The sequence below is a fragment of the Oncorhynchus tshawytscha genome, linkage group LG14 (genome assembly GCF_018296145.1).
Source record: "Oncorhynchus tshawytscha isolate Ot180627B linkage group LG14, Otsh_v2.0, whole genome shotgun sequence".
Taxonomy (NCBI): Eukaryota; Metazoa; Chordata; class Actinopteri; order Salmoniformes; family Salmonidae; genus Oncorhynchus; species Oncorhynchus tshawytscha.
The window spans coordinates 38,860,033-38,986,340 of NC_056442.1; the positions used below are offsets into that span (position 1 = coordinate 38,860,033).

General features: G+C 42.8%; 1 long non-coding RNA gene and 1 pseudogene across 1 annotated transcript; one reads left to right on the forward strand and one right to left on the reverse strand.

Annotated features, from left to right (window-relative positions):
- The first annotated feature begins 30,216 nt into the window (after positions 1-30,216).
- On the forward strand, positions 30,217-83,203 carry LOC112267436 (annotated as a pseudogene).
- Positions 83,204-114,801: 31,598 nt separating this feature from the next.
- LOC121839277 lies at positions 114,802-122,338 on the reverse strand. The gene is made up of 3 exons (XR_006078845.1): positions 122,228-122,338; positions 115,266-115,388; positions 114,802-114,881 (listed from the first exon to the last, which is right to left on the reverse strand). It is a non-coding gene; the product is annotated as an uncharacterized LOC121839277 (long non-coding RNA).
- Between the last annotated feature and the right edge of the window lie 3,970 nt (positions 122,339-126,308).

Consider the following 126,308-nt stretch of genomic DNA (forward strand, 5'->3'; position numbering starts at 1 on the left):
TCATTTCAAGTCCTGCCAAAACATCTTCATTTGGGATTAGGTCTGGACTTTGAAAAATGTGTTGCTTTTCAGCCATTTTCATGTAGACTTTATTGAGTGTTTTGAATCATTGTCTTGCTGCATGACCCAGCTGCACTTCATCTTCAGCTCACTGACGGATGGCCTGACATTATCCTGTTGAATTCTCTGATAGATAGCAGAATTCATGTTTTCTTCTATTAAGGCAAGTTGTCCAGGTCCTGAGGCAGCAAAGCATCCCCAAACCATCACACTACCCCCACCATGCTTGACCGTTGGTATGAGGTTCTTACTGTGAGATGCAGTGTTTGGTTTTTGCTTGGTATAATGGGACCCATGTTGTCCAAAAAGCTGACTCAAGTTTGCCAAAAAGAACCTGGAAGCACCTGGATGATCATTAAGACTCTTGGAAGAATGTTCTATGGACAGATAATTCAAAAGTCTAACTTTTTGGACATAAAACAGAAGGTTACTTAAGGCAAAAACTAAAGCAGGGTGGTTGGTCTAGCAACCCAAAGGTTGTGTGTTCGAATCTCATCCAGGCCCCCAGTGTCCGGTCTGGAGAGTGAAGTCACAAGCCTTGGTCTGCCCTATGTACTGTAACTTACGATTGCCAAAAAAAATATATATATATTTTTAGATGGTCATTTTGGACTGTGTTTATTATGATCAAGTTTGATCCCCACAGTGAATTATTTAAAAGTTTGATACAAATTTTAATTAAATAGTGATCCATTCTGACTACTACATTTGTCGTCACACAGGACCACGTGCTGACACAGACCAATCATGGGCTGACAAGATACAAGAAGGCTCCATAGACAATAAGGTTGACTCTCTCAGGTAGGATGAAAACAATCGATCATGATCCTTTGCTGGTTATAGCCACTTTCTACATGATATTTTGCATTTTTTTGGGTGCCATTCAGACCCATTCAGCAATATGGCACGCATCAAATTCAAATACTTGCGCCATCGGGACTTCTCCATAGAAATACTTGGATGACATCAATGCCATCACTATCTACTGGTTTTAATGTCTATGATTTGATCATGGACAACTTTAGCATTTTAGATAATCAGCAACTTTGCAACTACTTACTACTTTTTAGCTACTTTGCAACTACTAAGCATGTTAGCTAACACTTTCCCTAACTCTTTAACCTAACTCCTAATCCTAACCTTAAACCTAACATTAACCCCTAACCTTAACCCCTAGCCTAGCTAACATTAGCCACCTAGCTAACATTAGCCACCTAGTTAACATTAGCCACCTAGCTAACATTAGCCACAACAAATTGGAGTTTAACATATCATACTTTTTGAAATGTCTTGGCATATTGTATGAATTGCAATTGGTAGCATTTAAACAAATTGCAATTTGTAATATATATTACGAAATGGATGATGGACATCCACAAAATAATACAAACAGTACCATACGAAATGAGTGTCTTTGATTTACATTTACTGTGTTACGTCTACCCCTAAGTCCAGGTTGCTCCATAATAAAGCAAAATGTAAAATATAAATTTCTGTTTGCACATGATTTTCAATAAAGTGGACTATTCACTAGATAATGCTTCTCAGTCTACTGCATGATGGATCACATCGATTTAAAGGACTAATGATGACTAATGATGACAAAGAAATTGATAGAAGAAGCTGGTGATCCTGATAGCATGACCATACCAACGTTCTTTGAGTGTGTAATAGAGCCACACAAATTGGAGTAACGTGTGGATCTATGCTAAATATCATTACTCAAACGCATAGTTTAAACTTCAGTATTTAGTCAAAAAATTCATAACATGTGTAATCCATGCTTATTCATCATTCCTCAAACGTATAGTTTAAACTTCAGTATTTAGTCAAAAAATTCATAACATGTGTAATCCATGCTTATTCATCATTCCTCAAACGTATAGTTTAAACTTCAGCATTTAGAAACAACATCGCAGTCACCTTCCCTTGCTCCATCCATGCAAGAAAATAAAGAAATAGAGATAAATAAAGAGAAGAAGAAAACAATGTGTAATTAGCAGCTCTGATGATTGTTGTTCAGATGTACCTTGTGATTAGGATGCCTTAGAGCTGAATGTGTTGGTATGCTTGGGAGATGACCTCTAACGACCTGTGGGAAGAATGCGAGTGTCAAAAGGTGGACATTCACATTTTGAATATCTGTTTGCCTAAAAAAATCCTATTTTAAAGTACAAATGCGCTCAGTTTTCCAACTCTTACATGGTGCCCCATATTTGTATAATACCTTGCGGTCCACAACATTACACAAACCACGATTATTCTCAGGATTCAAATTACAACGTCAATTAACAGTAGATTAATCCTTAAAACAGTGGTCAGTCGAACATGACCACACAGTATTGATTTCTTAATAATTTGAATAGGTCTGCTCTAATGCAGCTTCTTCTGCAAATATTATTAAGATAGCCTTTGATTGGTGAAGGTTGTTAATTTCTTCACACTCTTTCTAAGAACCAAGACATGACTCTTTTCATTGGGAAAAAAATGTCATTTTCGTCACACTTTAAGAAGTTGTAGTTGTAATACTGGAAGTTTTGTTCAAGCGAAGTGGAACCAACTAGTGTGAGAAAGAAGAAACACAAAAGACAAAAGATAAAGAGCTAGAGAGAGTGAATGAGAGCCATAGTGATAGAGCGAGACAGAGAGCTATAGAGACAGAGCGAGAGAGCAAGAGAGAGCTGTAGAAACAGAGGTAGAGACAGAGCGAGAGAACAATAGAGACAAAGGGATGGAGAGCAAGAGAGCTATAGAGACGGAATGAGAGAAAGCTATGGAGACAGAACAAGAGATAGCTAGAGGCAGAGGGAGAGAGGGCAAGAGAGCTATTGAGACAGAGCTAAAGAGACAGAGCGAGAGAGTGAAAGAGAGCAAGACAGAATGTGAGAGAGCTATAGAGAGTGCGAGAGAGAGTTAAAGAGAGAGCGAGAGACAGTGAAAGAGAGCAAGACAGAATGTGAGAGAGCTATAGAGACAGAGCGAGAGAGAGAGAGCTATAGAGACAGAGCGAGAGAGAGTGCGAGCAAGAGCTATACAGACAGAGCGAGAGAGTGTGATAGCGAGTGAGCGAGAGAGAGTGAGAGAGAGCGAGAGAGATAGAGAAGGAGAGCTAAAGAGACAGAGCGAGAGAGTGAAAGAGAGCAAGACAGAATGTGAGAGAGCTATAGAGAGTGCGAGAGAGAGTTAAAGAGAGAGCGAGAGACAGTGAAAGAGAGCAAGACATGAGAAGAAGAGAGCGAGAGATAGAGAACTTCTCTATCTCTCTCGCTCTCTCTCACTCTCTCTTGCTCACTCGCTATCACACTCTCTCGCTCTGTCTGTATAGCTCTCGCTCGCACTCTCTCTCGCTCTGTCTCTATAGCTCTCGTGCTGTCTCTATAGCTCTCTCTCTCTCTCTCGCTCTCTCTATAGCTCTCTCACATTCTGTCTTGCTCTCTTTCACTCTCTCGCTCTGTCTATGACCTGCCCATAGCAAGAGAAAGTGAGAGAGAGCGAGAGAGAACATGAGAGAGCTATAGAGACAGACCGAGATCGAGCTAATTGGAACTATAGAAATAGAGCGAGAGAGAGCGAGAGAGAGCTATAGAGACAACGAGAGAGCTATGAAATCAGAGCAAGAGAGAGCTCGCTCACTTGCTTTGGCAATGTTAACACATGTTTCCCATGCCAATAAAGCCCTTGAATTGAATTGAATTGAATTGAATTGAGAGCGAGAGACAGCTATAGACAGAGCGAGAGAGAGCAAGAGATGACTATAGAGACAGAGAGAAAGAGAGCTATAGAGACAGAGCGAGAGAGATTGAGAGAGAGTGAGAGAGATCGAGAGGGCGCTATAGAGACAGAGCGAGGGAAAGCGAGTGAGAGCTATAGAGACAGAGAGAAAGAGAGCTATAGAGACAGAGCGAGAGAGATTGATAGAGAGTGAGATATAAAGACAGTGAGAGAGAGTGCTATAGAGACAGAGCGAGAGAGAGTGCTATAGAGACAGAGCGAGAGAGAGAGCTGTAAGAGACAGAACTAGAGACATTGAAAGAGAGCGAGAGAGAACGAGAGAGAGCTATAGATACAGAGCGAGAGAGCTGTAGAGACAGAGAGAGAGAGAGAGAGAGATATAGACAGCAAGAGAGAGAGCTATAGACAGAGCGAGAGAGATTGAGAGAGAGAGCCAGATAGAGCTAGAGAGACAGAGCGAAAGAGAGTTATGAAGACAGAGCGAGAGAGAGTTATAGAGACATAACGAGAGAGATCAAGAGATAGCTATAGAGACAGCGAGAGAGAGCTATACAGACAGTGTGAGAGAGAGATGGAGAGAGAGCTATAGAGACAGAGCAAGAGAGTGAGAGAGCTATATAGACAGAGCTAGAGAGAGCAAGAGACAGCTGTACAGACAGAGCGAGAGAGAGAGATAGCTATACAGCGAGATAGCTATAAAGGCTGAGCGAGAGTTTGAGAGAGAGTGAAAGAGAGCAAGAGAGAGTGTGTGAGAGAGAGAGAGACTTTCAGACTATAACAGACGTTCAGACCATTGAGAGAGCAGAGAGAGAGAACACCACCAGTGACATGCCCTCCCACAAGACAAACTCCACCAGCACCAACCTCATCCCTACTCTCCCCACCCAAAAAGGCACATCCAGCACCTCTTTTCCCACCATAGTGGAGGACACACCATAGTGGAGGAGAGCGGCCACCTCAGTGCAGAGCTGGCTCAGGCCCTCCTCACCACCATGGCTGCCATGAAGGATGAGTTCACCAAACTGGAGGGGGAGATGGTCCTGCTGAAGGAGAGCGTGAGCAAACAGCAACCAGACAACCACACCTTCGAGGAGCTACTAACCAAGGTGAGGACAGGACAGCAGCCTTGCAACACAGCTGAAAGAGGTTCAGCAAGAGAGAGACGGACTCAAGACAGAGTTGGCCGATCTAACAAAGAAGGTGAGAGAGCTCCAAAAAGACAGGTAGAACAGTAATAACGATCTGACCACACTAAGAGAGGAGCTGCAGGAGAGAAAGAGAACAGAGGACAGGCTGCAGGAGCAGCTATAACACCACTCTATGACCTGCCCTCACACAGCAGAGGAGCCCAGCTCAACCAGCCAGGCTTCCTCAGCCCTGCCCTCACACAGCAGAGGAGCCCAGATCAACCATCCAGGCTTCCCCAGCCCTGCCTGCTGCACCCCTCCTCCCCAACCCACAGAACAGCCTCCCACTGACAGCGGCACCGGCACAGACCAGCCACACCCCAGCTCCAACACCCACCAGCCCCCCCTCTGCCCCCTCCAGTCCAGAAGAAACACTGGCTGACATCGTCCTGTTGATGGACTGTTCAGGAGAATAAACTTTTCCCTAGACACAAAACGGGAAAGGTGTGGTGCCCAACAACGCAGAGGGCCATGGAGCTGCTTGATAAGGCCCATCTGGGGTCGCCAAGCCACATAATCATACATACCGGAAGCAACGACCTGCATGCTCAGCAGGAGAGGGTGGCGACTTCACTACGGGGAGTGATCGAGAAGGCCTCCGCAATCTTCCCCAACTCAAAAATCATGGTGTCAACCCTTCTACAGAGGAAGGACTTCCACCCTGCCACAATCCAAAGATTAAACGCCAGCCTATCCCGGGACTGTGCCCTGCGACCCAATGTACACCTGGCCCACCATCCCACCCTCGATCTGGACTGTCTCTATGACCATGTTCACATGTACAGGGAGAGAGTCCCCATCCTTGCCAAGACTCTAAAGGATGTTGCTTTAAACCGCAGTCCGACCATCTCCACCCAGGAACAGCGGAGCAATCTCCACCACGCCAAGATCACCGAGACAACACCCCGAACCAGCACCCTGGAACCCCCAGCCACGACCACAGCACCACCAACCTCAATGCCCACCACAGCCGGCGCAGCACAGACCATCCCAGCCCAGCTTCAGAGCCACCCAGATGAGGCCTCCCACCCCCCGGCCCCCCACAGCAGACACACACTTGGAGGAGCCACTGCCCAGCAGGCAGAGCTATGCACAGGCTGTGAGAGGAGCAACTGGCCCAGCCCCCAGCAACCAAATGTGTGACATTAAACAAATGCTGAGTCTACTATGCTCACATGTGATAGGTCGAGGGTCATGGTAAGATGAGCACAAGAACTCCACCATCCTCACACTACACCCACCCAAGTGGCATGACACAAATTATATCTTAACCTCGCTGCGCACCGAACCCGTTAGTGGGATGAAATTCGACAACAAGATAACAGCTCTATAAATATTATTTTGTGGTGACCGACTCTCTAGTTAATTACATTTACATGATTAGCTCAATCAGGTGATATAAATTACGGAGAAATTATTTTATAGAATAGCATGTCATATCACTTTATCCGGCATAGCCAAAGACACAACAGTACAGACTCAGTGAGCACAGAGACAATAGAGACCAGTCGTCACAGACAAACCTGGCTGCCCAGAGATGACAGGCTGTGCTCACTCTGCTCCAGGGGAGTGGTAGAGACAAAGCTGCACTTCCTATTACACCGTGACAAATACTCAGACCTAAGAGAATATTTCTTTCCCAAAATTATAATTCAACACAAAGGATTTGAAATGATAAAATATGCTGAAAAAAATCAAATATTTATTGGGTGAAAAGCCAAAATGTGCAGCTTTGGCAGCCAAACATGTGTCCTCCTCGCACAACCTGAGGGACAGCCAGTGAAAAGTGCAATGTAATGTTGATAATATTTCCCATCTTGTTTTGTTTTGTCTTTCATACCATGTCATGTGTCTTTTCAGTCATGTTGACACTGGTCTACTACCATTGCTTTAATGTATTGTTGTTCTGATTAATATTGTTGTTGTAGTTGTTGTTACTGGTAATTCCATGTCCACTACTATTATTATTATTGCTGTTGGTCCCACCATTTATTTATATATAAATATATATATATATATAAATATATCTTTTTTATTTTTCTATATGTATACTTTGACAATGTAAGTAATAATAAACTTGCCATGTCAATAAAGGCAATTGAAATTGTGTGAGAGAGAGCGAGAGTTAGATAGCTCTTGAGACAGAACGAGGGAGAGAGAGCGGGAGAGAATGAGAGAGAGCTTTATAGGTGTCACACCCTGACCATAGTTTGCTTTGTATGTTCTATGTTTTGTTTGGTCGAGGTGTGATCTGAGTGAGCATTCTATGTTGGATGTCTTGTTTGTCTGTTTCTGTGTTTGGGCCTGATATGGTTCTCAATCAGAGGCAGGTGGTAGTCATTGTCTCTGATTGGGAGCCATATTTAGGAAGCCTGTTTGGTGTTAGGTTTTGTGGGTGATTGTTCCTATCTTTGTGTTTGTTACACCAGATAAGGCTGTTTTCAGTTTTTCACATGTATTGTTTTTTGTATTCAGTTGTTCATGTGTACTATTTCGTATTAAAAGAACCATGGACACTTACCACGCCGCATATTGGTCCTCCGATCCTTTTCGCCTCTCCTCTTCAGAAGAAGAGGAGGAAATCCCTGACAGAATCACCCACCACAACAGGACTAAGCGGCGTGGTAACGGGCAACAGCAACAGCGATGTCAGGATTTCGGGACATGGTAGCAGAATCTGGACTACACAACTTTGGAGGAGATAGACAGGTGGGCGGTCGACCCAGTGAGAGTGCCGGAGCCCGCCTGGGATTCGATGGAGCAGTGCGATGAAGGTTACAGGAGAATGAGGTTGGCGAAGCGAACACGGCTGGCAAGGAAGCCCGAGAGGCAGCCCCAAAAATTTCTTGGGGGGGGGCACACAGGAAGTATGGCGAAGCCAGGTAGGAGACCTGAGCCAACTTCCTATGCTTACCGGAGGGCGAGAGAGACCGGGTAGGCACCGTGTTATGCTGTGGAGCGCACGGTGTCCCCAGTGCGGGTGCATAGCCCGGTGCGGTACATACCAGCTCCGCTTATCGGCCGGGCTAGAGTGGGCATCGAGCCAAGTGCCATGAATCCGGTTCTAGGCATCTGGTCTCCAGTGCGTCTCCTTGGGCCGGCTTACATGGCACCAGCCTTGCGCATGGTGTCCCCGGTTCGCCTGCATAGCCCAGTGCGGGCTATTCCACCTCGCCGCACTGGCAGGGCGACCGGGAGCATTCAACCAGGTAAGGTTGGGCAGGCTCGGTGCTCACAAGCTCCAGTGCGCCTGCACGGTCCGGTCTATCCGGTACCACCTCAACGCACCAGCCCTCCGGTGGCAGCCCCCCGCACCAGGCTGTCTCTCCGTCTCATCCCTACAGGTGCTCCCGCCTGTCCGGCGCTGCCGGAGTCTCCCGCCTGTCCGGCGCTGCCGGAGTCTCCCGCCCCTCCGCCGCTGCCGGAGTCTCCCGCCTGTCCGCCGCTGCCGGAGTCTCCCGCCTGTCCGCCGCTGCCGGAGTCTCCCGCCTGTCCGCCGCTGCCGGAGTCTCCCGCCTGTCCGCCGCTGCCGGAGTCTCCCGCCTGTCCACCGCTGCCGGAGTCTGAGGCGCCAGAGCCCCTCAGCCCAGAGGTGCCAGAGCCCCTCAGCCCCGAGCTGCCAGAGCCCCTCAGCCCCGAGCTGCCAGAGCTTCCGCCCCTCTGTCCCGAGCTGCCCCTCTGTCCCGAGCTGCCCCTCTGTCCCGAGCTGCTCCTCAGTCCAGTGGGTTAATTTAGAAGGGTCGCCGTGGTTAGGAGGCCACGGAAGCGGACAATGGGGCGGACTAAGACTATGGTGAAGTGGGGGCCACGTCCAGCACAAGAGCATCCACCGCGGACAGATGCCCACCCAGACCCTCCCCAATAGGTTCCGGTTTTGCGGCCGGAGTCCGCACCTTGGGGGGGGGGGGTACTGTCACACCCTGACCATAGTTTGTTCTATGTTTTGTTTGGTCAGGGTGTGATCTGAGTGGGCATTCTATGTTGGATGTCTTGTTTGTCTGTTTCTGTGTTTGGGCCTGATATGGTTCTCAATCAGAGGCAGGTGGTAGTCATTGTCTCTGATTGGGAGCCATATTTAGGTAGCCTGTTTGGTGTTGGGTTTTGTGGGTGATTGTTCCTGTCTTTGTGTTTGTTACACCAGATAGGGCTGTTTTCGTTTTTTCACGTTTCTTGTTTTTGTATATTGTTCTATTTTCATCTTTATTAAAGATGTATTTAAATAACCACACTGCGTTTTGGTCCGCCTCTCCTTCAACAGAAGAATCCCGTGACAAGAGGCAGAGCGAGAGAGAGAGCGAGCGCTATAGAGACAAAACTAGAGTGAGAGAGAGCTATAGAGACAGAACGAGAGATAGCTAGAGACAGAGAGAGTGAGAGAGAGCTAAAGAGACAGAGCGAGAGACAGTGAAAAGAAATGCATAATATATCATATTAGGGAATTGGGCAGTATCGCTGTTATGTGAAATAAGGTCCCCCCCACTGCAGGTTGGTTCCAGGCAGTAAATGATACATGAAGAGGATAAAAGACGAGTCAATTACGGCAGAGACAGAGAGAGAGCTATAGAGACAGCGAGAGAGAGCTATAGAGACAGAGCGAGAGGGAGTGAGAGAGCTATGGAGACAGAGCGAGAGAGAACGAGAGAGAGCTATCGAGACCGATTGTGAAAGAGGGAGAGCTAGCTATAGACAGAACAAGAAACTGAGCTATAGAGACTGAGCGAGAGAGAGCTATAGAGACAAAGTGAGAGTGAGAGTGAGAGCTAGCTATAGAGACAGAGCGAGAGAGAGAGAGAGACAGCGAGAGAGAGCAAGAGAGAATGAGAGATAGCTATCGAGACAGAGAGAGAGAGGGAGCTATAGAGACAGATTGAGAGAGAGCGAGAGGGAGCTATTGAGACAGGGTGAGAGAGAACTATAGAGACAGAGCGAGAGAGAGTGAAAGGGAGCTATAGAGAGAGAGCAAGAGAGAGCAAGAGAGAGCTATAGAGACAGAGCAAGAGACAGCGGGAGAGAGCTATAACGACAGAACGAGAGAGATCGAGAGTGCGAGAGAGAGAGCGAGAGAGGGCTATAGAGACAGAGCGAGAGACGGGGAGAGCTATGGAGGCAGAATGAGAGAGAGCGAGAGAGAGAAATGTATAAAGAAATACATAATGTATCATATTAGGGAATTGGGCAGTATCGCTGTTGTTATGTGAAATAAGGTCCCCCCACTGCAGGTTGGTTCCAGGCAGTAAAATGATACATGAAGAGGATAAAAGACTAGTCAATTACGGCAGCACATTATTAACCTAAACTAATTAAGACCTCTGGGTAATGTGGCAAATGAAACACTAGCTACGCCTTCCACAATGTGAAGTCCCATGGCTATGTCATACCGAAGCTGTCTTTGTTCTGCATGTCCCTCTCCCCGGCTCTACTGGCATCTTCCGAGCTTGTGTCTGTGTGTGTGTGTGGCCAGCAGTCTTGGCTGAGTAGTGAAGGGATAACCATGGAATGAGGACTTGCAGTCCGGGCAGCGGCAGAGAGACAGGCTCACTAATCAAACATTCTACTCTCCACAATTCTACTGCATACTGTACACAGATTTTCCTCCCGTACCAAATTTGCTCTTCACACTCAAAAGGAACGACCTCCATCAACTCTATTGTGTGAGAGAAATCCACTCAGAAGTGGGTTTGGGGAATGTTCAAAGAGGACATAGGACTAATATAAACAGTGGAGGAAAAAAGGGAAACCTTACAGGCTCAGATATTGATTAACCACAAGCCAGTGCCTTGATTGATTTTGTGTGTTTTCCTCAGTGCTACCAACAACAACAGAGTGGGTTTGGAATGTAGAAACACTGTGAAAACAAAGGTCATGAGAGTTCAGTGGTCATGACCAAGTCACATGTATATGGCCTGTTCTCAATCTAAAGTCTGAGTACCCAGATCGAGGAAAATGAATGTTTTTAGACAAATAATCTATTTTCACAAATTTAGAGCCGCATTCACAACTTGAAATGGTCTTCAACAAGCTTCATTCACTAAGCTGTGACCTTGTATAGAGATTGTTTCGAAGTCTGTGAAAGCTTGTATGGTATATTGTCATTGGATAGAGTATAAAGTGTGGCTTGCTCTTATTGGATAGATTGTGTTGGTTAAACTCTTAGAAAAAATTTGCTATTTTAAACCTTAAACAGTTCTTTGACTGTCCCAATAGGAGAACCCTTCGAAGAACCCCTTTTGGTTACACTTTTGTTTCAGGTAGAACCCTTTTGTGTTCCATGTAAAAGTCTTTCTACAGAGTTCTACATGGAACCCAAATTGATTCTACTTGGAACCAAAAAGAACCCTTTTGGAACCCTTATTTTTCTAAGAATGTAGCTTCCCAAGCAAACGTTGCTTGCATGATGATAAGTAGTAGCTGAAACATAGTGTTATGATATCTGCTAGAGTGATAGCAACACTGCACCACTCTGTAACAGTCCAGTGAGGGAAAAGGTCAACAGTATATCACTATAAAACACTTACCTGAGTAAAAAGATGGTTATGATTGACTAGATAGTCCGTTCGTGTGTGTGTGTGTGTGTGTGTGTGTGTGTGTCCGGCCCCAAACAGTTTTTTGGGTGGTGTAAATTACATCTCCAACATGTTATTCATGCCTTGGTCCACTCTTACTGCAGACAACATTTTCTAGACGAGATACGTTCTACATACTTTGCATATTGGGTCTGGGTTAGAGGAAGGAAACACTCAACTTGCTGTCATACAGCATGAAGTCATGAATTAAAGCATCCTGTCAAGCTAATTGCGCTGCTGCACTTCAGAACTGCTTCACTAAAATTTCAACTTCCTCTCCTTCTCTGTCTCCTTCTCTGTGAATGTCTCCTTCTCTGTGAATGTCTCCTTCTCTGTGAATGTCTCCTTCTCTGGAAATGTCTCCTTCTCTGTGAATGTCTCCTTCTCTGTCTCCTTCTCTGTGAATGTCTCGTTCTCTGTGAATGTCTCGTTCTCTGTGAATGTCTCCTTCTCTGTGAATGTCTCCTTCTCTGGAAATGAATGCCAACTATAACCTGTTGGGTCCAGCAGCTCCCTGGAGCAGTGTTGTAAGCCATGTACATAAGCGATGGATAGCCATCAGTGCAAACAAACAAGTTTGTATAAGGTACACAAATGTAATCTGCAGACATGAGCAAGGCTTGGTCACTGAATTTGAAAAACAAAGCTAATGAGGCTAGTCGCAAACGTGATCTCTTGGTGTTACTGCTACTGATTCAGTCTCAGTGGTGATTGGTGAGGTGCTTTCCTTTTTGAAAGACGTTATGCTGCAGTCACATAGAGGGAACATGACAAACTCACAGAGCTAAGTGATGCAGATCCGTACGTCCCCCTCTAATCAGGAGGTTCTAATGCAAATGCTGTCTCACAGGTGACCTGAATCCAGCTCGCTTTGAAGTTCTGTGTCAGTGATCTTGCTAGTGATCAATTTGTGGAGCTTATATCATTTCTAAAACTTCCTCTCTGTCCAGGGAATTGCAGCAGGCCTTTCCTCCTCTCCATGATGTGGTTATGATGCCACTGTAGGGATAGAGAAAGTAAAGTGCTGACGTCAGCGAATGCATCTGGCATTTCCTAATCCTTCCTTAAAACTATCCATTTATTTACCAAGGGATGCCTCCATGTGCACCAGCGGGCAAAGATTTTATTAGTCATGAATTATTATAGTTTTAATATGTAACACGCCAGAAGTAGCATCATTAATTAGATCATGCCGAACAATTGTTGTTGCTCAGATCATTTTCAGTGTCACGAAAGTCAAGAGAGTAGATTTTCTGAAGACACATTCAAAGCCATACTTCCAATTAAAAATGGACAGACACGACTGTGTCAAGCTTTCAGTATGTCAACAACGATCATGACTTTTTAACAACATGCAGTACTGTACATACTTCTCTGGAAGAAAACCTTTAACATTCATCACCGGTACTGATTTGAATTCTGCTACTTCGTCTGGCACTACTTTGTCACCCTCAGGCATAGTTTACGTCAGTCAAACAGTGGCAGGATGTGAAGTCTGGACAGGCCCTCACTAGATCTTCACTAATGATAGGATTCTATGACATTACATTATCTTGATTGATTTATTCCTCAAAACCTGTCTTTCACACAGCTATTCTTTGACTTTCCTAATGAAGTGATTTTCTATTCAGGTTGTGACCTATCCAAATGCCGTCTTTTTCATATTTCATATTGATATTTCCATGTTCAAACGTCAACTTCCAGTCCCTCTGCCTTCGATATCTACACCATATTTGTTTGAGTGGACTAATTAAAAAGGACTGCATGTGTCAACAGAAATACATCATCTTGCATCAATGGATTTCACCCTCGATACAGTATTTGAAGCAAGTGTGAATGTGATCAGAAACACTACTGAGCAGAAACTATTGCTATTGTAATGTTTGGTTTGTTGGCATATTCTTAGGTACTAATCTGTACATTTCCAGATAGGAATTCTCCAAAATGAACTACACACCAACAGAAACAGATCAATTTTTTTGTCAAACAACAATCAGATCCTTACAGTACATCGTCCACTCCTCAAATGAAATCCCACTAAATTCCATAGACACATGTACTCCCACAATGCTGCTCTATAACATTCCCTTCACTAAATTGATTGTATGAAGCTGAATTATTAATAGCTAAATGATTTTTCAAACGCTCGATGAAAGTTTCCAGACTTCCATTTTCATGTTGTTAACTTGTGAATTAAGGACTGCCCGTGATCCAGGCCTTTACATGTGTTGAGACAGTAATACACCTAGACCAAGACACCAACGTAGCTCTGCTCTCCGATCCTAACATGGCTCAAAGTGGCTAGGCTGGATTATAAGGAAAGCCCTGAGCTCTGCGTTTGTTGCTTGTGTTCTACGTATTGCTCTAAGCCTGAAGCAGCAGACACAGGATCCCACAGCAACCACGGGGATTTGAACCTGGAAAAGTGATTTCAACTGCAGACGTATTGCACTAGGACAGGCAAAACTTTTCAAGACAATTTTCTGACCTAAAAATCCTATCGTCTCGCACTCTTGTCTGATCCTCTTTGGGCATGTCGACCGGGGGAACAATGGTGGTACCTTTAGTATTATTGGTACCTTTAGTATTATTTGTGTGGGTTACTAAGTTGAAACCATCCAAGTAAACAGAACCCTACCAGTTTAAAGGACAGTTTCGACCATGAAACACATCTGAACTTATAAATGTACCGGTGTCCTGTTGCGAATAACCAAAATAATTAAACTTGTAATCTTACATGTTTTTAAATGCCATTCCCCTTTATTAGTTTGACTTTATTATGACATAGACTGTTCAGTAGTTCCTTAATGAATCTAACCAATGTTGATAAAATTACTGGAAATACTGTTTTCCCTGTGTAATATTGAAATGAAGTGTTGGTAGCTCTATATACAACATATTATTGGGCCTCCGCCAGACTATTGATGTCTGAGATCCGTTGGGGATACAACACATCTTCTTTACCTCTCTCCCAACTGACAGGTCCTTCAGGATTACGTTTAGAGGTGGATAAGATGGGAGTAATAGTTTTAGAGTAATAGTGTTACAATGTGCGTTAATGCTTTAGAACGAACACTCTCTGCTGGTTGAACAGATGAGATGTGGCAGCAGACAGCCTCTGTCATGAACAGTTAGACACGCTTCATTACTCCAACCATTCCCTCTCTGTTTATGATACAGTGATACCTGTGGACGCCGCCAGTCACTGGACCATATTTCCAGTTTACAAAGCTTTACTCACGGAAAGGGCATCTGTGTTTACTTGCTTGAGTAGTAGTTGCACAGATGAATTCAAATTAGACAGAATATTTGAGAACCCCTTTGGTTTGTGTGCATGTAATTACTGCCTTCCCATAACACTCTGTTAAGCCCCAATGAGAGGGTATGAGGAGAGGGGCGTATAAGGTTCTAGTTGGATTTCTGAACAAAAACAAATTAGTTTAATGGTATAAACCCATTTGAGTGCTTTGATCAGGAAGCAAGGAATGTAGGGATACTTTTTTTCACTTCTGAATTAACATCCCTACTTTATTAAGCTTCTCAAAATTTGGACCTAACAGTAAAGTAGTTCTAACGCTGCTAGTCCTAAAAGCTACAGGGATTTTAAAAACGGTTTCAAAATTCTGCTTTTCTTTTTACTTCATTACATTACAGTTTGCCTGTGGTGTTTGAGTGAATAATCTAAAGGAAAGATGTGGAGATGTAAGCCTCAATTGAACCCATAGACGAGGGTGGTCGAAAGAAGTGAACAACAACTTCTCAAATAATGTCTGCCCATACACTATACTCTCTTTCACAAACCATGTCTGTATTTCTAAGAATCAGCAAGTCCCATTCTTCTTGCTGCTTTTTTAAAACCATTTTGTAAACAGCCATTTTAAGCCTTGGAGTTTAAAGGCAGAGGTATAAACAAGCCAACCAGAGCACCTGGGTAGACGTCAGACGAGGAGTGTTTTGTTGTGTCAGTGCCATGTAAGATGTGTTCCACTCTCTAGATCATTCAGACTTTCATTATTAATTCAAAAGGAGAGTTTTCCTTTCATGTCCTGCAGTCTATTAAAAGAGAATAAGTTAACCATACAGGGAGGTAAACGGTCGACAGACCTTTTGCTCACTGAATTACCCAGCCCACATGCTTCTCTGGGATTGCGTGATGCTCCGCTCCTGTTTATCGTCCGGCATTGCCTAATGAAGCAATTGCTCCCTGACACCTAAAGTAAGAAACAATAAGCACTCTCAATCCCACAAGGTTAATGGGATATTTTATAAAGTGAGAGTTGCACAGCCACTTTCCAGTTAATACTCTGGAAAAATATGAGGAGAAGGTAGCGGAGATACGATAGGCAGTAATCAGGGAGACATCACTAGGACTGAGGGAGGGTTGGACACAAGAACATTAAGTAGAGAAGATTTTGAAATGAATTGAAACGGCGGCGCCTCACACAAGCCAAGCGTCTCTGTTTTGATGTGAGGTGAGGTGAGACCAATGAAAATGGCCCGCTCTACACACAAAGGCAGGAGGGGGTAAGTGGGGAGAGGGGAGAGCAAAACCTCTCCAGAGTACCGGTGACTGTGCTCTGTGCCTTTTGCAGGAGAGGAAAATACCATCAGGTCAAAGGGTAATGAAAAAGAATAAGCTGGTTCAGTGTATCCAGAATTAATTCATTTCATCCTGAGACCTGCTGTGTATCATCTACAACCCAGCAGCAGCAGGTGGTCCAATGACATTTACTAAAAGAAAGTATACCTAGACACACACATGCATGCACACACAGATGCACACACAGATGCACACACACACACAAATATGTTCTCTTGTTTTTGACCTGAATTATATTTGCTTTGATCTAACCGTTATGAGTGCCTGAACATTTAATTATCATTATTAAAGCTTCAGCGGTGAAGATACACATATTAAGAAATACATGTTAGCACCCCTGCGGTTGCTGCGGAATTCATTCCTGTAAAAGCTTCATAGATTTTCATTATAATGATGTAATTTATTTATTTGTTTATTACTTTTGCATACAGAAGACTTAAGACAAATGGCATTTGTGACCCATGTCATTTGAAACTATCATTTAAGCATCTACAATCACTTATGGACACATACTGTATTCATAAAGACAAGTCCAGCTCATTGAATATTGCAATTCAATATATTTGTTGAACTGACCAATGCAGTCAATGGCCAATGGGCACTAAGTACAGTGCCTGTACTCAAAACCAGTTCAAAGGAGTGGGTCTAGGCCTCTAATGAACTGTGAAATTACGTTACATAAAGCAAAGACTGGGCTGAGATTGTCTTGGGGCCTAGTGCTATGAAACTGACTATAGGATGAGGAGGGTCAGGGCTACTGATCTAACTTAAAGCTAGGTGAATGAGAAGGAGACACTACCGCAGTGGGTTTGGTAGCTTACCTCGCTGCTATTGTTTAAATTGAAGAACTTCCTTGAGATTTGAGATTTAATGGATGTGTGGATAGCGATGGTTGGCTTCCCTCTTCCCTAAATAGGGGGGAATCGTTAAGCAGGGTTTCAGGTGGGCAATTGGCGCATGAGAAGAGGGGTATGTGAAGCCAGCACATGATTGACATTGTAAGAAGGAATTCTGACTGACGCGGTGAAACAGGGCTCTTCTTGGAGGGATTCACTAGGATTCACCTGCCTTTCATTATTTCACTGCGTTGAAAAGTTACTGGCAAAAACCCAGAATTTCAAGTATTTTACATTTAACAATACATTATAGAAAGTACAGAACATGAGACAAAGTACGAGTGTCCACAATGTGGGCATATTTTGAATTGAATTGTCTTACAGCATGTTATGTTCTGTTTGATTTTAGTTAATGGGGAGTTGAGCACATTTGAAGAAAATGCCCTTTCAGACTCATTCCCCTTGATGTAATGCTCAAAGTTATGGGTATAGAATTTTTTAATTTGTTGTTCCTTCTCAGTCTTGAATGACTCCATCAATATCTGCCGTAGAGGCTGATTATGTAGCAACTAAAACAGACTCAAGTATTGTTAGCTCTTGCAAAAAAGGAAAGACACTGAACTTCTTATCACACTCAATTGTTTCTACCTGTAGATAAGGCTGTGGCGGTGCCGTGCTTTTATAACACTGTTTACTGAGATCCAAGGGCAAGTGACTCAGCTGGCTCTCTGGTAACAACTGGGCCAGCTCATCTTGTTGTGAACAGGTGGAGAGCGTTGAGGCAGAACACACTCCCTGATTCGGGTCACTGTGGTTATTTAACTTATTTGTATTTCTTTTTCTCCAGTGAGACTCCAACAGTCCAATACTCAACCCTCATTTCAACGATTACGGTCCCCCTAGGCCTGTGGGTGGTGCAGATAATTTGCTTAATTTTTTGCCATTCACTTTTAGGACATGGATCAAAGAGCTGTTAAATTGCACTGACGTGGCGACTAGGAGTGACTGAGAGAGACGCATTGAGCCCTCTAGCTGAGGGAGGAGACTCTAGTTCACTACTATGTGTATGCCAGAAGAAGATGGAGCCACCTACTCATTCCAAACCAGGCCAAACTCCATTACTGACTGGATAGTAGTGACATCCAAATCACATGACATCAAGGGAATATACACTACATTCGTACACAAGTACGTTTCTTCAGTATTTTCGTATATATAGTCCCTAACATGAAGATAAAGTACTGTGTATTTCAAATTCATACAAGCTTCTCTAAACCTGATCTCACTCTGGTCCAAAAACTAATTCAAACTTGAGATCAGCGGTTTCTCTCTACTTTCTTTCCACAACCTTTTCTTCTTGCTAATTAAAAACATTAGCTACATAAATCATCAACTTACCAGAGAGTATGATCATAAAAAGCACCATTCGAATGATGCAATTAGCCATACGACTCCGATGAGAGATATGCAATCAAAGTATAAAGGCAGCAGTGAGTTGGGGGAATGAAAGCAGGAGTCTTCAAAGAGCTGGAGCCCATTGAAAGCCCAGGAGAGGGAGCTGGTGCATGCTGCTGGAGGGTGGGATCAGTTGTCTTCTTAGGAGAGAAGTGACAGAGCTCCTTCTGGACTAGAGGACACAGGGAACCAATAATCAGCAGGGATTGTGTGTCTCTCTCGCTCTCTCTCTTTTGTCTTAAAAAGTGCAAGAAAGTAGAGGGGCCTGTGAAGTAATTAAAAATGACAGTGTGACCTGTCACTTGAAAGAAAAGGACACTCCAAGTGCCGAGTCAACAACTAAAATGTTGATAGGACAGCGTTTTGAGATGAACCTCCATGTCAAGGACATTTATAAAAGGAAGAAACAGTTTTATAAAAGGAGGAAGTTCAAAAGAGTGGATGTCTAATAGCAGATAGGCCTTTTTTAGAGACACAGGTAATGTGCCTCTCAATCTTTAATCACACAAATGGTCTGATTTCTGCACTAGATGCCAATTTCTGAATTAGATTCCAGTCTAGGGTATTTCAGAAAATGCTGTTTGTCTCCTCAGCTCTGAAAGAATCACATGGTAGGAACGTGACAGGAGTCATTACAGGCAGCCGCTAATGATGAGTATGATCACCTAGCTGAGAGAGGAAAAAAATGTACTTTTAAGTCTATTTAGACTCTTACAAATAACAGATCATTGCTGCTGCTTTAGCACATAGGCCTAATTGTGTTTACTGTGTAAATCAAGTAGCCTATGTGGTAATTAATGTGATATTTCTCTAAGCATTAGTCTTGTGGCCTCTGTTTGTCAGAGTAAGACAAGATGAAGAATATTGGCATTGCAGTTAATATAGCAGTGGTGCATAATAGGAGATATTAATTTATTAAAACAATGTTCTACTCTAGACTCTGGTGCCCAGAGGACTCTGATATCCTGAGGGTCAAAAGGTTGCAATGCATTTAAACTAGTGTAGTTTACCTGGAATTATGCCTCATTATGGTGTCGTAACAGCTGTGGGAAGAGTGCTTTAGCGACAGGTTAACTGGAAAGGTCACATGCACACACACAAGTGCAATCCTATTTTGAGAATAAAGCATAAGAAAGAAAAATCCCATTGATAACATAACAAGAGCTGAAAACACAACAATGAGACCGAAATGTATTCCTCAACACATCTAACATCTGGCTTTTTGGAGATGTTTGCAACATCATGAATGTGTGAACAAGGTATTAGCATAGTCATTCTCTGATGGAGGAAGTGTTTCATTAACACTTTCAAAAAATGTAAATGATTCAAATGATGTCTCCTATAAGCAAATAGTGAAACAAACATATTCCTTAGTTATTACACTGATAAAAATAATACCTTATTTGTATTAGACATGTAGTTATAGCTAAACAATTAATTATAGAATCCAATCACATTTCAACAAATCCTTACTTCAAACAAATTCAAACACATGTAACAAATCCTTACCAAACAGCCTTGGGATCACATAATATCAGTTCATTCAACAATTCCTTACCAAACAGCCTTGGGATCACATAATATCAGTTCAGTCAACAAATCCTTACCAAACAGCCTTGGGATCACATAATATCAGTTCATTCAACAAATCCTTACCAAACAGCCTTGGGATCACATAATATCAGTTCATTCAACAAATCCTTACCAAACAGCCTTGGAATCACATAATATCAGTTCATTCAACAAATCCTTACCAAACAGCCTTGGGATCACATAATATCAGTTCATTCAACAAATCCTTACCAAACAGCCTTGGGATCACATAATATCAGTTCATTCAACAAATCCTTACCAAACAGCCTTGGGATCACATAATATCAGTTCATTCAACAAATCCTTACCAAACAGCCTTGGGATCACATAATATCAGTTCATTCAACAAATCCTTACCAAACAGCCTTGGGATCACATAATATCAGTTCATTCAACAAATCCTTACCAAACAGCCTTGGGATCACATAATATCAGTTCATTCAACAAATCCTTACCAAACAGCCTTGGGATCACATAATATTAGTTCATTCAACAAATCCTTACCAAACAGCCTTGGGATCACATAATATCAGTTCATTCAACAAATCCTTACCAAACAGCCTTGGGATCACATAATATCAGTTCATTCAACAAATCCTTACCAAACAGCCTTGGGATCACATAATATCAGTTCATTCAACAAATCCTTACCAAACAGCCTTGGGATCACATAATATCAGTTCATTCAACAAATCCTTACCAAACAGCCTTGGGATCACATAATATCAGTTCATTCAACAAATCCTTACCAAACAGCCTTGGGATCACATAATATCAGTTCATTCAACAAATCCTTACCAAACAGCCTTGGGATCACATAATATCAGTTCATTCAACAACAAAAACATAGTTGACGTTGCATTACATGGCTTTTACAACAACACAGCCCACTACAGGCACAGTACTTAGTGCAGCATTGTCAATACAAGTGTGGTTAAAAAGTGCCTAACTTTATCTCTTATTTATGACATTTCTCTTCTAATATTCATTTTTTTCATGTGTATATATATATATATATATATTTGCATTTGAGGTTGGCAACAGAGCCTAGAACACATTAAATATTTGTTTTCAAGTTTGGATAAATGTCTTCTGGAATGTTCTGTTCCAGCGCCGATAAGCGATCCTAACAACTTGGGGCTCCAAGCTTTAATATTGAACTCCTGAAATCTCATAGCCTTCAGATGCTGGCTTCTGCTATATGAGACATCCAGCAAAATCGATGGAAAACAACTTGTTTAGGCCTGTACAGAATACTAAATGCTGCTTTCACCTTTGCTTTCACTCTGATCACACACCCGTTGTACATTAGCAAAACCCAATAGTCTTCAAGTGTAGCAGATGTTCTCTTCATAAACTATATTCCTGTCTCTGTTCCATTATTGACTTTGTAATTGTCAGACTATTAAAGGACTTTGCTATTGTCAGACAATTGAGTGATTCTGCTATTCTAAGACAATTGAATGACTTTGCTATTGTAAGACTATTTAATGACTTTGCTATTGTCAGACTATTTAATGACTTCGCTATTGTCAGACTATTAAAGGACTTTGCTTTTTGTAAGACTATTTAATGACTTCGCTATTGTCAGACTATTAAAGGACTTTGCTTTTGTAAGACTATTTAATGACTTTGCTATTGTCAGACAATGTAAGGACTTTGCTATTGTCAGACTATTTAATGACTTTGCTATTGTCAGACTATTTAAGGACTTTCCTATTGTCAGACAATTTAGTGATTCTGCTATTCTAAGACAGTTTAATGACTTTGCTATTGTAAGACTATTAAAGGACTTTGCTATTGTAAGACTATTAAAGGACTTTGCTATTGTAAGACTATTAAAGGACTTTACTATTGTAAGACTTATGTATGATGTATGATGCCAATAGAGCAGATGTCCACATGATAGCTAATGATGTCCAGTACATGGATCATACACAGTATCTATCTGCAACCATATTGACTATGTCACTCTAGGACACATTTGCTTGCCCAGTACCCTCTTCAGTTTTGGGCAAAGAGAGAGGGAGGGGGCTTTCAAGGGAGCAGGCAAGGGATTATGGGTCGATGATATTAGGTAAACCAGAATCTACAGGGTGCATGATATGTTTTGACCTTCATAAAATATTGATTTACTGTTCACCTGTGAACATGCAGAGGACAAATAAAATAAAATAAAACGCTTTGAAGTTGTGCAGTTGTGTGTCACATTGTTTCACAAACAGAGTAGCTTTTTCTTATGCAACCAATTCTAGCAGAGAATGTATCATTATAATTGGAATGCAAGGACCATAGTAATCACTGTAGTTACTTAGCAAAATAATTGGATCAACATCAACACTGTGCCAAGCATGACATGGGCAGACTAGTATTTTCTTCTTAAATGCATAAAGTGGGCTGTCATATATTGATTGACAGGATCCCATGTCAATCAGAAAATATGAAAATTGTATGAATACTGTATGAGTGACATTCTATTTAGAATACTGAGCAGTAGGAAAATATGTTGGATTCAAAGACAGTATGTTAAATTCCCCAGATACTAAGTGCACAGTTATTGCTGTATTTTCAGCTTGCATACTCTGAAGTGGGCTTACTAGCTCACATATGTTACCTTTATTTAACTAGGCAAGTCAGTTAAGAACAAATTCTTATTTTCAATGATGGCCTAGGAACAGTGGGTTAACTGCCTATTCCAGGGCAGAATGACAGATTTGTACCTTGTCAGCTCGGGGGTTTGAATTTGCAACCTTCCAGTTACTAGTCCAACACTCTAACCATTAGGCTACCCTGCCACCCCAGGATAGCCTAGTGTGTGTGCTAGATTCTATTAGTTGAAATTCTAGTACATTTATGGACCTCAACACTGAAATGATTGTGGAGGAAGTCAGGAAGTGGTTAACATAATCCATGGCATGTATCTATTTTGTCTTATCTTACATAATAATAATTACAGATGAAAATATGTACTTTAGATGATGTGTGCTTTGTTATTATTCACTACATCTGGAGAGTTTTATATAAGAAAATAATTCAGTATATTTGAAATTCAGAACAAAGAAAATAACTGTAAATCCGAACTGGTCCTTCACTCCCTCGTCACGTAAAGAGTGGGTTTTGCATGGATCAGCAAAGGTTAAGTAGAAGATGTTGATGAATCTTGAGAACTTTGATAAATGAATATTGATTTTATTTAAAATAAATTATCCTGACAATTATAGCTGGGCTAGATAATTCCCTCTAGAAGAGAGCAGAGTGCATCTATTTTTGAAGCAGCTTTAATATTGTTGAAAATAGTCTTGGGCAGCAGTCCTGTATGAATCCTTCAGAACCTTATCTCTCTTCTGAACACCCCACCAAATGATATTAGATACACAAGAGGGCTTGACGCCGTGAGCCATTGTGGAGAAAGCAATAAATAGCCTGGCAATGTCAGAGATGTCATAAATCAAAATTCAGAAATGGCTGAATGCTGTTGGACATTTTCATCTCCAATACTGTTTTATCCAGCTGAATAATGAATAAATTAGAGAGATGAAAGGCGGGGGGGGGGTGTTTGAATCTACAGCACATGTGTGTCTTTACCGTTTATGTGTATGTGTATGCATACCGGCGGGTGTGTAAATATGACCGACCGGCTCGATTCGGTGTTACGTAGCAACATTCGAAAAGGTGCTTTTACATTGAATAAAAGTAAAGACTCAGAGCTAGAAAATGGTATATCATACACTATAGTTGCGGAACAATGGGAAAGTAATTCTGCTTTGAAAGTTGACAATCTTGTCACCTCACTTTTGAGAAAATGGCCCGAGAATATTTGGGTCACCTACTGGTGAGCTCTTCTTTGTCTACACCTATTCAGCATCGTTCACACCCTCTTAAGCTTTAGCCCCACCCAGCTCTTTAACTTCTTGACGATACCCATCCCGTTAGCGGGATAATTGTCATCAACAACCGCTGAATTGCAGAGCGCCACATTCAAGTAATATTACTACAAATATTTATATTAATGAAATCACAAGTACAATATAGCAAAACACAGCTTGGCTCTTTGTTAATCCACCTGTCGTGTCAGATTTTGAAAATATGCTTTACAGCGAAAGCAATCCAAGCGTTTGTGTAAGTTTATCGATCACTAGACAAAAAATTATGAACACCTAGCATCACAGTAGCTTGGTCATGAAAATCAGAAAAGCACTTAAATGAATCTCTTACCTTTGATGATCTTCGGATGTTTTCACTAACGAGACTCCCAGTTACACAATATATGTTCCTTTTGTTCCATAAAGATTATTTTTATATTTGTTTTGGCGCGTTATGTTCAGAAATCCACATGCTCGAGCGGTCATGACAACGCAGATGAAAATTCCCAATAGTATCCGTAATGTCCACAGAAACATGTCAAGCATTTTTTATAATCAATCTTTTTTATAATCAATTGTTTTTAAAATATATAATCGATAATATATCAACCGGCACTGTCTCTTTTTCAGTAGGAGAGGGAGACACATTGGCTGCCCAAGCTCTGTTGCACAAGCAAAACTCATGCGAACACCTGACGCGATGTTATCTTTCTCCCTCATTTTTCAAAATAAAAGCCTGAAACTATGTGTAAAGACTGTTGACACCTTGAGGAAGCGATAGGAAAAGGAATCTGGTTGATATCCCTTTAAATGGAGCGAAGGCAGGCTATGGAACATGGAGCTTTCAAAATAGAAGCCACTTCCTGGTTTGATTTTCCTCCGGTTTCGCCTGCAATATCAGTTCTGTTATACTCACAGACAATATTTTGACAGTTTTGGAAACTTTAGAGTGTTTTCTATCCTAATCTGTCAATTATATGCAAATTCTAGCATATGGGCCTGAGAAATAGGCCGTTTACATTGGGAACGTTATTTTTCCAAACATAAAAATAGTGCCCCCTAGCTGAAAGAGGTTAAGAATTGACATGTGAGGCCATGTGCTAAACAACCAAAGATTTCAAGACTAAAGGCTGGTTTACGCTACGGGTGTGTTCATTAATTTAATCTGGAGTGCCAGAGTGTGCTCTGGGTGTTCTTAAACTCAGAGCATTGTCAGATTGTCATTCGTAAAATCAGAGCCTTTCATTCTTGGGGCGTTCAGAGTGCACACTGGATGCTCTGGCCGAGGAGTAGGGTTGATCCGAGCGTTCTTATCTAACAACAGCAGTTAAGAACACAAGCTAACTCGCTAACGTTGGCAGCTTGCTAGTTACTTCCAGACACAAATGAGAGAACAGCTCACTCTGACCATTTTATTCACCGTAGCAGAGCTTGTTAGGCTGTTTTTTGTGTAGGTGTTGGTGACTGCAACAATTGGTGCTGGCAACAATTTAGTTGCGCTTTTTGCGCTTTTTTGCCAACGTTTACTGACACCTGCCATATTCAATGGGTGTGAGTTCATGAGAGTTAGTAAATTTGTCAGTTATTCTGCACTCTGGCAAACTCAGACGAGAGTTCTCTGAAATCGGAGTAGACAGCCAGAGCGAATTTACAAGCTACGTCTATCGACACGACAGTTGTTGCAGTGACATCATGAACATTATATGGAAATGGTTAATTGCATAGTGTAGGCTTTTGTTTAGACATGTAGCTAGTTAGCTAAACAATGAACCATAATCACAACTCATAACATTACTACCCTGCATGAATCTGCAGGTAGCTAACCAACCAGGTTCAATGTTGGCTACCCCAAATTAGGCTTTAACTAACAATGCAAATGGCTCTGAGATACAAATAATATTACTACACAGATCATACACATAACTTTAGCTAGCGAGCCAGCCAGCTAACATTAGCTTGCTAGCTAACAGTACACTAACTTGAAATGAAAACAACTTTCTGACAAAATTAGAAATGTGTAATGTTTTGAAAATGTAGCTCTCTTACCTATATACATGGATGGATGCTTCTACCTCTCTGTCACGGATGACATTGTTGCCCTTAGTTTGAAGATGTTCTGTAATCTTCAAGACAGGTGTTTCATACAACAGTCTTCTGTGTGTTCTATTTTCGACTCTGACTGCAGGTCTGCAATCACACACTAGCTTTTTCTCCATCTCCTTAGCAGTCATACTCTAATTCCACTGATTTCAAAACTCGGTCCTCCAGAAAGTGGAGAGCAACACTTATGCAGTTCTACTATGTGATATCTTTCTAAAAATATGCTTTAGAAAGGATTACCTACAAATACAGACCAAATCATGTTATAGAAAGAAGAGTGCTCTATGGCAGAGTGCTCCATGGCTTGTCCATTGTTGGCTTTTTCTGTAGCTAAACCGACTAGGCTCGTAATTTAACAATTTTATTCGTATTTACAGATGGCATACAAGTTTGTTATTATGGCACATGAAAGTTCACATGTTCCAGAAGGTATTTCTGCAACAAAAAAAAGCATTTTGATAAAAAATAACGTTTACGTTCAAATGGCTCTCACGTGAAGTTGTGAAGCGTGACACACGCGTCGTTTCCTGAATCAAGTCACATATGTGTGTGTGTGTGCATGCGTGCATGCGTGCGTGCATGCATGTGTTTTTGTGTCTGTGTGCGTGCGTGTGTGAGTAGGCCTATGTGTACTTAGCTTACAATGACTGTAAAGTGAGACAGGCAAGGGCCAGGTGTGTATGGACAGTCCTAAACATGACCCACACTACAAAGGCTACATATGTGTCACAAAGGATTCACATTTCCCACTGTCAAGACAATTTACAAATCAGGCAGACTCTCTATGCGGAAGCACTGAGGAGGATCGGGATGGTTATTTCCAAATCTGTCACGCTTTCATGACAGTGTGATACTCTCCTCTGTGACTTAGCTGTGGTGTCTCAGAGCCTGTCTCTGCCTTTGACGGTATTTCCCAATGCCAACCCACCCCAAAATAATCATTCATTGTATTCTTATTTTGTAGCATGTCATGTCCGTGAGTAAGTGGCAATAACATGAACATTGACTGTGATGATTGCAGTTTTCACTCAACTGTGGTTTATCTTCTGATTCGGGGAGCTGTTCTCTGCTGTATTTCCAGCTAATTGCTTCACACTTCCATCACACACATGCACACACACATGCGCACGAGCATGCTCGCACACACACACACATACACACACAGACACACACACACACACACACACACACACACACACACACTTACATTGACAGGGTTGCTCTTCTCGGTCAAACCAGGCAGAACACTCAGAACACACTGTGCCACACTGTACAGCATAACTCGGTCTAAACTCTGCCAAAGCTAAGTGGTAACAGTCATTTTCTTTCAACTGAGTGTTCAATATACTTCTGAGTTAATGTACCAAGGGTGACTTTGTCCTCTCATTTATTACTTGATCCGCAAACAATCTATTCAGTTTACACTACCGCTCAAAAGTTTGGGGTCACGTAGAAATGTCCTTGTTTTTTAACGAAAAGCACATTTTGTGTCCATTAAAATTACATCAAATTGATCAGAAATACAGTGTAGACATTGTTAATGTTGTAAATGACTATTGTAGCTGGAAACGGCATATTTTTTTTAGAATATCTACATAGGCATACAGAGGCACATTATCAGCAACCATCACTCCTGTATTCCAATGGCACGTTGTGTTAGCTAATCCAAGTTTATAATTTTAAAAGATTAATTGATCATTAGAAAACCCATCATAGCACTGAGACTGCACTTGTGAAGGTGGTAAATGACCTTTTAATGGCATCAGACCGAGGCTCTGCATCTGTCCTCGTGCTCCTAGACCTTACTGCTGTTTTTGATACCATCGATCCCCACATTCATTTGGAGAGATTGGAAACCCAAATTGGTCTACACGGATAAGTTATGTCCTGGTTTAGATCTTATCTGTCGGAAAGATATCAGCTTGTCTCTGTGAATGGTTTGTCCTCCGACAAATCAACTGTACATTTCGGTGTTCCTCAAGGTTCCGTTTTAGGACCACTATTGTTTTCACTATATATTTTACCTCTTGGGGATGTCATTCGAAAACATAATGTTAACTTTCACTGCTATGCGGATGACGCACAGCTGTACATTTTAAATGAAACATGGTGAAGCCCCAAAATTGCCCTCGCTAGAAGCCTGTGTTTCAGACATAAGGAAGTGGATGGCTTCAAACGTTTTACTTTTAAACTCGGACAAAACAGAGATGCTTGTTCTTGGTCCCCAGAAACGAAGAGCTCTTCTGTTGAATCTGACCATTAATCTTGATGGTTGTACAGTCGTCTCAAATAAAACTGTGAAGGACCTCGGCGTTACTCTGGACCCTGATCTCTCTTTTGAGGAACATATCAAGAATGTTTCAAGGACAGCTTTTTACCATCTACGTAACATTGCAAAAATCAGAAACTCTCTGTCCAAAAATGATGCAGAAAAATGTATCCATGCTTTTGTTACTTCTAGGTTAGATTACTGCAATGCTCTACTTTCCAGCTACCCAGATAAAGTACTACACTGGCTTCCTGTTAAGGCAAGGGCTGATTTCAAGGTTTTACTGCTAACCTACAAAAGCATAACATAGGCTTGCTCCTACCTATCTTTCTGATTTGGTCCTGCCGTACATACCTACACGTACGCTACGGTCACAAGACGCAGGCCTCCTAATTGTCCCTAGAATTTCAAAGCAAACAGCTGGAGGCAGGGCTTTCTCCTATAGAGCTCCATTTTTATGGAATGGTCTGCCTACCCATGTGAGAGACGCAGACTCTGTCTCAACCTTTAAGTCTACTGAAGACTCATCTCTTCAGTGGGTCATATGATTGAGTGTAGTCTGGCCCAGGAGTGTGAAGGTGAACGGAAAGGCTCTGGAGCAAAGAACCACCCTTGCTGTCTCTGCCTGGCCGGTTCCCCTCTCTCCACTGGGATTCTCTGCCTCTAACCCTATTACATGGGCTGAGTCACTGGCTTACCGGTGCTGTTTCATGCCGTCCCTAGGAGGGGTGCGTCACTTGAGTTGGTTGAGTCACGGACGTGATCTTCCTGTCTGGGTTGGCGTCCCCCCCCCCCTTGGGTTGTGCCGTGGCAGAGATCTTTGTGAGCTATACTCGGCCTAGTCTCAGGATGGTAAGTTGGTGGTTGAAGATATCCCTCTAGTGGTGTGGGGGCTGTGCTTTGGAAAAGTGGGTGGGGTTATATCCTTCCTGTTTGGCCCTGTCCGGGGGTATCATTGAATGGAGCCACAGTGTCTCCTGACGCCTCCTGTCTCAGCCTCCAGTATTTATGCTGCAGTAGTTTATGTGTCGGGGGCTAGTGTCACGGCCGTCTGAAGGACTGGACCAAGGTGCAGCATGGTAAGCGTACATTTTCTCTTTATTAAAAATGACGCCGACAAAACAAAGAACAAAACCCAACCGTGAAGCTTTGGGCTATGTGCCCTGAACAAAGTCAATGTTAACCTACCACAAAACAGGTGGGGGAAAAGGGTACCTATGTATGGTTCTCAATCAGAGACAACGATAGACAGCTGCCTCTGATTGAGAACCACACACGGCCAAACACATAGAAATAGAAAATCATTGAACATAGACTGCCCACCCAAAACACACCCTGACCAAACCAAAATAGAGACATAAAACGCTCTCTATGGCGTGACAGTATCCCCCCCCTTAAAGGTGCGGACTTTGGCCGCAAAACCTGAACCTATAGGGGAGGGTCTGGGTGGGCATTTCTCCGCGGTGGCTGCTCTGACGAGGGAAGTAGACCCCGCTCAAACTCTGGCTGGGCCAACTTAGGTGGTGCATCTAGAGTGGGGACCATCGCCACTGACCCCGGACTGGGTACCCTTGTAGCGGAAGGCAGACTCTGGCAGCTCCGGACGGGAGGGAGACTCTGGCAGCTATGGACGGGAGGGAGACTCTGGCAGCTCCGGACGGGAGGGAGACTCTGGCAGCTCCGGACGGGAGGGAGACTCTGCCAGCTCCGGACGGGAGGGAGACTCTGGCAGCTCCGGACGGGAGGGAGACTCTGGCAGCTCCGGACGGGAGGCAGGCACAGGACTCACCAGGCTGGGGAGACACACAGGAGACCTGGCTCTGGGAGCAGGCACAGGACTCACCGGGCTGGGGAGACATCCAGGAGGCCTCTTCCTTGGCCGAGGCACCGGATACACTGGGCCGTAGAGGCGCACTGGTGGTCTCGAGCGCAGAGCTGGCCCCACCCATTCTGGCTGGATGCCAGCTTTCACCCGGCGCTGGCACCGAGCACACCGGCCTGTGAATGCTCCGCCTCGACACCATGAGCATCACCCCATAGCACGGGGCCTGACCAGTCCCATGCTCTCAACGGTAAGTACGGGGAGTTGGCTCAGGTCTGCTTCCTGACTCTGCCACACTCCCCATGTGCCCCCCTGAAACAATTGTACTTCATTGCCAGCCGTGTTCCCACTGGTTCCTTTCTCCGGCTGCCTCTGCTCTCCAGGCTGCCTCCACCTGTTCCCATGGAAGGAGATCCCTTCCCGCCAGGATCTCCTCCCATGTGTAAACTCTCTTGCCGTCCAGAACATCCTCCCATGTCCAGGAGTCCACCTTACCATGCTGCTTGGTAGGTTGGTGGTGGGAAGTTCTGTCACGGCTGGCTGAAGGACTGGACCAAGGTGCAGCATGGTAAGCTTACATTTTCTCTTTATTAAAAATGACGCCGACAAAACAAAGAACAAAACCCAACCGTGAAGCTTTGGGCTATGTGCCCTGAACAAAGTCAAAGTTAACTTCCCACAAAACAGGTGGGGGAAAAGGGTACCTAAGTATGGTTCTCAATCAGAGACAACAATAGACAGCTGCCTCCGATTGAGAACCACACCCGGCCAAACACATAGAAGTAGAAAATCTTAGAACATAGAACATAGACTGCCCACCCAAATCAAACCCTGACCAAACCAAAATAGAGACATAAAACGCACTCTACGGTCAGGGCGTGATAGCAAGGGTCGGTTTGTTATATCTGGAGTAGTTCTCCTGTCTTATCTGATGTCCTGTGTGAATTTAAGTATGCTCTCTCTAATTCTCTCTTTCTCTCTTTCTCTCAGAGGACCTGAGCCCTAGGACCATGCCCCGGGACTACCTGGCATGATGACTCCTTGCTGTCCCCAGTCCACCTGGCCGTGCTGCTGCTCCAGTTTCAACTGTTCTGCCCGCGGCTATGGAATCCTGACCTGTTCACCGGACGTACTACCTGTCCCAGACCTGCTGTTTTCAACTCTCTAGAGACAGCAGGAGTGATAGAGATACTCTTAATGATTGGCTATGATAAGCCAACTGACATTTACTCCTGAGTTGCTGACTTGCTGCACCCTCGACAACTACTGTGATTGTTATTATTTGACCATGCTGGTCATTTATGAACATTTGAACATCTTGGCCATGTTCTGTTATAATCTCCACCCGTCACAGCCAGAAGAGGACTGGCCACCCCACATAGCCTGGTTCCTTTCTAGGTTTCTTCCTAGGTTTGGGCCTTTCTGGGAGTTTTTCCAAGCCACCGTGCTCCTACGCCTGCATTGCTTGCTGTTTGGGGTTTTAGGCTGGGTTTCTGTACAGCACAATGAGATATCAGCTGATGTATGAAGGGCTATATAAATAAATTTGATTTGATGATTTTGCAATTATGGTAGCTTACCTGAAAAACATTGTGCTGATTAAAGATCCAATAAAACCGGCCTTCTTTAGACTTGCTGAGTATCTGGAGCATCAGCATTTGTGGGTCGTCTTGCTCCATTGTGCACCAGGGCCTCCCACTCCTCTTTCTATTCTGGTTAGAGCCTATGTGCGCTGTTCTGTGAAGGGAGTAATACATAGCGTTGTACGAGATCTTCAGTTTCTTGGCAATTTCTCGCATGGAACAGCCTTAATTTCTCAGAACAAGAATAGACTGTTTCAGAAGAAAGTCTTTGTTTCTGGACATTTTGATCCTGTAATCGAACCCACAAATGCTGATGCTCCAGATGCTCAACTATTCTAAAGAAAGGAAGTTGTATTGCTTCTTTAATCAGTAAAATAGTTTTCAGGCTTTTAAAATTATAAACTTGGATTAGCTAACTCAACGTGCCGTTGGAACACAGGAGTGATGGTTGCTGATAATGGGCCTCTGTATGTCTATGTAGATATTCCATAAAAAATCAGCCGTTTCCAGCTACAATAGTCATTTACAACATTAACAATGTCTACACTGTATTTCTGATCAATTTGATGTTATTTTAATCGACAAATTGTTTTGATTTTCTTTCAAAAACAAGGACATTTCTGATTGACCCCAAACTTTTAAATAGTAGTGTAGGTTGTAGAGGCTGTTAACTCATGTAACAAATGTATGGGTTTTGTATGGGTCTCTGTATGGGATCCATTCAGAACCATGTATGTTCATGTCTGACGGTTTTTACTTGAGCGTCTCTGCATACTTCTAAATAGTGTCAGCATACACACATGATCTGATAATGACAATGGCTGTCAGGATTTGACATTGGCATCTCAGCCCATATCCTAGTGGGAGTACCTAGGTGAGGAAACGCACAAGACTAAGCAGTGTTTGACAAGAGCAGAGGGACCAGTGGTTAGACAATCAATCAGAAGGGGACAGAAGGGGTACCAAACCTCTGGGGGTCACACACAGCAGCTGTTGTCTGTCGTTTTGATGTCCCACCAACCACATATACAGTACCAGTCAAAAGTTGTGACACAGCTACTCATTCAAGGGTTTTTATATATTTTTACTATTTTCTACATTGTAGAATAATATTGAAGACTTCAAAACTATGAAAGAACACATATGGAATCATGCGGTAACCAAACAAGTGTAAAACAAATCAAAATATATTTTCAACTTGAGATTCTTCAAAATAGCCACCCTTTACCTTGATGACAGCTTTGCACACTCTTGCCATTCCCTCAACCAGCTTCACCTGGAATGTTTTTCCAACAGCACTTGTTGGCTGCTTTTCCTTCACTCTGCGGTCCAGCTCATCCCAACCCATCTCAATTGGGTTGAGGTCGGGTGATTGTGGAGGCCAGGTCACCTGATGCAGCACTCCATCACTCTCCTTCTTGGTCAAATAGCCCTTACACAGCCTGGAGGTGTGTTGGGTCATTGTCCTGTTGAAAAACAAATGATAGTCCCACTAAGTGCAAACCAGAATGGATAGCGTATTGCTGCAGAATGCTGTGTTAGCCATGCTGGTTAAGTGTGCCTTGAATTCAAAATAAATCACTGACAGTGTCACCAGCAAAACTCCCCCACACCATCACACCTCCTCCCCCATGATTCATGGGGGGAACCACACATGTGGAGATCATCCGTTCACCTACTCTGCATCCCCCGGCGGTTGGAACCGAACATCTGAAATTTGGACTCATCAGACCAAAGGACAGCTTTTCACCGGTATCATGTCCATTGCTCGTGTTTCTTGGCCAAAGCAAATTTCTTATTATTATTGGTGTCCTTTAGTAGTGGTTTCTTTGCAGCAATTCAACCTTGAAGGCCTGATTCACACATTCTCCTCTGAAAAGTTGATGTTGAGATGTGGCTGTTCTTGAACTCTGTGAAGCATTCATTTGGACTGGTAACTCTAATAAACATATCCTCTGCAGCAGAGGTAACTCTGGGTCTTCCTTTCCTGTGGCGGTCCTCATGAGAGCCAGTTTCATCATAGCGCTTGATGGTTTTTGCGACTGCACTTGAAGAAACTTTCAAAGTTTCGTATTTACTCACCTTCATGTCTTAAAGTAATGATGCACTGTCATTTCTCTTTGCTTATTTGAGCTGTTCTTGCCATAATATGAACTTTTACCAAATAGGGCTATCTTCTGTATACCCCCTACCTTGTCACAACACAACTGATTGGCTCAAAAGCATTAAGAAGGAAAGAAATTCCACAAATTAACATTCAACACACCTGTTAATTGAAATGCATTCCAGGTGACTACCTCATGAAGTTGTTTGAGAAAATGCCAAGAGTGTGCAAAGCTGTCATCAAGGCAAAGGGTGGCTACTTTCAAGAATCTCAAATATAAAATATATTTTGATTTGTTTAACACCTTTTCGGTTACTACATGGTTCCATATGTGTTATTCATAGTCTTGATGTTTTCACTATTATTCTTCAATGTAGAAAATAGTAAAAATAAAGAAAAACCCTTGAATGATTAGGTGTCCAAACCTTTGACTGGTACTGTACAAGAAAACAAGCATGCACACACAGACACACACGCACGCACTCACGCACACACACACACTTACACACAAACACACACAGAGAAACGTTCAACCATTGACTAGGATTTTGGCCAGTGAATTAGTGGACACATTCAAATGAGAGAAGAAATTAGCAGCTTGCCCCTAGTGGTTGTCAAGCTGAGGATGGGGTTAGCTGAGGGGTAGTTATTGTCTGCCTGTGCTGCTCTACAAACCCATTGGATTTCTTCAAAACAAAATCAAACCTTCATTTGATACCCAAATGACCAAACCTCTCTTTTAGGTTGTAGTACAAATATATCTGAAACAGACAGCTACACATTCAAACACACTGAGCTTCTCCTCTCCTCTCTTCCCATCTTATCCTATCTCTCTCATTTTAAACATGAATTTACCCGTCAGGAGAGAACGCTCTTTGATGTGGTGAAGTCTTTTGATGAGGTTAGATATATTTCCCAATCAAATCATAGACAAATGGAGAAAGGTAGTCCCTTCAACCAGGGAGCAGCATACTGATGGAGAAAGGTAGTCCCTTCAACCAGGGAGCAGCATACTGATGGAGAAAGGTAGTCCCTTCAACCAGGGAGCAGCATACTGATGGAGAAAGGTAGTCCCTTCAACCAGGGAGCAGCATACTGATGGAGAAAGGTAGTCCCTTCAACCAGGGAGCAGCATACTGATGGAGAAAGGTAGTCCCTTCAACCAGGGAGCAGCATACTGATGAAGAAAGGTAGTCCCTTCAACCAGGGAGCAGCATACTGATGGAGAAAGATAGTCCCTTCAACCAGGGAGCAGCATACTGATGGAGAAAGATAGTCCCTTCAACCAGGGAGCAGCATACTGATGGAGAAAGGTAGTCCCTTCAACCAGGGAGCAGCATACTGATGGAGAAAGGTAGTCCCTTCAACCAGGGAGCAGCATACTGACGGAGAAAGATAGTCCCTTCAACCAGGGAGCAGCATACTGATGGAGAAAGGTAGTCCCTTCAACCAGGGAGCAGCATACAGATGGAGAAAGGTAGTCCCTTCAACCAGGGAGCAGCATACTGATGGAGAAAGGTAGTCCCTTCAACCAGGGAGCAGCATACAGATGGAGAAAGGTTGTCCCTTCAACCAGGGAGCAGCATACTGATGGAGAAAGGTAGTCCCTTCAACCAGGGAGCAGCATACTGATGGAGAAAGGTAGTCCCTTCAACCAGGGAGCAGCATACTGATGGAGAAAGGTAGTCCCTTCAACCAGGGAGCAGCATACTGATGGAGAAAGGTAGTCCCTTCAACCAGGGAGCAGCATACTGACGGAGAAAGATAGTCCCTTCAACCAGGGAGCAGCATACTGATGGAGAAAGGTAGTCCCTTCAACCAGGGAGCAGCATACTGACGGAGAAAGATAGTCCCTTCAACCAGGGAGCAGCATACTGATGGAGAAAGATAGTCCCTTCAACCAGGGAGCAGAATACTGACGGAGAAAGGTAGTACCTTCAACCAGGGAGCAGCATACTGATGGAGAAAGGTAGTCCCTTCAACCAGGGAGCAGCATACTGATGGAGAAAGGTAGTCCATTCAACCTGGGAGCAGCATACTAATGGAGAAAGGTAGTCCCTTCAACCAGGGAGCAGCATACAGATGGAGAAAGGTAGTCCCTTCAACCAGGGAGCAGCATACTGATGGAGAAAGGTAGTCCCTTCAACCAGGGAGCAGCATACAGATGGAGAAAGGTAGTCCCTTCAACTAGGGAGCAGCATACTGATGGAGAAAGGTAGTCCCTTCAACCAGGGAGCAGCATACTGATGGAGAAAGGTAGTCCCTTCAACCAGGGAGCAGCATACTGATGGAGAAAGGTAGTCCCTTCAACCAGGGAGCAGCATACTGATGGAGAAAGGTAGTCCCTTCAACCAGGGAGCAGCATACAGATGGAGAAAGGTAGTCCCTTCAACCAGGGAGCAGCATACTGATGGAGAAAGGTAGTCCCTTCAACCAGGGAGCAGCATACAGATGGAGAAAGGTTGTCCCTTCAACCAGGGAGCAGCATACTGATGGAGAAAGGTAGTCCCTTCAACCAGGGAGCAGCATACTGATGGAGAAAGGTAGTCCCTTCAACCAGGGAGCAGCATACTGATGGAGAAAGGTAGTCCCTTCAACCAGGGAGCAGCATACTGATGGAGAAAGGTAGTCCCTTCAACCAGGGAGCAGCATACTGACGGAGAAAGATAGTCCCTTCAACCAGGGAGCAGCATACTGATGGAGAAAGGTAGTCCCTTCAACCAGGGAGCAGCATACTGACGGAGAAAGATAGTCCCTTCAACCAGGGAGCAGCATACTGATGGAGAAAGATAGTCCCTTCAACCAGGGAGCAGAATACTGACGGAGAAAGGTAGTACCTTCAACCAGGGAGCAGCATACTGATGGAGAAAGGTAGTCCCTTCAACCAGGGAGCAGCATACTGATGGAGAAAGGTAGTCCATTCAACCTGGGAGCAGCATACTAATGGAGAAAGGTAGTCCCTTCAACCAGGGAGCAGCATACAGATGGAGAAAGGTAGTCCCTTCAACCAGGGAGCAGCATACTGATGGAGAAAGGTAGTCCCTTCAACCAGGGAGCAGCATACAGATGGAGAAAGGTAGTCCCTTCAACTAGGGAGCAGCATACTGATGGAGAAAGGTAGTCCCTTCAACCAGGGAGCAGCATACTGATGGAGAAAGGTAGTCCCTTCAACCAGGGAGCAGGATACTGATGGAGAAAGGTAGTCCCTTCAACCAGGGAGCAGCATACAGATGGAGAAAGATAGTCCCTTCAACCAGGGAGCAACATACTGATGGAGAAAGGTAGTCCCTTCAACCAGGAGCAGCATACTGATGGAGGAAGGTAGTCCCTTCAACCAGGGAGCAGCATACAGATGGAGAAAGGTAGTCCCTTCAACCAGGGAGCAGCATACTGATGGAGAAAGGTAGTCCCTTCAACCAGGGAGCAGCATACTGATGGAGAAAGGTAGTCCCTTCAACCAGGGAGCAGCATACTGATGGAGAAAGGTAGTCCCTTCAACCAGGGAGCAGCATACTGATGGAGAAAGGTAGTCCCTTCAACCAGGGAGCAGCATACTGATGCAAGGAAAGTATTTTCTTCCCTCGGAAAGTCAAGTGTAAATAATTTACTACGCTACAACTAAGCAAACTTATGAAATAATGATATGGCTTCTGTTTATTGCAAGGCTGGGTTTTATTATTCTACCACAAATAAGAGAGACGAAAGCAGCGAGCGTCTTTAAGTGGTACATTTAAACAATTTTGTTTGCTTGTCTCGTGTCACTCAAATTGGGTATTTAAGGCTCAAGGCTTTCAGGAAATTCCCCTGTGCCAAGCAAGCGACTACTCATGAGGAATATGATCAACCCTCACACTGTACTGTTTACTCTGGACTGAGAGAAAGTTCATTAGCATGGATTTGCATAAGTTGAATGTTTTTTTCCCTCCATTAATATTTATCTAAGACAACTGTGGCATCCATCCATATCTGGACATAAGAGACTGTTTCTATATAGTCCCTGTATTCTCAATTTAATGACTTTTACCAGGTCAGTAGTGAAGTGTGGGAAGTATGTGTGTGAGGGGGAGGTGGTAGATTCAATCCCTCATGCTGAGCATTGTCAAGTAAATTTAGGGTTTGTGAGTGTCCATGTGTGAGAGCTGTGTAGGTGGTGGTTCTAGCCAGATGTTATAATCTCTGTTATAATTATATAATCTCTGTTATAATCTCCACCCGGCACAGCCAGAAGAGGACTGGCCACCCCACATAGCCTGGTTCCTCTCTAGGTTTCTTCCTAGGTTTTGGCCTTTCTAGGGAGTTTTTCCTAGCCACCGTGCTTCTACACCTGCATTGCTTGCTGTTTGGGGTTTTAGGCTGGGTTTCTGTACAGCACTTTGAGATATCAGCTGATGTACGAAGGGCTATATAAATAAATTTGATTTGATTTGATTTGGTTGCGTTTTTTGTCAAAGCCAAATTGTGTATATATGATATGTGTTTAAATGAGTGAGTGGGTGTGTTTCCGACCTATGCAGTCTAGTCTACGTAGCTACCATGAGGCCTCAGAATGACAGTAAAAGGGGGGAGCTGAGCCTGGCTGTGCTGCCACAGAGCCGCGGCGGGGCTAATCTCTTTGTGAAAATGCTTATATGCCTTGAGACTCCACATTAGGAGGCCATCCTCCCCTGTCATCAGGGCTTTAATTGCCACAGCCAGGTGCAAACAGCATGTAATCTTGTTTGTCAGCTCTGGCATTTTATTTCTAATTTCGTCCCTTTGACAAGCAATTTGGGAATAGAGACGGATTTGGAAGAGCAGGCTGCTGTACACTGGAGGGGTGGAGTCTGATTTAGGGGAGAGAGAGAGAGAGCGAGATAGGGGGGAGACATAGAGAGAGAGAGTGTGTATGTGTGTGAGCATGCATGTGTGTGTGCGTGTATGCTCCCTTCATCACTCCTGCTCTGCCTTGTGATCTATGTATCTGCCCAGCCCCAGTCTTGCCCTGAGGAATCCCTGGCTCAGTGAGTGCAGAAAATGACCATCTTGTTCCTAGGCCTCATGAATAGAAAGCCCTTGCTTTGGCTCATCTGGCTAGAACACTATAGGATGTGAAATTGGATCATTCCTTAGCCTGCTTTTCGTGGACGTTCCCTCAAGGGCTTCGACTAAAGCTCACACAGACAAAAAAAAAACATCACAACAGCCAGCCAATAATAATACACAATACATATGCAGCGACAACAACATTGCATTGACAGAGGATTGGAGGGCAGTGGTGCCACATCTCTAGCATCGAGATGTGAAGCAGTTGACCGTAGCTGAGGGTTTGAATGACGTCCCAGGTTGGAGAAGAATACCTTTGCTCCCACAATGCAACAGAGCTGGTGGCCCACAGAGTCATGGGAGCTTGGTCCTGGTCGGGCATGAGCTGCCCTCAAATCCCCTCCTTTTTTCCCATTGTTGTGGCTAATAGTGTGTTTGGATACTCAGGTGCGCCTCCTCTTGTGGCTCACCACGCTCCTATGCCCTTCGGGTGCCCCCGACTCCCCGTCTTCATTTTTGCCATTGTCACATTGTTTAGCATAGGGAAGAGGTCCTTTGTGCAGAGGACCAGGAGGTATCTTCTGCTGTGCCTGTACAGAATGATGAGGGTGTTTTAGTAGCTGGAGTGCTTTCTCTGCCTTAGTATTCAAATGGAGGACACAGCCTTTTGTGAGAGCAGCCTCAGAGATAGAGGGCACGTTTAACAAATGGATCATTCAGAGGAAACCTGAGCTGATGTAGTTTACTCCATATGTGATGAGGAACATCCATGGAGACGAGAGCGGGAGCATGTGACAAAGAGAAGAAGAAAAGAACAGCAAGTCACCGTGGCACACTGCTCCTGCATGTCTTATGACAACAGCACAACCAGCGACTGCACTGGAAGTGAACGGAAATTAATTTCTCAGTCTACGAAAACAAGAGGGGGGATTCAGATGGAATTGTGACAAAGAGCGCAAAAGCTCATGCTCCTGCTCACTTCACATACAGAACATTAGCTGTGTGTGTGTGTGTGTGTGTGTGTGTGTGTGTGTGTGTGTGTGTGTGTGTGTGTGTGTGTGTGTGTGTGTGTGTGTGTGTGTGTGTGTGTGTGTGTGTGTGTGTGTGTGTGTGTGTGTGTGTGTGTGTGCGTGCGTGCGTGCGTGCGTGCGTGCGTGTGTTTTGTGCGTTTGTGCGTGTGTATGCGCGTGCTCTCTCAGGGTGAAGGCAGGGTGCTTCATTTCATTTGAAAAAATACTCTTCCATCTGAAAACTGTGTATAATAAGATTTTTAATTAAGTCCCCTGCTTTATCATGTTTTACAAAGGAGACTGGGGGTGCCATCATGAATGAATGCCATTAATTAATTGTTTTGGAAACTTTTCAGTGCGCTTGATGATAGCACTTTAATCTGTCTGCAATTTGGGAAGAAATATGGTATTTTTAATTCTACTGAGTTTTTCATTGGCTCACATGCACCAAATCCCTGACCATACCCACAATTCCTCAATTATTGACGTTGTGGTGTTGGTTACTGTGTGGCTTTTTTCACTGGGAGTGCAGAGTAGCAGGCTGCTGTCCTATGTGCAGTGAAGCAGTCAGCACAGCTCCTTATGGAGCAGAAGCAGCATAGAGCAGAGTGCTGTTTCCCCTCAGGGTAGGTAGAGCTTATCACATGACTGACTGGAGCACCAGGGACATTCTGTACCAGAGGAGGAAGAGAGATAAGGAGAAACCAGCTGAGAAGGAAGACACTCTTCCCATGAGACTGACTGTTTTGGCTTACCTGGACTACTGGGGATACGGTGACTACTGGGGGCATGATGCTATGACACATGTCTACGGTGAACTTCTACTTCTTGGCTCTGCTACCCAGAGAGGTGATGCAATCAATGTCATCTTCCATTCAACATATTGTTTGTCATCTGAAAGTGTCAATCTGGCCTAATGTTATGTTCTTGAAGACTTGGATATCGGTTCACATATGGAAGGAAGGGGAGAACAAGGGAGTTATTTTTCCAAAACAGTGTCTGGGAGGAGGGGATATATGTACTTTTAAACCTCTGCTTGCCAAACTCTCAGCTAAGTGTATTTACTAATTCTGGTCCAACATTCAACTCCCAAGCTCTCATAGATTGCCCAGCTATTACTTTCTACTATCTGGACCCCTCTTCTTCTCTGTCGACCACCACCTACAACTTCAGAGCAATGGACATACTTTCCTATTCCAGCTGTCCCATTTCACCCTTTAAAGCCTCCATCTTGGGTCAATTCAAAATGCATGTCTTCCCACTGAGGTCCTCCACCCAGGAGTCAAAACTTCTGAAGCTGGTTATTGATTGGTTTCTATTGAAGTCTATCGCCTCTGGCTAGAGGCAGGTATTCTATGGTCTTTTGGTTATTGTAATAATTCTTCTTCACATTCGATCAATGTTTTCTTTTGGATTCTGTCTTACATTTTTCAACAATGTTGTGTGTTATATGGCACATTGCTGTCAGTCAGTCAGTTTGATTAATGAGTACTATACATGGTCATTAAGTTACTGTCATTATTACAGTTTTTCTCAATTGCTAAAACACAATTTCTGAAACCTTGCTCCATTTCCTGAAAACATGAAACACAAAACCTCATCTTCAAGCACTATTTACATAACCTCTGACTCCTCTTGCAAAATGAAACATTCGCCTCAAAACGGTTTTACCTGTGTTCAAAATCAAACCCTGCTCTCAAATCATAAACAAAGTGATCAAAATGATATACACTCTCAAGCAGTCAGTAAACAATACACCGAAAAATAGAAAACACATTGTTCAAAACATACAATTCTCAGGGAGAAGTACGTTTTTAATCCCAAAAAATATTCATATTTTTCCGTCATTTGTCTTTTGATGAACGAAAACATGTTCTATCATAGTAGCTCAAAATTGATCAGAAATTACTACTCTGCTTTGCTCTTCTCTTTGCAATTTTGTTTTTTGTTCTTCCTCCTCCTTCTACCCCTATTTTTACAGTACTGTCCCCTACATCTCACAAATTTGTCCTTTGTCTCTGTGATACAGTAATTCTTGTTCTTTGTTGATATGAACCTGCAACCAGTCAAAATCTATTGAGCAGTCAGTACTGTTAATAAATGGAAAGCACAATGTTCAGGGCCATACAATTTGTCCATTGTACAGTATACAGCCTACAATGCACTGTACTACAGTATCCATTCTCAGACTTTCTCCTTCCCACCTTCAACAACCTTTTTGCTCTCTGAACTGGCTTATATCGGTTGTGTCGCATCATTTGAAACAAGATAAATCAGTTTTGAGTGGTTGTGTTCAATAACAGTTTTTTCCAACTGCTTACACACGTTTTCAAAACTGTCTCCTTTTTTTCAAAACTCTACACACAATTCCCAAAACTGCACACACAAAATGCAAAATGCCTCACATCTCCTTCAAAATGTAACACTGCATTCAAAATGCCATGAACACATGTCAGAATGAAGCATTTGCATCAAATGGCAAACACTGCTTTCATAATAGTACATTTTTGGATATACCATGTAAACACTGTTGTTCTAAATCTAAAGCTCTTTGGTCTTTCATAGGCTTATATCTACATGTCAATACAATGTTCTACAGTGAAAGTAGTCTGCTGAGAGGGGTAACAAGTACACTGTAAACACCAATGCAATGTAGAAACAGATAATATTTATTTGGCCAAACATTACTGTTGTATACAGCAGCATACATATGTATACAGCAGCGTACAACAAAACCATAAACATATGTAAACCAAAAGTATATTCTTTAGAATACAGTAAAGAACACAATTATGTGTGTGGGGTCCCAGGGGGACAGTCCAGGAATTGGTAGGGGGGGGGGCAGTCACCAGTGCTAAGCTACCCTTCATCTCTTCTCCGGCCTGGGTCTGGCCACAATACTTTGTCCACATCACAAGATACGCTTTCTCTTGCCAGACATCGAGGGAAGTATCTCCTAGCGTGGCGTATCCAACCTTGGACAGAGGCACCCTCTATGTCCCCACATGGAGGGAAGTATCTCCTAGCATGGCGTATCCAACCTTGGACAGAGGCACCCTCTATGTCCCCACATGCGTCCTCCATTGCCTGGAAAAGCGGCATGCGGGCATAGGGTTAGCGATCATACACTTTCCAGCGCCGGGCTGAGAAGAATTCCTCTATGGGATTTAGAAAAGGTGAATATGGGGGTAGGTACAAAACTACAAATTGTTTTTGGACCAGAACAGCCCGGTGAAAACTAACATTGTCCCATAAAACCACAAATCTATCAGGCTCCTGATCTGGATCAGGGACAAACATTGTGTAAATTGCATCCAGAAAAGTGAGCATATGGCCGGTGTTGTACGGACCCAGTGTGGCATTGTGATGGAGGACCCCGTTTTGAGTGATGGCAGCACACATAGTTATATTACCCCCACGCTGTCCGCGGACATTGGTAAATGCCCTCTGTCCTATTACATTTCTTCCGCGGCGCCTGGTTTTGGTGAGGTTGAAGTCAACCTCATCCACATAAATAAATTCATGGCGAATTACATGGGCATCCATCTCCAATACTCTCTGTAACAGACAAAAGGATATACAGATTAGTAAATATGGTATGTCTGAAGTACTGGAAGTAGTGTTGCATACATACCTCTACAAAGTCATGTCGCATATTCTTGACTCTGTCAGAGTTTCTCTCAAATGGCACCTTGTAAAGTTGTTTCATCGTCACTCGGTACCGTTGGAGGATGTGTTGTGTGGTCGACAGGCTTACAGCATTGATGTTGTTAAATATGGTGTCATTCTTCAAGATATGCTCTCTTATCTCTCGAATCCTAATTGCATTGTTGGCCAAAACCATATTTATAATTGCAGTCTCTTGTACATCTGTAAACAAGCGTCCTCGTCCTCCATGATGTCTTTGCCTTTCCACTCTATACAGAATTCAAACACAGTATGTGTTCAGCATAGGAACTGTAAACAATGTACAAAAAAATGTAGTACAGCATGATAACCAACCTCATTCATTCAATGCAGTGCAGTAAATGGACGACTTACAAAGAGTTACAAATGTGTATGCAATACTATGCAGTCATACGTATTTTACAGTACATTACTGTAATGCTAAAATAGTCATTATATAGTTGCATACCTGTTCTCATTTCTGAAGGTTCGAATTATGGACGCCACTGTTAATCGACTCAAGTTGGGTTGGTTGATCGTGGTTGATCACATGATCAACAAGTGTTGCCCTAATATCATCAGAGATGGCTCTCCTTCCTTCTCTTCTTTGCCCTCGTCCTCTTCTTCCTCTTCCTCTCCCTCCTACTCCTCTTGCTCTCTGTCCATTGTTGGCATCCATTGTTCAAAACAGGTAATCTGACCTATGACCTATTTATAGGCCTATACTACAGTAAAGCAGTGATTGGTTAGTGATCAGTTAAGCTATTAGTGTTTGCACATGTTTGCACATGTGAGGAGTGTGTGTGGTGAATAAGTGTAGCATTTTGATTGGTTGTGTTTGGAAAAGGAAAGCAAGTCCCTTCCTGTTAGATTTTTGTGTCGCAGGTAGAGAATTGTGTGTAGTGTTGTGTTTTGAAAAAAGTGTTTTATGCAATTGACAACTGAGTCAAAGGCTGAGAAATAGCTCATGGTTTTGGATATTTGGTGTGTAGTTTTGCACTTTAAGTGAGAGGTTTCAAAAATCGTGTGACATGAAAAGATTTTGTGTGTAAGCAGTTGGAAAAAACTGTAATGACATATGTTCTCTATTTGTATTTGATTGTGGCCACTTGTGTTTACCAGTATGGATGACATGTGCATTAGAGTGCAGAATGTGTTTTGAGAATGAGAATGTGTTTAGAGTTTTGCTGAAAAGTCTAAGTGAGATCTGCAAATTGTGTTTTATCATGTGAAATGGTTTAAGGTATTGACAACTAATGGTTTAAGGTATTGCATAATTAGCTAAATGAGTCCAGGTAACTGAGAACTTTGTTCGGCCAATGGGTTTTAGTGTTTTAGCAATTGAGAAAAACTGTAATGTCACCTACTTTTATCATCTGGCCCTCAGTGAGCTATGTTCCCCTTTATATTTTGATCAGTGTCTCAGCTCTTTTTTTATTTATTTTTTATTTCACCTTTATTTAACCAGGTAGGCTAGCTGAGAACAAGTTCTCATTTACAACTGCGACCAGGCCAAGATAAATTATAGCAGTGTGAACAGACAACAACACAGAGTTACACATGGAGTAAACAATAAACAAGTCTATATACATTGTGTGCAAAAGGCATGAGGAGGTAGCTGAACAATTACAATTTAGCAGATTAACACTGGAGTAATAAGTGATCAGATGGTCATGTGCAGGTAGAGATACTGGTATGCAAAAGAGCAGAAAAGTAAATAAATAAAAACAGTATGGGGATGAGGTAGGTAAATTGGGTGGGCTATTTACCGATGGACTATGTACAGCTGCAGCAATCGGTTAGCTGCTCAGATAGCAGATGTTTAAAGTTGGTGAGGGAGATAAAAGTCTCCAACTTCAGCGATTTTTGCAATTCGTTCCAGTCACTCTAGTGTCCTGGGGTCCCAGCATATCAGAAACTTCAACCAGACCAATGCTTTGGATGGCTCGCCCTTTCATTTTTGAAGTGTACTAAGCGCATGCAGAGCAACCTTTCCTCCTTCTCCAGACGAGTCTCGAGGATGGTCTGAGCATCCCTGCTATGCCACACTTATTCGTGCCAGAAAAAGGCAAAAGCGATGGGTGCATTGTCCCTGTGACATCGAAGGCCAACACATGAAACGCTTTGGTGTCCGAGTCTGGTCTGCCTTCTCCTTCAGCCTGATTCTTGATCAGGCCCTTCCTTCCTTCAGCCAAAGGATGTGGGAGGCTGGCTGCAGTCCCACGGTGGCCAGCCTTGTCTTCATCCTGTATCCCCTTTAAGCCTGGCGTGCCGCTGAGACTACTATTTACTTTGTGCTGCCTATTTTAGCCATCCATCCATGGATCCGTCCCTCCACTCGTCTGCCGGTGTGCCTGGCAGCTATGACACCCACAACTTCTGTCTGGTCTGGTTCAAAGCTCCAGCCTGGAAGTCCCATAGAGGGAGGGATAGGGTCGGGGGCTTTGATGTCTGTGGAGAAAAACTGTTGGAGGGATTCTAATGAGACCAGTGGGTATGAAGGGGGATGCTAGCATAGCTTGCTATAGAGGAGGGGACAAGGTGTAGAAGAGAATGAGAAGTCGTCACGTCATAGAAAATGAAAGTGGAGGGAAGGAAGGACCGGGAAGATATCTAGATAGATAGATATATGGCGGGATCCATGCAGAGCCTTGGGAGGATTCAGGCAAGAACAGACAGGATTTAGGAAAACAAAACCCCACTGTGATTGAGATGAGTGGTGAAAAAACAACCAATCAAAGACTGAGGCTGTAAGTACATGGCATCATAGGCATCAGAACTCCTTTGTTCTCCCCCTACCTGGGCCCAAACAGGATGCATCCCTGGAAGAAGAATGGCTAATGTCTACTACCTCGTGGCAAGCAGCAGGTGATGTATTGCACTCACAACACCATGGGTGCATCCTGGTTCCATTAGAACACATGATTCAATTATCTGAAGTTTCTGAACATGCAAACTTCTCTAAGGTAAGCTCTATTTCCCAATCAGAAATATTAAATGTAATTTTTGAACCCCTGCTGATCTGATCATTACAAAGACAAAGATAATGTGTTGTAGTGTTGTAGGTGAGAATATAGCAGTTGATTATTAGGTGACATGACAGTACTGTACACTGAGTATACCAAACATTAGGAACACCTTCCTAATATTGAGTTGCACCCCCACCCTTTTTTATTTGCCCTTAGCATGGAAAGCTTTCCACAAGGATGCTTCCCACAGTTGTGTCAAGTTGGCTGGATGTCCTTTGGGCGGTGGACCACTCTTGAGGAGCACAGGAAACTCTGGAGCGTGAAAAAACTATTAGCGTTGCAGTTGTTGACACACACCGGTGCTCCTGGCACCTACTACTGTACCCCCTTCAAAGGCGCTTAAATATTTTGTCTTGCTCATTCACCCTCTGAATGGCACACATACACAATCCATGTCTAAATTATCTCAAGGTTTAAAAATCCTTCTTTAACCTGTCTCCTCCCCTACATCTACACTGGTTGAAGTAGATTTAACAAGTGACATCAATAAGAGATCATAGCTTTCACCTCGATTCACCTGGTCAGGCTATGTCATGGAAATATAATCAGTGTATGTACAGTTGAAGTGGGAAGTTTACATACACTTAGGTTGGAGTCATTCAAACTTTTTTTTTCAACCACTGCACAAATTTCTCGTTAATAACAAACTATAGTTTTGGCAAGCTGGTTAGGACATCTACCTTGTGAATGACACAAGTAATTTCTCCAACAATTGTTTACAGACAGATTATTTCACTTATAATTCAATGTATCACAATTCCAGTGGGTCAGAAGTTTACATGCACTAAGTTGACTATGCCTTTAAACAGCTTAATCAGCCAAGACCTCAGAAGAAAATTGTAGACATCCACAAGTCTGGATCATCATTGGGAGCAATTTCCAAACGCCTGAAGGTACCGTGTTTATCTGTACAAACAATAGTACGCAAGTATAAACACCATGGGACCACTCAGCCATCATACCGCTCAGGAAGGAGACGTGTTCTGTCTCCTAGAGATGAACGCAGTTTGGTGCGAGAAGTGCAAATCAATCCCAGAACAACAGCAAAGGACCTTGTGAAGATGCTGGAGGAAACAGGCACAAAAGTATCTCTATCCATATCCACAGTAAAACAGGTCCTATATCAACATAACCTGAAAGGCCGCTCAGCAAGGAAGAAGCCACTGCTCCAAAACTGCCATACAAAAGCCAGACTACGGTTTGCAACTGCACATGGGGACAAAGATCATACATTTTGGAGAAATGTCCTCTGGTCTGATGAAACAAAAATAGAACTGCTTGGCCATAATGACCATCATTATGTTTGGAGGGAAAAGGGGGAGGCTTGCAAGTCGCCGTGAAGCATGGGGGTGGCAGCATCATGTTGTGGGGGTGCTTTGCTGCAGGAGGGACTGGCATCATGAGGGAGGAAAATTATGTGGATATATTGAAGCAACATCTCAAGACATCAGTTAAAGCTTGGTCGCAAATGGGTCTTCCAAATGGACAATGACACCAAGCATACTTCCAAAGTTGTGGCAAAGTGGCTTAAGGACAACAAAGTCAAGGTATTGGAGTGGCCATCACAAAGCCCTGACCTCAAGTCTATAGAAATGTTGTAGGCAGAACTGAAAAAGCGTGTGCGAGCAAGGAGACCTACAAACCTGACTCAGTTACACCAGCTCTGTCAGGATGAATGGGCCAAAATTCACCCAAGTTATTGTGGGAAGCTTGAGGAAGGCTACCCAAAACATTTCACCCAAGTTAAACAATTTCAAGGAAATTCTACCAAATACTAATTGAGTGTATGTTAACTTCTGACCCACTGGGAATGTGACGAAAGAAATGTATGTTTTTAACATAAATCTTCAATAATGTTCCAACCGGAGAATTCCTTTTTCTGTAGAATTGCTATGGAACAGAGCTCGCTCTCAAGTGAACGAGCGTCACAAGCTCAAAGCATTCCGCCAGATCTCTGACTCATTCCCCTCTCATTTGGCCCCACTTCACAGTAGAAGCATCATACTAGGTTCAAAAGACTGTTGACATCTAGTGGAAGCCTTAGGAAGTGCAACATGACCAATATCCCACTGTATCTTCAATAGCGAGTGAGTTGAAAAACGACCAACCTCAGATTTCCCACCATATGAGTTCTGTTATACTCACAGACATCATTCAAACAGTTTTAGAAACTTCAAAGTGTTTTCTATCAAAATATACTAATAATATGCATATATTAGCAACTGGGACAAAGTAGCCGGCAGTTTATTCTAGGCACCTTATTCATCCAAGCTACTCAATACTGCACCCAGCCATAAGAAGTTTTAAACAGGAACAGAATATCAAATAAAATATAAAGCAATTAAAATATGAAGGTTATGGTTGCATGATCTGGAACTTTGGTTTTAGCACCAACTACCATATGCAATAAACTCTTGATAAGTGTGTGTATTTCCTGTTTACTTTTGATGTGTTTCCTAATTTAGTACCATGATTGATTATGTTTATTCTCTGATAAGCAGAAAGTCCATATGCAGTCCGCATATTTGATACAAATAATTATCCTCAAAGACCTTAGTTGGTTAATGAATGCAACATGACATAGACACTGGCTGTGTGTAGCAGAGACACACACCACGAATGACCATTACTCTATTTTATTATCAGCCAGGTATTGAAATGCTGCCAATTAACTACAGATTTAATTTTCACTAATTCATGGCCACTGCTTTATAGGATATACCTGGACTGAGATATGAAGTGAATGTCAAATTAAATTCATAAAATACAAATATGACGAACAGCGCTCAAAATTGCCTTCCAAAGGCCGTCCCTGGCTGTCAAAGTGAGACGGTTAACTAAGCCATGTTTATTCAGGTTTGTTTAGGATGTATTTTTGTGTGTACGCTTAGATGTGGAGTTTATCAAGTCACAGCGAAATCCAAATTAAGCCAATTGGTGCGGCACCAGCTCAAAGCGTTGGCTTGTTAGCTCAACACTGGGTTAGCCGGAAACACTCCAACACTCATTATTTCGGTCCTTTGTTTATGCTGGGTCAAAAATAGACACTGTTATGTGTTTCTGAAACTGTTTCTGAAACAATAATCTGTTGGGGGATCTTCTATCTCCAGCACTACAGTTGTGTTTGTGTTCCCGGTAGTGTTGGCTGGACTCATAGAGATTAATCAGGCCAACACACAGTCCTCAGTGTGGCCTCAGGTTCTCTACTGGGACTTATTGAATTTTACAGATACCCTGCTTTCTCCATCCCTGACAAACCGTTATGGACAGGCTTCATTTAGCCCTTAGATTGATGAACAGGAGTGATGTTCATTGTCTAGTATTGTGTCATTATCATAGATCAATATTATTAGTTGTTCGCCAGTCTGTGTTGTGCTCATTTGTTGACTCATTAGCAACAGAGATGCAATTTGTTGATCTTATTTCAATGGACCAGCAATAGTAACTCAGCCTTGTGTCTTCCATTATTTTCTCCCATGGGCATAGTGGTAAACATTTCACCCCCATCCATCCATTCATCTCCTCCTTTCTGTTCGCAGCGAGGGGCTGAATGTAGATTAAAGCTACTGTACAATGAGCAGCAGTTGATTGGGAAGAACCCGGGCTTCCATGTGATGAAATGGGCTTTAAATGATATAACCTGATGGATTAAGTCCCTCTATTCCTCTTATCGCCCTCAGCCGTGCACATTAGAGTAAGTGCCTTGATCATCCATGTGCGAACACGCTGGGGAAGGTGCAATACGCCAAGCATATTCCTAGCATCACATGAAACTCCATTTCACGGCCGGCTAACCTGATTGAAAGTAATAGTGGGGCCAGGACGTGATGAAGTGACATACCCAATAACTTTCATTACGTGTCTGTAACCTTGTCCCAACCAGCTAATTCATTTTCCTGTGGCAGTCATATGCCATCAGTGTGGTGTGCTGCCTTGGCCAGAGAGAAACAAACCTCCATTTCACCTCCCACTGTGGTGCCTGGGAATGAAAATATAACATTGGTCATAGCTGTCTTGGTGGAGTTTTCTTCGTATGGACGATTTAGAACCAATATCGGTTTGCTTTGGAGACATGGATTTTTCTATGGTCGCTGCCTCCTCACCCTTACATAAAACCTCTCCCTCTTCCTGATGAATAGGGTTGCTCTGTCCCATTTCACTGTGGTAGTCTAGCCATAAAACCAGCTCCTCTTCAAGGTCTTGATTTAGTATCCCCAAGGATGTAAACACTATACATTAGAGCTTATTCATCAATGGGCTTGTTTTCTATAAGATTTTGTGGGTTTGAAAGAATTGGATGAATGAATAATACATCACAAGACCAGGTCCTAAGATGCCTTAAAAGAAAGTAACATGTTTACCAGCACTAGACTTTATGGCCATGTTAACATTTCCACTGGTATCTCCAGTACCACAGAGTGGGAAGGTTGTGCGCCTGTCCTCTGTTGAGTCTTACCTCCAATGCTTGGAATATATTATAGCTTTATTGTATTGATCATGTTATTGCAGCTATATTTTACTTTATTTTTCTTCCAAACCACAATTAAATCAGAGACTGTTACTTTTCCCACAGCACAACTCTCTCCAGCCTGGTGATCCGTGCATCCACAGATATGGAGGACAGCATATGAGCACCACCTAGTGTTGGCTTCCCAGAGAGGACAAAGTCACTGCTCAAACAGGATTAGTGTTGGTAAATACAATTCTGGCAAACAAATTTCTTCACGATAGATGCTAAAAAAACGGCAATTCCCCTGGCAGCTCACCAGAAACGACACAGAGGTCAGAGAGCTGTATGTGTCTGACGCAGTGACAGTATTTTAAAGGTCACCGGGGGGGGGTTTGTGATGAACATCCGACAGACAACCTTGATTGCAGCAGTAAGACAAATGTGTGTCTCCATGTTAGTTGACTCTTTCATAGCCATTTACATAGCTTGGGTTGCTTCATCCATTTTGGACTTGCCTCATGAGCTTATGTTCAACTGTCGTACCCCATCAGAACCTCAAATATAAGCTTGATTTACTGCAATGTTTGGAAACAAAGTAAATGTAAAAGACTATATAGCCTCAAAACATTGTTAAAACTATCATTTTGATATCATGAATGGTCAGTCCTTGCATCTCTGTTTATGAATTTGTTAGTGGTTACTCATTTCTTCAGCCCCATGCCTCAGCGTTTTGCTAAAACGGGCAGGGATAACACTTTGTTATTGTTTAACTGCTGATTGCCTCTTTAAAACAAGTGATATTAGCACAAAACCTTTATCTGAGATGGCAAAAAGTAGTATTCCATGAAATGCCATCGTTGTTGATTTTGGTTCTTTTATAACATTACCCCAGGGAATATTACCAGATCAGAAAAGCTGCATGTTGTCATTATGCTTATTACAGGTCTAATGTATTGTTTTGTCCTTATTGCAAAGATAACTGCATCATGAACAAAGGTTTATGTTTCCTATAGTGTATGTCTGTCATCGTTGACAAAAGCCCGAGTGAGGAAGGACTGTTTTCTCCACCTTCCTAGCTCACACTCCATTCCTCTTCCGTTTATGGCAACACCCATCCGTAGCACGCGCTCCAGCAGGTGTATCTCACTGATCATCCCTAAAGCCAACACCTCATTTGGCCGCCTTTCGTTCCAGTACTCTGCTGCCTGTGACTGGAACGAATTGCAAAAATCGCTGAAGTTGGAGACTTTTATCTCCCTCACCAACTTCAAACATCAGCTATCTGAGCAGCTAACCGATCGCTGCTGCTGTACATAGTCTATTGGTAAATAGCCCACCCATTTTCACCTACCTCATCCCCATACTGTTTTTATTTATTTACTTGCTCTTTTGCACACCAATATCTCTACCTGTACATGACCATCTGATCATTTATCACTCCAGTGTTAATCTGCAAAATTGTAATTATTCACCTACCTCCTCATGCCTTTTGCACACATTGTATATAGACTCCCCCCTTTGTTTTCTACTGTGTTATTGACTTGTTAATTGTTTATTCCATGTGTAACTCTGTGTTGTCTGCTCACACTGCTATGCTTTATCTTGGCCAGGTCGCAGTTGCAAATGAGAACTTGTTCTCAACTGGCCTACCTGGTTAAATAAAGGTGAAATAAAAAAAATAAAAAAAATAAAAAATTATCTATTGTGTTTTCATGTTAACACTCAAAAATGTCTACATTTGTCACGTACAGTAGAATATCTTCAACTCAGAGTATTTCCTTAATGACAGCATTGCCTTTATGGAGCTGTGGCTCCTCTGTTTCCTCTCCTCCACTGATATCAGATTGTGAATGAGTTCATTGCCTCTCTCTGCCAGTGCCCTCGCTGCCTCTTCCCAAACAGTGTCTAAACTACAGACAGCAGAGGAAAGTACAGACACCTCCACTATGGGGCTTTGTTTGGTTTCTGTATACCTCTGAGACAGTAGCTAAAACACGCTGGTGATGAAAAAGAAATGTCCTAGATTTGGAGGGAAGGGGGCTGGGATCGACTAAGACAGAATAAAGGGTATGTATGACAATGGCATTCTGCTTCAGTTGGAGTAGCTCCACTATTTTCTCCCCATCTCTTCTCTCCACATCTCCCAGCAGATGGAGATCCAGCCATGACATAGACTCATAAATCCCCTCTCTCCTCTACCCTGGTCCCAGACTAAGTGCCCAGCCTCCCCAATGGTAGTGGGCATCTGTCTGTCACTGAGCTATGCACCCCTCTCCCTTTAATAATAAGGCTTTAATAAGGTAGGGAAGTCAGCGTGCCTCTTCATCACGCTCAGCCCCATGGTCCAGGCTAGACCACTGGGCTGTCTGCTAAGCGGCCCCTTGCAACGAGGGAGGAATGGAAGGGGGGCAGAGGGGCTGGGAACGAGGCCCGTCAACACATGGTCGTCTTTGCATTTGCCTGTCCTCAATAGGAATGGCTATCAAAGAGAGTGGCTTGATACACAGAAACAGGTGCAAGCTAGGGGAATGCTAAGAGCTGAAGCTAATTATTATGGCTGCAAGGGGATTTCAAGCCCCTGGACAGTTCCTTTTAGAGCTGTTGGTGATCAACGACAATAGGTCATTTTAGAAGTTACTGATATCTATTGGTTACACTCAACATGATGTCATTGGCAGTAGGAGATGATTGAAATGGGGTTTTATAGTCTTTACTTTACTTAACTTAAGAGTTCAGTGTGGTAGGCAAGATCAACATGGATCTGCTACTTATGCAGCTATTGTCTACTTTGGTGGTTGATTAGTGATCATAAATTCAGGCCAGATTCTTTCTCTCTCTTTCTTATTACTTCTTCCTCCTCTCCATCCCACTGGCTGGTGTTTTGTCTCAGAGGAGGAAGGAATGTAAACACGCTCCAGACCAGAGAGAAGGCCAACAGTTGCATGTCCAGAACATTGTGAATGGGGTGGCCAAAGTGGGACACAGACCAAGTTTAGGGGGAATATAACATTTTGATGATTTTTGTTACAAGGTTGATGGTTCAACGCATGAAATGCTTCAGCTTATTTATTTATTTATTTTATTTTAAAAAAATTACGGAAACTCCTATGTGCACGCGCTTGCGCATGACCGGAAATGTTTTATGGGCTTCATAGAAAAGACATGTATTATTATTACCTTTTAATGTGCCAGGAAAACAACCAGTTATGATGTTTTAATCTGATTGTCAAACAAATCACTTCAAAAAGTAGGTTAAGTCTATTCCAAAAGAAGTCCAGCATCTGAACTCAATTTTGGTGCACTGGAAAGGGAAATATATTACAAACACCATAGGTGTAATGACCTTCAGCCTACAAAGTGGCATGTATTCATGGATGCCAAGGAAAGCCAGGCTTCCCCAAATGTTTTGATAACTTCTCATTCGTGTCTTTCTGTGTTTGTTCGCTCTGAGGCTTTCTTGGTGAGATTGATGAGTCTTGCTGCTTGTGTGCGTTTTGGTCAAGATTTCCATGGGGGAGCGAAGGTCAGAGAGAGCAAGCAGTGGATCATGTACCATTGTACTGCTGCTTTGTTCACATTTCCCATTCAGCTTTCATTTTTACGACTCAAAGGTCAAATCCTTTCAGAGTGAAAGCCGCATAATGACACATAATAATCCATAATTGCCTCACATTTGAAGAAAAGAACACGGATCCTATTGGAGTTTTATTGTAACTGGCAAGGAGAATAGTCTACTAAAGGACGGAGGGGAAACTGATGAGATGAGATCATGTGACGAACGGTTAGTGGTAAGGTGCCAGTGATACAGACACCCCATGTCAATAGCAAGCTCATTATTCTGCCTTGGTCTGTGAACATTGTAAAAAAGGCAGAGAACTGGAGACTGAAGTCAAAAGCTCCCAGAGTAAATGACTGTAAATCAACTGCATATTCCACTCATCTACTAAGGAGAGGAGGGTGGTAGGGGAGGGTGGGTGGTAGATGTTTGTCGCTTCACAGGGTACGCAAAGGTTTTACATTTCACATCCCAAGTGACTTTTGGATGGTTGGTGTCAGAGGCTTTTGTCTCCTCTTTATTAATGTGGTGTGGGTTGGCTGAGTCTTGGCGGTATGCTGGGGGTGGACTGGATGTCAGCGGGCTGCCTGCTGGATGCCTGCCTCTCTGAACACTGCTAATTGAATTCACTAGACCTACTATCAGGGTGCCTAATGAGACAAAGTGGAAGTGAGGTCCGGGGCTTATCGACAACCCCCACCCCTACCAGCTCCCCTCCCTCATCCCTCACACACCAGGCAGTGCCTGGTGCAAAAGCTTCACTCAGATCTGCCTCAGATCTGTCAGCATTCACTCAAATCTGTCAGCATGGGGCTTGTGAAGAGGACCACAGTCAAAGGCCTGGCACACAACAGCCACCCTGGAGCTCACCTGGGAGATCACAGCCGGCGTGGACTCTGGACAGGCCACTGCATGCTGCTGGAGAGGCTGAGGTGTGGAATCACTGTAGAATCAGAACCGAGCAGTCTTGTTATTAGTATTAATTTTTAATATCAGCATCTACAGCAGAAGCAGCCACCACAGTCATCACCATAATCAACATAAGGAATCATTGTCAGTATCACTAGCAGTAACTACTGAAGGGGTGGAACATTGACATTTTTCACAACAAAAGTCAAAACTGATGATAAGAAAAAATCTATGTCAGTTGATATACAGTATTTGCATGTATGTAAGTAGCACAAACATTATTTTTGGAGCTTTATTGTGTGATTGCCTAGTGAGCCCAGACAGCATGAAAAGCAGCGGACCAAGCCTGATGAAAGCGATCCAGCAGCCCACACAAAGGAAGTGTCAAGTAAAGTGTTCCTAAAATAAGAGAAACTGAACTAATTACGCTCTGTTGTTGTTTATATGTCATTTGTGCCTCCATGTTTTATTCATCAGGACGCCAGGCGGCTATGCCATTTCTTTTTTTCCTCTATTAAATCTCATTTCAAACGGGACCGTTGAGCCATGGAAACGCATTCCGAATCCCAATGAATGTGTTTCTCCATGGTGAAGGAATAAAATATATATCTTTGTGAGAGTGAAGCTTCGGCATGGCATATAGATTGAGAGGGCTTTCTAAGTGTTACCTGACAATCACTGCCACACAGCAAGCCAGGACATCTGAGGCCGCGGGTTAAAAAACTGGAAAGAGATTACTTGTTTTGGTACTAAGACACCTGGTTCAGAGTGCCTCCAGAGCACTAATTGCTCAAAACACTTTGATGTTTGTTGTTATTCTGAGCAGGATGCTCCACCATCTTGACAGGCCAAACTTTAAAACATGCTGAGTCCCCAATTACAGAGAAATACAGGAAAGACGGAGTATTAATTGGCAAAGTCAATCTTCTATGGCTCTGGATGGCTTCCCATGGTCCTCACATTATCTGGTAAGCAGTTCTTATTTATCGAGTGATGCAAACAATGCTCAATAACTACCTGTAGGATCTCTCCCAGTTAATATGCCTGTCATATTCCTTACAGACTGTGATATGTGTATGGTATGCACCAGCCTCCCTCCGGGAATGATCAGAGTCGCTAGGGAATGTCTACCTGTTCGAGCAGCACCACATCAACACCCACCATAAGCTATAGTAAAGGTTACACATGAATACTGGTAGTGTACATTTTGAAAATAAAAAGTAAGGAAAATTGCAATGTAAGGCATCTCTCCTACAGGTCTACAGAGGATAAGGTCAAACACATGGTATACATGCTCACAATAAACCAAACACACACTCTCCAGGTCTCAGAGCTCATATGAAACCTTTCTACTTTCCTCCACTGGGCTTTCATTAAGCATTTCTGAGCAGCCATCTGGCTGACTCTCAGTTGAAGGCTCTGCTCTGAGCCCAACACCTGATACTGGGATCACAAGGCCTGTCTCAGAGCCTGTCTCAGTCCAAGAGAGAGAAAGCATAAGAGAAAGGTAGAGAGAACGAGACAGAGAACATGAGAGCGAGTCAGGGAGAAAGAGATATAGCGAAAGCATGAGAGAGAGAAAGAGAGAGAGAGAGGATGATAGAGAGAGAATTAGAGAGAGAGAAAGCATGAGAGAGAGAATGCATGAGAGAGAAAGAGAACGAGAGAGAGAGAGAAAGGGATGTGGAGACTGGAGAGGGATGTGAGACTGGAGAGGGAAAGAAACAGTGAGAGGACGAGGACGAGAGCGAGAGAGAGAACGAGAGAGCGAATGAGAGAGATTGAGAGAACGAAAGAGAGAATGAGAGACAACGAAAGAGAGAATGAGAGAGGGAACAAGAGAGAAAGAGAGAAAGAGAGATGGAGAAAGAGTGAACAAGTGAGGGAACGAGAGGGAGAATAAGAGAGAGAGACTGAGAGCTACAGACCGAGAGAATGAGAGAGTGAATGAGAGAGAGAGAGAGAGAATAATAGAAAGAGAGAGCAAATGAGAGAGACAAAGATGTACTCAGTAGGAGAGGATGTACTTGGAATAAGAAGTAAATGAGAGAGGAGTGGGGCAATAGAGTAGGGAGGATAGTGTAAAGTGCCCATTGTCTTCTTTCCATCAGGAGCTACTTCTGGGGTAAAACTAGCCAAGCATTTTCTACCTGCAAAACCCACTTTGAAGGTGGGCAAAGCGAAGCCTCTATTGTGGGCGTTGAGTGGGAGCTGCACCTCAGCACAATAAATCCCCTACTCAATGCTGTGGGTGTGTACCAGGCTTTAGTCTACGCATTATCCATTTTCTCTTTCCACTTTGGCGTGACAAACCGACGGGCTAAATGCGGAAAGACAGTTTCACCTTAGATACACCTGCATACCTAGTCTGAGGTGATTGGCAAGGCTCTGTGACCAATATAACTTAAGGCTTGACTTAGCATTCCTTTATTCCCAGCAGAAGTGCGTGCACAGGGGAACAGGGTAAAACAACAGTGCAGCTTTCTCGCCACAGGATCCACAGGGGAACAGAGTAAAACAACAGTGCAGCTTTCTCGCCACAGGATCCACAGGGGAACCGGGTAAAACAACAGTGCAGCTTTCTCGCCACAGGATCCACAGGGGAACGGGGTAAAACAACAGTGCAGCTTTCTCGCCACAGGATCCACAGGGGAACAGGGTAAAACAACAGTGCAGCTTTCTCGCCACAGGATCCACAGGGGAACAGGGTAAAACAACAGTGCAGCTTTCTCGCCACAGGATCCACAGGGGAACAGGGTAAAACAACAGTGCAGCTTTCTCGCCACAGGATCCACAGGGGAACAGGGTAAAACAACAGTGCAGCTTTCTCGCCACAGGATCCACAGGGGAACAGGGTAAAACAACAGTGCAGCTTTCTCGCCACAGGATCCACAGGGGAACAGGGTAAAACAACAGTGCAGCTTTCCACAGGATCCACAGGGGAACAGAGTAAAACAACAGTGCAGCTTTCTCGCCACAGGATCCACAGGGGAACCGGGTAAAACAACAGTGCAGCTTTCTCGCCACAGGATCCACAGGGGAACGGGGTAAAACAACAGTGCAGCTTTCTCGCCACAGGATCCACAGGGGAACAGGGTAAAACAACAGTGCAGCTTTCTCGCCACAGGATCCACAGGGGAACAGGGTAAAACAACAGTGCAGCTTTCTCGCCACAGGATCCACAGGGGAACAGGGTAAAACAACAGTGCAGCTTTCTCGCCACAGGATCCACAGGGGAACAGGGTAAAACAACATTGCAGCTTTCTCGCCACAGGATCCACAGGGGAACAGAGTAAAACAACAGTGCAGCTTTCTCGCCACAGGATCCACAGGGGAACCGGGTAAAACAACAGTGCAGCTTTCTCGCCACAGGATCCACAGGGGAACCGGGTAAAACAACAGTGCAGCTTTCTCGCCACAGGATCCACAGGGGAACAGGGTAAAACAACAGTGCAGCTTTCTCGCCACAGGATCCACAGGGGAACCGGGTAAAACAACAGTGCAGCTTTCTCGCCACAGGATCCACAAGGGAACAGGGTAAAACAACAGTGCAGCTTTCTCGCCAAATCCACAGGAACAGAGTAAAACAACAGTGCAGCTTTCTCGCCACAGGATCCACAGGGGAACAGGGTAAAACAACAGTGCAGCTTTCTCGCCACAGGATCCACAGGGGAACAGGGTAAAACAACAGTGCAGCTTTCTCGCCACAGGATCCACAGGGGAACAGGGTAAAACAACAGTGCAGCTTTCTCGCCACAGGATCCACAGGGGAACTGGGTAAAACAACAGTGCAGCTTTCTCGCCACAGGATCCACAGGGGAAATAACAAGCTTGATTCATCCCAAATGATCATCATAATGATAATAACCTCTAATTGTTTATCTGCAGGTGTACACTTCTGGAGAGTGGAGGGGGAAAGGAGTTAATCGTGGGAAGCGATGGAGCTGGAGAAGGGAGGATTAGAGAACGGGCCTGAGCTCCTGACTGCTGAAACATAAGAAGGATTTTGACTGATCAAAGATAGCACTTAATTAAGCCTGGGGCAAGGTGGTAATGGATCTGTACCACAGAACAGTCATCTGGCGGTCTACTCTCCTTGCTCATAGCACTCTGATCACTTAGAGGAGCACAATCAGGTTCACGGACAAGACACACTAACACACACAAGATACACTAGCACACACCATCTGAACCCATCTCTTGGGAGATTCCGAAAAAGAAAATGTTGCACTATGAGCAACAAGCCTTGAGGAAAGAGTAGGGTAATGCAAATTACAGCCACACAATGTAGGCCTATTTCTTGTACATTAATATGTGGAAGAAAATGTTCTACCTTTATCCACAAACCTGCTTATGAAATGGCTTTTGTTATTTAATGGCTTGTCATTTTATAACAAATGAGAACACCGGTATTGATCTTGTACTTAGTTGTGTCTGCTTTCATTAATTAGGAGGAATTAACAAAAACCATTAAAAGTGTGGTTTAGTATTACCAGGATCCATTAATTAGTCTATCCTGGTGTTTTCTAAAGCACACTCAGCAATGCTAATTGGAACATAAAAGGTTTAATCAAAATAGCTCCTTTCTTTCTTGGAACACATTAAATATTTATTTTTCCCAATGTTTACTTGTGTTCCACTCCATGATGATAAAAAACATGGTGACCTAAATGCAGCAGTCGTAAAGAAGCGTAATTATATGAATCTGTAGTACTCCTCGCTGCCTAAGGACTATGAATATTGCACTGCAAAATTGACTGTCTCTTTGTATTTCAAAGTTCTCATTAAAGAACTTCACATTGCCTACTTTCTCTGTTTCTCATCTCTTGAACAAATAAGATGGCGTAGAACAAACCCCAGGCTGATCCCCCACCCGTTGGCTTCGTGATTTTGCTCATATGAAATCGTAATGATGATCATTTATCAAGCAAGCCAAATCAGAGGAACACAGATGGTATTTACTACAGTAGTTATTTAAGGAACACGTTGAATGAGTGACAACGGAAAGTTTCCCCCCCAGCTCTGTGGTAACTTCTGGTCCCTGTAGTAAAATTCCGTTTTACTCAGACCTCATCAACATTTTTAGTTAACTAGGCAAGTCAGTTAAGAACAAATTCTTATTTTCCAAACCCGGACAATGCTGGGCCAATTGTGCATCGCCCTATGGGACTCCCGATCGCAGCCGGTTGTGGTACAGCCCTTTGTCAATTTGTCTGTTTTTACACTGTGCATTTTTTTGAGCAACTGCAATCATCATTTCCCCTAAAGCCCCCCTTTGGTGAGCCACTGCAAGCAGTGTCCCAACTCCCACCTCCCTCTGCCCTACTGCCTCTCCTCTCCCTCGCTATCCCATCCCCACAGTCTAATTTCAGAGCTGATGACTCCCAAATTGATTACGGTCGGTGCCGATCAACCATCGGGAGGAAGGAGGGGAAGCCAACTCATAATTGCCCTGAAATTTGAGCATAATAAATATGAATGTGTGTACTCTTCCCAGAGCTCTCTGTTAGGGGTAAAGTGGCTGTGCACACTTAGGCAAACAGGCACACTCCACATGTCAAGAGGACGCAAGGCCCGCTTCTAGACACGAGTTAGCAGCACAAGCCAAAACCTGTTCTGTTCTGCTGGCCTCAAGGGCATCCATATTGAGTCTGGTTGTCTTCTTCCCCACAACCCTTGGAGATAGGATCAAACAATCTCCTTCTGTCTGTTGAGAGTCCGGCATATCTGATTCTCACACCAACACCAGGCAGAGACACAAGGCTACAAGTTTTCATACAAACAGTATGCTGGTAGAAATGAACAGTGACTGGGTGAAGATGGACAAAAGCCATATCAATGGTATGGTCTTGAATGTGTCATTGGACTCCAGAATGCTATTTGAAGGTCTTAGACACATTATTGTACTGGGACTTGCATACAAATTGCATGGCTTGTGGATGGGAAATATCTATCTGTGAGATGCAACTTAATATTAGGTATGTGTTCCTAATGTTTTGTCCACTCACTGTATGCTCTACTTTTCTTCTGTTATTTTATTCCACAGAGGAAGCCCTATGATTTCTAGATCCTGTACTTGGTTTTCCAAGGTGAAATGTACATTTACATCATCTCTCACAGATAGATATTTTCCATCCACAAGCCATGCAATTTGTATTCAACCAATATTGTATTACAGCCATTTACAATGCATGTCTGTTTCTTTGTGGAGCAAGTCCCAGTACAATAATGTGTCTAACATCTTCAAATAGACTGTACTGAAGAACAGCCTCAATTCGTTGGGGTATGGACTCTACATGGTGTCGAAAGCATTCGACAGGGATTCTGACCCATGTTAACTCCAATGCTTCCCACAGTTGGCTGGATGTCCTTTGGTTGGTAGACTATTCTTGATACACACAGGAAACTGTTGATTGTGAAAAACCCAGCAGCGGTGCAGTTCTTGACACACTCAAAACGGTGTGAGTACTACCATACCCCGTTGAAAGGCACTTAAATATTGTGTCTTACACATTCACCCTCTGAAACGCACACATACAAGGCTCAATCCATGGCTCAATTGTCTCAAAGCTTAAAAATACATTTGAACCTGTCTCCTCCTCTTCATCCACACTGATTGAAGTGGATTTAACAAGTGACATCAACAAGGGATCATAGCGTTCACCTGGATAGTGCATATTTTTTACATTTATTTTACCTTCATTTAACTAGGCAAGTCACTTTAAGAACAAATCCTTATTTTCAATGCTGGCCTGGAAGCAGTGGGTTTTAACTGCATTGTTCAGGGGCAGAATGACAGATTTGCACCTTGTCAGCTCAGGGATTTGATCTTGCAACCTTTCGGTTACTAGTCCAACGCTCTAACTACTAGGCTACCCTGCCGCCCCATATTATGGAAAGAGCAGGTGTTCTTAATGTTTTTTACACTTAGAGTATGAAATTCACAGTGCACACAAAAAAATGTGCAGTTGCTGTTTATGACTTGTGGGTTCCACATGATTTCTTTATTCCCAAGTCACTGGATTCATTGTTCAGCGTTAGAGAGCTATACAGTTTGATAAATAGAGTTGCGACTGGGAGGATATTGAATAATTGCCCAGAGAATTTGTAAACCTGTGTACCTTATACTTATCAAGGTTGAGTAATGTTTTCTGACAGTACAACCAATGTATAAAGAATACCAAATACAAACAATCTTCAAACAGTTGACTCAAGCAACAGAAAATAGAGAAAATCCTAAGCATCTTCATTTGTCACTGTTGTGATGAAAGCAAGGAGTAATTCATGCAATTCTGGAAAAGGCAATTAACTCTGGGGAAAAGCTTCAAGCAACACTAAAGCATTCAAATTGCATTCAAATGTTGTTTGTTTTTTTACCAAAATAAATAACTCCCTAAATATGTTTGGTTTAGTTTTTTACTTACAATACCTTGTTGTCTTTTTCATTTGATTTCCAAAGTACTAACTTTTTTGGTATGCCAGTCAAAAGTTTGGACACACCCACTCATTCAAGTTTTTGTTGTTGTTTTTTTTAAACTATTTTCTACATTGTAGAATAATAGTGAAGACATCAAAACTATGAAATAACACATATGGAATCATGTAGTAAGCATAAAAGTTTTAAACAAAACCATATATATTTTATATTTATATTTGAGTACAGTAGCCAAAGTACAGTAGCCACCCTTTGCCTTGATGACATCTTTAAATAAGGTTATAAATAATGGTTTTTCATTTAAATAATTATTGTGTCCTTCAAACATTGCTTTCGTCAAAGAATCCTCCATTTGCAGCAATTACAGCCTTGCAGACCTTTGGGATTCTAGTTGTCAATTTGTTGAGGTAAACTGAAGACATTTCATCCCATGCTTCCTGAAGCACCTCCCACAAGTTGGATTGGCTTGATGGGCACTTCTTACGTACCATATGGTCAAGCTGCTCCCACAACAGCTCCGTGAGGTAGAGATCCGGTGAATGTGCTGGCCACTCCATTATAGACAGAATACCAGCTGACTGCTTCTTCAATAAATAGTTCTTGCATAGTTTGGAGCTGTGATTTGGGTCATTGTCCTGTTGTAGGATGAAATTGACTCCAATTAAGCGCAGTGCACAGGGTATGACATGTCGTTGCAAAATGGAGTGATAGTCTTCCTCCTTCAAGAGCCCTTTTACCCTGTACAAATCTCCCACTTTATCACCACCAAAGCACCCCCAGACCATCACATTGCCTCCACCATGCTTGACAGGTGGCACTCCTACAGCATCTTTTCCTTTTTTCTGCGTCTCACAAATGTTCTTCTTTTTGATCATGACACCTCAATCTTAGATTCGTCTGTCATAACACTTTTTTCCCAATCTTCCTTTGTCCAGTTTCTGTGTTCTTTTGCCCATCTTAATCTTTACTTTTTATTGGCCAGTCTGAGCTATGGATTTTTCTTTGCAACTCTGCCTAGAAGGTCAGCATCCCGGAGTCGCCTCTTCCCAGTTGATGTTGAGACTGGTGTGTTGCGGGTACTATTTAATGAAGCTGCCAGTTGAGGAGTTGTAAGGTGTCTGTTTCTTAAACTAGACACTAATGTACCTGTCCTGTTGATCAGTTGTGCACCGGGGCCTCCCACTCCTCTTTTTATTCTGGTTAGAGCCTGTTTGCTATGTTCTGTGAAGGGAGTAGTGCACAGCGTTGTACAAGATCTTCAGTTTCTTGGCAATTTCTCGCATGGAATAGCCTTAATTTCTCAGAACAGGTATAGACTGACAAGTTTTAAAAGTTCTTTGTTTCTGGCCATTTTGAGCCTGTAATCGAACCAACAAATGCTGATGCTCCAGATATTCAACTAGTCTAAAGAAGGCCAGTTTTAATCAGGACAGTTTTTAGCTGTGCTAACATAATTGCAAAAGGGTTTTCTAATGATCAATTAGCCTTTTAAAATTATCAACTTGGATTAGCTAACACAACGTGCCATTGGAACACAGGAGTGAAGGTTGCTGTACACCTATGTAGATATTCCATAAAAAATCTGCCGTTTAAAGCTACAATAGTCAATTACAACATTAACAATGTCTACACTGTATTTCTGATCAATTTGATGTTATTATAATGGACAAAAAATGTGCTTTTCTTTCAAAAACAAGGACATTTCTAAGTGACCAGAACATGTTGAACAGTAGTGTATATCTAGCACCATCTCAATGGGGTTGAGGTCAGGTGATTGTGGAGACTAGGTCATCGGATGCAGCACTCCATCACTCTCCTTGGTCAAATAGCCCTTACACAGCCTGGAGGTGTGTTGTGTCATTGTCCTGTTGTCCTGTTGTAAAACAAATGGCAGTCCCACTAAGCGCAATTCAGATGGGATGGTGTTTCGCTGCAGAATGCTGTGGTAGCCAATCTGGTTAAGTGTGCCTTGAATTCTAAATAAATCACAGACAGTGTCAACAGCAAAGCACCCGCACACCAACAAACCTCCTGCTCCATGCTTCACGGTGGGAACCACACATGCAGAGATAATCCGTTCACCTACCCTGCATCTCACAGAGATGGTTGGAACCAAAAAAACAGACCAAAGGACAGATTTCCACTGGTCTAATGTCCATTGCTCATGTTTATGGCCCAAGCAAGTCTCTTCTTATTATTGGTGTCCTTTAGTAGTGGTTTCTTTACTGCAATTTGACCATTAAGGTCTGATTCACACAGTCTCCTCTGAACAGTTGATGTTGAGATGTGTTTGTTACTTGAACTCTGTCAAGCATTTATCTGGGCTGCAATTTCTGAGGCTGGTAAATCTAATGAACTTGTCCTCTGCAGCAGAGGTAACTCTGGGTCTTCCTTTCCTGTGGCTGTTCTCATGAGAGCCAGTTTCATCATAGCACTTGATGGTTTTTGCAACAGCACTTTAAGAAACTTTCAAAGTTCTTGAAATGTTCCAGATTGACTGACCTTCAGGTCTTAAAGTAATGATGGACTGTCGTTTCTCTTATCTTATTTGAGCTGTTCTTGACATAATATGGACTTGGTCTTTTACCAAATAGGGCTATCTTCTGTATATCACCCCTACCATGTTAGAATACAACTGATCAGCTCAAACGCATTAAGGCCAGGCACCACAGGCATATATTGTGATTTTGCTTCCATCTGTCAATTTTCAGACTTTGGGATATTTTTCAACTATAAATTCCATACTTACATAAAATGCACAAATGAATTGGCATGAATAATATGTATAAATACTTTACTTGTAGAATTGTATCCAAACTCCATCAACTACACCTACCATAAATCTCATTCTTGATAGCATGTTTCATGTAGAACTTAAACTGCTTCTAGCTTATTAACTCTCCATGTTGAATCATATATCATTCAAAAGCTTGTTTTCCGGAGCATATCATTAGCTATTCCATACATGGCTATAACCTTTGTAGACGTAGTGCTTCGGGCTGAAAGATTAGTAATTTCCTGACATCCGATTGGTTACTGGCATTTAAAGGCTCTTTCCGGCAACCTGAATGGTTAAAGTGCCTCACGTGCCGCGCAGCATTTCTTTGTCTCTCAACGTAAAGAGAGACAAAATGAGAAAATCTCAAAGAATATACCTACAGTATGTGAATAAAAATAGGTGATCTGTTAGCCAATGTGAGAAAAGCAGTGAATGAAACAAAAATATTGCCTGATCTGCCGATTGAGGCAGTGGCAGTACAGGTAGAGGAGGAAAAGGAGGTAGCCCACAGCATCTCGTTGAGACGCAAATTAGTTGAGATGAAGATGACAACTAGCAGCGATTAAACAGATAGCAGCCAGCCAACAGTGGCTTTTATTCCACATCTTAAATAAACCAACTTGTATATGATTTGAGTTGCCCCACTGGACTGAAAATCACCAACCAGTGATTCTGTAATTCTGTCATGATAGAATGTGCAGACTGTGAAGGTGATCGTGATGCATTTAGGAGGGGTGTGTACACTTCCTCCAGGCTACAGGAATGCTCCAGTGGAGATGTGTCATTTGATAAAAATGTGAGGATGGTTCTTCTAGCCCACAAACATGTACTTGGTTATGCAGCTCTAAAGAAAATAAGCAAAGTCCTAGGGATTCCTTCCTTGCTTATCAGCTCATATTAGAGACATGACAGGAGAGTGACAGGAAATTAAAAGTTAGAGTAGCACATTATTGTCAAGTGACTTGCCGTGTATGAATAATATTCATTTCCTTGCTCCAGCAAATGTATTCAAAGTTAACAAAACAGAGTGACAGGAAAACATAACTCTACAATGAGACTGTCACATAGGCCTACAGTGTCATAGGGCTGTAGCCTAATGTGAATAGTGAGAAATTAGCTTTACATAAAGTAAATAAATACATGCTGATATGTTAATATTTACATAGGGTAACATGCTGATATTTAGTCCTGCAGTTATCTCTGTAATGTCAACAAGACATAATAAGTATTTTTTCCCCCCACTTTAGTTGCAGAGATTCAGAGAGCTACAGTCAACGGAGAGCGCTGCAAAGATAATTAGAAGAGCATACACAGATATAGACCCAGACATAGCAGAGCTTCTGAAGGAGGATAAGGATGCCATCATAGACATTCATGTATCCTTCGATGACACATGGCACAAGAGAGGATTCCCTTCCAACTACGGGATTTGTGCATTGGTGCTGGTACGAGTGAGCCATAGAAAATGATGAAGATCCACCCTGTCACAAAAACCTTGGAGGCCATAAAAAAAATTTAAATAGAGAGGCTGCACAGAAAATGGAACCTGTATATGATAGTATGTCAAATGATAACATCCCCTTGTCGTTGTCGTCAGAACACCCCGGAGCACAACTGAGCAAGAGGACAAGTACATTAGAGTATCTAGTTTGAGAAACAGAAGCCTCACAAGTCCTCAACTGGCAGCTTCATTAAATAGTACCTGCAACACACCAGTCTCAACATCAAAAATGAAGAGGTGACTCCGGGATGATGGCCTTCTAGGCAGAGTTGCAAGGAAAAAGCCATATCTCAGACTGGCCAATAAAAAGAAAAGATTAAGATGGGCACAAGAACACACACACTGGACAGAGAAACTTTGCCTAGAAGGCCATCATCCCGGAGTCACCTCTTCACTGTTGATGTTGAGACTGGTGTTTTTGCGGGTACTATTTAATTAAGCTGCCATTCATATAATACAATAATATATTGTATTTATGTATACTTTCAACTGGTAAAGTTTCAGTCTGATGAGAGTAAAGAAAAACATCCCTATTAGCGTGTGGTGCCTGGTCTTAAGAAGGAAAGTAATTCCACAAATTAACTTTTAACAAGGCACACCTGTTAATTGAAATGCATTACAGGTGACTACTTTGTGAAGCTGGTTGAGAAAATGCCAAAAGTGTGCAAAGCTGTCATCAAGGCAAAGGGTGGCTACATTGAAGAATTTCAAATGTAAAACATTTATTGATTTGTTTTTACACTTTTTTGGTTACTACATGATTCCATATGTTATTCCATAGTTTTGACATATTCAAAATCATTCTACAATGTAGAAAATAGTACAAATAAAGAAAAACCCTTGAATGAGTAGGTGTGTCCAAACTTATGACTGGTATTGTATGTGTCATTTGTTTTCTTAAACTCCATCACAATATTATATTACTGGAGAGAACAAAGAAGAACAGAAAATAAGAAGCTGGAAACCAAGCTTCTGAAACACCGATAGGGTGGACAGGTGAAGTGGACTGCAGGTGTCTAAAGAAGAAGTGTGAATAGATGACACCTTGGTGACATCTGTCAATGTATTGTTACAGTCCTCTGCATCTTCAAATTCCTTCCTGAACCATCTCTCATTCACTGAATGTGTGACCAGCTGCTGATTACACAAGGCACTCTGCTCACTCCTTGACCCCTCAGGTAAGATTTAATCAAATAAACGTGGGAAATAAATGTGAGACTTGAACTTCATGCATGTTGTATGCATGGAGACCGCAAATACAACACCTTCCCCTGTGTTTCAATTATCATAGAGAGGATATGCTGTTATATGTGTTATCCCAAACATGCTGGTATAAAATGTTACTGTAAAGATTAATGGGACATTGGGGGTGGGAGTTAAGCCGTTATACTGTAGATGTACAATATACAGTGCCTTCAGAAAGTATTCACACCCCTTGACTTTTTCTACATTTTGTTGTGTTACAGCCTGAATTTATAATAGATGCATGTTTTATTTGTTTGTCACTGGCCTACACACAATACCCTATAAAGTCAAAGTAGAATTTTGTTTTTCAAAATGTTTAGAAATTACAAAAAAATGAAAAGCTGAAATGTCTTTAGTCAATAAGTATTTAACCCCTTTGTTATGGCAAGCCTAAATAAGTTCATGAGTAAAATGTGCTTAACAAGTCACATAATAGTTTCCATGGACTCACTCTGTGTGCAATAATAGTGTTTAACATGATTTTTGAATGACTACCTCATCTATATACCCACACATACAATTCTCTGTAAAAGATATTCCAAAACAGTCATCCTGTTTGCAACAATACACAAAAGTAAAACTGCAAAAGCATTACCTTTTTGTCCTGAATACAAAGTGTTATGTTTGGGTTAAATCCAATGCAACACATTACTGAGTACCACTTTTCATATTTTCAAGCATAGTGGAGGCTGCATCATATTATGGCTATGCTCGTAATCGTTAGGGACTGGGAGTTTTTTAGGATAGAAATGTATGGAATGGAGCTAAGCACAGGCAAAATCCTATAGGAAAACCTGGTTCAGTCTGATTTCCACTAGACACTGGGAAATAAATTCACCTATTAGCAGGACAATAGCCAAAAACACAAGGCCAAATCCACACTGGAGTTGCTTACCGGGAAGACAGAAAATGTTCCTGAGTGGCGGAGTTACAGTTTTGACTTTAATCTGCTTGAAAATCTATGGCAAGATCTGAAAATGGTTGTCTGGAGCTTGAAGAATTTTGAAAAGAATAATGGGCAAATGTTGCACAATCCAGGTGCGGAAAGCTCTTAGAGACTTACACAGAAAGACTCAAAGCTGTAATTCCTGACAAAGGTGATTATAACATGTACTGACTCAGGGGGTTGAATGCTTATCTAATCAATATATATTAGTGTTTTATTAAACAAATGTTAGATTTAATTTTTTCACTTTGACATTAAAGTATTTTGTGTAGATTGTTGACCAAAAATCTCAATTAAATCCATTTGAATACCACAAAATGTGGAAAACGTCAAGGGGTGTGAATACTTTCTCAAGGCACAGTACATGCAGTGGATTGGCGTAGTGCTGTACATGGAATGCTACGAGCTGATCTTGAGCATTGAAGTAAAAAAAATAATTCTGTAGATATTGATCGTAGAAAAAAGGGATGTCAGAGGTTAATCAGTTAACTCAAGTTAACTTATTGTAATTTTAGTGCACAATTATTATTTTTAAAGCTGAACACATTCTCAATACACTGCAAACATCCCAAATACCTAATCAATACAGCTAAAAACAACAATGCAATGGAAAAACAAGTTTACACTGAGATATCAGAAAGTTTGCTTTCTCAATTCCTTTTTTTTCTTCTCACCATTACTTCAGAGAAAATCAAGACATTTATGTTTTTGTATTGTTTTTGTAAGAAAAATCTTAGATTACAGTTTAATTGAATGGTCTAAAAATGCTTTCATTTTTTTAAAGTCTAAAAATGCCACTCTTTCGAAGATCAGAGAAATTGGATCCACTAAAATGTGCATGACGCCAACTAAGGGGATTTAATTTTCCAATCAACAGACAGGGCAGATCACTTATTTTAATTATCAGAATGGATTAACACATTTAATGGTGTGGGTTTGGGGGACCATAACACTGTATGTAGGACACTCAGTAATCAGAGACAAAAATGTCATATGCCGGATTTAATGATGTCCTACGCCCACCTACCTTGGCTTTATTTCAACGGGATTAGTTTTATAAAGAATTATCCACGCTCTAAATGTGTGCTGCCAATGACAACCAAACAGAGTCATTACTGTAAAATGGGCAGCTCTGGCTGCTGGGGGAGACGGACTGGTTCTCACCAGGACTTCTTCACCATAATAGAGTTTTCAGACATCTCCTTTACCATAGTATCTAGTAAATTGGTGTATTATGGGGTATCATTAGGCACATGGGAGAAATTTGAAGGAATCTCTCAACAACTGTCAACAGTCAACAAATACACCAGACAAAGTCTCTGAAACAAATAAGGTCCTCTCTCATCTGATTTTAATCCAATGTGACCAGCAGTGGTGTAAAGTATTTAAGTAAAAATACTTTAAATTTATACTTAAGTCGTTTTTGGGGGAATCTGTACTTTACTTTGCTATTTATATTTTTCATTACTTTTACTCCACTGCATTCCTAAACCAAATAATGTACTTTTTACTACTTACATTTTCCCTGACACCGAAAGGTACTCGTTACAATTTGAATGCTTAGCAGGACAGGAAAATGGTCCAATTCACGCATTTATCAAGAGAACATCCCTGGTCATCCCTACTGCCTCTGATCTGGCAGACTCACTAAACACAAATGCTTAGTTTGTAAATTTTGTCTGACTGTGTGTCCCTGGCTATCCAAAAATTTAAAAAACAAGAAAATTGTGCCATCTGGGTTGCTTAATATAAGGAATTTGAAGTGTTTCATACTTTTACCTTCATACTTAAGTATATTCTAGACTTTTAATCAATTAGTATTTTACCGGGAGACATTCACTTTTACTTTTAAGGTACAGTTGAAGTCGGAAGTTTACATACACCTTAGCCAAATACTTTTAAACTCAGTTTTTCACAATTCCTGACATAGTAAATAGTAAAAATCATAGTAAAAATTCCCTATCTTAGATCAGTTAAGATCACCACTTTATTTTAAGAACATACAATGTCAGAATAATAGTAAAGAGAGAATTATTTATTTCAGATTTGATTTCTTAGATCACATTCCCAGTGGTAGCATTGGTAGCATCCAGATGTGAAAATACTGCCCCCTGTCACCAAGAAGTATGCTTTGGGGACCTTTAACCAAGAAGTTAAAGGTCCCCAAAGCATACACATCCTTTCTTTACCAAGTTACAGTAATGAACAACACATCTGGATTGGAGCTGTGAACACACACTTTCAATTCATACATTTTAGGTAATAAGCTTCTAGAGTTAAAGTGCAGAAAACACAGGCTTTTACGACGGATGAAATCAGTGAACAGATATCAGAGCACAAGTCAGAATTGTAGATGGGCCAGGTGGTACATGCACATTTCCAGATATCATCAGCGGTAATACAATCAGGGCACGGCAGAGGACAGCGAGAGGTCTCAATGTTGTTTTTTAATGACATTTAAATTTGCATCAGATTGCAACAAGTTCATATGGTACAGCAAATCATGCAGGAGAGACATGGATGAGGCCAACAGATAAGAACAAGGACATGGGGGGAACAGAGGGTTAAATAACAACATGTAATGATGGAAATGAAACCAGGTGTGTGTGAAGACAAGACAAAACAAATGGAAAATGAAAGGTGGATCGGCGATGGCTAGAAGACCGGTGACATCGACCGCCATACGCCGCCCGAACAAGGAGAGGGACCGACTTTGGCGGAAGTCGTGACAACAGCTTTGTGGATGTTACCTGTGCTGCTGATGTTCAGGTCAAAGTATGTAAAGTTTTTGTGTGCTCTAGGGCAATGGTGTCTAGATGGAATTTGTATTTGTGGTCCTGGCAACTGGACATTATTTGTAACACCATTATCTTTATCTTACTGAGATGCACTGTCAGGGCCAAGGTCTGACAGAATCTGTGCAGAAGATATAGGTGATGCTGTAGGCCCTCCTTGGTTGGTGACAGAAGCACCAGATCATCAGCAAACAGTAGATATTTGACTTCAGACTCTAGTAGGATGAGGCCGGGTGCTGCAGACTGTCCTAGTGCCCTTGCCAATTTGTTGGTATATATGTTGAAGAGCATGGGGCTTAAGCTGCATCCCTATCTCACCCATCGGCCCTGTGGAAAGAAATGTGTTTTTTTTTGCCAATTGTCGTATGTTTTTTCCCCAACACCACTTTACATCAATTTGCATGGCAGACCCTCATGCAAAATTTAGTCAGAAGCTTTTTGGAAATAAACAAAGCATGAGAAGACTTTGCCTTTGTTTTGTTTTGTTTGTTTGTCAATTAGGGTGAATATGTGGTCTGCCGTACAGTAATTTGGTAGAAAGCCAATTTGACATTTGCTCAGTACATTGTTTTCACTGAGGAAATGCACGAGTCTGCTGTTAATTAATGATAATATAGAGGATTTTCCCAAGGTATTACACGGTAGTAATTGGGGTCAAATTTGTCTCCACATTTGTGGATTGGGGTGATCAGTCCTTGGTTCCAAATATTGCGGAAGAGGCCAGAGCTGAAGATGATGTTAAAGAGTTTAAGTATAGCCAATTGGAATTTGTCGTCTGTATAATTTATCATTTCATTTAGGATACCATCAAAACCACAGGCCTTTTTGGGTTGAAGGGTTTGTATTTTGTCCTGCATTTCATTCAATGTAATTGGAGAATGTGTTCTGTGTGTTCTGGTAGTCTTTAATTGTTGATTCTAAGATTTGTATTTGATCATGTACTGTATATGTTTTAGCTGATTGTGCTTTGTTATAGGGCCAAAAAGAGTGGAGAAGTGGTTTCCCATACATCTCCATTTTGGATTGATAATTCTTCATGTTGTTGTTTTTTTGTTTAGTGTTTTCCATTTTTCCCAGAAGTGGTTAGTCCATGGATTCTTCAATTACATTGAGCTTATTTCTGACGTGCTATTTTTCCGTAGTGTATTTCTGTATTGTTTTAGTGATTCACCATAGAGAAGGTGTATGCTCAGGTTTTCTGAGTCTCTATATTTTTGGTTGGATAGGTATGTATCTTAGGTTTTTGCATTCATCATCAAACCATTTGTCATCGTTGTTAATTTTCTTAGGTGGTCCGCTTGACATTTTTATATTTACACCTTCACTATTACAGTGAAATATTTTGTCCAGGAAATCTTCCAGAAGGAATTCAATTTGTTGTTGCCTAATAGTTTTTTGTAGATTTCCACTCTACTTTCCATCCATCTATAGCATTTCTTAATATTATTCAGTTCATTTGGCTTTGATGCCTCTGTTTAAGTAGACTGTGATTTTTCTGTGATCTGATAGGGGTGTCAATGGGCTGACTGTGAACGCTCTAAGAGACTCCGGGTTGAGGTCGATTATAAAGTAGTCAACAGTTCTACTGCCAAGAGATGAGCTATACGTGTACCTACTGTAGCAGTGCCCTCGAAGCCTGCCATTGACTACGTAATACCCAGCGTCCGACAGAGCTGTAGGATTTGTGACCCGTTTTTGTTGGTTACGTTGTCATAGTTGTATCTAGGGGGGCATATAAGGGAGGGAATGCTGTCACCTCCAGGTAGGTGTTTGTCCCCCTGTGTGCTGAGCAGAGGTGTGGACTCGAGTCACATGACTTGGACTCGAGTCAGACTCCAGTCACAAATATGATGTCTTTGACTTTAAAAACAGTGTGTAGCACATCAACTGTTCATTTAACGGATTACAGTTGGAATCGGACAGCAGCCAATCAAATTGTGCCAGCTGAGGAAAAGTTGTACGTGGCAGTGCAGATGGAGCCCTTCGAAAGATGATAACTCCAAATTATTATTTTTGGATATAAAGATGACGCTGTACCAACAAAAAATGGATTGCAACTTGCAAAACATGCGGGAAGAAAATTACAGACGGAGGCGCAACAATTTCCAACTTTGTTTGACATTTGAAGCTGCACAAAGAACGGTAAGTCGTGGCTAATAAAGCCAACAGCTGTATATTTTATTACTTTACTGGTGTATCATGTAGGCTAACATAACGTTAAATCAATGACCCTCCACACAGTCAGTCAGTGCGGGAACCTGATCATTGCACCCAAGATTGAGCTACAACTGGCTAAGCAGTTGGAAGCCTAAATCCTGCCTGATGTTACTGCTGTTCCTAAAACCATTGACATACGTTAGCCTACTGTAACGAGAGAGAGAGAGAGAGAGAGAGAGAGAGAGAGAGAGTGAGAGAGGGTTGGTTGGTTGGTTGGTTGGCCCGATTGCACCCCATAGCAATCCACGATAGTCGAACACTATTGGGGCGGTCTTTCTCATGGCTACCCATGTATTTCCACAGAAATATAATGTTAATTTGGAAAGTAATATATATATATATATAGATATATTTAAAAGCCATCATGATTTGTGTAAATGTAATATACTAACTATTACTGTTGTTAAAAATATGAAATGGTATTACATTTGGTGAAGAGCACATTATGACTTGTTTGGGACTCGAAACTCAAAGTTTAGGACTTGAGACTTGACTTGATACTTGACGGTCTTGGCTTGAGAATTGACTCGGACTTGCCTGTCTTGACTTGGGACTTGAGTGCTAAGACTTGAGACTTACTTGTGACTTGTAAAACAATGACTTGGTCCCACCTCTGGTGCTGAGGGTGTCGGGTTCTTGTCCAGTTCGGGCATTTAGGTCGCCACAGACTAGGGTAGCACACATAGGTAGCATACATGATGACATTTTTCTCTGTTGAGATCATTTCCTTATTAATTTCTAGCCAGATGTAAAATGTTCCTCTTTTGACTAATTTAATAGAGTGGGTTAGGTCTGCTCTATATCAACTTAGCATACCCCCTAAGTCTCTCCCCTGGTAGTTTGGTGGATGGGGACTACCAGATCTCTGTAACCTAGAGAGCAACCAGTGAAGTCTGGGTTCCTGCTCTTTAGGCCATAGACAGATGACCTCAGACCTTGTATATTCCAGGATGAGATAGTAAAAACGTTGTGTTCCATAGTGTCTAGTGTTGTTTTTGTGTGGTTTTGTGTCGCAGGATGGGGCTTGGGTGGGTAAACTAGTGGGGGTTGGGCCTGTTGCTCTGCTAACGACCTGGGCATTTGTCCTGCTGTCATGTCGAGGTCCTTGCTGGGGGGGCATGGGGTGGGCAAAAGGGGCATATGTCTAACATATGGGGGAGCCTATATAGGGTGTGGCCAGGATTTTCTTGGGGGGGGTCTTAGTTGGTTGGGATGTGGCTGGTGATGCTGTGGTCTCGGTGCAGGTATTTCGGGAGAGGGTCTTGCAGGTCTGGGAGGGTGTCTCGCTGGTCTGGCTGGGGTGTCCGTTGCTCTGTTGCTCCTGTGTGAGGTGCTGGGGCTAGGGTTGAGGTTGAAGTCCTTCAGGGTCCTGGCAAAAGTTGGGATTGCTGCCTTGTAGTGGTGGACCTGGTCATAAATGCTATTCAAGTCCAGGGTGGAGTGGTGGGCCAAGTAGACATTAGGTTTTGAGGCACAGTCTCGCGAAATGCTTGCATTCACCCTCTGTATGGTGGTAGCAGGGTGGAGATAACCACTTGTGTGTTGGTGAAAGTGGAAGAAGCTTTTTTAATCACTACCTTGAGTGCTGTGGCCACCCTTTCCAGCTAGCCCCTCAGGTCATTTGTGGCTGTGTGAATTATGATCTTTCTGGGGGGGACCCTAGTCTTTTCTCTGACAACAGCTCCAGGGAATGCCTAGTTTTTGGGCACCAATGTTTAGCAACTTTGTGTTTGGGGAAAAGTTTATTTTCTTGAATGTATTTGCCATTTGAGTCAAAGAGGAGCAACTTTCTGGCTTTTGTGTGTCCTCAGTGGATGGGGGTTGTCAGAAGGGCTATCTGGGGATCTCTCTCTCTCTCTCTCTCTCTCTCTCTCTCTCTCTCTGTGTTTGTTTGGACTTTCGTCTTAATTTCTGGTGATTGAGATGTCTTCCTTCTATGATTGTGTGTATGATTGTGGGACTCCACACACACACACACACACACACATACACGTGCCTCTATGTGTAGCCCCATAGAGCAAAACAGCCTTGGCGGGACATAGAAACAGCGCGTAGCTTTGAAGTTATGGTCACTTAACGTATGAGTGAGTCTTCTGTCCCTGTCTTCTGTGGTGGATTGTTTCCCCCGATTGAAAATGAGTTGTGCCTAATTATTCTTGTATCTTGTTCCCACCATTGTTAGAATTATTTGTGTTTTATCTACCTTTATTTTGACAGGGAAGAAATACTGACACTATAGTCTCTTTTACAGATGAGCCCTGCTTAAATAATTCAAACACATACAATATACAATATACCAAATCACAAAACATATTAAGAAAAACAGACACATTTATCAACAGAGGTCCAACTCTGAACTGACCAAGGGGGGCGGAACATCTCATTTCAGAGAGCTCTGGAAGTTGTTCCACATACAGGGCTAAAAAAAAAAAAAAATCAGCTTCACCCAACTCTGTGGAGACCGAAGGGGCCTCCAGTGTTATCCAAGCCTTAGACCGGATTTGGTCATTTGTAAGTCTAAATTGAATTAATGATGACAGATACATAGGATGTTTCTGCATGAGTGCTTTGTAGATAAACACAAGAAAATTCTGCTATCTCTTTACATACTAAGCGGCCCAAACTACTTTTTGATACAGAACACAAAGGGGAGTTTTATAACAGTCATCAGTAATCAACCTAAAGGGACAATGGACAACAGCATTCAGTGGTTTAAGTGTAGATGCTGTTGCATGCCTATAAATAATATCCCCATAATCTAAAATAGATATTAACAAAAGTCATAGATGCTTTGTTTTTGTAAAAGAAACCTTCTTTGAACTTCTTCACCAGCTCAGTGACATATTTTTTAAATTACAGTTTATCATCAAGCCAGATACAAAGATACTGTATTGTAGGAAGTAACTCACTCAATTTGTGTACCGTTCAAACTAATTGCAAATTTCATTTAAATCCAGTTCATGTGATTTATTTAAAAAATCATGCATTTTGTTTTGCTTGCATTTGGCAATAACTTTAGATTCAATAGTGACCTCTGCAGTGCTTAACAATCAGACTTCAAACGTGAAAAGACTTGGCCAATCTATGGAGCAATGGAATACTATACTGTTTCATTTGGATACAAATGAACATATGTATGTTTTACAGCAGTACCAATGTTATTTATATAGATTGTAAACAGTAGTGACCCTAGTATAGAACCTTGGGGTCGCAAGACAAGGAAGCCTGGGAATGGGTTGCCAATTATCAAGATCATTACTATCCCCATCCTTATGGGGGGGTAGTACAAAATATTCTTTCCACACTTTTGGAATATTCCATGATACTTAAGTTAAATAAATAATGTGTGTTACTGAGCCAGCAATGAGAGGTGCTGCATTCTTAAGCAAAGAGGAGTCCAAATTGTTAGCCCCTAATGACTTTTTGGTGTCAATAGCTAATAAGGCAGCAAGAACTTCTGTTTCTGTGAGTTGCCGAAAATAAAAACCCTGACTACCATTTCACAAGTCATGTGAGGTTGACTGCTCATCCCTCATGGCAACTGGCCCAGCCTTGATTTGTAATCAAGAGGAAGTCAGAGTATAGGAGAGTACCATGGATTAGTTCGTTTTTTGACACTGAGTGGCATGTTTATCAGCCAGAGAGGTAAAAATGGATGAGAAAACATGTAAGTGCCAAAACAGAGTCTGGTATGCAGCTAGTAGAAAACAGCTTGCCTAGGGTGAGAATTAAAAATAAATATTTTCACAATTATACGAGGGTCAGAGTTTTTCAATTTGGTAACTAATGCAAGCATAGGGCAGTGGTCACTGATATAATCAGCAAAAACACCACTAACCAAATACTTACGGGAATGGTTAGTCAGGATAAGGTAAATCAATGAGGAGTTTTCTAGGTTATTTCATCTGAGTGGGTTCCATTATCAGACAAGTCAAGTTGAAGTCAAGACAGTTATTCTTAAACTGATCTGAGACACATGTAAGCCAATCAAGAATTAGATCTCCTAACACACCAGAAAGGGTTTTAAATCATCCAAAATAATATCAACAGCCTCCGCCAAAGTAGCTGGGGGTGGTAAACCGCAGCAATAAATACATGCATATTTTGACTTATGGACACTTTTATAACCAAGAGCTCACACAGTGTTGGGAATGAGATGTTAAGAAAGCATGATGCCATAAGGTAAGATCTTACATAAACAGCCATCCCTCCCCCTACTTATTTGTCTATCACATTTGAAAATGTTGTTGTCCGCAATGGCAAAGTCCTTATCCATAATGAAATTATTCAGCCAGGTCTCTGAGATAACCAAAACACCTGGTCTAGTGTCATGCACCCAGACATCCAGACAGTCTGGTTGGTACGGTCACGCCTGCTCCCGCTCTTCCCCCCCGGGCGCTCGAGGGATCCAGGCTCCCCAGCATTACGCACTCCTGACACCATTATTATGCACAGCTGCCTTTCCCCGTCAAGCGGATCAGCAATTATTGGACTCAATCACCGATGTCATTACCTCCCCTATATCTGTCTGTTCCTCCACTCTGCTCCCCGCTTGTCCTTGTATACCCGTGCGCTGATGCCAGTCCCTGTCTTGTTTCATGTCTGTTCCTAATTAAATGTTTGACTCCCCGTACCTGCTTCTCTACTCCAGCGTAGGTCCTTACAGAATGCTGAAGCCACCAAGCAAAGCATCGGGGGAGTGCTGGCTTTCCAGTTGGTGGTGAGAGGCAGAATCTCGCATGTTCACAAGTCATGGCATCCGGTTCAAGCCTCCCACAACTAGTGAAGCCTCATTCATGTAGACGCCACCAGAGAGGGAGTCAGGACAGGGGATGAAGGCGAAGGTACCTCCGGATCCAATCTTGAAGCGAAAGCCACCAGGGATGAAGGTGACGGAACCTCCAGATCCAGGGCGGCAAAGCTGTTTGAAGTCTGTATCCGGTCCAGGCTTCCCACTGCCAAGGAGGCCCCAATTACTAAAGGCCGCTACTTTCGACTTCCATGGAGAGTGATGTGCCTCCATGGCTGGTTGGCAAGTTCAAGAAAAGGAATCATCCACTAAGTCATTCAGAAGCATCCTACTAACTCCATTTTCCAGCTACTGGAGTAGAAGAGAAAGGGAAAGTACATGGACGTGGATTCCCCAGTAGCTAATGTAAGATAGCTACTTGTTTGCTAAGAGTAGCCACTTCGCCTCTGTACTCCTCTGCAAGCAAACAGTTGCTACATTGAATGTCCGGATGGTCCACATTGCCCCGGAATAGAGCAAAAGAAACACAGCTCCTGCAGCATTGAAACCATTCGTTAGCGACCTCCATTTGAAACTACAGGATAGCTAGGCTAACTGAGCTTGCATGTATCTCTTCTTGACAGGAATTTACTAAAAGTTTGCTATAAGCTACAGTGGGTTTGCAAATACTGCCCGCACCCCATCTCCTGAAACAAGCACACCCCATGAAATGGCAAACAGACAAGCAACAAACACCTGTCAAATGACCAGTATGGCAAACAGAGAGAAAGTGGAGGATTTGATCACTGTATGGATCATGGCTGCACATACACCATGCAAACGGGAGATGACCAACTCACAAGTTGGTACTGTAGAAACAAGCAGTAAATTGTGGGGCAGTATGCCAAAACACCGGTCAAGTTAAGGAGAGCAGGTAGCAGGAGCATTTTTTTTCAAACACACTAATCCAATACCATTGAACAACACACCACTTTTAACTGTGATCCAGCCAAGGCTCTTTAGCTTTAAAGCTTCTTCAGAATCGGTGTCCCTTCAATAGAATGGTTGAGCTAACATAGGCTAATGCATTTAACATGAGGTTGTAAGTAACAATACAATTTCCCAGGACATAGACATATCTGATATTGGCAGAAAGCTTAAATTCTGGTTAATATAACTGTACTGTCCAATTTACAGTAGCTATTACAGTGACAGAATACCATGCTATTGTTTGAGAAGAGTGCACAGTTTTGAACATGACAAGTTATTAATAAACAAAGGCACATTTGGGCAGTCGTGATACAATTTTAAACACAAATGCAGTGGTTCATTTGATCAGTCTAAAACATTGCACGTACACTGCTGTCATCTGGTGGTGTCAGCGCCGTGTGTATAGGTGGCAGGAAAGTAAGGCACAGGAGAGTCGAAATAGAGTGTAAATGGAGTCTTTTAATAACTGTCCACAGAACATGCTCCATAACACTAAAAAGTGTAGACATGAAAAACATGGGTAAGAGGACCCGTCACGCACCAATACAACAAATAAACAACACTGACAATAAAACAATCTCTGACAAAGACATGAGGGGAAACAGAGGGTTAAATACACAACAGGTAATGAATGGGATTGAAAACAGGTGTGTGGGAAGACAAGACAAAACCAATGGAAAATGAAAAATGGATCAATGATGGCTAGAAGACCGGTGACGTCGAACGCCGAGCACCGCCCGAACAAGGAGAGGCAACGACTTTGGCAGAAGTCGTGACAGGTGGCCAAAATCTAAATTGTAGCTGGGCTGGAATAATACATTATGGCCTTTCTCTTGCATTTCAAAGATGATGGTACAAAAACAATACAAAAGAAAGGTTGTTTTTTTCTTTGTATTATCTTTTACCAGATCTAATGTGTTATATTCTCCTGCATTCCTTTCACATTTTCACAAACTTCAAAGTGTTTCCTTTCAAATGGTACCAATAATATGCATATCCTATCTTCAGGGCTTGAGTAAAGGCAGTTAGTTTTGGGTATGTCATTTTAGGCAAAATTTTTAAAAAGGGGCGGACCCTTGAGAGATTTTAAGGTCAGCTAAGTCTGTGAGTTGGAAACTAAAGCAGCAGCACTCGTATAAAGGTTGAGGTGGGAAGATTTGGATTGCTCAAACAGGCATCTTTATAATTAATCCTCTACATCGTACAAATGCCAAGTGCAACGCTGTGAGTTTGGAGCAGGGAGACGATAATTGTTCAGTCCGTTGACTGCGAGTTGAAGACCAGATCCCCCTCGGCTAATTTCTGACCTTGCATTCCACACTGAATGCCAAAAAGTTTAATTGAGTACAGAAACCCCTTTCCTTGTACTTTTAGCACTGTAATGTTTCTGTCAGATATATTGATGACTTTACTGTTGAAGGTATTGCCTCTGTGCCTCTGTGATTTGAGAGTAATTATTTTTAGGTTAGTATATAATTGCTTTAGCTGAATCCAGTTACATGACTATACTAAAACTGCACAATAGCACAAATGCAAATCAATTATTTCTAATATACAGTACTGTTCAGTACACAATAGTCACAAAACTCAAACTGTGCTCCCTAAACTGTGTTGTGCAGGACAAGTGGCTCCTCCACTCAGTCCTAATGCTGGTCCAGTCCTGGTCTGAGCCTTCGGTGTACCTGCAAACCACCTTGGATAATTATGACGACGTTCCTGACACTACTCAACAAGACCAAATTGTTGTCGGAAAAACTCCTTAGTTTGGAGAAAGGAGTGGTGGTCCACATCAGGAAGGTACTTCAGTGTCATTACGCATTGTCCTCTTAAGCCCAATGCATGTTCACATAATGTAAATCCATGAGCACTCATTTGCTCACATCTCGTAGTCCTCTATCAATGGCTAATTTCCTTGACTTCACCCCTCTCCCTCTCCCTCTCTCCCCCTCCCTCCCTCTCTCCTCCCCCATCCCTCTGTCTACTCTGTCCTGTCCTTCCTGTGTACTATAGATGCTGGATGAGGGCATGCTGGCCACCTCCTACTATGAGCAGGACGTGACTCCTTACAACCTGCAGCCTGAGGTGCTGGAGTCAGTTCTGAGGGACTACACTCTGCTCAGCTGCTTCAAGAAGGACCCGCACAAGATGGAGACCTTCCTCAAGCTCCTCAAGTGTCACCAGACTGACAAATACAGCTGTTTCCTTTACGAGAGAACAACTATTTCCACCCCATTCAAACCCCGACTAATATATGCACTAAACAAGACACTACCCACCCACAATGAGGCTAGCATTGAACATTTTCCTCCCTGCTTCTGGTGCCCCCGCACTTGCCTTGAACACATAGAGAGGTCGACTGATATGACCTCTGCCTTAGGGTGTCTAACATCATCAATCAAATGTATTTATAATGCCCTTTTTACATCAGCTGACGTCACACAGTGCTATACAGAAATCCAGCCTAAAACCCCAAACAGAAAGCAATGCAGATGTAGAAGCACTGTGGTTAGGAAAAACTCCCTAGAAAGGCCGGAACCTAGGAAGAAACCTAGAGCGGAACCAGGCTCTGAGGGGTGGCCAGTCCTCTTCTGGCTGTGCAGGGTGGAGATTATAACAGAACATGGCCAAGATGTTCAAATGTTCATAGATGACCAGCAGGGTCAGATAATAATAATCACAGTGGTTGTAGAGGGTGCAGCAGGTCAGCACTTACTCAGGAGTAAATGTCAGTGTGTGCCTGGTGCATTACAGTATGTTGGCAACTGACTGCTTCCAAACATTTTCGTACATGCAACACTAAGTAGGTGTTATGGTTTCCCACTTTATTTGAAAAGCTTCATTTCATATGTTCCTTTATATATTTTTAACATGGCAAAGTGTTGCAGGGTGAAGTCCCAAAGGGGGATTGCATCTTGCTCTTTCAAAAAAAGAAGAAAAATCTGCATATTTTATGATTGATTTCCATTTCCTTTGTTCTTAACTGGAGTTTGTATTCCTATCTGGTTCTGCAGTGTTTCGATTATTTCTGTGGCCCCTTGTGTATTCGGAGAGATCCTGTTCTTCTAGTCGAGCTGGCTTCACCTCTGCATTAGTGAAATGGAACACACTCAGTAGGAGACGGGAGTCAAAGAAAGCTACAGACAAAGAGAAGAGCTAAAGATATTCTGACAGGGAGAGAAGAGATTAAAAAAAATACGAGAGTATTGCAGGAGGAATGGAGAGGAGAGTAAAATAAATATATGGTTTGTTGGACAGGATATGAATTAGCATTATTTTTAGTTATGCCAATACCAGATTGTGTTTATCTCAAATTTACACAGAGGTCAGAATGAGGACTAAGTAAGGACTATTTTTAGAGTGTAAAATACCTTGATGATTAGTGTAACTGGCAAGACAAAAATAGGATACAATTTTTGTCATCAAATCAAATCAAATTTATTTATATAGCCCTTCTTATATCAGCTGATATCTCAAAGTGCTGTACAGAAACCCAGCCTAAAACCCCAAACAGCAAGCAATGCAGGTGTGGAAGCAGGGTGGCTAGGAAAAACTCCCTAAAAAGGCCAAAACCTAGGAAGAAACCTAGAGAGGAACCAGGCAATGAGGGGTGGCCAGTCCTCTTCTGGCTGTGCCGGGTAGAGATTATAACAGAACATGGCCAAAATGTTCAAATGTTCAGAAATGACCAGCATGGTCAAATAATAATAATCACAGTGGTTGTAGAGGGTGCAACAAGTCAGCACCTCAGGAGTAAATGTCAGTTGGCTTTTCATAGCCGATCATTAAGAATATCTCTACCGCTCCTGCTGTCTCTAGAGAGTTGAAAACAGCAGGTCTGGGACAGGTAGCACGTCCGGTGAACAGGTTGGGATAATCACTAAACATTTCTTGGAATCCTAGTTTTGGAATCCTACTTTTTGTCAATTTGATGGAAAATCAATTTGTCTTTATTGTTCGAAATGGAACATTGCTTGAGGGTTAGCATGAAACTGTACCATTGGTCCAATGGTAATGCATAGTAAATAGTTGAGGTATTCATGTGCCATAATCAAATGAAAGGACATTAACTATCAGTCAATGAAGAGTTGCAAGAAGGGAATACTCTCTGAACTGAAGGGTTGTCTTTGTGAGAATGCTTTTGGTCAAAGATATGGTTCAAAGATATAGTTCAATTAATATTTTTAGCTATGGCAGAGAAGCTATAGGAAGTATCTTGGAAGGACGACGAAATTGAAGAAGGGAAAAAACTGCCGGACAGACAAATTACAAACTTGGATTAAAAGCTCCTGTCTGCAACCCCAAGGCACCATAATAAACACATAGTCTAGAGTTTTTGTATCCTATGGCAACACTGATAGTCTGTTATTACGGGGAAAAATTGTGAGGATGGAAAGGGGTACAGTGCCAACACCCCTGCCCTATAACCCATCATCGTTTCTCCTAATATTACATCTGGTACATCTGGTTCCATAAAAATTACTCACCTTTTCTGCTGTAAGAGCTCAAAAGCTTCCCTTCCAGTAACTAGGCAATATGTCAAAATGTTCCCCTTTCTAATGAAAAATGTGTTCCTTGAAAATGGTCTCAGTTGTAAAATGATCTGTAGATAAAAATAACATGCATTTCAATCCACATTACCAAATTACGGATTGACTAGAAAAAGGCTAAGTATGTTTTTTGTTTATCAATAAGGACAATAGTTTATGTAGCAAATTTGATATTATGTAAATATATGGTGTTTCATTTTATTGGTGTGTTGATATCTCTTTTGGACGACATCAGTGGTTCCCAAACCAAGAGGTTTTGTTGAAATGTTTGAGTCACTCAGATATCACATTAACACACATTCGACTGGGTGGGAGGGAGGGGTGGGGGGTGGGGTTCCCCAATGATGGAAGGGGGGCCGAGTGAAAAGGTTTGGGAACCGTTGGGTTACATGATTGTCCTCTCCTTCCCAACCCATTGCACCAGGTGGCAGCAGTGCTCTGTCTTCAAGGTCTTTTGATCTGAGAAGATTGCAGTTTGGTCAGTCCATTTAGAATACACTCTTTGATCTAGGCCTACATGTACACTATCATTCAAACGTTTGGGATCTCTTAGAAATGTCCTTGTTTTTGAAAAAAAGCTAAACATTTTGTCCATTAAGATAACAACATCAAATTGATCAGAAATACAGTGTAGACATTGTTAATGTTGTAAATGGCAGATTTTTATGGAATATCTGCATAGGCGTAAAAGAGGCCCATTATACGCAAACCATCACTCCTGTGTTCCAATGGCACGTGTGTTAGCTAATGCAAGTGCATCATTTTAAAAGACTAATTGATCATTAGAAAACCCTTTTGCAATTATGTTAGCAAAGCTGAAAACTGTTGTACTGATTAAAGAAGCAATAAAACTGGCCTTCTTTAGACTAATTGAGTATTTGGAGCATCAGCAATTGTGGGTTCGATTGGCCAAAAACAAAGTACTTTCTTCTGAAACTCATCAGTCTATTCTTGTTCTAAGAAATGAAGGTTATTCCATGCGAGACATTGCTAAGAAACTGAGGATGTAGTACAACGCTGTGTACTACTCCCTTCACAAAACAGGGCAAACTGGCTCTAACCAGAATAGAAAGAGGAGTGGGAGGCCCCAGTGCACAAATGAGCAAGAGGACAAGCACATTAGAGTGTTTAGTTTGAGAAACAGATGCCTCACAAGTCCTCAATTGGCATCTTCATTAAATAGTAACCACAAAACACCAGTCTCAACGTCAACAGTGAAGAGGTGACTCCGGGATGCTGGCCTTGGCAAAATGGCTTAAGAACATCAAAGTCAAGGTATTGGAGTGGCCATCACAAACCCTAACCTCAATCCTATAGAAAATGTGTGGGCAGAACTGGAAAAACGTGTGCGAGCAAGGAGGCATACAAAACTGACTCAGTTACACCAGCTCTGTCAGGAGGAATGGGCCAAAATTCACCCAACTTATTGTGGGAAGCTTGTGGAAGGCTACCTGAAACATTTGACCCAAGTTAAACAATTTAGAGGCAAAATAATAATTGAGTGTATGTAAACTTCTGACCCACTGGGAATGTGATGAAAGAAATAAAAGCTGAAAAAAATCCTTCTCTCTACTATTATTCTGACACTTCACATTCTTAAAATAAGGTAGTGATCCTAACTGGGGCGGCAGGGTAGCCTAGTGGTTAGAGCGTTGGACTAGTAACCGGAAGGTTAGTTCAAACCCCCGAGCTGACAAGGTACAAATCTGTCGTTCTGCCCCTGAACAGGCAGTTAACCCACTGTTCCTAGGCAGTCATTGAAAATAAGAATTTGTTCTTAACTGACTTGCCTGGTTAAATAAATAAAAATAAGACAGGGAATTTTTACTAGGATTAAATGTCAGGAATTGTGAAAAACTGAGTTTAAATGTATTTGGCTAAGGTGTATGTAATCCTCCGACTTCAACTGTATGTAGATATTCCATATAAAATCAGCCTTTTCCAGCTACAATAGTCATTTACAACATTAACAATGTCTCCACCGTATTTCTGATCAATTTGATGTTATTTTAATGCACAAAAAAAACGGGCTTTTCTTCCAAAAACAAAGACATTTCTAATTGACCCCAAACTTTTGAACGGTAGTGTAACTTAAGATGCCTCCTATTGAGAGCAAAATGTAAATGTTTCAGTGGAATGCTGACGTGTAATAGAACTGGACACGTGCTTTTTGAACATTTGACACATATTTCACGCAAACATTTATCATTTAACCTACTGCTTCAGGAAGGAAGGAAAGTGAGACACATTGCGACATAAAATCATATTCAGAGGAACTAGTATGGTCCCTCTCTCTTCGTATTCGTACAATATATTTACTGCATATTTTAGAGTCCGAGGGAATTTGTCTCACAGCTTCACGTTCCCAGAGAGGCTCATGTACATGAGACGACCGGGGTTTGAGCATGCTTATGAGGAAATAATTGTATCCCTAACAGGAAAACTCCGGACTGCATCAGTGACTGGTTGTGAGTGATGGATTGACAAAATAAAGTAGAAGTACTGTTCGTCCTGCTCTCTGGAGAACGAGCCTAAATTGGTGGTCCTTATTGTTTGTTCCTGTTTACACCCAAAATCACACTAGCAAGGAGCAACACAATAAAGGAAGCGGCCAACAAAGACGGTTGTTTCTTGTCTGGGTTTCCTGCCAGTAATGCAATCCTCTACGATTGTCTTCTCATCTATAGCACCTCCACGTCAATACCACCCCAGCTCCCTTCATCACAAGATGTAAATCAGCCAGTGGTTGTCACAGCGAATCAAGTGTCAGTGTGGCGAGGGTTTTGCAGGCAGGATGTGGCGGTGGGGCCTAGTGTCAGCAATGTCAGGTTCAGCTTCCTGTGCCTTAATCACTTCAGTATGGGGGCCTAGGCCTCGGGTTGCCTGCCCTGCTCACCACCACCACCCAGGCCAGTCCACTTACAAAATGCAGGGAGCAGTAGACCAGCCCCTCACCCCCACCCGCTCCCCTGGCTTTGCATCCATAAATATTAAAGATCTGCTATAAGTGACTGGGGGAGGAGGGCGGTATGGATGATTTCACAGTCTAACTATTATAACCCGAGGTAAGGAAATTCAGACTGCTGGGATGCAGGAGCGGAGCGGAGCAGAGAGAGAGAGAGAGACAGAGCGACAAAGAGAGAGAGAAAGTGAGAGGGGCAGAGGAGGGATCTGTGTGAGAGAGGCAAAGATAGGGATCAAGGGAGAACATGGATTGCTGGAAGGCAGGTAGTTGGAAGAAGTTTGGAACTAGAGCTGGAGCTGGCTTGATATGGAATGAAGCCTCGGTATTCAATTGCACCTCTTGTTCTGACAGCCGGGCTACAGCTCTTCACTACAAAGCCATTTCTATCACGCCACCTCAGACCAGGGGGAATGTGATTCAGGCCATGAAAGAATGACAGAGGGCTTCTTATCCTCCCTCCAAGAACCCAGGACCACTGGGTCTGCAGCGCCGCGCAGAGCTGTCAGACAACACTGTGTGTGTGTGTGTGTGTGTGTGTGTGTGTGTGTGTGTGTGTGTGTGTGTGTGTGTGTGTGTGTGCGTGTGTGCATGTGTGTGCATGTGCGTGCATGTGTGTGTGTCGTGAAAAGGTCCAAACCAGGAGTAAGGGGCCCATTCAGCTCTGACCCCCCCAATCCCCTCTCCCCATGTCTTCCCTGGGGGCATCTCAGGGAGGCTGCATGTACGTGTTAGTGGAGGTGAGGTCAGGAGGTCAGGGGGTCAAGCCCCTTCTAACCGTTCCAGTGTGTTGGGAGATGTCAACCCGAGTCCGTCAGATTGTAATAGCAGGCTAGGGTTTCACCCAGGAAAGCTGCTAGTAAGAAAGAGGAGATATGGGGACGGCTTAGAACAGAGTGAAGTCCGTGAAACATTTTGAAATCCTATATTGATCCTCTGTTAAGGCAGTGACTGAAGTTTGGTGTGACACATTGGTCAAGGAAATTATTTGAATGTAAATGACAAATCATGCATTACTGGAATGATATAATGCAAAAGATGGTCAAATATCCTCTTGCTTCCATTGTTTCTTTGTTTTATCTCCAAGGCCACCTGTATTGTACTGTTTACTTAGAGAAAGAAATTCCATCAGTCAACCATTATTTTACATTACCATTGTGTACTGTTCTGTGTCATTTACAAGAAGCAGTGGGGACAACAATGGTGCAAAACAGTTTGTTGTTGTTTTTAATCGCAGGCAAACAGATGGGCCTGCTGAAACGGCCCTGTGGGTGTCCCCCATTTGTGGTGAGTGCGGCGAACTGCAGGATTTACGCCACAAGGAAATTAAGCGATTACCCAGGAGGTTGCAGGGAATGGGCGATGGGCTGTGAACTCAGCGGGGTAGGGACCATAAAATTGTCCCTCCACTGTTCTGCTGGTCAACCATCTTACCCTGCACTACATTCCCATGCCACAAATAGAATACGGGAGGAAAGAAACCTAACAAATTATAGATGGACTCTGAGTTACTGTCAGGAAGTCTCACAAACCTCTAGCAAAGGCTAACTCGAGCAAGTGTCACTAACTCGAGAAAGTTTGTCATTTTAGGAAGCATATACAGTGGTAACACAAACGGGTGTCAAAGGTTACTGGAGAGTAGTGGTCCATTATCTACTCAGCGCCACTGAATGGACAGATTCACTTTTTTCATCATCATAAAATGATTTTTTATTTAAATCCCCTTTTTCAGAAGCAACAGCTACTCTTCCTTGGGTCCACACAAAACGTGATGAGTGTCAAAACACTGATAGACAAGGACAGTCACAAACATTACATTTACAATGATATGCAAATAATGAAACAAAATAAATATGCTATTGCAACTTAAGCCTTTGTATAAACCTTTGTGCATTTAGAGTCTTACATCCTGAAACCCTCTCATGAATGAACAAACTAGTACGTGTGTGTATTTCTGTAAGACTGTTCACCTTTTTCTATATGGTACCAGTTCAGGTTAAACAATGCTAGCTGGTTTAAACCAGGCAGCCTCTGTCACATCCTCTTACCATTGCCATGGATATATAAAAAAACACACAAAAAACATGTTACACTACTGTGTCTAAACCAAACGGCCTGGAACAAACGTTCTCACTTAGGGAAAGAAAACAAAAAAAAGGACAGATGCCAAAAGAAGCTGAGCTTAAATCAATGCAATTTCCTCCCCTCACTTCTCTGGCCAGAGGAAACCTTTGGAGTTTTCCAGCCTCTTTTTCCTCCTGACATAAATTGCAATGCATATAGTGGGACTGAGGTAGCAGGTGGGGGCTGAAAGGGTGGCAGGGGGGCGGAGGGGGATATATTTGTCTGTCTGCCAGGATGCTCTGTGTTTTTCTTAGATCAGGACACAAGCATAAAAATCTAGTGCATTTCCCCCACTTCAGGAAGCTCTGCTGCCATAACTTCAAATACAATAATTTCCTTTTTGGAAAGAGGGAGGATTATCCCACTTTCATTTATTGATGTATTTATTTATTTCTGCCTTGAAAGAAAAGCATTGGAGAAAAGGGGATAGATGGTTGGACCTCTAGCCTGTGATCCTAAAAGAGTTTTGATAGGTGTGTTGCTGAATTTAGTTACGGTTCAGGGATTAAATCTGGCTGACTCTGTCCCTGGTGAGGCGCCATGGAGGTGGGTTGGGATGGGACAGCCGAGCCTCTGAAGAAAACAATAATACTGGGAGCTGTCAATACAGTGAACAACACAACACACTGAACATCTAAGGTATGCAAAGAACCGCAACCCTTTATTTCAAATGGGTGGATTGTGTGTTTCAACTTTGACAATGTATTGCTTTTTTCGAATAAAAATGTAATTGATAGGGACATCAAATAGAGAATGTGATTTAAAAACATAATACTATGAATGCGAATATGTGCTCCCATAATACTGAAAATGCTAAGAAAAGGAAAGAGGAACCACAAAAAGTTTATGTAGGTTGTTTTATAATCACTGAATAGAAAAGTAATCATTGGGTCTCCAATGGTCTCCTGTATAGCATCTCAGTCTGTTGACTGGTTTTCAGGGTAAGACAACACTTTGAACACATTGCAATGCTTTCAGCAAGAATGAGTGGCAGAAAATGTAATGATATTATGTCCTCTCGATTTGACTGGATGTCCAGTGGGAAGGCCTGTCTGTGTAGCCACTCTCATTCATTTAAGCTCGTGAACGTTTTGAATTATATCTTGTATACTTGTGGTTTCCCTGCTCTAACCCCAAATTGGTGGCTTCCTCACATCTCCCCCACAGCTGACCAGCCTTGTCTCTGCGGTCTCAACCCCTCCGAGTACCATGGTGCTCACTCCCACATGCTGTTGGTTTGCAGCACATACAATAGACACACTGCCTTAGCAAAACTGAAGGGTCTGTGGGACGAGGGCTTTGTCGGCCAAAACCAGCAACTCCATACATCCCAGTGTTGGTCTAGTCTAGCCCAGTGTAGAAGTGGAGGTTGGGGTGGTGCAGGGTAGTTAGCATTCATCCCCGTGGGATGCTCCAGATGTGTTTCCATCAACAGTGGGAATGTGAAGGCAGGGTGGGAGATCTGCTCCCCTCAGACTCAGATTATAAATACAGACATTACGTCAGTGGCGTGGTGTGTCACGGAGGTGGCAGAGATGGAGGAGAGGTGAACCGGGGAGAGAGGCCTTGTCTGGGCAGGGTTTTTAATTTGAATTATTAGGATACCCATTTGTTGATACCAAAGGCGACAGCTAGTCTTACTGGGGTCCGACATACATTTACCCCAGTAAGACTAGCTGTCGCCTTTGGTATCAACAAATGGGTATCCTAATAATTCAAATGAAAACCCTGGACATACATTTAAAAACATTAACATGTAGTTTGTGTGTGCATCTATCAGTTACACATACATGTCAGTACATACACAGTATTGGGAGAGGCATTGTGCTGTGAGTTGTTGCTGTATGTGTTTTTTGAAACCAGGTCTGCTGTTCACTTGCACTATATAAGACGGAAAGGAGCTCCATGCACTCATGGCTCTGTATAGTACTGTGCATTTCCTTGAGTTTGTTCTGGACCTGGGGACTGTGAAAAGACCCCTGGTGGCATGTCTGGTGGGGTAAGTGTGTGTGTCAGAGCTGTGTGTAAGTTGACTAAGCAAATAGTTTGGCATTTCCAACACATTCATATTTCTTATAAAAACAAGAAGTGGTGCAGTCAGTCTTTCCTCAACTCTTAGCCAAGAGAGACTGACACGCATAATATTAATATTAGCCCCCCGATTACAATGAAGAGCAAGACATGTCATTCTGTTCTGGGCCAGCTGCAGCTTAACTCAGTCTTTCTTTGCAGCACTTGACCATGTGACTGGACAATAATCAAAATAAGATAAAACTAGAGCTAGCAGGACTTGCTTTGTGGAGTGTGGTGTCAAAAAAGCAGAACATCTCTTTATTACGGACAGACCTCTCCCCATCTTTACAACCATTGAATCTATATGTTTTGACCATGACAGTTTACAATCTTAGGTAACACCAAGTAATTTAGTCTACTCAACTTGTTCAACAGCAACACCATTCATTACCAGATTCAGCTGAGGTCTAGAACTTAGGGTACCTAATACAATGATCTTAGTTTTAGAGATGTTCAAGAACAGTGTATTACTGGCCACCCACTCCAAAGCAGACTGCAACTCTTTGTTAAACAATTTAAAGGCAATGCTATCAAATACTAATTGAGTGTATGTAAACCTCTGACCCACTGGGAATGTGATAAAATAAATTAAATCTGAAATAAATTATTCCTTCTACTATTATTCTGACATTTCACATTCTTAAAATAAAGTGGTGATCCTAACTGACCTAAAACAGGGATTTTTGCTGGGATTAAATGCCAGAAATGGTGAAAAACTGAGTTTAAATGTATTTGACTAAGGTGTATGTAAACGTCCGACTTAACTGTACGTCTAGAACTGAGAAGTAGCACCACCCTCATAGAGCCATCCAGAACAGGCAGACTTTTTCAGTTGCTGTGTTGATGACCTCATGTTGAAACGGAACCTGTTATCTAGTAAATTAATTCCACTTGGCATGTGGAGATAATAGTATACTATGCAGCAAGGACATAGACAATAAAATTAGAAATGAAATAGTTTGTTTCTGAGTTGTATTTTGGGAATGATTTGTGTGCCAGTGGATTAGAATAGTGTCTGGGTCCGGGATTCACTAAAGCCTCTCTGGTCTCCTGTCCTCTCATTCCTTTTTTTATTCCTACTGCTTCCTCTCTGCCTATTGTTCATGCGGTGTGGTGTAGACGCAGCTTCCTGGATTCCCGCTCAGCGAGGCGAAGGCCGAGGCTCCGACTCCCTGCCAAGACACCTTATCTAGACCTGGCAGCCTGAAAACAGGATGGGAGAGGACAGAGGGGCTGGCTGCATGGGGAGGGCTGGCTGCATGGGGAGAGGGGGCTGGAGGGGATAAGGCTACAGGAGAGAGGCATGGTGGTCTGCCCTTTAACACTGGGGTGGGGGGGGTTGGGGTCTGATGACATTGAGTCTGGAGGATCTCTCTCTCTCTCTCTCTGAGTGAGATCTCAGCTCGTCTTCGGCCAGCTGCAGCCCCCTGGTCCTGGAGACTCAGAACAGGGCAACATGGCTGGCCCTTAATTGTACACAGAGAGTTAACTAATAATATGCATGTAAATCTCTAATGGCTGAAAGTGGAGGAGAGATTGATCTCATCACTACTGGTTTTTGTAAGAAGTGTTGACATGCTGAATGCACCGAGGTGTTTATTTAAACTACTAGCACACAGCTCGGACACCCATATATACCCCACAAGACATGCCACCAAAAGTATTTTCACAATCCCCAAGTCCAGAACAGACTATGGGAGGAACAGAGTACTACATAGAGCCATAGCTACATAGAACTCTATTCCACATCAGGTAACTGATGCAAGTGTAACAGTTGTTAAAGTACTATGTGAATTTCACCAGGTTCATATATCAATATGTTGTGTTGATTTGTTATGCATGCCTGCATCCTGGGAGAAGGAGAGTGTGTACTTACGTTTTGCCCTGCGTGCTCGTGCTCAAATCATTTTGATGCACTGAGAGAGGTAGGCACGCTTTTTCTGTCTTCAGAAAAGTTCGATTCTTTTAAGTACAATGTCATACACACAGTGTTTTGTTCATGAATAATGATGTATATTTCGAGGTTACTCATAAGTGGATGGTATTGTTAAGATGCACTTGTAATTGTACTTTTTACGATATCAAAATTCTGAATTCAACATGTGGATAATAGCTAGCTAAGGTATTAGCAGGTGTGAACGATGTGTGAACATATGTGTGAACGATGGCTAGCTCCTCGAACGATCCCAGTCCCTTGTATTGTGCATCTGTTGTAGAAAGAGGCGACGATTTGCAGAACATATGTGCTCTACAAATGTTTTATTTCCTTTTGGATGCAGGTATGTGGTTTTATCTATGTAAAATAGGTTATGTATAATAAGGAGAGACTGTATTAATTTTTGTATTCGAAAATAATTTTGATGCACTATGAGAGAAAGAGGCGACGATTCGCGGAACATATGTGCTCTACAAATGTTTTATTTCCTTTTGGTTGCAGATGCAGGATGCAGAGAGTGAGTTCTGCTTAATTAAAACTACCTGATCTCCAAAGTCCACGTCTATAGTCTCAATCAACCACACACAACGCAGAGTTGCAGCGGTGCAGTATAGCACCGGTTACACAAGCAGGAGAATCAGATTTAAAAAACAGATCAAATCAAAGTTTATTTGTTAAGTGCGCCGAATACAACAGGCTCTAACCAAAAGTGCAAAAAAAGGTATTAGGTGAAGTAGGTAGGTAAAGTAATAAAACAACAGTAAAAAGACAGGTGATATACAGTAGCGAGGATATAAATGTAGCGAGGCTACATACAGACACCGGTTAGTCAGGCTGATTGAGGTAGTATGTACATGTAGATATGGTTAAAGTGACTATGCATATATGATGAACAGAGAGTAGCAGTAGCGTAAAATAGGGGGTTGGCGGGTAGCTATGCAGATAGCCCGGTTAGCCAATGTGCGGGAGCACTGGTTGGTCTGCCCAATTGACACACAATGTAAATAATCCAGGTAGCCATTAGATTACCTGTTCAAGAGTCTTATGGTTTGGGGGTAAAAACTGTTGAGAAGCCTTTTTGTCCTAGACTTGGCACTCCGGTACCGCTTGCCATGCGGCAGTAGAGAGAACAGTCTATGACTGGGGTGGCTGGGGTCTTTGACAATTTGTAGGGCCTACCTCTGATACCGCCTGGTGTAGAGGTCCTGGGTGGCAGGCATTTTAGCCCCAGTGACGTACTGGGATGTACAAACTACCCTCTGTAGTGCCTTGCGGTCAGAGGCCGAGCAATTGCCGTACCAGAAAGTGATGGAACCAGTCAGGATTCTCTCAATGTTGCAGCTATAGAACCTTTTGAGGTTCTCAGGACCCATGCCAAATCATTTTAGTTTCCTCAGGGGGAATAGGCTTTGTCGTGCCCTCTTCACGACTGTCTTGGTGTGTTTGGACCATTCTAGTTTGTTGTTGATGTGGACACCAAGGAACTTGAAGCTCTCAACCTGCTCCACTACAGCCCCATCGATGAGAATGGGGGCATGCTCGGTCCTCCTTTTCCTGTAGTCCACAATCATCTCCTTAGTCTTGGTCATGTTGAGGGATAGGTTGTTATTCTGGCACCACCCGGCCAGGTCACTGACCTCCTCCCTATAGGCTGTCTCGTCGTTGTCGGTGATCAGGGCTACCACTGTTGTGTCGTCTGCAATTAATGATGGTTTTGGAGTCGTGCCATGGCCATGCAGTCGTGGGTGAACAGGGAGTACAGGAGTGGACTGAGCACGCACCCCAGGGGAGCTCCAGTGTTGAGGCTCAGCGTGGCAGATGTGTTGCTACCTACCATCACCAGAATCCAGTTGCAGGGGGAGGTGTTTAGTCCCATGATCCTTAGCTTAGTGATGAGCTTTGAGGGTACCATGGTGTTGACCGCTGAGCTATAGTCAATGAATAGCATTCACACAAGTGTTCCTTTTGTCCAGGGGGGAAAGGGCAGTGTGGAGTGCAATAGAGATTGCATCATCTGTGGATCTGCTTGGGCGGTATGCAAATTGGAGTGGGTCTATGGTTTCTGGGATAATGGTGTTGATGAGAGCCATTACCAACCTTTCAAAGCACTTCATGGCTAGGGACGTGAGTGCCACTGGTCTGTAGTCATTTAGGCAGGTTACCTTTGTGTTCTTGGGCACAGGGACTATGGTGATCTGCTTGAAACATGTTGGTATTACAGACTAAATCAGGGACATGTTGAAAATGTCAGTGAAGACACCTGCCAGTTCGTCAGCACATGCCTGGAGCACACGTCCTGGTAATCCGCCTGGCCCCGCAGCCTTGTGTATGTTGACCTGTTTAAAGGTCTTACTCATGTCGGTTATGGAGAGTGTGATCACAGTCATCTGGAACAGCTTATGCTCTCATGCATGCCTCAGTGTTGCTTGCCTCGAAGCGAGAATAGAGGTGATTTAGCTCTTCTGGTAGGCTCGTGTCACTGAGCAGCTCACGGCTGTGCCTCCCTTTGTAGTCTGAAATAATTTGCTATCCCTGCCACGTAAAACGAGCATCGGAGTCCGTGTAGTATGATTCAATCTTAGCCGTGTATCGACGCTTTGCCTGTTTGATGATTCATCACAGGGCATAGCAGGATTTCTTGTAAGCTTCCGGGTTAGAGTCCCGCACCTTGAAAGCGGCGGCTCTACCCTTTAGCTCTGTGTGAATGTTGCCTCCATGGCTTCTGGTTGGTGTATGTACGTAGTCACTGTGGGGACGGCATCCTTGATGCACTTATTGATAAAGCCAGTGACTGATGTGTTGTACTCCTTAATTCCATCGGAATAATCCCGGAACATATTCCAGTCTGTGATAGCAAAACAGTCCTGTAGTGTAGCATCTGATTCATCTGATCACTTTTTTGTAGACCGAGTCCCTGGTGCTTCCTGCTTCAATTTTTGCTTGTAAGCAGGAATCAGGAGGATAGAGTTGTGGTTGGAATTACCAAATGGAGGGCGAGGGAGAGCTTTGTACACGTCTCTGTGTGTGGAGTACAGGTGATCTTGAATTTTTTTCCCTCTGGTTGCACATTTAACATGTTGATGGAAATTTGGTAGAACTGATTTAAGATACACCTTATGGAACAGCAGAGACTGTGAAGAGACACACATAAACATGATAAGACACGGACTCTACACACATGGATGTTGTATTGTAGATATGTGGTAGTAGAGTAGTGGCCTGAGGGAACACACTTAATGTATTGTGTAAAGTGTTATGAAATGTAACATCAAGTAATATTTTAAATTGTACATAACTGCCTTAATGTTGCTGAACCCCAGGAAGAGTAGCTGCAGCCTTGGCAGGAACTAATAGGGATCGTTAATTAAAGAAATAATAATGAAAGGTCCAAGGCCAGACATACCAGCTAGCCAAACACAGGCCTTTACAAGGCAGCCGTCTCATTAAAGGGACATAATAAACACGGCTGTTGTTTGTTGGTCTGTGATATGGCTCACCACCTCTTTTCAAGGCCCAGTCATTGTTGTTTTTATTTTGGTTCTCACTTCTCACTTTGATATCAAATCTATTTGATGAGTGAATGAGATGTAGGCCTACAGTTGTTCAAAGTTCACTCTCTCCCTCTTCAAGATCAAGCTAATTTGATGTTATGTGTGAAGCTATCTTGTCACAATTAACACCCAGAAAGAGAAAGGCAGGGATAGCGGATTTCTATAGGGTTTGGGGACAAGCAGTCAAAGTGAAAGAAGATTGGCACATGTTGAATCAGAAGTAGTGAAAATGCATAGCCTCCTGAGCCCTTGGGTTTAGACTTCAGGATGAAAATATGTGAGTTGTCTTCAGGTTGGCATTTTAACCATTACTTGGTTCATTAATTTTTCAGCATTATCTGTTTCAGGAGCAATCAGTCATTTACTATTTTCAGGTATTTGATGTATAACTTCAGATATCATGTGTATTTGGCAGAGACACCTATCCAGAGCAATTTTGTCAGTGCATTCAACTAAAGTAGGTGAAACAGCCACATATCACATTTTTTTCCTAAATTCTCAGCTGAGGCAAATTAACTCACTTTGCCAATTAGTTTGCCAATTTAAAAAAAATTATAGTCACTTTACTTTGAAACACACAATGATCTAGGCTACACTACATGGTGAACATTCCCCATGATTTTAGTTATGGATTGAAAGAAGAAGAAGTATGTTTATTAAAATGGCACATCAATTGATCTTGCCTTTTACGTAATCAGGGGGTAATTATGACCTGTGTGTTGCTGACTGACTAAAGCCATAACTATACTTTGAGCCAGAGGGAGCACACAATAAGAAGCCTTGAGAGTGAGACATCAAACCCCTCCACAGGAGGTCCTCATCCTATATCCAAATCTTCTATATCACCTGCCTCTGGACTACATGGAGCAACTCCCCAGGAAATTGCCTAACTACAAAATTAAGTTCATACTTTTGTTGCGGCTGGCAGGCGGGCGTGCGTTTTGGAAGGACGATGCAGCACAGGATAGCCTGGGGAGTTTACTTTACCAGTGAATCGGGGACACTTGGAACCAATTAAAGATGAGAGGTCTGCCATCGTTCCTGTCTTTCCTCTCCCCCATGTACCGTTTTAAATCTTGTTTCCCTCTCTACCTCTCTCTTTTTTTGCTGTGCAGGTAGGGTAGCTCTTTGTAGAACATGGCCCAGCCTCTTACAGTAGGAGAACCCCAGCAGGGCAGCAGGGCAGCAGGCCTGTGTTTAGGCCTGAGTCTCTCTGTGTCCACAAGCACTTGCACTGTATATAATACTACCATCAGGTGATCTTCTGAAAGAACAGGAAAACAAACCAAGTTGCAATTTCTCAATGATATGAGTGAAAAATGAACGAAACAATACAAAGAAAGAGAGTGTGGAGGGATTTAAACATTGTCAGGTTAACAGGATGAGCTCTTAGCACCTAAGTCCACTGCATTTCACACTAGCAGGTTTGCTAATGGACCACAACCCCTCTGCGAGTGCTGTGTGAAGCCGGGGAAATCGCAATTAGCATCCCCATGTATGTGTACAACCTGTGGGGATGACATGCAAGTACCACCACCTAACACTAGATGGCAGGCAAGCCCTGCACATTTCTACTTGTGGATCGCTAGGGCATAAGCAATAGCATTCAACCACGAAGATGTATTAAATGGGGAGGTATGAAATAAAAGGAATGCATATGATTAGAGTTAGTATTTGTGATGCCTTCTTTATTTTTTTATTTGATGGAATATGCAGTCGGTTGATTTAGGCAAAGTATGTGCACATTACTTCTCAATGACTTCTCCAGATGTGGGTCTGTCTGTGTGTGTGTGTGTGTGTGTGTCTCTTACTGCCAGACTGTTTTTGCAGAGCCATCTTTGAGGGTTATCAAAAGCTTAATTAGATATTTAAACAGGCTACCAAATCCCATCGAGTACTTTGTCCTTATTGCTCTGATCCAAAGAGATGAGGGAAGGAGCCCAACGTGACATTACTCATCTAGAGTTGAGAACATGGAGTCCCTCAGTGCACCTGCCTGGTCCATGATGTCTCCAGGGTTATGTGTAACTTGGGGGGGAAGCACTATCCCAGCATATTTGATTGCACTGACTAAGAGCTTCATTGTGCTTTAAAACATGTGTTGTACTTTGTAAAAGGATGACCTCTTAGATAGTTGACAAAGATACCGTCATTTCTGCTGGGGTGGCAGGTAGTCTAGTGGTTAGAGTGTTGGGCCAGTAACTTAAAGGTTGCTGGATTGAATCCCTGAGCTGACAAGGTACAGTTTGTTGTTCTGCCCCTGAACAAGGCAGTAAACCCATTGTTCTCTGGTAGGCTGTCATTGTAAGTACGTTTTCGTTCTTAAATAAAGGTTACATTTAATTTTTAAAAGAATGGTCTTATTTGGACATCATTCTTGAGGGTCCTTGTTCGTTTAATTCTTAGAAAGCATCTCTCAGCAGGCCTTGTGCAAACACTGGCCTCTTGTTTAGGGCAGGGTGTGTTCTCTCAGACCACTCCCTGGGTCTAATTACCACAGAGTTCTTTCCAAATTGCAATTACAGATAAACATAGTGTGTGATGGGGAAGGCCGATTGTGGAGGCCGAATGGGCATTATCTGGCATCAGCCTAATTGTTACAAACAATCTGCCCAGTTTTCTTTACCCTCCCCTCTGCTGTGATTGTGTAGTGCGTACTACAGGGGCAAACTGTTTATGAGCCAGCTCATTTGGGAGCACTTTGAAGTCAGCGCCCAGCCTTTCAGAAGCATTTTTTCAACAGCCTAGCTGCGTTCTGGGATCCTTTTTTAAACAGTTGTTTTTGTTGGAGTCAGACGATAAACAGTCATTTGGAAGTTGTTTTTGATTCGTCATCGGAGATGGAGGGAATGCTAAGAGCATGACATACACTTAACTTTTGATGTCATGTTCCCAAGACACCGAAAGCACATTTTTATGTTTCAATCTGTTTTTGTTTATCCTGATTTTGATGTATCTTTAGGGATTGCTGTGGCTGTGTCATTCGCAGAGCCAATGTGTTCTCCCTTTCACTCTCACACTGTTCCATTCAAGCCACATGTGCAGCAGTATGAAACATGCTACATGTGACATGTGGTTTTCTCAGGGTGTCACTGGTGAACAGATGCTTGGACTGTCGGAAACCCCAGACAGCGGTTTGGTGTCTACATCATGTTGTGAGGGAAGGAGAGAGGGCGTTAAGGTAGAGGTAGAGAGAAAGAGACAGGGAGAGAGAGAGAGAGAGAGAGAGAGAGCTGGGAGTGTTTCACAAAGGGGGGGTGAAACCAGGAAACTGTGGCCTAGTCTTTCCCTCGTTCTCTCTATTCTTTAGTCACAGTGAAGAATAATCATCAGACCCTCCTGCATGGGGAGAACAGGAAATGACACAATCCGAAGAGGAAGTGCTGCATGGAGACCAGTAGCTAGCCAATTCGGGAGGGGGTGAGTGAGGGGGTTTGTTTGTCTTGGCCTAACCCAGGGCCTAGCTACGCCACTGTTTCAGCAGTTTGGAGGAAGGAAACAGCTGGATAAGGGAGGCAGCTAGGGGCAACAGTCTCCAGACAGCCGTTGGCTTGCTACAGTTTGAGTGAACATCAATCAAAAGCACAAGGTCAGACCAGACCTCTGCTATATTTAACCACAGCATGTTAGCACATTTACACGAACATACTGTCACTGTCTCAGAACAGAACAGTAGCCTAAACTCGCACACACCTTGAGGAGCAGGAATAATGGAATGAAAGCTATCCAGGTGTTCTCAGACAGGCATAGTTTGCATGATTGTTTTTTAAAAGTAATGGTATGATTCAATTAGAGGTCAAGTTAAAAGTCGTTAATGAAAGCTTGTAACTTTCCCAGTCAACCATGCCACCGAGCCGCCCACATCATCACAAGCAGGCCAAATGGGTGGGTTGCTTCTCTGTGGCTTTCTAGCAGCCAGCCTAGCTACATCTATGCCATTTGGTAATGAACAACACATCACAATGTATAGATGGAAAACAAAATGCAAAGTTTATATTGTGTGCATTTCTGTGTGTGTAATGGGTGCGTGCTGGTGGCAGGGAAGTCAGGCGCAGGAGAGTGAACTTGGTATAAACGGAGCAGTTTAATAAAAATTCAAAACCTCCGGAAACCAACATATACAAAATAAAATAAGCGGATGCAAACCCGTCACGCACCAGAACATAACTAGCACCAATACATACAACAAACAATCACTGACAAGGACATGAGGGGAAACAGAGGGATAAACACACAACATGTAATTGATGGGATTGGAACCAGGTGTGATGGAAGGCAAGACAAAACCAATGGAAAATGGATCAGTGATGGCCAAAAGGTCGGTGACGCTGACCGCTGAACACCGCCCGAACAAGGAGAGGGACCGTCTTCGGCGGAAGTCGTGACAGTGTGTGTGTGTGTGTGTGTGTGTGTGTGTATGTTTATGTTTGTGTGAAAGCGGGAGAAAGAAAAAGAGAACAGAATGCTGACCAGACCTGTCAGTTGTGTTGAACCTTGGCTGTGCTGTGACTGACTGTGGTCCAGAGGGGAGGCTGAGCAGGTAAGAAGAGAAGGCCCTCAGGGATAGGGTTAGGGTTATTGGGGGAACCCTGGGTGCCCCAGTGAAAGATGCCGTCAGCTCCACATCCATGACCTCAGCGTATTATTCCTTCTAAATCTCTACATAAACCAGCGCAATAAGACAGACTTCACAAAAACAAAAGCCTGTCCCAGGGGATGTCCTTGAGGCCCCCTTATGCTGAGAAAGGTTATTAATAAGCACGGTGTAATCTGTGGCACATTTTAATAATCATCTGATATTAATTAGAAGCAGCTGGTGTTGGTATTTATAGGATGATATTACATTTCATTGAATCTGTCACCCAGCTGCAGAGAGTACATCTGGCAACCGGACTGCTCTGCCTTGGATGCAGCCTCTTTCCTCTTCCTCGCTCGCTCTCTCTTCCGCCCTTCTCTCTTGTTCTGCTCAGCTGTTTTTCATTTTTAAATGCTACAAAAAAGTCCCTTTTTGGATGGATAATAAAATGGCAATGTTGCACTACTTGGCTTCTAAAGAAACAAAGTGAGGTCTGGAAAGAATCGCAGTGCATTTGTTGATGAACGAGACCTTTATCTTCACTTGTAAAGTCACCCTGGATAAGAGTGTCAGACAAATGAAGGTATGCTACTATGTTTAAACAGATTATAATATTAACTACTGATCCTAAAGTGTCACGACAGCTAGGCCTAATATCACAAGTTATGCTGAAACAGTGCTACGTCCACAAATGCAGTGACTAACATCTAATATATCTGTACACTTTCACATTGTCAAACAGTCTTTCTGTCTTCTGTCTCAAATCATGTCGTACCTTGATTACAATGAGACATGATCAAATGTCTATTTTATATTTGTGGGAATACTTGAGAAGAGATTTCCCACAACTAAAATCCCACAAAAATATAATGTTAGAATAATAATGAAGACATCAAAACTATGAAATAACACACATGGAATCATGTAGTAACCAAAAAAGTGTTAACAAATCAAATTATATTTTATATTTGAGATTCTTCAAAGTAGCCATCCTTTGCCTTGATGACAGCTTTGCACACTCTTGGCATTCTCTCAAGCAGCCATGACCACAACCCCATCGAACACCGTTGGGATGAATTGGAACACAGACTGCGAGCCCGGCGTAGTCTCCCAACATCAGTGCCCGACTTCACTAATGTTCTTCTGGATGAATGGAAGCAAGTCCCCGCAGCAATGTTCCAACATCTAGTGGAAAGCCTTCCCAGAAGAGTGGAGGCTGTTATAGCAGCAAAGTGGGACCAACTCCATGATTTTGGAATGAGATGTTCGACGAGCAGGTATCCACATACTTTTGGTCTTGTAGTGTATTTGTGTCCCTATAATAAATCACGATCAGTGCAGAGGTTCAGATCTGGCTACAGACTTGTGACTCTCACAATTTGTTGGATTGCATTTCTTAAGAAAAAAATCAGACCTAATGTTGTCATCCCTTGGGCTATAAACAAGGACAAACATGTAAAAGCTGTTTCCATGGTCACATATAGACATACACACAAACATATGCAGAAACACCCCCCACCCACAACACACACACACACAGCCTTCTCCTCCTAATAATGCTACCCGGGCCTGATTTACACTCCCCATGATGTGTGACCCCGACCCACAACATGCTAAACTGGGAGCTAATATTTACAGACTGTCTGCTGTGTCTCGCCATGGAGATTTTCACTGGATCCTCACGCGTCTGGGTCTGGCAGAGAGAGACTCACGCTACATCCACAAGCCCTGGGCTGAGGCTGCCACTCCCTGCTCCATTATCAGTCTGTCTGCTTGTGGCTCAGACTTCTGTAGTGTAGCCTGTACAGTACAGACATCCTGACCCAGTCACTACTCACTACAGGACAACAGGTAGGTACAGGAGCTGTCTGTCCTCACAGATTCTCTTCTTATCCTCTCCTTTTCCGTTGGCAACCTTTCCGCTGGCTTCCGCAAACAGTACATACCCTCTCTTGTACGTAGGTTAGTGGGGTCTGTCTTCACTGGAAAGGATGGATAAAGACAAACATTGGGATCAATATAAACTGATGGGTAAGGAGGGATATTGAGTGGCCTGGCTACTAGTTCAAATTCAGTTCAGGGTGACTATCTCTTCAACTCACTGGTCCAATTGTTGAACTGGATACTGTGTGTCATCATGAGGCCATGACAGAAGTGGTGTGTCAAGAGTTCAGAACATGTGGTCCTGTCTGACTTCCTTTAGGGTCACTGAGACAAGAGCCAGCGAGGTACATAGAAACAATGTGCTGTTGGAGCAGCGGGACACATATTTTGGGCCAAGTGTATTTGAGTAGAGGGGACCCAAATGAAAGACACATTGGATCGCAAAAATGTTGCATTCGCAGTTGTACGAGTGACTGTGGAAACAGGATGGCTGGTCGAAAATAATCGAGGACGAACGTCAGGGCTGAGTACTCCAACACAAGGCTAAACAGTTAATCCTGCATTGTGAGTTTTATTTACTTTGCATTATTGAAAAGCCTGATAAGTGTTTCTAACACATATAAAGGGATCCAAGCCTGCAGTGAGGCACATAGTTTGACAGGGGGCAGCAATAAGCTGCTGAGAGGATGATGTGGTTTAAATGGATCTCCAGCGAGTCGCCAGCCACACACTAAGGACATGAACTTAAGTAGATCACACTCTTCCTAGTTTTTCCCATTTTGTCTCCATTTGATTCTCCCCAAGCAAAAGACAAACATTTTTTGCTACATCTTTTTTTTTTAAATAGCATCTGCCAGCACTTTCTGGGTTGCACTCATTTCACCAAGAGAGGCAATTTGTCACCTCGGAACACAGCGTAACTTGAGATATGAAAAGGCTTGTAGTCTAGGCATTCCAGTATTGTGCAATTGTTCCCTGTTCTAGAAAAACAGTGGTGGAAAAAGTACCCAATTATCATACTTGAGTAAAAGTAAAGATACCTTAATAGAAAGTTACTCAAATAAAAGTGAAATTCACCCAGTAAAATACTACTTGAGTAAAAGTAAAAGTATTTGGTTCTAATTATACTTAAGTGTCAAAAGTAAATGTAATTGCTGAAATATACTTAAGTATCAAAAGTAAAAGTATAAATCATTTCAAATTCTTTATATTAAGGAAAGCAGACGGCACCATTGTCTTGTTTTTAAAATGTATGGACAGCCAGGGGTACACTCCAACACTCAGACATCATTTACAAACAAAGCATTTGTGTTTAGTGAGTCTGCCAGATCAGAGGCAGTAGGGATGACCAGGGATGTTCTCTTGATAAGTGTATGAATTTGGACCATTTTCCTGTCCTGCTAAGGACATTTATCATGTAACGAGTACTTTTGGATGTCAGGGAAAATGTATGGAGTAGAAAGTACATTATTTTCTTTATGAATGTAGTGAAATAAAAGTAAAAGTTGTCAAAAATATAAATAGTAAAGTAAAGTGCAGATACCCCCCAAAAAGTAGTAAGTAGTACTTTAAAGCATATTTACTTAAGTACCTTACACAACTCTAGAAAAGGGGAATATAGTGCTGAAGATGACACATTGTTTGCTCTATATCTTTCTCATTAAAATTATTCAGATTGTTGTGCAGGTCCTCAAGGCCATTTTATCACCAGGCCTTTCCACATCGAAGAGACAAGCTCTCAGCTCACAGGCTTTATGAGCCCACAGAGCCACCTGCAGAGTTTACATCACCCCAAAGACACAGACTGTAAAAGGTGATACCCTCTATGACAGGGAGTAAAGACGGGGCAGCACACAGCTTTCTGCTTTTATTTCCCTGTCTTCATCCCACTGCACTGGCCTTCTGTGGTGGTGCAGGTTACACATGTCTCCAGGGTCTATGCCTGAGCTCCACTTAGGTTTGATTTAGTTGACGTTCAGAAAGTGTACTACTGTTCATACAGATCAATCCTTTACGACAGTGTTATAACCATAGGTAGAACCACTACCAGGCTATTTTATTCTACATCATCAGACTTATCGTTGAAATAAAGGCAAATGTTATTCCTCCCAGTATAAATCATATAAAAGCAGTTGGATGATTGTTGGTGATCATCAACAGCCTCCAACAGTCTGGAATGTGGGTCTGTTGTGAGACTGACCGGATCTCCTCAGTGTTGGCCTCCTTATCGCTCCCTATCCCTCACTTCCCTCAATGGCAGCCAACCAAGATGGATGCTGTGTTGCCAGGTCCAAGGGGTAAGAGAGGGAGGCAGCTAATTATAAGGTCCAGGGAACTGGCCGTTCTAACTGGCAACCCTCCTCTACTGTACTCTCCTATTTAGGTCTGTAAATGGAGGTTACATTGGGCCAAAAGATCCACGCAAGAGTTCATGCACTTGAGCTTGGCATTTATCATAATATTTACATTCCTTGATAATCTCAGTAGATCTGTTTATGATATTTCTCCCTCTTTGATTGTTTTTAATTCTTTTTCCTCCAGCCTCATATCAGGACCTACGGCAAGGATTGCCATGGCCTGATTTGGACTTGATGTTGTTTTACTGTGCTAGAAATAACAGAGTTTTTTGTCTTGTTCATTATTTTATCTATAATAGATTATAATATATGATCAAGGTCATAAAATATGATCTTTTAAACAAATTCCACATATTTCAGTGTGCGTTAGTGTTTTACACACTAGAGGTGAAATTATAAACACACAATATGAAAACAGATCCATTGTTGTATTTCTGTCATGTCTATTATCTAATGATTCTGAAAAGCACTTTTCAAAGGTTTGACCAGACTGTTGTAGATGCTGTGGCTTTGCTCTAAGCAGACAGAAAGCACCGGCTCTCTACCCCTGGAAAACCTGTAAAAAAAAAACCTAGGCCATGTAATTTAGAGGGGGATCCATTTCCACCGCGCTCCATTTACTTTTAACTGTTTCAGCCGCTCTGTCCCACACCTGGCCTCTGAGTGTGGCACTGAACAGAGCGTGCACTGTTCTGCACCCAGACAGAACTGCAGAGCCATGCAGAAAATAAATCAGATCCATGTTCATTACACAAAAGCTGTGGGCAGATTTATTTCATTGTTGGACTTTCTCATTCTGAGCCAGGACTTCTCCTCTTTTTTTTTCTCCTTTCCCTCACAAGTGAACCTCTAGGGGGGGGGACCATCTATTGGTTTTGCGTCTCCACCTCCGTGCTATCTTGACTCTGTGGTTTTGTAGTGGTCTGAAAAATGCTGGCCAAGCCACCCAAAGGACTCTGTAATGGCTGTGAAATGGCCCTATCTGGAGCGCCTCAACTCCCTGAAACAACATAGACAAACCTGCATAAATACGCTTCTCTCCGCAGATCAAGAAGGAAGAGCCCGTGGATATAATCGGCCTATTAAGGTCAAGTTTTTCAAAGTGAGCTACTGTACCACACCCACTCCCCTCATTCTGATACAGTAACCCCCAGGCCCCAGGCCCCTGCAAGCGCTTGTGATCAAATCCAAGGACTGACTCTCACCCTCTCTCAAGTCATAGCACATTGATGAAAGTCTTGACTGAACATCATTCTGTCTTGGTATAGCTGCTGAGTCTAGGTCACAGTAGAGAGAAACTGTGAAACCACAGAGCCCAATCTACCATCCTAACAGAAAAAAAACAGGAAGACGTTTCTTCAGGTAATCAGACTGAACAAAACCTGGAGAGTATAACATTAAATATTTCATTAGTTTGTGACATTTTCTTCTCAAAGAGTGAGAAACGGGATCAAATGGAACTATCAAATGAGGCAGCAAGATGTGTCCAATATACTGGCCAGAGAAGCAATATAAAAATGTCTTAAATGGCAGAACAATGTGTCATCAATAATGACAAGAATCACAATCGTACAGTGGGTTTCAGCACACATTTAGACAGTGCACAACTTTTAGCTAATACTGCAGGCACCAGTGGCTCTACCAGAGGCTCAGAGTGGCAGCAGCGGTAGTGAGAGACTGAATGGGTAGCCTACGTAAAGTCGCTATCAGTGCGAGAGCATCCTTTCAGGAAGGAAGCAAGCTGCGTTAGTGCCTCTCTGGCTTCACAGCATCAGCTCCAGCAGTGACAGCGGTTATTTTTGGACTGGGGGTCATGTTACGACTATGAGAAGAGCCTTCGGACAGGAACTCACCAAGCGAGACACCCAGCAGCTCCAGCATTCTTGGCACAATGCCGAGGTGGAGCTAGCTCACCCCAGAGCTGGACAGTACAGGAAAACCAAAAGAGGCCCATCTCATCTTCAACTCTAGCTGAACTCTTCTCAACAGCCTCAGCCCTATTTCTAGTAAGTTGAACTCAAAGTCAATAAAAAATGTTATGCAGTACTGACTCAAAACTAAATGAGTAGTCACATCAACTACATTTAAGTTATAACAAATTAACTAATTTTCCCAGCACACTACTGCAGGTAGATTTTTTGGAATTGTTTTTGCATTTAAATTGATTGATTAGTCAATCTTAGGCTACACAAAGATACAAAAACTAACATTTTTCTTGTAAAGCATAAGAGTCGGGAAGCAAGTTCAGGGAGTGAGTGTTTTAATAAAAGAAACCATGAACACGAAACACAAACAATGCACCGACATGAAAACAGAGTCAATAACACCTCAGGAAATAACCAAGGGGGGTGACAGATATAGGGAAGATAATAAAGAAGGTGATCGAGTCCAGGTGAGTGTCATGAGGCGCAGGTGCACGAGACGATGGTGACAGGTGTGCGGGATAATCAGCAGCCTATAGGTGACAGTACCCCCTCCCCGACGTGCAATACGCCGTCAGAGGGGACGAACCCTGGGGATCAGGAGCGGAGCGGTCACCCCTGCTGATGCGCGAGAACCTGTCACGCCAGCGGAGGAACGGGAACCTGTCGAGTCAGCTGGGGCGCGGGAACCTGACAGATCGGTTGAGGCAGGGGAGCCTGGCAATTCAGCTGAGGCATGAGAACCTGACGAGCCGGCTGAGGAACAGGAACCTGTCGAGTCAGCTGGGGCGCGGGAACCTGACAGATCGGTTGAGGCAGGGGAGCCTGGCGATCCAGCTGAGGCATGAGATCCTGACGAGCCGGTGGAAGCATGGGAGCCTGGCGATCCAGCTGAGGCAGGGGAGCCTGACAATCCGGCGGAGGCATGAAAGCCCAACGAGCCGGCTGAGGCAGGGGAGCCTAGCAACTCGGCTGAGGCAGGGGAGCCTAACAACTCGGCTGAGGCATGAGAGCCTGACGAGCCGGCTGAGGCAGGGGAGCCTAGCAACTCGGCTGAGGCATGAGAGCCTGACGAGCCGGCTGAGGCAGGGGAGTTTAGCGATCCAGCTAAGGCATGAAAGCCAGATGAGCCGACTAACAGGGGACCCTGGCATCCGACTAAGGCAGGGGAGCCTAGCAACCCGGCTGAGGCATGAGAGCCTGACGAGCCGGCTGAGGCAGGGGAGCCTCGCGATCTGGTTGAGGCATGAGAGCCTGTAGCAGTTCCCGGACCCGCCGTCATTACTCTGACACACACAAAACAACACTCCCTGATGCTTCCCTTAGGTGAGGTGGTATTCTGTAATGAGCGAGCTGAGAGTTGGTAAGCACGTTCAGGGAGTGAGTGTTTTAATAAATAACAGAAACAATGAACACGAACCACAAACAATGCACCGACAAGAAAACAGAGTCAGTAACACCTGAGGAAAGAACCAAGGGGAGTGACAGATATAGGGAAGATAATCAAGGAGGTGATGGAGTCCAGGTGAGTGTCATGAGGCGTAGGTGTGCGAGACGATGGTGACAGAGGTGCAGGATAATCAGCAGCCTGATGACCTAGAGGCCGGAGAGGGAAAATACGTGACATTTCTAAACTTATCCAGTCATTTAGTTACATTTTGCACCCTTTACTGAAATGGTTGTTCCAGTTTAAATGGCTTACTGTAGGTAGCCTCCTCACACTGTTCCTAACCCTGGCAGTCATTATGAATGCAGGTTGCGGGTGAATACACATTTTAACTGTTGGATATCTTAACGCTGTTTGGATTCCAATAGGAATTACATAATTAGGAATTACACAATTACAAATCAGCATAATGGGATTTGCATGTATGTTGCAAAATTCTGTTGTTTTTCAGAAATTCCGGTTAGAAGATTCCTGGAAATCCTTCAACCAGGGTACTATAACTTTGCTAGACCTCAACATAAGGCCTTATGATATAGAGTACCAGTCAAAGGTTTGGACACACCTACTCATTCAATCATTTTTCTTTATTGTTACTATTTTCCACATTGTTGAATAATAGTGAAGACACTACCCCTACCTTGTCACAACACAACTGATTGTCTCAAACACATTAAAAGGAAAGAAATTCCACAAATTAACTTTTAACAAGGCACACCTGTTAATTGAAATGCATTCCAGGTGACTACCTCATGAAGCTGGTTGAGAGATTGCCAAGTATGCAAAGCTGTCATCAAGGCAAGACTCCATATGCATTGTTTCATAGTTGTGATGTCTTCACTATTATTCTACAATGTAGAAAATAGTTTTAAAAAATAAGAAAAACCCTTGAATGAGTAGGTGTGTCCAAACTGTTGACTGGTACTGTATGTAATGTCATAAAGAGTTTAATTATAATGTTCACCTAGGAACTCACTTGGTGAAGGCCACGGGACACGGGACCATGTCTCTGTCCTTTACAAATACAGTCATGGGTGATAACTCCACAATTCACTTTAAAATTCAAGGCACACTGGCAAATTATATTTGAGGCATGGCTTGTGCGGGTGTATGTTCAAGCTGATACAATTTTCATCTGGACCCCATACACAGTTACTCTGTCGGTTTAAGGAATGACTACAAAATTACTTTAAGTAACTGTACACAGATTAAGTGCAACAGGTTTCCTCAAAAGTTTGGTGTAATGACAGCACATTGGGGTTTACAGTGTGGACATGGAGAGATCAAGTGTGTTGTGGTTTGAGGAAACATTTTTAGGTGATACCTATGGTTTTGTAAGGGATCTAGTGAAAGTTAGAATTTGACATGAATCAGATGTCTTCTGGATCACCACATGGCAAAGCAGTGACATATTGTGATATGTTTTGGTGAAGGCATTCCTGAGGCTGGGTTAGGAACCACAGAGTTACTACGCGAGAAATATCAAAAGCCTAGCACCCACCACTGCTGTAGCAGAGAATGTGGGAGGTTTACAACAAACCCTGATCCTAACACATTCACCCTGAAAATGTGTGTGTGTGCCTGTGTGCAGACGTGTGTGTGTGAGAATATACGTACGTGTGTCTGTGTTTCCAAAGTAGTAATTTATTGGCATTTCCATTGATCTGACCTCAGGGTGTAGAGGTTGTTTCTCCAGAGCAACTTCAGCAGCTCAGGTTACACTGTCCACCCTGAGAGAAAACAAGATGGAGAACACTCCCCTGAGACGCCTCCATCTCACTCTCCCTCTTGTGCCCCGTCTATCCCCCCACAACACAACAAAACACTACATATGGGATCCATTAACCCTGGTAGGTAGGGCCACATAAAAGTTTAGTTAAATCTTCTACAACCCCACTCCTCACTGCGGCCCCAGCAGCTAGTAAATGAAATGCTCCAGGGCCCACGATGGCTGCTAGTGAACAGCAGGGGCCATTTGGAAAGCTGAGGTGACACTTCAGATCAGCTGACTCACTATAACTACTACACATACATGGGAGGGGAAGGGGAGGGGGGTGTTGACCTTGGAAACAGATATCTGGATTTGATCTTCTGACAACAGCCAACCAACGACAGAGTTTGCATTCAACTTTTCATGACAGACTCCTCACACAACAATAAGTATTTTATGGAAACATGTTTTTTTGTATTAAGATCAAATGTCAACACACAATGACTCAGTGGAGTGATACTTGACACTGTGATAGATGCTGTAAATGTGTGAGTCTTTATGAGACTGAGTAGTACTACCCCAGCTCTATGAGTCAGTCCACAGTGTGGGGTTTCAGTTCAGAACAATGAAATGCAGTAGGTGTTTTCAGGGTCTATGAATATTACTGACACAGCAGGCATTTCATAGTATTTATTGGTCTGGTTTGTTACTCTCAAACCACCACTCTGCTCATGGCATTCACCTTCTTTCCAATAGAATTGTATGGATGGAAAGGGAATATGATAAGATTGGAGGAAGCTGAAAACAAATTAGAAGAAATTCAGTTAAAGTTGTAGTCACTTGTCTGAGATCTGGCTCAGGTATCATATTCATCGGACGGGGGTTGAGGTGGAATGGGGGTGGGGGAGTTGACCCTCCCTCCATCGTCCTCCCACACTCCCCTAGCCTAGTAGTGAAACAGCCTTCATTAAAACCCACTGGAGGGTTATGAATGGGCCTGTCTGGTTCTCCTACACCCTTGAAGCTCCAGCTGCTTCCCATTACAGAGAAAGAGAGAGATAGAGAGAGAGGGGGGGGGGGTAGCACAGGTCCCAGCTCTAATCCCTGGCAGGCAGGTAGCTCTGCTCTGATGAGGCCCAGAGTTCAGTGCTCTGAGAAGGAGGAGGAGGAGGGCGGGCTTCACTTCCGGAGCTAGTGTCCATCGAAGTCTAATATCTCCCTTTTTTCCTACTCCTCTGTTCATATCACTCATCCATTTTATTGCTTTTTCTGCCCCACTTTTTTCACTTGATGATCCTCTAATTTATACTAATAAATGAAGTGTTGTCTTTTTCTGGTGAGCCGTAACCATTACTTTCCTGGCAGCGGCCCAAATGTGAGAATAGGAGATTTGGGCCTGCCAGACTGTTTGGGCCAGTTTTATGAAAGTGTATAAATCTGAGTGGCAGTAGAGAGGTAGATGCTAAGTCCCCTGGCCTTATGTTCTCATGTGTTTTCATGCAGCAGACAGTGGGGTGGTTGGGGAGTAATGAAACAAAAAAAAATGAACAGATGAACCGAATATCATGTCATGCTATCTCAAAACGAAGAAAGAGAGCTTTAATTTGATGTACTGTATGTTTGGGTTTATGGGTAGATTAGACTATCCAGCAAATCTCAGATTAGTAAAATACTTTTTAGGTCTTATATTTTCCCTTTAGATTGATAGGGAGAAAACCCATAAATGTGCTTCACCACAAATAACCTAAATGGGAACCATCATGTAACAACCCTACACACCACCACCACTGGTACAGTCCATATTTAGACCATCTGCAGATGTTTATGAGTGTCAGAAAGCACTGAGTGACTGACACTGGATAGCAGATCGTTGTGGTCATAGTGGGGCAGAGATCATGTCCAGATTTATGGTTTGATGTTATTCTATTGTTTATTGGACAATGTGGTTTAGATTGAGCTCACTCAAAAGCACCATTCCCCCTCGTGCGTTCCCATGGACTCAGTAGGGGTTTACATTCTCATGCCCTTCCAGCCACCAGCTACCCTCCTCCAAACCATGTTTTTTTGTCTTTCTCACATCAACAACACGCTCATTCACAATAGCAGCACCCGCTTTCTCCACCTCCTGCACAGCACAACACAACGCAGAACATGTGCCTCCAATGAGCGTTTCATTTGTTATAACACACACACATAAAATCCTCACTGAACAAATGTGTACTTATTTTCTAAATTGATTATAGGATGTCATTGAGATTTGCCCCTGGAGATGTAATGTAAAAACAACATGTAAAAAAGGACCTAACAGTGGGAATCTGACTGAAGGCCCCCTGCCTCATGGCGCAATTCTCATACACACCACTAGAGGAGCCCCTACCTCACCAGACAAGTTCAGACAACCACTACCAGTTTTAGTTGTGAAAAGCACAAAGCATTGACAAGCAAGAAACTTAACTTCAACTACACAACTTAGTGATATTGATAAATACTTGTAAGAAGTTTCCAAAACTTCCTTCACATGATATGGCAATAGGCTATTTTATCTAAGATTTTCTCTATTGGATTGCAGTAATGTGGATGTAACGTCAGAGCCATGTGAAATAAATGTGCTACTTTCTAACAGGCAGGCTAATGATGAGTCAGAACGTATTTACCTACCCCATGACAATAGTGGTGTAGTGGATAACATTCAACAGGTAGGCTACGTTATTTGTATATTTGTTTAGAGTGACTAGTCATAAATTAAGAGTGAAGGTGCATTAGGCAAGCAACAGCTCACTGACATAATCTTACCTCTCTGGTCCCTTCAGTGGCCAAACTGAGGCCAAGATGGCGTAGTTGTAAGCAGGAACCAAGATGGTGTAGTTGTAAGCAGGAACCAAAATGGCGTCGTTGTAAGCAGGAACCAAGATGGCGTCGTTGTAAGCAGGAACCAAGATGGCGTCGTTGTAAGCAGGAACCAAGATGGCGTCGTTGTAAGCAGGAACCAAGATGGCATCGTTGTAAGCAGGAAACAAGATGGTGGCAAAACGTCATAATTTCAAACAGAAATGTAAAAGTGTAAGGCATGGATAAAAAGACGAGACAAACAACTTCTCTCATCGATGATGAATCTAACTTTTAGCTTCAAATGACAAAAATAGTAGTTTGAAGACAACCATGCTGTAGTCATGACTTCTCTCACAAGCGTGCGCGAGGGTCGGGGTGTTCTGGTTAACTTCCACCAACATGGCGTCGCATTTTGCTTCGGTTACTTTGGCTTTCAAATATAGCTCCGTACTCCCAAACTGATTTGCTATCAAAGGCAGTGGCCACTATATGGTATTGATTTCTGCTAATGTGCTAATTTTGAACATTCAAAATAGTGTTGTAGTGCTTAACTACGTACAGACATGTCTTCTGCTTATCTGTTTGTTTACAATGAGTCATAAATGACTGAAGGTAAAAACAGAAAGACCTACAGTTCTGTGTAATGCTATTGATAGGTCTTACCTCAGTGTCAACAGCTTAGCTGGAACACTAGGTGAATCTCAAGGGCCACACATATTTCAAATCTATATAGCTCTCTGAAATAATGAGCTTGCCAAGAGGTTAATCAAACCATAGCTACAGTGGTCATTGTACTGCAGGCCTTGTGATTTGCCTGCAACTAAAGAATAGCCCTTACTAACCCTTAGGCAGGTCTTCTTGGGTCTCTCTGCATACTTGGTGGATGAGACTCCATGTCCATGGTATGTCCACTGATCATCTAACCATAGGGGTCGAATAATAAACCCTTGTCAGAAATCAGTTTGATAATGTAAAAGTCAGACTGCATTACTAACATTTACAATAAATGGTTAATAGGTTAACTCAATTCAGACATTGAGTGCATGTAGCATCATAAAAGGCTTATTTTTTCTCTCAACATCATTCAATGTTCATACTTACGCTGCTTTTTGCATGAAGCACATCATAGGTTTGTGTAAAGTAGTTTATTCTAGGCCAGTGTTGCACACGTGATTGAATTTGTTGTTGCTAGTACGATGCTCTAATTTGGCCCTTGTTGTAGACATTGTGGTGTACAGCAACAGGTGCCTGTTATTTTGGTCCTCTTGTTGCAAGGAACTGTGTGTGTGTGTGTGTGTGTTACCTTTGTGCCTTCAGAAGGACTGAAATACACGCCCGCAGACTGAGACAAGAGGGAGCAAATGAAGGCTCTGTGGTTCGCCGAGCACCGCACCCAAGGGATCCACAGCATTTGTTTACCGGCTCCCTGTGAAGGTGCGAGGCTTGAAAAAATGTGTGTGTGTATGCTAAAACCTCAATAAGCACACACACACTGCACATACAACGCCTAGTCCCTTTTCTACCTCTCTCCTATTCACACTCTGAAAAAGTAACCAACCGCCACCCAGCTTGACCTTTCAATGTTTCCATTGCTCTACTCAGGCGAGGAGGTGCATGCTAGGTTAGATCAGAGATTATGTGGGTGACAGGGTGTTGGTCTCTAGACTGGTTCTAGTGCAGATTTATACTACTCTGCATTTGAGTGGGACACACTGCTCTGATCTGGGCTTGTACAGAGGACATGCTTATTTCAGCCTCCCCATCTTGATGGATACCATGGATATATTCAGCAGTTAGTGCTTTACAAATACTGCAAATGTTATTTTTGGAATATCAGACTCATTCTTTGATAACTTTCGCTTTTGCCAACTGTGCACTTGCTGTAAATAGTTGTGTGACCACTCAATATGATACCATCTGAATTGACAGTAATTGCTATCACCTGGAACAGACTGGCAGAGTGTTCCATGTCAGGTGTGAGTTAAAGGGCCACGCTGCCAGGAAAGAGATGGGTTAGGTCAGAGAGGAAGAAGCAAGAGGTTTTACTACACCCACAATTTGTCCACAACAATAAGCCCACGAAGTGAGAAATGTTTGTATGGAGGTCTAAAAAAATCAACAACAAAAAATCTATGAGACAGTGAAGAATTTGGTTAACAAAAAATGTCATTGTTAATTTGCTACGTGAGGCTTATTTTATTGAATACAAGTCTCATAATGATTAGGTTGTTACAAATACACTGATATAAGTGGACGCACATGGCATTTTGTCAACTTTGGAAAAACAAATACAAAAATTGGAGTTGTGCCTGTTTTCATAGAGATATATAGAGGACTCATCATGGATATAATCTGTTTTAGCATCGACCTTGCCATTGAGGGCTTCCACCATTTTAAAACAGTCAACTGGGTGTGGATTCATATGAGTTGGGACTGTTCAGCTGATGAAAATGCTGTCAGAGATGCAATTGTGGCACAGGTACAAAGATGAGTCCTCTATCTATCTCTATGGCCTGTTGTGCACATGCGTATCTGCCCTCTCATTGGCTAGAAGGGTCCCACCTAATCTCGCCTCCTCCCACCTGCCTTCCATCTTTGAGGATATGTATTTCCATTGTTAGACTGGTCACTTGACTATCCTGTAAATATAATAGACAATCATTGCTTAGGCCCAGATTTGGTTGTAAAGAAGCAAACTTCTCCTTTAAGTCTCTAACAAGGAGGCCCATTTTTGTTCTAATTGGTCTTCAGAAGTACCACAGCTTTCTTATTTTAAGGGTCTGGGGTCCACCCAGACCCATATTTTGAACTCTAGCCACTGAGTGGCGCAGTGGTCTAAGGCACTGCATCTCAGTGCTAGAGGCATCACTACAGACCCTGGTTTGAATCCGGGCTGTATTACAACCGGCCGTGATCGGGATTCCCATAGGGCGGTGCACAATTGGCCCAGCGCTGTCCTGGTTAGGGGAGGGTTTGGCCGGGATAGGCCGTCATTGTAAAATAAGAATTTGTTCTTAACTGACTTGCCTAGTTAAATAAAGGTTACATTTTAAAAAATGAGTTAAGGGCTGGTGTCTGTGGTCCCATATGAGTGGGGAAAAGGAGAGTAGTGCGTTGGTATGAGGGCTATAATATTTATGACCTGGTCTGGCCTGCAGCGTGCTGCTCTGCTCTGGGCATGGCCCTGCCTTGGTAGTTAAGGCAGACGGCGTGTCCACCTTTGAACCGCTGATCTCCTGGCTAAAGCCTGACACGTTTGGGTCTGTAACTCAAAAAGCCCCCCATCTAAAGTCTCTCTGTGATATACGCTTCCAGGGAGGGGGACTCCTCTGACCCTAACCCAGCCACCCTGAGACCCCTCCCCATGACCCTCTGCAAGAGCACAGAGTTAGGTTCTGCCCATGCTGCGTGAGGCACCACCGGTGTTCCCTGTTCTGTTATTCCAACTCTCTGGTTACAGTCCTAAACCCTGGAGAGTCTTTAACGTCCTGGAGATCAGGACCCTGGCTGTTAACAGCTACAAGGGGAAAGGCCCTCTACATTCTGCCCTAGACTCTCCCCATGTTACCAAACCTCCTCCCTCTCAGTAAAGGAACCCCCTTGTAGACATATTTGTTTGCTTAAACCAGGCCATTGAGATGTTGGTTGGCCAAATACATGTAGGATGAGGAAGTATTTGCTATGCTTATCCCAAATTCTTAAGCCACTAAATCCCACACGTGGTACAGGTCAGACAGGTAAGATTATGTCACGGCCAACCACTGATTTACAGTTTTGTATCTTTATTTCATCAGATATTGAGTCAAAAAGTTGAGTCATAATTATATTAAGGCTACCATACAGTTAAAATAAATAAAAATGTACTTAGATTTCAGCTAGAATAAGATGTTTTCCAAGGTAGTTTGCGATAAATCATGATCATTCAAATATATGCTAAATGCATGGACAAGTTTTCAACTGAATATTCCGTTTGAGTTTTGACCCCTGTTCTGACCTGGCCATTTGTCTTTTTGACAGTGGCAGTTTTCAACCCAGTTTGAAATTTCGATTATCTCCCAGACTATTATCATTTTATGTACCACAGTTGAACTTGTCAGAGCCAATTGAAATGCTGTAATTGAAGCTTGATCCGAAAAATGCCCAAAGACCTTTTGCTATTTTTGTCAAAATGGCACCTGTCATTTTTTATCTATGAGCATGTCTTTCAAGATAACGATTGTACGTTGGCCATGAGAATATTTTGTCTCTCATGTCATTTGTGGTGATCTCAAGTTCATTCATAGTGATAATTTAATCTCAAACGTATTCAACAATAAAAAGTGAGAGAGCTTGACAGCAGGTGCTCAACTGTAAAACATTCACTTTCTGTACCCTCAGAAGCTCATTGACTGGAAGTTACTGGAAGTAAACTTTGTTTTAAATAAACTGACATCATTCTAAAAGAATGACTGACTTGATAATGTGTCCATATTACAGAACAACTTGATGCAGGCTAATGCCATCTACTTCAGCAATGTGTAGGCAGTATCTTTGCTTACAAATCACTACCAATGCAGTAAGACAGTGCATAGTGAGAAAGTGCAGAATGATGATTACATGTTACGTCTGGCTAGGCAGGGCGAGGATTTCCTCCTGGAAGTGTCCGGTTAGAAAAGTTGTGATGATGCTTCAGTGGAGTGCTGGTTGGGGTAAATAGCCCCCCAAGATGAGGAGCTGAGCCGGGGGCTTCTGGCTCCCCCTCTCTGGCCCACCCCCCATCTCCCACACCTCCACCGGCCCTCTCCCCTCCTCAGTCTCTCCTATTGCCTCTCAGCCACCGACCATGACTCCTTGACCCCATGCACCGTATCCACTGTGGGGTGGTTCCGGTTCCTATTTATAATGGTGGATTTCCTCCTATTCTTTTGTCGTCATCCCATCCACCTCATTCCACAGCCCCCCTTCCTCTTTTCATTCGTTGTCCTTTCCTCCACTTCCTGTTTGTGAGCTAGCGGGCAGTCATCTGGGGGCTGTTTGGTCGTCTCTCCTAATTATCCAGGGCTAAAGGCAGGGTGTGTTGGAGAGAGAGAGCAGAGCACAGACTGCCACTGGACCACCAGTCATGTCTGGACCTGTTACATTCTATACTCACCTTCCTGGCTGGATCACAATGAGTTGGGATGGAGTAGGCCTATGTGCACACACATCAATGGAAAGTGGAAACTCCAGTCAACATCCACTTGATTGGTCATGCTACTCATAATAAATCAATTTAGTCATGTCTCTGCTTAAAGGTCATGCTTTGAATTGAATGTAGCCTCCTCTTATTTTTGAATATTCTATTTTATTCACTTTAATACTGTTGTCTCTTAGTATATGGAAAATATGTTCTGTGAATGTACTGTAAATAGGTCTAATTATTTTCTAAAATGAAAATCACGGGGGTGGCAGGGGTGGAAAAACATAGCTTTCGCAATTGCATATGATTAATGGTTGATTATTTTTTATTTCTTATGACATGATTTAGTGTATCCGAATATGGATAGGCTTATACCATGTAATGTCCATATACCAAACAAAGAAGTCTGTGTTTGGAAAGCAAGGAGACCTTTATTTATCAATCTATAAAGAATAAGGCTAGCGCTAGCAGCATAGTTGTCTCTGATTACAGAGATTTCAGCCAGTCTCACTTAAGATCTCAGGTCCCCAGAGAGGCCTTTTTATAGTAAAACAGGAACCTACCTTCCCCTGTGGGCTTTGCTTCATCTGTGGGCATGACACAATTTCTTTATATTCAGTCTGCTTTTTTCTCCAATGTTTTGACGCCTTCCATTTGTGAAGTGATCGACAGCTAATCTGAGCCAAATTCAAAAATATTACTATTTTTGTTAATGAGACGACGGTCTCCAAAGATGTTTTAGAGCCTTAATTACAAAACTCAAAAAGTTTCATGTAAACATCACGTGCTGGAATGCGGTGTTTTCTCAACGATTGCGGTGTTTTCTCAACGATTGCGGTGTTTTCTCAACGATTGAGAAGGAAGAATGCAAAGTTGATATAAGAATTCAATAAAGAAATTCAACAAATTCATTCAAACTCAACAAAGAGCTGTGGAATGAGGATAATGCATGAATGGTGGACCATTGATACATATTTTGTTCTTTGTTGCACCCCCCACCCCCATCAACTAAACTATGAAAGGAAATGATGCAAACACCTGGATAAGCAAAAACATTGTTAAAAAGGGCCCCTAGAGAGGCTGTCTGACAATGGATCAAAATGAGACCACAGACAATGAGCCCCCAAGTCACTGACAACATCCAGATCCAGATGCTTGTCCCGTCCCGGAACTTGTGGGTGTTTGAGCCAAGGTTACGGCCCACCTGGATGTAAAAACGCCCAGTCAGACAGACGGGGGGGTAAACTCTCTCTGCTCTTATCTCACACAGGCATCAGTTGCTGTGAGCCTCCCAGATGTTTCCTGCCCGGCTGGGCGGCTGCTGCTGGTGTATGGTAGTGGTGGTAGTGGAGCACTTGGCTGGAGTCTGCACACTCTCCTGTCCTCTCCAGAGTGGGTGCTAGACCTTCAGGTCTAATCAAATGTGTTTATCTAAGGCCTTTCATGCTGATAGTAACTTGGCAACTTGACCAAACAATTCCAAAATATCATCATGCGTTGTAGGGAGTGGAGGACGTTGTTATTTTTGTACTCAATATGACCAGCATGTCGACTCTTCCATGAGGACAAACATGAGGGTTTCATGTTTCATTTTGAAGCATTCTCATCCACAGCACATTACTATATGTAATTGTACTAAGAACCAGTGTGTCAAGTTGTCAACAACACCACGAATGCTTAGCTAAAATAAGATAAATCAAGAATTAAGCTTGTTACAGTAATCTGGCAGGTACTGTATATCAATGTAGACCTACGTGACAACCTCCACACCGCTCTCTCCTCTATAATGGCCTTTGTTTTGTTTTGTTTTATGGACATGACTTGGAGAAGCACCAAATTCACCTTTGCCTTCCAGACTGGAAGGTAAATGATTATTCAGCCATTATATTTAATATGCACAAACAGAGATGACTATCTACACACTACCTTTATTAGAATGAGTCATTACATCAAATCTTCATAAAAAGTGTTTTCAATCAACTTCCTTTGAGCACATGAACGTATAGAAGACTAGGTTTGGACATTCTTCTACCCAGCCACTATTAGATATCCATGTCACCGCAATATACATTATTATTATTATTATTATCATGTATTAATATATTATTATTATTATATACATTACATTGATGTATTTGAGGTGAACATGTTTTATGTATTTTCATTTTTATAATCTAACACGAAGTGTTTTCTAATTAATTTCTTCTGCTCCCATTCTTTTCTGTTACTGTGCACACCAACAGTTTATCCAGCCAGGCTAAATTATTTAAGTGATAATGCCCGAGAAGCCTGTGTATGGAGGTTATACTGGCACGGGTGTTGTTCGTCTCATCTCTGGCCGGTGTTGTGCCGAAAATCTGACGAATTTTGGCAAAAATATTCATTTATAGATTAATGCACTTGAAACAAATAGCCAAACCGAAAACTGCAGACTAAGCTAGCCATTTCACATCCGTTACATGTGCGCGTTCACACGAAGGAGGGGGATTCTGACAGGGGGGTTCGGCACAACACCCGCAAACCGTTCCTATATATATTCCAAACACTGGCTTCTCCGGTATTATGACTTTTATAAAACGGGTTACCAACATAATCAAATAATAATTTACATATTTTCATTATAAACATTATTTTGATGAATGTATTTATACTATTTCATCCTTTCCACAAGATATAGTCCCGAGACCAATCTAGGGTTGCTACCCAACCCGGCTGGACGTTCGTTCTATTGGTTCGGTTGCCAGAGACGAGACAAAGTTGTTCATTCTTTTTGTTCTGTATCTATGGACGCGACACAGTCGTTCATTCTAAATGTTCTATCGTCATACTGGAAACGTTCTTATCCCTTGCTTGCTAGCTAGCCGACTACAGCTAACTTACAGTCACGTCAAACAGTGCAGACAGAATAACAACAGTAGCTGCATTTGTTTAAGCTGTTTTCTGGTGGCATTTATTTGGATTCATCCATAACAATGAGCTAATGAGGCACGATTTCGCTTGGCATAGAAAATGTGCTCACTCGTCAGGACACAAGAACACAGTCAACACAATAACTTCAAATTGAAGCTGGAAAGACTGCAAACTAGCTGCACCTAATTTCCCTTTACCTTTTTTCAATTGCCATTTCTTTGTATCCATGAACATGATTCCAGCTGATTCATGATTTCGACTGGCTGAGAAACGCTGCCTGCCTCTATCTCGTCCTCACTCCCGACCCCTACACGTTCATTACTATGGGACAGTTGGGGATCAAATTTGAATATTGAAACAATGTTGGAAATGTCGGAGCGACAGACAGCAATGTTAATACAAACCTCCGCTGTTGAAAACTAAATGTTGGTCTAAAAGAAATGAAGTGAGATAATGATGCTTTTTATAGTGGAGATGACGTTTATAATTTCCCTGCCTGGGTTAATGAGATAGTGGATTGCGCAGTCAGATGGAACAGAGTAAATATGCATTTAACGTCATAGATTTAGCCTGTGGTAACAAGTGGAATAGACACCAGCTGGAATGCGCTTTTAACCAATCGGCATTCAGGATTAGACCCACTCATTGTAAAAAAAAATATTAAAAAAAGGTACAGTCTTTGGATAACTGGGCCAGGGCTTTGAACATTGAAGTAATTTCCACAACTGTTAAGCAAATTGGCTACTTCAGAAGTGTGCATATACTTTACAGTTACCGCAGTCTGATAGTAGGATATCTTACGAAAGGGAGAGCCACTCTATCATCTGTCAAGCCTGGAGCCTGCCTGCCTCTCTCCTCCCTAGTCTCTCCTCAGTCTCTCCCCAGTCTAGGGCTCCGGAATGAGGAGGAGCTATCTATGATGGAGGGGGACAGATAACAGTGTCTGGAGCCCAGAGGGAGCCATGATTCCATACATTACACAGTGGCTAGAACCACATGAATACCCAGAGAGGTATAGATACATTGGTCTCGATCTGTCTAACTATAGCTTCATACCCCATATCCTGCCAGTATTGTTCGATGGTTGTTTGTTTATTTCAGCCTGTAACGACCTGTAGTGTATAGCTGTGTGGGTGAAGTACCTGTATATAGATCTTGTTTATATACAGCTCTACAGTTTGATTATCCTATCCATTAATGTACAAACAACCTCAACGTGTGGTTTGATCGCATTGCCCCAGCAAACTAATAGCATCCCCTGTGAGATTTTCCCATTGCTAGTGGTTCTTTGGCCTGGCATGTTTCTTTGTATGTTTAACACATTCCACTTGTTTGCTCTGTCACGTAGTGGAAAATAACATGTGGCTGAGTGCACAGAGCAGCGTGAGGTGTCTGTCACACTAGTCTGCAACCTGCAGGCACGAAGCCGCTGCTGCGGAGGATATGCACCATGCATGATGACATCATCACATGGTTTCTGCAGAGTTCTATATCTACGCAGATATCAGAGAGAGACACAGTGTTACTTTTTTTCTTCTTTTTTTTAGCTTGCAGATTTTGCAGAAATGTAGCCGCCATCTCTCCTCTCCTCGCCCACACTTGAAGAAAAAAACTCACAGGCTCCTAGTCTGAATTTTCATTGGTTAATTTTCTTTTTTAGTGTAGACATGTTTCTGAAGAATGACTGTTATGAGTGTCTCTGAGATTGTTCACCTTCTCTGATGTTGGCAGACAGCCATGATAGACTTGGATGCGGTTGTTTACTCTAAAGTTTGATGTTCTATATCTTTCCCATATGGTTAATGATTTTGCAATGTTTTGTCACTGAGGCTTTTGTCATTTGTCACCCCAGGCTCAACGTCATTTATAACTTGGATTTCACTCACCACCTCACATTTTTCAGGTAGCTCAAATATGCATCGCTTGATGACTGTTATTTGCATATGAGATCTGAAATAAATATTCAAATGATCAACCAAATGTTGACGATGTTTGGTAGATGACGGTTGACAAGACAATGTCTGCCATACAGGTCCAGCGTGCATGCTTTCAGGTATCTACAGTGTGACTAGTTCAACCTGTGCATTTTCTGAACCGTTTTTTAAAGGTACTGGCTTGGAGGAACTGAAGACCGTTTGAGGTGCTGGTAGATGTGAATCTGTGATGGATTCAGAGAGAGTTATTTCCACTGAGCATCTATTTCTAGCGAGGAACTGTACCTACTGGCATTGATATACAGGGGCTTTCAGGCAATGGGATCTATTTAATATCCTCCTACGTTTCATTTGAGTTCTAAGGATCACAGGATATTTATAGTACTGCCAAGATGTGTGATTTTTTCCAGACTGTTTGGCTGGGCTTTGGGGAGTGCCCAGGCCCAGCAGATGGTTATTTTATTCACCTTCTTCTCTCTCTTCTTTTTCTTCTCTCTCTCCCTCTATGTACTTTTTCATGAAAAGAATCAGCTGAGTTTTTTGGAGAAGGAGAGGAAATCCATCAGATCCGCAGCACAGCACCCAACCCCAGTGCCATACATTCTGGATGCTTCAAAGTAGCAGGAAGTGGAGACCTAATAAGGTGTATCCTCCAGGCTTCCTGTTAGGCTAACCCCGGAACCCTGGGCCCAGGGTACTTTAGATCTGCCACTAGATCCTCACATTTGACCCCCACACTTAAACTGGGTCCATTATGTGGTCAAGGCTGCAAACTGACCACTCAACAGGTCTCAGTGGTCATTTTGCTTTAACCATAGACCACCAAGGTAGATCTCTGAGTCATTGTTAATTAAAAACGCAATCCCATTACACATAATGCAACGTCTAGAATTGCTGGAAGAATGCACTTAATATTATTTTCGAAGAAAACACACAAAAGCCTAAGAGAGGTCCATGATTTACTTCACATGATCCTCTGCTCTCTTCAGACTGCATACTGGTGATGAAGGGGTTAACTGCTTCCATCAGCAGGAGACCCCGCCCACCCCAGGGGAGGAGATCAGGTGCCCATCTGGATCCAATCCCACCTGGACCCATGTAGATAAAAATAGAGGCTGCAGGGTGATGGGCCGTAGCTAAGGCACACCAGCCGCACATCAAAGCCCTTGAGACAAGGTACAGAGCTGGGGCGAGGGTCGAGGGCTGGGTTGGAGCAGTGGGCAGCCGCGTGCGTCCACGCTCATCTCAACTGGGCTGGAGTGTCTGCACGGTCTCATCTCCAAATTGAGCTTGGCTTTGAACCATGGGGAACAGCCTCTCCTTGCCCGTTTCACAGATAATATGCGTAGATTAGACATGTTGAAAGGATATGTTTCCAATTTGACTCGTGCCACCCTCCTCCTCCCCCATCTCTCCCCTCTTTCTCATCTCATCCCTTCCTCCCTCTGTCTGCCTCCCTGTCTGCCTGGGCCATGTGTCTGACAGCTGATTAATTCTCCTGTGGAGAGGGGGAGCCAAACGGTGGATTGATAAATCATTTCTTTATGCATCCTCAGGTAAATAAAAAAACCTGGCCCTGGTTAAAAATACATTGATCCTCTGTCTGACGTGCCACAGATGCTCCACATTAATGTCTTCCTGGCCTTCCTTGGAGTAGCTCTGTAATTTATTAACTGTTTTTACATACAGACCCAACAGACGTGTTTTATCTCTACAATAGCACAGTGCTCTGCAGACCATTAAATCAAATGCAATGTTCAACATATTTTTCTCAAAAACAAGCTGTAGCTAGCTAGCTTGTGTGTATGTGCATGCATGTGTGTGTGTGAGAGATAGAGCATAGGTGTGTGTTGCACATGTACAGTATGTACTGTATGTACATGTAACGGCCGTCCTCGGTGGAAGAAGGTGAGGACCAAGGTGCAGCGTGGTATGTGTCCATATTTATTAAATGAACACGGAAATAACAAAATAACAAAGAGAAACGACCGAAAACAGTTCTGGCTGGTGCAGACACACAACAGAAAACACAAAACACCCCCCACAAAACACAATAGAAACCAGGCTCCCTAAATATGGTTCTCAATCAGGGACAACGATTGACAGCTGCCTCTGATTGAGAACCATACCTGGCCAGACACAGAAATGGCAAATCATAGAAAAACTAACATAGATAACCCACCCAACTCACGCCCTGACCATACTAAAACAAAAGACAAAACAAAGGAACTAAGGTCAGCATGTGACAGTACCCCCCCCCACCCTCCCCCCAAAGGTGCGGACTCCGGCCGCAAAACCTGAACCTATAGGGGAGGGTCTGGGTGGGCGTCTGTCCACGGTGGCG